Consider the following 144,179-nt stretch of genomic DNA (forward strand, 5'->3'; position numbering starts at 1 on the left):
TATAGAGACTGCACTGCGTCTCTGGATACAAATCTCTACAGGGAATCCAACAATGCTGCTCGAGTTCTGGGAAGTAAGGTGGGGGGGGCTCCCCCTGCCATTTGAAAGTATGATCGTTTACCTGCACAGCAGTTGGGGACCATCTGACAATTCCTATCAACAGCAGTAAAAGAAGGGGGAATTGCACTGCATACAGTCAGGTTTATGATAAAAACTGTAGACATCTTTTAATTAAAGTATATTGGAGATAGATTTCTTTTTCATTAAAGAAAGTAAAAATGGGATTTTATATTTTTGCCTTTACATGCCCTTTAAAGTCAGCTGTTAGAATTGATACAATAGTTGCTAATATTACACAGATGATGCAGATAAATGTATCTACTACTCAAAATGTATCAATGTAGCAAATTACAACTGCAGAATCTGTACCTGGATCACTGAGCTGCTAGACTGACAAACCAGAGACAGAAGCATTGCATTAAAAACTTTCATTTAAAAATAGAAATATTTATCTCTGGTGAACAATATGAAAATAACTGAAAAAAGTGTTTGTACAGTGAACAACCCATTAAAAAAAAAAAACCTCTACACGAATGCGGTTCTTATCATTTCTGATTCTATTTCATGGTGTTCAGCCAAACATCCAGTGAACGCAAAGCAACATCAGAGAATTAAAGATCAAGGGGTGGTTCGCCTTTACGTTTTCTTGTATGTCCTGTTCCTAGCAACATTGCAATTTATTCTTCATAGTTTTTGAGTTATCTGCCTTCCTTTTCTACTTCTCTCCAGATCTCAAAACTGACCCCAGCAGCAAGAAAACTATTGTTCTCTGAGGCTACATTTTTATTGTTATTGTTAATTTTCTATTACTTGTCTTTTCATTCAGCTCATTCCTAGACTTGTTGTATTTTTATCGACTGGGATTTAAGAGTTTTCATTGCTTTATTATGTATTCTCTTGTCAACATTTTGTATGCTGCTGTTCATTAGTTAGTATGAGCTTTGCTAACCGAGTAATATTTATTCTGCTTATCTATCCCATAAGAAATACTGTAATTATTTGATGGTTTTATATCACAAAATTCTGATTATCCATAAATAACCATTATAATATACCCCTATTAATAATGACCAGTAAGACATCTAACCAGTACCATACCCAACATCGTCAGCATGCCATGGCCCCTGTAGTATGGGGCATCCCTAACCCCTCCCCAATAGTTCCAACAGATTTAGAATCTGTAGGGTTCAGATTTAAGTTGAACTTTTAGGGACATTTTTCTAAACTTTGAAATCACATTTTTCCATGATTCGAGAAAACCTGAGAAAATGTTAGATTTACAAACTCAAGATGTATTACTATATAAAAAATCTTGAAAATTCAATTGAAAACAGATAAAACCCGTTGAGTTTCTATAGAGGTCAAAGAGAGGTAAATTTTCAGCATTCAAAATATTTTATTTCTCGAGATTTACATTTTTATAGACTAGCACAATGTAATTGACCTTTGAAACCACTTTTTTTGTAGTTTTTGTCCTAAGTTTTTTTGATTATAGTTTTTCCAGTATACTACAGAGCTTATCTGTTATCTGTTGTGTATCCTGTGCCTCTTTATAAAGGGCTGCTATGCAAAACCAAAAAAAAATTCTTGAGAGAAGCTAGAATTATATGGAAATTTTGACCTTATGGAAAGTTTTACCTTATGTAGTACTTAGCACTTTTAGTGCTGCAAAGAAGGCATTTAAACAGCTCTACAGTCTGCATGACGTGTTGAAAGTTGTAGTTTAGGATCAGCAAAGGAACAGTCACTTCAATGAAAATGTCCCTATTTCTCTGTTTCAATATTTTTATTGACAGAAGTAAAAAAGAAAATTGTGTAACAGACAGATCAAAAGGATTGACATCACCACTGTGTATGTATAATCAGATATCGGAAGTATATTACAGTGAGAAGATGATACAAATAAAGAAAGAAAAAGATTTGTATAGATCAAACGTCTGTCTATCATTGTGTGTTGAAACAGAGCAAAACCACATTGCATATATCATTTATGTCCCTATTTCTCTGAGAAATTACAACCCCCAATCATTGAAAAACCATGCTGTCCCAGTACCACATTACTAATACAGGCTAAACTGATTAAAGATTTCAGTTGGCTTATTCTTTATATGCAATAGCAATTAAAAACTGAATTTGCCTGGCTGTTTATATTCGTTGCACTTTTCATCCAGACTCCTGAACAATGTAGCAGAAGCCAGCTGATTAACATACTCAAATGAGAAATTAGGTATGCTATAGTCAGAAAGAAAGAAATGGATAAACAAATACTGCTGTCAACTGCAAATTACATTTACAAATAATTTTACAACCAGTGAAAAGTTTTTGTAAGGAAAACCGTAAGTCCTTCCCAAGATGGCGTCCAAGATGGCGTCCAAGATGGCAGCCCCCTGGATTCTGCTGGTCGCAGCACGATGACGTCAGCGTCTTTACGTCCCCGGATTGGTCGCCGGCGTCGGAACGGACGCCGGCGTCAGAACGTGCGTCAACGTCAGGACGCTGGCGTCAGTGCGTCAGCGTCATGACGTCATCGCGTCCAAAATTGGCGCCGAAACCTGGCCTATTTAAAGCAACTCCGGGATTCCCTCAATGCCCGATTATAGGTTTAGTTTACTACTCCTGGGTGTGATTCATTGCGAACTTCTTGATATTTGTGTACCGACCTTTGCCTGAAAACTTCGACCTTGAACCTCTTCTGCCTGGACTGATCTTGTTGCCTGTTTGACCATTCTTCTGTTTCATCCTTATCTGTACTGCGAACTTGGACATTGTTATTTCCTCCCTTGGTCCTCACTACTCCTGAGGCCTTTGGCCTTACATTATAATCGGGCCATGGACCCTTCGGAGGAGAATCCAGCGCCGCCTGATGTCGGTGGGGCGCTTCGTGGTCTGGCTTCCCGGATGCAGTCCTATGAGGTACAGCAGTCTCACTTTGGCCAGGCTCTGGAGACCATTCTTGCTAAACTGTCGGCTTTAACACCCGCCGATCCTATTCCTGCACCTGTACCTGCGGCCCCGCTTCACGTCTCCGAGCCCCGCATTCCGGCCCCTCCACTCTACAGTGGTGATCCTGCAGCCTGCCGTGGGTTTATCAACCAGTGCGAGGTCCACTTTGCACTCGCACCCAGCCAGTTCGTGTCTGAATGTGCCAAGGTGGGCTTCATATTCTCCCGTCTGCAAGGGAAGGCACTGGAATGGGCTTCACCTCTATGGGAGAAGGAGGATCCCATTATCGATGATGCTAGAGCCTTCGTTCGAGAACTTCGAGTGGTCTTTGATGCTCCGGGTCGTGCCACTGCTTCCTCCGCACGCCTGTTCCATCTTCAACAGGGAACTCGCTCAGTCTCGGAGTACGCCATTGAATTCCGCACCCTGGTTGCAGAGACTTCGTGGAACAATGACGGGTATCACGCTGTTTTTTACAACGGCCTGGCGATACGTATAAAGACTGATCTGGTGTCCAGGGAAATTCCATCCCGTTGGGAAGATCTAGTCGCCCTGGCCATAAAGGTAGATACTCGGCAGAGGGAGTTTCAAGCTGAACTCAACAGAGAGCGCTCCCCAACCAAAAGATTCCATAGGTTCCAACCTACTCTGGCTCCTCGTTTTCAAAGACCCTTTCTTCTCAACCCGGCTTCCACCTTGTCTTCTCCAAATCCTGCTTCCCTTCTTCCCTGCCTTCGGAAGAACCAATGCAGATCGGACGGGCTCGTCTGACCGAACAGGAAAAGCTTCGGAGAAGGGCTGCTGGACTTTGCCTCTATTGTGGTGGAAAATCCCACTTCGCCTATGAGTGCCCAGTGAAGCCGGGAAACGCCAACACCTAGGTAAGACTGGGGAGACTTACCTGGGTGGAATTGGTCCCTCTCCCCATTCTTCTGCTCAACGCTTCCTCCTTCCTGTGCAGATTCGTTTTGGAACCCGGACGATTTCTTCTGAAGCTTTCCTTGACTCCGGCGCAGCTGGGAATTTCATGGATAAAGTCTTCGCTGAAAGCCACTCTATTCCCCTGCGACCTCTGGCTGTTCCACTTCGTGCATTGGCAATTGACGATCGTCCACTTTCCTCTGCTACAATTTCCCACTCCACCGATGAACTTTCCGTTATTGTGGGATCCATGCACCTTGAAAGATTGTCCTTCCTTCTAATTGATTGTCCTTCTACCCCCATTGTACTTGGTTTGCCCTGGTTGAATATTCATAACCCAGTAATCGATTGGGCTTCGTCGCAGATCTCCCGATGGAGTTCCTTCTGCCAACAAAATTGTTTACCCACCAAATCCATCATTAAAGCTTCATCTGTGTCTTCCAACTCTTCTTTGCCCTTCGTTTATCAAGCCTTCTCTGATGTTTTCAATAAAAAGTCTGCCGAAGTCCTGCCTCCCCATCGTCCCTATGATTGCCCCATCGAACTTCTTCCTGGAACCATGCCTCCCAGGGGTCGCACCTATCCGCTTTCTCCTTCTGAAACCTGTGCCATGAAGGAGTACATTCAAGAGAACCTGCAAAGAGGTTTTATTCGTCCTTCCTCTTCCCCAGCTGGAGCCGGCTTCTTCTTTGTTGAGAAGAAAGATGGAGGTTTGCGGCCCTGCATTGATTATAGAGGTTTAAATAAAATCACAATTAAAAACCGTTATCCCCTTCCTCTCATCTCCGAACTGTTCGACCAACTCAAAGGGGCTTGTCTTTTCACCAAGTTGGATCTTCGTGGGGCTTATAATTTAATCCGGGTCAGAGAGGGAGATGAATGGAAGACCGCTTTCAACACACGGGACGGGCATTATGAATACCTTGTCATGCCTTTCGGTCTCTGTAACGCCCCCGCGGTCTTCCAAGAATTTGTGAATGACATTTTCAGGGATTTACTGGGCCAGTATGTGGTGGTGTACTTGGACAATATCCTTATTTTTTCCAAAAATCTTGCTGAGCATCGTCTTCTAGTTCAAGAAGTACTTTCTCGTCTTCGAAAGAACAACCTGTTTGCCAAGTTGGAGAAATGTTCCTTTGAAGTATCATCCATCTCCTTCCTAGGATACATCATTTCCCAACAAGGCTTCAAGATGGACCCAGCCAAGGTTTCGGCAATTCAAGATTGGCCTCTCCCCACCAGTGTCAAGGCTGTTCAAAGATTCATCGGCTTTGCTAACTATTATAGACAGTTTATTAAAGGTTTTTCGTAAAAAATTGCTCCAATTCTTGCTCTTATACAAAAAGGGGGTAAACCACAGCATTGGCCTCCTCTAGCCTTGGAAGCCTTCAAGACTCTTAAAGAATCCTTTTCATCTGCCCCAATCCTCAGGCACCCTGAACCTCTCCAACCTTTCTTCATCGAAGTAGATGCCTTGGACATCGGAGCAGGAGCAATATTATCCCAAAGATCCTCTTCTGATGGTAAACTGCATCCGTGTGCCTTCTTTTCCAAAAAGTTTTCCTCCTCCGAAAGGAATTATGACGTTGGGAACCGTGAGTTACTGGCCATCAAGCTTGCTCTAGACGAGTGGAGACACTTTCTTGAAGGGTCATTGGTCCCTGTGACCATCTTCACCGACCACAAAAACCTAGAATATATCCAGACCCTTAAGCGCCTCAATCCCCGACAAGCCAGATGGGCATTGTTCTTCTCACGTTTTAACTTCATCTTAACTTTTCGTCCTGGTTCAAGAAACAAGAAAGCGGATGCTCTTTCCAGAAGTTTTATCCCTGAAGATCCCATCTCCGAATACCCAGAATCCATTTTGCCTTCTACAAAGATCATTGCTGCCCTGTTCCCTTCCCTTGCTTCGCATCTCTTGTCCATTCAATCTTCTGCTCCTGTGGAAACTCCTGTGGGAGTAGCCTTTGTTCCTCCTGAGCTTCGTCAGTCCATTTTGATCCAGTCTCACAGTTCTAAGCAGGCCGGTCATCCGGGAATTAAAAAGACGACTGAACTTTTATCTCGTCTCGTCTGGTGGCCTTCCTTAAGAAAGGATGTTAAAGATTTTGTTTCTTCCTGCTCCACTTGTGCTGTATCCAAATCAGGACATTCTCCTCCTAAAGGCCTACTTTTACCTTTGCCTGTTCCATCCCGCCCTTGGACCCATTTGGCAATGGATTTCATCGTGGATCTTCCTGCTTCCTCTGGCTACACCGTTATCTGGGTGGTGATTGACAGGTTTAGTAAGATGGCACACTTTATCCCTCTCTGGAAACTCCCTTCAGCTCCAGAACTTTCTTCGTTATTTATTAAACACATTTTCCGTCTCCATGGTTTTCCTGCTGAGATTGTCTCTGACCGGGGGTCCCAATTTGTTTCAAAGTTTTGGAGGTCCCTTTGTAAAGCCCTGGACATTTCTCTCCAATTTTCTTCTTCTTATCATCCCCAGTCTAATGGAGCGGCAGAAAGAGTTAACCAGGCTCTTGAACAGTTCCTTCGGTGTCATGTGTCCCTGTGTCAGGATGATTGGGCTGACCTCCTCCCTTGGGCCGAATTTGCACATAATAATGCCATACACTCTTACTCTGAAAAGTCTCCTTTTTTTTGTGTTTATGGTCTTAACCCCCTGGCCTTTCCTCAAGATCTACTGCTCACAAATGTCCCTGCCGCCAACGATCAGGCTGCCCACATGCTGGCCATCTGGCAGGCTACTACTGTCAACCTGGAGAAGAGCTCGCTTGCACAGAAGAAGTTCGCTGACAAGAGAAGGGTTTCTTCCCCTCTGTATGTTCCTGGTGACAAGGTCTGGCTGTCTACCCGCAATATCCGCCTCAAAGTTCCCTCACCTAAACTTGGTCCCAAGTTTATTGGTCCCTTCCCTATCACCGAGATCATCAACCCTGTGGCTGTGCGCCTGCAACTTCCTCCTGAGATGCGGATCCCCAATGCCTTCCATGTTTCTTTACTTAAACCTGCAGTTTCGTCTTCTTCTTCTGCTTCTTCCCCAGCTCCTGTCGTTGTGGATGGGCATCAAGAGTTCGAGGTAAAAAAGATTTTGGATTCTCGAATTTCTAGAGGCACCCTGCAGTATCTTATTGAATGGAAAGGATTCGGTCCTGAGGAGTGCTCCTGGGTAAAAAGCTCCGATGTCCATGCTCCTCTCTTGGTCCAAAAATTTCATCGGAGATTCCCGTCCAGCCCAGGTGGTCCTGAGGCCCCCCCTGAGGAGGGGGGTACTGTAAGGAAAACCGTAAGTCCTTCCCAAGATGGCGTCCAAGATGGCAGCCCCCTGGATCCTGCTGGTCGCAGCACGATGACGTCAGCGTCTTTCCGTCCCCGGATTGGTCGCCGGCGTCGGAACGGACGCCGGCGTCAGAACGTGTGTCAACGTCAGGACGCTGGCGTCAGTGCGTCAGCGTCATGACGTCAGCGCATCCAAAATTGGCGCCGAAACCTGGCCTATTTAAAGCAACTCCGGGATTCCCTCAATGCCCGATTATAGGTTTAGTTTACTACTCCTGGGTGTGATTCATTGCGAACTTCTTGATATTTGTGTACCGACCTTTGCCTGAAAACTTCGACCTTGAACCTCTTCTGCCTGGACTGATCTTGTTGCCTGTTTGACCATTCTTCTGTTTCATCCTTATCTGTACTGCGAACTTGGACATTGTTATTTCCTCCCTTGGTCCTCACTACTCCTGAGGCCTTTGGCCTTACAGTTTTATAGTATATTGGAAAGTTTAGAATGGCATTATCTTCTATTGTGGAAACATTTGTTTTTGGGTTGAGGCCCCCTTCAGTTACAGATCCAAATGACTAGCAATACTAAACAGTTCCATTTCAGTGTGGGGACTACCAATAAATTCACTAACCTCTGAAAATTTGCCAGTGACCGCTTCGCTCACATCGCAAAACTTCTCCAGGCGTAGATTCACCAGGACAATGCTAATTCAATAAAATCTGAAGTTGTGTCCACGGTGCCGAACGCTGGCGAAGTTGCTCTAGCGTTACTGCGGCAAGCAAAGCGAAGTTGCGCTAGTGTAGGCTAAGCTGCATACGGCAGAAAGTTAAAGTTGAATGGACGTATATGTTGCAGCAAATACATTACACTACACAAGCCCAGGGAACCTTAATAAAAGAAAATAAAGTTGTTAGAATGCCCTACACATGAGCCCAGTGTATAGTTTATGTGCCATATGTTAGGAAATTTGGGGGGGAAGCCAGTTACACCAGAAAAAAATTAGGATCTTTTGCAGCCTATCACCCTGAAAAATCGCCAGGATATTTTGGGACTTCGAATAATTTTCAACTATTTTTTGAGGAAGTCCTATCTACTCTATTGCACTTCACCTGGTCTGAGGTGGCGCAGGCAAGTCTGGTGCAAAAGGTAACGTTCAGTAAAATCCGCATCTTAGTGAATTTGCGAAGTAACGATCTTCCACCAGAGCGAAACTTTGCCTGGCGTAAGAGTGCGAAGAGCGCTAGAGTCTATCTCCTTCGTTAGCGAAGTTACGCCAGCACCCGTTAGTAAATCGGCGAAGCACCGAAATGACGTTGCACTGGCGAATTTTCCCCAGCGTTAGTCACTTCGCCCTTTCATATATTTGCCCCACAGCATCTCCTACCTGTAAGAGCTAATGCTGCTGCCAGGAATACTTTTTCACATTTAAGCCCCACACATATGCAAAATTTTGGACACCGTATATCATGTTCCGATGTTAATCCCATACTTTATCATCAAGACAGAGGCAGGGCATAGGGGTAGACATAGGAGGAACATAGGATTTAAAATGAAAGTGGATAGAACCCCAAGCCTCCTTCCCAAGCAGATGCTAGAAATTTAGGAATAGGCACTGCAAAAAAATGATATCCTGTGATCAAATGTCTCTGTCTTGTGGTATTTTAGTACAGCAGAAGTCACTTTAAAGGAACAGTTCAGTGTAAAAATAAAACTGGGTAAATAGATGGTATGTGCAAAATAAAATGTTTCTAACACAGTTTTGCACAGCCTATTTATACAGCTTTAATCTTTATACTGAACAATTCCTTTAAGAGTTCTTTGACCTAATATCACATAATCCTCATATGCCTACCAGCTTCAAGATGGTAAGAACGTTCCTTGGTAATAAATCATTATCTTTTACCTTATTTTGTTTATTTATGCAAGATTTCTTCAGTACAAACCTAACATACATTTTATGGACAGAAACTCTGAGTGGGTATAGGCTACATGTAGATACACAGTATAGCATTTTATCTTTATTGCAAGGTCACAGTTACCACGTTTTACACATGGAGTTTGTATTTCACCAGCCTGGCAACACTGAATTAGTGTTCATTAAGGGTTCATACATTAATGCATAGTTTTTTGGTCATATGAAAGCTCGGCCCCTTATTAGTACTTCATCACAGTAGTGGGTATGTTATGGGTGTACAGTGACCAAAATCCAGCTAATGCCCTTAAAATTTCACAAAATATGTACTTCTTTACTGCCTGAAACATTCTGAGATCAAGGGCACAATGAAGTGTCATTTACAATGATAATTTTGAAGCCTATACACAAGAAGCTAAAATCAGATTTTGACCACTGCTTATTCTTAGAACTGCTCAAAATGTTCACAGGGCAAATGCATGCAAGCAAAGTGTAGCATCTTATTGCCACTGGACAATTGTCAACAAAAGAACAATTATGCTTTATAATAATGAGTCAGACAAAACAATAAATAGAACTGAAAGGTAGAAGTAATCTACTACTATTCAAGTTGATCTACTAATAGGGAATGCTGGAATATGAGCTGTACTCATGCCAGTTCATACATTATGCAACCATGTATCACTTGGGTCTCTCAGAGTAAATTAATTTTGAAATATAAATGTAAAAACCACATGCCTGTCTTGCTGCTAGGATACAATGCAGCTCACAAAGAGTTTCATTACCCTGCACTCAGAAAAAGACACCACTTACAGCCTTGAGCATTCAAAGGGATGGTTCACCTTTACATTAAATTTTAGTATGCTATAGAATGGCCAATTCTAAGCATCTTTTCTTCATTATTTTTTATAGTTGGAATTGAAGTATTTGCCTTCTTCTTCTTCTGACTCTTTCCAGCTTTCCGTCTAAAAACAAATGCTCTATAAGGTTTCAAATGTTTTTTTATTACTACTTTTAATTACTTCTCTTTCTATTCAGGCCTCTTCTATTCATATTCCAGTATTTTATATGAATCAATGCATGGTTGCTAGCGTAATTTGGACCCTAGAAATCAGTTTACTGAAACTGCAGATATGCAGAGGTGCTGAATAAAAAGTGAAAAAAACTTAAAAACACAATAGCAGATTGTCTCAGAATATCCCTCTCTACATAATACTTAAAGGGATACTGTCATGGGAAAAAATTATTTTTTCAAAATGAATCAGTTAATAGAGCTACTCCAGCAGAATTCTGCACTGAAATACATTTCTCAAAAGAGCAAACAGATTTTTTTACATTCAATTTTGAAATCTGACATGGGGCTAGACATTTTGTCAATTTCCCAGCTGCCCCAAGTCATGTGACTTGTGCTCTGATAAACTTCAATTACTCTTTACTGCTGTACTGCAAGTTGGAGTGATATCACCCCCTCCCTTCCCCCCCCAGCAGCCAAACAAAAGAACAATGGGAAGGTAACCAGATAGCAGCTCCCTTACACAAGATAACAGCTGCCTGGTAGATCTAAGAACAACACTCAATAGTAAAAACCCATGTCTCACTGAGACACATTCAGTTACATTGAGAAGGAAAAACAGCTGCCTGCCAGAAAGCATTTCTCTCCTAAAGTGTAGGCACAAGTCACATGACCAGGGGCAGCTGGGAAATTGACAAAATGTCTAGGCCAGTGATCCCCAACCAGTAGCTCGCGAGCAACATGTTGCTCCCCAACCCCTTGAATGTTGCTCTCGGTGTCCTCAAAGCAGGTGCATATTTTTGAATTCCTGGCTTGGAAACAAGTTTTATTTGCATAAAAACTAAGTATAGTGCCAAGTAGGCTGCCAGTCCACATAGGGGTTACCAAGTAACCAATTACAATTCGCACCCAAGGGACTTTTTCATGCTTGTGTTGCTCCCCAACTCTTTCTACATTTGAATGTGGCTCACGGGTAAAAAAGGTTGGGGACCCCTGGTCTAGGCCCATGTCAGATTTCAAAATTGAATATAAAAAAAACAGTTTGCTCGTTTGAGAAATGGATTTCAGTGCAGAATTCTACTGGAGTAGCTCTATTAACTGATGTGTTTTAGAAAAAACATGTTTTTCCATGACAGTATCCCTTTAAAGTTAACTCAAAGGCGAACAACCCCTTTAAAGGAGCATACAACTGGACTACTTTGCTAAACTGTTATATTAATTGGTAGGCCCGGACTGGCAATCTGTGGGTTCTGGCAAATGCCAGAGGGACTACTGTAAGATGCCATAGAAAGTCTCTATTTAGTGGGCTGGTGGGGGGCTGATCAGGCCTCTCTGTATTTGAATGCCAGGGCCTATTGTGTCTCACAGTCTAGACCTGCTTGGGAGACTATTTATAAAAAGTGCTAAACTACTTTATTCAGACTTTTATAGAAGCTAGACTTCAGTCATCTTTGTAGTTGCTTTGTTCACATTTTAAGGCTGTTGACTTAGAACACCTATGGAAAATGCATTGTGCATGTGTTAAAATGCTGCACACATGGAACAGATGAGCAATGCTAAACCCTTTATAACACTTTCCTGATAAGTATCTGGACAATAGGACAAATACATTTTCTGTCCTGAATCAATACAGGCTGTGGATTATTGATGTTACCAACCACAGACTCATTTCCTATGCTTGGACTCACTTCCTACTTCCACATATAGGTTCTCATCTGTACTAGAAATCAGGGGCTTCCAGAAAGGTAAATTACCATTAAGGGCTCTTACTGACGAGCGGTTGAAGCTGCGCTCCCCTGTTTTCCGTTTTTCTGCGTTCAGCCGCAAGGGAGCGCAGGAATAGACGCATTTAGCTTTTTTCAATGGGGCTGTACTCACACAGGCGCATGTAGGCGCCAAACGCAGGTTGAGACGCAACATGCTGCATTTTTCCTGTGTTCGGCGGCTACACGCGCCTGTGTGAGTACAGCCCCATTGAAAAAAGTTAAATGCGCAGCTTCAGCTGCTTGTCAGTAAGAGCCCTTAGAGAGCAGGAAGGAGTAAAAATATAAACCATGAAATATAGCGCTTTTAAACCTGTGAAGGGCAATAATATTTTCTCTAATAATTTGAATCTTTGGATTTTGTTTTGTTGGACTATTGAAGGCGATCCAAAAACTGCTTTTTGCACAGTAAAATAATTTTAGATTGTAAACTCGTGAGCAGTGACTTCTGATGCCAAAAAATTAGACAACCCAAGTGGTTGCAATCAATTACCCGATATCCTGGTACCCTGGGCTGGCGCTCGTTAGCAGAAAACTGGCCAGCCCACTTCCTTCAAAATATGGGGGGCTGACTTATGCACCATAAAGTGAAAAAGCCAGCTTTTGTTAAAGGAACAGTAACACCAATAAATTAAAAAAAATTGTGTTTGAGGGACTCCACAGGCGATTTCCGAACGATCCGACGCCCTGCACAAAAACGCAGGCATCATGTGGGATGTGTCAGAAAAAAGGTAAGTAATAGCATTGTTGGATGGTGTCACAGCATTGATCCGACGCGACACAACTGTCGGATGCAGATGCAGTGTGCGAATTCCATGTGAATTTCGGCGCCGGTGAAAAAATTCACGAAATTGCTGCAAAAATGCAAGTAAATGGTCGCCCATTGACTTAAATGCACGTCAAATGTCGTAATTCGTTAATTTTGTGGCAAAGCGAAACGGGACAAATTCGCCCATCACTACAGATAGGCTCTGTAGTATACAATAGGATTCTTCAGAATGTATCTGTTATCTGCTGTGTATCCTGTACTTGAATGGCTGCACAACTAATTGTTTATATAAACTATATATAAAATATAGTAGAGATTCTGAAGCAAACACACCAGTTTTAGCAGTGCAGCACAACAGTACATTGCATTGTCATTCCTTAAAAACACTAATTTCTTGGTGTTAATGTTCCTTTAAATAAGAAGCAGGAAGAGGATAGAACCATGGTGCTCACTTCCAGGGCATTTCAGGTAAATGCAGACAATCACTAGGGGGGTGCCTACATTTTTGCACACCCAGCGACTGTTGTCCTTATTTCTCCTTTAAACATTTTAATTAAAGTACTGTTTGCATTCTCATCACTCCTGAAACAATGTGGCAGCTATTAAAAGACCTAGAGCTGAACTGACTCAGACCCAGAGAACATAAAGGGATAAACAAACACTGCTGTTTTGGGCAGGGCCCTCTTTTGACTCTTGTATCAGTTATAGGTTGTTTTTGCATGCATCTCTGTATATTCACTGTATATATCCATTTATAAAGCCCTGCAGAAAATATGTTGGCTGCTTATAAATAAAAGTAATAATAATAATTGCAGTTACTCAAAGAGAAGTTTGTGTAATACCCCTGATCGGTCCAATTGGAATTATATCCCTTTGATTATAATTGGGGTCCGAACCACGTCTAGAAAAAAAGAATCCCACTTATATCAAGTTATAACTTAACACCAGTAACTTACTCAACAACTATCCCTCTATTCTTCTCAATGAATTCAGTACTAGGCACTAGTAGTGAATTAATTGATAATACGCATATTCAGGGTACAATCAATGAATCACCTTTGCACAGTTAATTGAGAAGAATAGAGGGATAGTTGTTGAATAAGTAACTGGTGTTAAGTTAAAACTTGATATAAATGGGATTCTTTTTTCCTTAATTTGTTTAAATAATTGCAGTTACATTTACAAATAATTTTAAAACATTTGAAAATCTTTAATAAATGTATACAGGTATGGAACCTGTTATCCAGAATATTCAGGATTCTAGATAAGGGATCTTTCTACTAGAAAATCAAGTAAATATTAAATACATCCAATAGGCTGCTTTTGCTTCCAACAAGGATTAATTATATCTTAGTGTGGATCAAGTTCAAGGTACTATTTTATTATTACAGAGAAAAAGTAAATAATTTTTTAAAAATGTGGATTATTTGGATAAAATGGAGCCTATGGGAGGCGGCCATAGCGTACTTCGGAGCTTTCTGGAGAACAGGTTTCCGGATAATGGATCCCATACCTTGCTGGAAGAACCCCATTAAATGTTTCAGGGTCCCTAAGGGCAGGGGCACACAGGCAGATTCGGGGATTTAGTTACCTGGCGACTAATGGCCTCTTCTTGTCGGGGGCGACAATCTTCCCAAACTGCCTTCCGCCTGCTATAATGAGAATACACCAGCGCAATGGCACTTGTGGTGCTTTGATTTCCGAAGTCGCCTCACGAGGAAACTTCCAGTGACTTCAGAAATGGAATCGCCGCGAGTGCATTGCCGCAGGCGATTTTTTATTTTAGCAGGCGGAAGGCAGTTCGGGGAGATTGTTGCCCCGAAGAAGAGGCCATTAGTCGCCAGGCGACTAAATCGACCTGAATCCGTCAGATATGAATGAATTGATTGTGAGAATATATAAAGAAGCAGAAAAAGCTTTTGCTTCTCAGTGCCTGTGGCCATCCGCATGAGAGGAAATCAGCAAGGTTTCAGTTTACATAATGGTGAGTGACTAAACAAGAGGGAACACAGGCATGTGGGAGGAGTAAGGAAACAAAGAAACAGGAAAAGCAGCTGTGAGATTCAACAGTAAAAGAGCTTCCTAGAAGTTTGTACAAAGTAGCCGCGGAGCCATGGCAAAAAAACTAAATACATGCAAAGTGGAATTTCTATGTGTTTTAATGTGCTAATTAGACCAACTAACAGAGCACATTGACAGTGAGATGAGCTTCCATGTACATGTGCTTATAGAAACAAAACTTATCATCCACAACATAAAAGCCCTATTATCAAGATTAAGGAGGATAAAATGACTGGCAAACTATCAGATGTCCTAACTTGAAAATATAAATGATTTCTTCTGCTGAATGTTAGTTTTCTCAGGCTGCTATAGACACGGCTCGCTGCCCTCCATTGCTGTGCACTGGAGTGAATGTGTCGCTCAGGCTACAATCATTTCCTAAAGTGTTGGATGCTGTTGTCTTGCAAAGATTTGAATTGCAATACTTTTCTAGATGTACAGCTATTTAGAGCATCTGCAGGCAATGAAGTCTAGGCAAGCAGACCTTATTTTGCCTGGTAGTAATTGTAATCAGCATTAAGTCATTCATTCAACAGGAAAAGAGGGGATGAATGCTGTCTCTCTGCCCCATAGGGGATATGGTGTCATTAATCTTGCCTATGATGTAGCGAGTGATATTCTGAGACGATTTGCAATTGGTTTTCATTTTTTATTATGTCAGGTTTTTGAGTTACTGTATTTAGCAACTCTTCAATTTGCATTTTAAGCAAATGGGTTGCTAGGGTGCAAATTCCCCTAGCAACCATGCATTGATTTGAACAAGAGACTGGAATATGAATAGGAGAGGGGCTAAATAGAAAGATGAGGAATATCAAATAGCAATAACAATACATGTGTAGCCTTACAGAGCATTTGTTTTTTAGAAGGGATCAATGACGCCCATTTGAAAGCTGCAAAGAGTCAGAAGAAAAAGGCAAATAACTATAAAACAATAAAAATAATGAAAGTCAATTGAAAAGTTGCTTAGTATTAGCCATTCTATAACATACTAAAAGTTACCTTAAAGGTGAACCACCCCTTTAGATATGCTAGAAAGACGACGCTCCCTGTGATAGCTCTGAATAAGGGCAGCAATTTTATCTAAAACTTGCATTAAGTGCTTGCAGTGATCATCACATCAAACCGCTGTACAGTGCTGCAGAATATGTTGGCGCTTTATAAACACACATTTATAATGAGTCTTTCAGAATAGGACATTTAAAAAGACTACTGTCTATTGTGATATATTGTCTCACATGAGCACAGCTTTTCAACAGACACAAATATTTATGCTCTAGCAATGATATACCTGCTAATTCAGTACTCTAAGGGGCAGATTTATCAAGGGTCAAATTTCAAATTTGAAAAACCTCGAAATTCGAATTCAAAAAGACGAACCGAAATTAAATCAAAGGTTTTTTTTGGCTGAATAGGTTCGTTTTTCGATTGAAATCGAATCATACGAATCAAAGTAATAGCGCATTCTAATCGTACGGTTCAAAGTTTTCCCCCCAAAAAAACCTTTGATTTTTCAAAGTCCGCCACTTGACTCCAAATGGGTTCTAGGAGGTCCCCCCATAGGCTAAAACAGCAATTCAACAGGTTTTAGATGGCAAATGGTCAAAGTCGGTTTTTTAAAGAGACAGTACATGATACATTTCGAAATTCAAATTTTTTTATGAATTCGAATAGATTTTGGACAATTCCCTACTCGAAGTATGCAAAAATTAGCTTGAATTCGAATTTCCACTTCGACCTTTGATAAATCTGCCCCTAAGGTTCTGGCTCAAGGTGCAATACATAAATGATTACTTCCCATTGTAACCAACAAGAAGCATAAGTCACTCTGCATGGGTGATCACAGAAACTGCAGTGGCAACTTGCATCCAGTTCATGTCAATATGAGGACAAAGTCAATTTGCAGAAGGCCACAGCCTTTTTATCGCAGCTCCAAGTATCATGGGCAATAGCCACACAGTAAATTGAACCAGGTGTTTATGTAAAAAAAAAATGGGGCAAATGTACATTTAATTCAGTGGGATTAAAAAAATAGCCATTTACACGATTAACACTTAGTTTTGGCCTTAGCCCAGGTTGTGAGAAGTTATGATCACTAAGGAGTGTAAAGGGATTCTTTCTTGATTTTTATAGTTTTTATTTGTAAATTACACTGTTTACACTGCAAATAAATCACTCTACAATATAAAATGTAATTCCTGAACCAGCAAGTGTTTTTTAGTTGTAATGTTGGTGTGTAGGCGCCATCTCAGGTCATTTTACCTGGTCATGTGATTTCATAAAGAGCCAGCACTTTAGGATGGAACTGCTTTCTGGCAGGCTGTTGTTTCTCCTACTCAATGGAATTAAAGATTTTACTATTGAGTGCTGTTCTTGTACCTACCAGGGAGCTGTTACCTTGTGTTAAGGTCCCCATAGACACAATCACACCAACTTTCAGTACAGCAGTAAAGAGTGACTGAAGTTTATTAGAGTACAAGTCACATGTCTAGGGGGCAGCTGGGAAATTGACAATATGTCTAGCCCCATGTAAGATTTCAAAATTAAATAAAAAAAAAATCTGCTCTATTGCAAAACAGATTTCAGTGCAGAATTCTGCTGGAGCAGCACTATTAACTGTTTTTAAGCATTTAAAAAAAAAACTGTTTTCCCTTAACAGTATCCTTTTAACAAATGAATACCGCCTGATGATTAATCACTCCTTGTCTATTAATGCATGTGGCTCCAAACTGCAGAATGATCCCCTATCTGGAAAACCCCTGTAATGTTCCCTTTTTAATCACGTGACCGCACACACTAATTTAGAGGCCAGTACACAAATCTTGAGTGAAAACAGACAATTTAGTATTTATTCCTAACCACTCACCTCACTGCACACACAGATTTCTAAAACAGAGCAAAGAGGGTTTCAAAACCATGCCCACAGACGAAAAAAAAATAAATTAGCGCAAACATTGAACCCAGGCAATTAGAATTCCAGATAAGAGATTTTATATGCATACAGAATACAGAAGTAATAATCCCACAAAATCTTTTGCTCAAACCATGTATAAGAAATATAGAATGTTGCTTTGTGCATACAGCACTTGCACATTTACAGGAAAGGCAGGTGTTTCCCTTTGGTGCATCAAGAACTTGCAGCCGTTAGCCTATTTGTCTTTACTCTCTAGCTCCAGCCATAAAAAGCCAGAATATGATGATCTCTGCGTGGTTTACTGCCTCTAGCCATAAATTAAAGATATTATACCGTAAGCTTTCCAGGCAACTGCAATGATCACAATCCGTTCATGTTGTAAGTACAGACAGTAGAATTATAATGCAGTCCTATTTAAGAACATAATTAACTGCCATTATAGAAGGTGTGTGGTACTTAATTGCTTGAAGAAGTGGCTTAGCTTTTCAAAAAGTGGCTGGTAGCTATGAAACTTGTCAAGCGTGTGGTATGGGGATATGGCTGTAAAAGCTCTTTGTTTTAAATGGCTTAAATAAAAGACTGGTTTTAATAGATACAAGCTTTGCTGGTGCTCCATTTAAAGGAGTTTGTTTGGATACAGTTTGCTCTTTGGGAACTAGGCGGTACGTTGCAGCGTGGTGAGAGACGAGATCCGGTGGTGCTCCTGGTATGCTGTTTTTTGTGCTACGCTTCTGTATTGCTGCACACCTATCACATATTTCACCCAAATTCCTGTGATTTAGATTTTTCTGAAATACAACTTTTTAAGAGAACCAAACCCTATTAAAATCCCCTACCCTACATAGACCACCCCTCCAGGTCTGGTTTGGGACTCAAAATCTGCCCTGGTATTTCAAGTACACAAGTGCCCAAGCCAGTCTCCCACGCATCTTACAGCAGCCCTTCATGCATTTGCCAGAACTCACAGATTGCCAGTCTGGGCCTACCCTAGATAAATGCCCCTAACTCTTTACTTACTCCTCTTTGCAGAGTCAGGGCATCAGAGTTCATGGGACGCCATCTTCTTCTCTTTAGTAATCTTCGGGTCTTCTTCCGGCAATTTACGTGGCTTTCGGCGAATGCGCAGTTGTCCAGGACTGTCAGATTGCACCAACTGCACATGCGCAGACACGCCACTCTCTTCCCGAAGATTACAGAAGACAAGATGACATTAATCTGCAACGAGGGGTAAGTAAAGCGTTAGGGGCATTTACCCAGGGTAACACCTAGGGTGGGGGAGGGGGGTCTATGTAGGGTAGGGGGGTAGAGGATTTTAATAAAAAGGGTTGGTTCTCCTTTAAGGTAGAAGGAAAGCTACTGAACCATTTTATTGCCAATAGATTAGCCACAATAGTGCAAGCTATTACACTATATTTATTCTGCAGAATGCTTTACGATACCTGAGTAAACAGCTCTAGAAGCTCTCTCTGTTTGTTTAGGATAGCAGCTGCCATATTAGCTTGGGTGACATCACTTTCTGCCTGAGTCCCTCCCTGCTCACACATAGCTCTGGGCTCAGATACAGCAGGGAGGGGGAGAGGAACAAACTGAGAATGCTCAAACCCTAGAGGTTTAAGCTGAAAGCAGGAAGTCTGATACAGAAGTCCATGAGTACACAATAGAAGGAAAGAAATGCTGTGTTTCTTTTGACAGAGGACTCAGAGAAACAATACTGTGAGGGTTTACCAGTATATTTATATAGACATTTCTTACATTAGTATCTCCATTGTCCGACAACAGGATTTGCTAGGCATGCTCTCCAAGCTTTACTAATGTCTGTGACAAAGCAATAAATACAGTAAAACCTAGATTTTAAAGGGATACTGTCATAGAAAAACGTGTTTTTTCCAAAACACATCAGTGTGTGGAGTGGTGCTCCAGCAGAATTCTGCACTGAAATCCATTTCTCAAAAGAGCAAACAGATTTTTTTATATTCAATTTTGAAATCTGACATGGGGCTAGACATTTTGTCAGTTTCCCAGCTGCCCCAGTCATGTGACTTGGGCCTGCACTTTAGGATGGAATTACTTTCTGGCAGGCTGTTATTTCTGCCACTTAATGTAACTGAATCAGTCTCAGTGGGACTTGGCTTTACTATTGAGTGTTGTTCTTAGATCTACCAGGGAGCTGTTATCTTGTATTAGGGAGCTGCTATCTTGTTACCTTCCCATTGTTCTGTTGTTAGGATGCTGGGGGGGAGGGAGGGGGTGATATCACTCCAACTTGCAGTACAGCAGTAAGCACAAGTCACATGACTGGAGGCAGTTGGGAAATTGACAATATGTCTAGCCCCATGTCAGATTTCAAAATTGAATATAACAAAATCAGTTTGCTGTTTTGAAAAAATGGATTTCAGTGCAGAATTCTGCTGGAGCAGCACTATTAACTGATGTGTTTTGAAAAAAACTTGTTTTCCCATGACAGTATCCATTTAAGCATTTTTCGGTGACTACTCAATTTCAGGTAATTTTGGAGCAAAAATCTGCTGACCACCAAAATGCCTAGAGGTTGACCTGTTTTACCAATATTTACTGAAATTGTATATGAATTAGGGTATTTTGGGGCCCCCCTGTGTAGTTTAGTCCCTGGGGATGAGTGAATCTTTGCTTCATGGAAAAATATGCAAAACAGTGAAAAATTATGAAAGGCATTTTCACATATATTTATTTATTTTTAGACTTTTTTTACTGCACATATTGGGCTACTTTTAAAGTGCCTCTTGGCTAGTTTTGGGCTGGTTTTGTAGCTGACTTTGGCTGGTTTTGAAAATTAGACCTGGCAACCCTGAAGTGTGCGCCAAAAGCTTGTTCAGAAAAACAGCGCCCGAGAAACGACTCTAAAAACACAGCATGTGACTTGGACTCATTCAAGTGAACACTACCCACAGCGCAATCTGAAAGGGGAAAAGTCGGTCACTGTTCAACTACAGCCCTAGAAGCACCAGAGATATCAAGGCATGTGTCTCCCCCCTCGTCTTACTCTTAATAAAATGGCCCCGGCAAGCAGAGAAAATACAGCGCGTCTTTTTTTGTGCCCGGGGAGGGAGGGAGCTCATTTCCTGCTGCGGCAAATAGGCGGGAAGTTTAGCGAGCAGAGAAACTGATCTTTTGTACCTCAGCTAAATATAATAAGAGCTTTCCCGAACAAACAACTTATCCCTCGCCTTCTCGTCCCGTGTACTACGGCGAGAGATATAAACGGTATTAACGAGGCGAATACGCGCGTCTGCGACAATATATATTCTCTGGGACTGTACTATTTCATTAATAGAGGGGTATCTGGATTCCCCGACTCCACGCAGTTATGATTAATAGCGTCATTAATAAATCGCTCCTCAAAACTACAGTCACATTTCTGCGCCATAGTCAAAGTTTTCTCCCCGTCATGTTTGTGTTAACCCGTAATATTCCCCATCCCGCGCCTAAACGCGAGGTTTTATTAGCTTCATCCAAAACCTATATCAATATCGTGAGCTGCAATTTCGGCCCCCAATACAACTAACTATTATTACTCTCCCGCTTTTGTTTTCTTTGTAGTTTTTCAAAACGCGCGGTTTATTTAGTTCCCATCCAATCAGCAATAACCCTTTTCGCAGCGGCCCAATCATCACACCCCCCGCGAATTTTTAAATCGCCGAACTCAGCCAATTGTGACCAAGTACCCGCCCCTGCTCCCTTTAACCGGTTCGAACTAGAGGAGTCAGTGACCGTTTTCACTCCTGCCTCGTTTTCCCTGTGTGAGGAGGGCGGGGGAAGCTTACTAACTTGCTAGCTGTTTGGTTTCCGCCCACTTGCTGGCGTAAATTTGGTCACAGTAACCAATAAAAGATAAGGGGCGTGGCGCTTGTTTCCGAAGTGCTTAGTCGGGCCAATAAGGGTGGAGGGGAGTGCTACATGCTACTTAGTATCAAGCTACTGTGAGCGGCTCAGTTGTGGAAAACAAGAGGCTGTATTGCGTTCGCAATAAACCATTTCGCTGCGGGTGCACATACGGAGCGGACAGTAGTCAGCGTTGAGTTGTGTTCTTTCAATCAGGTGAGTTACCACGCTTTTATTTATCTACCTTTTTCCCTCTTCCGGCGCTTCGTATTAAGCTTCATTGTCACGCGTTTTTGGTTTTATTTTCACGTCGTCCAAATGTACTTCATATTGCCGCTAACTATCCGGCGCTTTTTTTTTGCTTTTGTGCCTTTCTGGGCCAGTACGTCAGCTTTTTTGGGCTCCCAGAGGTTGTATCTCGGCCTCATTGGTTAAACGCCGTAGTTGGGCCCAGGTAGTTTGGCGGGAAGGCCAGAAGTACGGTCTCAGGGAGGGAATATTCTAGGAATCTAAGGGAATTGCTATAATTGTTATGTAGTTCTATGCGGAGGTGTTTAAGGTTCTTGAACTATTTAGGGATCACGTGGTGCGAGAACGGCTGATAGGGAGGCGCTTGTGCCGCTCGTAACTCTACCAGCGCCTGACTCATCCGCGCCTGTCTCCAGAGAGAAGACACTGGTATCGCTTTATATTGGGCGGGAAGCCAGGCGGAGTGGGCGGGGCCCTGTGGAAGACTGGTGAGGGGGGTAGGGATGACTCGGCTGTTCACTTCCGCCTCGGCCCCGCCTCTACGACTAAAACATCTGCGAGCGGTGTAACCGATTCTCTGCGTGTTTGGTTTTCGCAGACAGAATGGGCAAGGGAGATCCTAACAAGCCTCGGGGGAAGATGTCCTCCTATGCCTACTTTGTGCAGACGTGCAGGGAAGAGCACAAGAAGAAACACCCCGACTCATCCGTCAACTTCGCTGAGTTCTCCAAGAAATGCTCCGAGAGGTGGAAGGTGAGTCTCATTAATGCCGTAAAGCAGTGCTGTGACTAGATATCACTGGACACACCGCAAATAACATCCCCAGGCCTCCAAAATGTCTTCAGGTTTGACTTGTTTGACCAATATTTCTTCAAATGTCCCACTGTAACCTGCAGATTATCTTGTCCACTGTTGTTTGCATTTATCTGCTACAGCTACCTGTCTGACTAGCCCACCCTGCAGCAAACTCTCATGCTCCAGCTACAATTAAAGGGCTTGTTCACCTTTGAGCTAACTTGTATGATGTAGAGCGTGATCATTTGAGACATTTTGCAATTGCTTTTTTTTAGCTTTGTAGCTTTTTATTCAGCAGCTCTTCAATTTTGCATTTTAAGAAATTGGGTAACCAGGATTCAAATTCCCCTAGCAACCATGCATTGATTGGAACACGAGGCTGGAATAGGAGGGGGGTCTGAATAGTAAGATGCGTAATAAAACATTAGCAATAACAATAAATGTGTAGTCCTACACAGAGCATTTGTTTTTTAAAAGGGGGTCGGCGACACCCATTTAAAAGCTACAAAGAATCAGAAGAAAAAGGCTAATTCTAAAACTATAAAAAATAAACTATGAATACCGATTGGACAGTTGCTTAGAATTGGCCATTCTAGAACATACTAAAAGTTACCTTACATGTGAACCACCCCTTTAAGTCGTCTAATAAAAAGCTACAATTGTGCTTTTAACCTAAGAATGTGAATCCCTGTCCATATATTTTCTTTTTTTAAAGGCACCTGTTGGCTAAAAATGTTATATTTTCGGTTGCGGGTAACTAAAAAATAAACACTGCCAGCGATAGGTTACCCATACCGCGAGGGAGCTCCTAGTGCGAGCAGCCATGTTGATACTCGCATGCGAATAACATGCATGTCACGTAACGCACATGCTCAGTTCAGGCAGCTTTTCATTATGCGCATGCGAGTGACCAGATGTGGCTACGAGTGATCTATTGGGTTTACACCGTGTAATGCCTTTTATATCTTCTCTTCCCTTACAAGACCATGTCTGCAAAAGAAAAGGGAAAGTTTGAGGACATGGCTAAAGGTGATAAAGTCCGGTATGAACGCGAGATGAAAACCTACATACCACCAAAAGGAGAGACAAAGGGAAAGAAAAAGAAGGATCCAAATGCACCAAAAAGGCCGCCGTGAGTAGTTCAAAAATATAGTTAAACCCATTTACATTTGTTGCATTGCAAAATATCAAACTAGTGTGGCGTGTAACTTTTTTTTATTGGATTTTAAGATTAAGGCCAGTTTAGAATTGCTCATACCTGGGTTGTTTGGTGAAGAGACTTCTGTATTTCAGTAAGTTTTCATATTAACCATATTCCTTTCTGTCTGCAGATCTGCCTTTTTCCTCTTTTGTTCTGAGCAACGTCCCCAGATAAAGAGCGAGACTCCTGGTCTTTCCATTGGTGACACGGCTAAGAAACTAGGAGAGCGGTGGTCAGAACAGACTTCTAAGGACAAGTTACCATTTGAGCAAAAGGCAGCCAAACTAAAGGAAAAATATGAGAAGGTAGGTACTGGCAACATTTGGAAGGGTGAAGACGAAACTGGCATATGCAAGCTTTGCACTTTTGTAGCAACGTTGTGTGGATTTTGGTGGTTAATGGTTTTGTTTAACAGGATGTTGCCGCATACCGGGCTAAGGGCAAAAGTGATGTCGGCAAGAAAGTTCCAGGAAGGCCGACGGGTTCTAAAAAGAAGGCAGAACCAGAAGATGATGATGATGAAGACGAGGACGACGAAGATGAGGAGGATGAAGATGATGAGGATGATGATGAATAAATGATTTGTTTGCTGTATAAATTGTGCTGAAGCCCCTTTTTTTGAATTTTTTTTTTGCTAAGAATGTGAACTCAAGTGCAGCTCATTTTGTTAGCTTGGTTATAAAAAAAAAACTGTACAGAACTGTGTATAGGTCATGTGATTTGTTAGGGAAAAAAACCTATTTTTAATATAAGTAGTGGACGGGCTGTTAAGAGCTGATATGGGATTATTCTGCATATTTAATGAATTCAAAAGGTAGCCTAGTGTGTTAGTAACAAGACCCATTTATTCTTTAGAACCTATAGATCTGGTGCATTGTACTTTTCTAACTTTTTTAGATGTTTTTTTTTTGTAATAAAATTTATATATATCACGCCCCTGTTTTTACTAAAGATGGCTGTTTTGCAGAAAGGTTGGTGGTTGTATGAGAAGATTTTACTCCTACAGTTATTGATCAGTGTCCCAAACTTCAGATTAGGTCTGTTTTGTAGCTAATGTTAAACTTTTGTCAGGCAGAATGATTAAGGCTTATAACTTGCATAATACAGGGGCTTGAATAGTTTGCTGTAGTCAAGGGAATAAACTAGGTTTCAGTCCTTTTTTTACAAAGCTATCTAGTGTGGGGAGTTGGCAGAGCATTGATAAACCATTTCTAAACAGCCACTCGAATATATTCCCAACAAACCATTATTTGATGGGGATAATGTTATGGTGCCTGCACTAAATGCCTGCGTGGTGGCAATGTACAATTACACAGGTGCATCTAGAAAGAGAAAGCAGTGCTAACAACTTTCTAATATCCATTAAAATGACATTGCTTTCAACAGCAATAAATGAAAGTACTGTTAACAAAACTGCCAGTTTGTACAGGTATAGGATCCATTGTCTGGAAACTGGTTATCCACAAGGCTTTAACTTATGGGAAGACTATCTTTCATAGACTCAAATGTTATCCAAATAATCAACTTTTGATTTTCTTTATTTAAAAAATGCTTCAGTCTGCTTGACTATAGGAATGGAAAGACTTCACTTCCCATAATACCTTATATATTTGTTGTGCTATTTAAGAGGTGCCACAGCAAAGACTTTCCCTCACTGCTGCCTTATTAGGGCTATGGACACAGGCTCTGGCTGTCAGTTGCTAAGAAAAGCACAACTGCTCCATTGATTTGAATATAAGGTTCACACACATGCTGATCAGATTCAGATCAATGGAGCCGTGACACTGAGCAGATCTGCTTCCTCATCCTGCCAAGTCTGTGCCCATAGTCTAAATAAATGACCGGCTTTTTGTAGTTGGCACAAATGTAATCTATACAGGCGGAAGATCACCTTTCTTTTGCAGCTCTAACCTGGGAGTTGACACGTAGCTGGTCAGTTTGCTTTTCATTCTGGCTTGAGTGAACTAAATGAAGTTATATCTGAGGCCCCCTCAATTCAGCTCTCTGACTGACAGATGTAAAGTTTAGTTAGACCTGTTCTTTCCAGCCTTTATAGACATTTTAGGCCAACTACATATTGGAAACATTCTTCTTGGTTTATTCACCCAGTTTTAGATTGACATTGTACTGTTACTTTACAAACTGATTCATTTTGCAAACTTAAAGGTGCACTAGGCAAATCTAAAATGTCCTTTCCCAAATGAGTTTTCCATAACTTTACAATATGCAGCACAGTGGGGTTTTCAGATAATCATGTCCACCAACTCAGAGAAGCAATTGCAAACCTGGATTCAGCTGCAGACTCAATGTAAGCTATTGCTTTAGACTAGAGAAAAGATAAAAGCAACACAATCTGGTGTCACCACTCCCACTTCAGTAATTTTAGCAACAGGTACCACAAATAGAGCTGTATTGAAGTCACATTTGCTTGGGAGTGGGTTCTCTCCAGGCCTTCTACATTGTATATTTGACTTTTGGTGTAAAAAATACAATCAAATATAAGCAATGGAAATAGGTTACTATTTGTGATTTACAATTGTGTTCAGAATAAAAGCAGTCTGGCATCAATTACCTGATCCATCTTTGTTTTTGGTAGAAATTATATTTCTACTTGGCAAATAATTTACAATTAGAAGAAGCCAAACTATCCGCAAGAAGCCCCAGTAAAGTCCCATTGATGAAAAAAAGACGTGCTAAAGAGGCTACAGTTTACCAAAAAATACAGAGACTGGCCGAGAGAGAGATGGCACAATGTTTTGTGGACTGATGAAAGCAAGAATGTTCTTTTTGGGTCTAGGGGCCATAGACAGATTTTTAGATGACCCCCAAACACTGAATTGAAGTCACAGTCCAATGTGAAGACAGTGAAACATGGTGGCACAAGCATCATGATATGGAGATATGGTTCTCATCCTATGGAGTTGGGCCTATTATTCACATACCAGGGATCATGTATCAGTTTCAATACATCAAAATACTTGAAGAGGTCTTATGCCGAAGAGGAAATGCCATTGAAATGGGAATTTCAACAACACGACGACCTCAAACACACCAGTAAATGAGCAACATCTTGGTTTCAGACCAACAAGATTGACATTATGGAGTGACCAGCCCAATCCCCAGACCTTAATCCAATAGAAAACTTGTGGAGTGACATAAAAATGCTGTTTCTGAAGCAAAACCAAGAAATGCAGAAGAATTGTGGAAAGTAACTGTTGCCAGAAGTTGGTGGACTCAGTGCAAGAAGTTGTGCAGCAGATCTCAGAAACACATTATATAACGAAATATTAGTTCAGCCATTCAAATGAAAGCAAGTTTGTAAAGAAGAATGCAGACACTGCTATTATTTTGGAACAGCCAAACACATTTCTTCACTTTCTTGAAAGGAGTACCAAATTTGATACATTTTGCTTCATGTTTTTGAATAGAATTGGAATAGAATGTGCAGTCTTCCCAATGCATTTGCGTGTATGGAAATAAAAGCTAATATAAGGATTTTGAGCTTTATTCACTTTTTTAAACACACGGCTGTTATTCTGAACACAACTGTAATGTCTAAAAGTGTTCTAGTTTGTGAAGGTGAATTGTTCCTCTTTAAAACAACTAGGACACTTTAATTACATGCACAGGGCAGTGCAGTGTCAAGACCCTTTTTTAGTAATCACAAGGTTTGTGGGTAAAATTTGCTTTCTTGCGGTGTTTAAGATTTCAAACCCTAAATTTCAGCAGTGCCAGGAATCCGAGCTGCTCACCCATAAAGCCTGGGTATAGAGCTGGTGCAAATGTAAGGCATGCAGAGGGCCCATTAGGTTGATACGGCGACAGTGATCACATGGCTGATGACCAACAGGACCTGATATTTTTAAGACGTACACTGATTTATTCAGACAGTTTCTTTCTTTTTACCAATACTTGTGTATGTATGTATGTTTGTATGTATAATATCCATCAGAACAGAGATGAAACAATTAGGGGCTGATTTATCAAAGGTTGATTGATAAGTCTTTGACCTCGAAATTCGAATAGTATTATTTAAAGTGGACCTGTCACCCAGACACAAAAAGCTGTATAATAAAAGTCCTTTTCAAATTAAACATGAAATCCAATTTCTATTTTTTATTAAAGCATTCATAGCTGTTTTAAGCTCATTTTAACATCTCAGCTGTCAATCAAATATTGTCTGCCCCTCTATGCCCTGGGGCAGACAATTACTTTCACTTTCCATTCAGCACTTCCTAGATGTCACTGCTCTCCCCTATTCTCTTAACCATTTAATTGTGTATCCAGGGCATGGGGATGGACACCCCATTCTGGTGCACAAACAAGATTCTGAGATGATACAAGGCTGGTCTTAATAACAGTGTCCACAATATGGCTCCTGCCTGCTTGTTATAATTATGAATTCCCAGACTGAAGAAAACAAGATTCAAATAATTTATATAGTGCAATTAAAGTTCATGTTGCTTGACTGATGTGATAAAATAGGATTATGAATAATTTTTGTTGGGTGACGCGTCCCCTTTAAGAAAAAACTCAAACATCTAAAACTTGATTATTACCAGCCCGAAAACTTGAATCAAGTTTTTTCTCCTAAATCGAGATTTTTTTTCTCCTAAACAAACTTGAATCGAGTTGTTTTTTTCTCCTAAAAAAACCTCGAATGTCAAGAAGGCTATTCACATCTTCAAATGGGTCACTGGACTTCTCCCATTAACTTCTACATGAACTCGGCAGGTTATAGGTGAAGAATAGTCAAATTTGAGTTGTTCCCAGGGATAATTCCCAACTCGACTTTGTGAGTTTTGACCAAAAATACAACTTGAAAATTTGAATTTACAATTCGAACCTTAATAAATCTGCCCCTTAATCAGTCCATTGTGGTGCTCTCATCATCACTCGTCTGTTACCAGAAACACGCGGATACAAATAAATGTGTGCAAGAAGAGAGAATTTAAATATTTATTACCGCGTCTAGAAAACCAAGCAACCCCCAAATTAGCATTGAAATTCCCAAATATATCCCTAATAAAATTTTCAGTATTTGTACAATTTCTACATAAACATACAGTGTATCAAAATCTGCATCAGTCAAACATAAAAAAAAAAACATGAGTAGAAATGCATAGTGATGGTCCGGATTTCCAAAGCAAAAAGGATGAGATTTGTTCCAGAGAAGAGTAAGAAAAACCTTTACATACAGTACCCACTCACAATATATGATTTATATTTATACACAATGGACTTCACAGGTCACTTTCATTGCACAAATATACCATCTTAGCACACATCAACTGCACGTGGAGTTCCATCTTCCTTACATGAACACACCGTGCATGATACAATAGAATAATGAGGTTTCCTTACACAGCTCACCTACCGCATGTTTATTATAGAATCTATAATTAATATTTTATCTACATACAGTAAAGACAAAATGGAATAACGGTTTCCTATGTGCTAGAGCAGTGATCCCCAACCAGTAGCTTGTGAGCAACATGTTCCTCACCAACCCCTTGGATGTTGCTCCCAGTGGGCTCAGAGCAGGTGCTTATTTTTGAATTCCAGGCTTGGAAGCAAGTTTTAATTGCATAAAGACGTATGGTGCCAATCAGAGCCTTCTGTAGGCTGCCAGTCCACATAGGGGCTACCAAATAGCCAATCACAGCCCTTTTTTGGCACCCCGAGGGACTTTTTCATGCTTGTGTTGAATGTGGCTCACGGGTAAAAAAAGGTTGGGGACCCCTGTGCTAGACAGGGTCCATCTAGATAGGTTTGTCCTTAAAGGACCAGAAAATATCTGGTATACAAGGAAAAACAAAGACACAAACTTTGAAATCGCTAAGTCTTTATTGAAAAATAGCTACCGAAACTTGCTTGCACTCCTCTTCAGAAAAGGTGACAGGGCGACGATCCATCGTGCGGCGCTCAATTTCTCCTCCCTAGCTATCTCCTATAAGGAAGGCAGGGAGGAGAAATCGAGCACCTCACTATGGATCACCTTTTCTTAATAGGAGTGCAAGCAGCATTTCGGTAAGTTATTTCTTAATAAAGATTTCAAAATTTAATTTATCTTTATGGGTTTTTTTCGTTGTATACTAACATTTTTTTTAAAAAAAATTGGTGTTACTGGTCCCATTGCTGTTACATCTCCTAAAACTCTATACATAAAATCGTCTTTGGTTTTGTCCATGTTATTTATGGTACGGTTAAAAGTATTGCTTTCAGGTCAGTGCACCTCCCACCGAGATGCTTTGTGGTTTCTCCTAGCAGCTATGGAGTTACGGTTGCGGTCCTGTGTAATTAGTCTTTAAATTAAGATTTCAAAATAAGTTAATCATAAAACAAAAATAAATCCTTATTGGCATTCAACACATAGATAAATCAATCCCTATGTAGGAAATTTTAAAAGAAAAGGATAAATGGATGGTAGCAAAAAGAGCGAGGGAACACGCGTGGCAATAGTGCGTGTGGAGGAAACGGCTTCTCTCCCACATGGTGGGCATCCATTGGCCTGGTGTCCCGTGCCTGCTTTGCCTCGCTTCCAGCAAAAGAACATACAAAAAAGCACAGGGCATGGGATTTACCACTGCTTCCCCCTACTGCAGAAGTATATATATATATATATATATATATATATATATATATATATAATCAGTGTTCCATCCATCTACAAGATTTGTTTTAGGGTTAGTTCACACGAGGAGATTCGGGAAGATTTTGTCACCTGGCTAAAGCACACGCGGCGCTGCGTTTTCCGAAGTTGCCTCACGAGGAAACGTCGCGCGACTTCGGAAAATGGATCGCCGCGTGTGCTTTAGTGCAGGCGACTTTTCATTATAGCGAATGGAAAGACGCGCAAAGGCAGTTCCGGGAGATTGTCGCCCAGAAGAAGAGGCGATTAGTTGCCAGGCGACAAAATCTCCTTGTGTGAACTAACCATTAAGAGGAGTCTTATAATCAGGGGCGATCCTGGCCCCTCCGCTGCCTGAAGCAGCAGCAGTTGCTGCTGCCCCCCCTCCCCTGGAAATTCGCTCTTAAAGTACCAGGAGCAGCATTTTTGCTGCCCCTGTTACCTAGTGGGGCGCTGCCGCCTGAGGCGACAGCCTCAACTCGCCTCATTGGCGAAGCACCCCTGCTTATAATTAAGACTCAGAGCATCAACTGGAGTGAAAAAAAAAACAGATTTGGCAACAAAGAGGGTTATCTAATAAAATGCACTGTTTGTCCAGGAGCTGCAATCCATAGCAACCAATCAGCAGATAGCATTTACTTGTCACCTGTTTAAAAGCAAACATTTTATTGGTTGCTATGGGTTACTGCTCCTGGGCAAATTTAGTGCCTTTAATTAGATATGGGTGTTCGTTCCCATTGAACATTTCCCTTTAAGGAACAGCTCAGTGTGAAAATAAAAGCTGGGTAAATAGGTTGTGCAAAATAAAACATGTTTCTAATATAGTTAGTTATCCAAAAATGTAATGTATAAAGGCTGGAGTGACTGGATGTGTAACATAATAGCCAGAACATTACTTCCTGCCTTTCAGCTCTATAACTCTGAGTTAGTCAGTGACTTGAAGGGGGGCCACATGGTACATAACTGTTCAGTGAGTTCGCAATTGATCCTCAGCATTCAGCTCAGATTCAAAAGCAACAGATATGACCCATGTGGCCCCCCCTCCTGTCTCTGTCAGTGGAGACAAATCAGTGGAAACCAAGAGAGCTGAAAAGCAGGAAGTAGTGTTCTGGCTATTATGTTAGACATCCAGTCACTCCAGTCTTTACACATTACATTTTTGACTAACTAACTATATTAGAAACATTTTTTATTTTGCACAGCCTGTCTATTTACCCAGTTTTTATTTATTTTTACACTGAACAATTCCTTTAAGCAAACACGGTTACTTATAATATAAACCAATAGGAAGCAAGCTGTTCTTTGCATCATAATAGTAGGCGTGGTCTAGGAGTAATATACATCTAAAAACAATTATTACCAGACATGGGGACATTGAAGTGGCGGTTCTCCTTCAAGTTAACATCTAGGGGATTATTTATTTAAGCACATTTTTTTCTGTTATCCACTATATAACCTGTGCCTGATAACCCTGTTTCACTGCCACTCACTGATGAACATCTTTGCCCTCTGTGTTGAGGTGACACATGCCTATTTCCTAGCTATGATTAAAGTGCCTATAAATGTAACAGGACACCATCAACAAGCTAGAAGGTTGCTCTTCTAACACAAAATAAGCAGCACGAAAATTTAGAAGCAAATTTGTCAAGGGTCGAATTTTGAATTCATATGAGGCTTTTTTAAATTCCCATTAATTCGAAATTTGACTAGTCGAAATTTATTCATGAAATCAAATTATTTAAACTTGGACTAACAAACCATCGAATTCGATTCCTCCAAACTTGATTCGAGTTTTTTCTCAGAAAAAAAAATCAATGTCAGGAAGGCTGCAAACATCTCCAAATTGATCCCTGGACCCCTCCCAATGACTTAAGCGGTAATTCGGCAGGTTTAAGGTGGCCAGAGGACAGAGTATGATGAATCTTGAAAATCCAATGCAAAACTCGAATCGAGTTTAGATAACGCCCTAGTCTAATTTGACAGGTTTGACCATTAAAAAAAATTGAAAACCTGAATTTGAATTTTCAATTCGACCCTTAAAGGATCAGTAACATCAATTTTTTTTATTAAAAAATTCGTTGGTGTAGAACGAAAAAAACCCACAAAGACATATTAAACTTTTAAATCGCCATGTCTTTATTAGGAAATAACTTACCGAAACTCTGCTTGCGTTCCTCTACAGAAAACGCAATAGGTCGATGATCCATCATGCAGTGCTCGATTTCTCTTCCCTGGCTATCTCCTATAAGGAAGGCAGGGAGGAGAAATCGAGTGCCGCACGATGGATTGCCTTTTCTGAAGAGGAGCACAAGCGGAGTTTCGGTAAGTTATTTCTTAATAAAAAGACTTAGCGATTTAAAGTGGACCTGTCACCCAGACATAAAAATCTGTATAATAAAAGTCCTTTGCAAATTAAGCATGAAATTTAATTTCTAATTTTTATTAAAGCATTTATAGCTGTTTTTAAGCTCATTTAAAAATCTCAGCTGTCAAATATTGTCTGCCCCTCCTCTATCCCTTAGGCATAGAGGCAGGGCAGACAATTACTTTCACTTTCCATTCAGCACTTCCTAGATGTCGCTGCTCTCCCCGTATTCCCCTGTCCTCTTAACCATTTAATTGTGTATCCAGGGCATGGGAATGGACATCAGGTCCCCCATTCTGGTGCACAAACAAGATTCTGAGATGATACAAGACTTGCCTTAATAACAGTGTCCACAAAATGGCTCCTGCCTGCATGTTATAATTATGAATTCCCAGACTGAAGGAAACATGATTCAACTATTTTATATTGTGTAATTAAAGTTAATTTTACTTGACTAATGAGATGACATAGGAGTTTTAATATTTTTTTTGTGGCGACGGGTCCGTTTTAAAAGTTTAATATGTCTTTGTTTTTTTTTCGTTCTACACTAACACATTTTTTAATAAAAAAAATTGATGTTACTGGTCCTTTAATGAAAACAAAACCATTAGATAAAAAATAATTTGCCTTTAAAAACTAGGATTTGCAAAGAGCAGTGAATGAGGGGAGATAGTGTTCCTCAAAGAATAGAACAAAAAAAAAATACAAGTTTGTCGTTAATGTTTAAGAATGAACACAATCGCACTGTGAGGCATAATTATTGTATGGCCCGCCATTGCTCAGTGGTCTACATTTAGCACATAAAACAGTGATTGTTCTCTTGCACAATGCATCTCAAAGAACAGATTATGGAGTCAAACCATAACTGGGTGATACATGCACCTTTAAAGCTTATAATGAATTGTAGTATAACCTACAACACATCAGGAGATATTGTACTGAATGGTCAAAACTTTGAGCAATGTACCAAAAGGAAAATACATTTGAGTGATATTTTTTTATCTCTTTGAAACGGCTTTAACAGTGTAGGACACATTTCTATAAATGGGTTTGGTTAAAGGTTGGCAACAGGGTTATCAAAATCCAAGATGAAAGCAATGTACGGGCATGATGCCCTTAAGCTAAAGCTTTCCTTTCCAATTTTTTGTTACACAGCTCTGTGCCGATAAATGCCGTACAATCAGAAGGAGGAATGCAGGTCTGATTCAGACATATAGATAGCTACTATTAGAATGGAGCAAAATGCCCAGTGTTGGACTGGGATATCCGGGGCCCACCAGAAAACCTTAGACTGTGGGCCCACTTATTATTATATCTCGTCTCCTAACTCAAACTCTTTATTCTCCTAGTCTTTTATTATATATTTACTATACTCTATTCTTCCTTAATTAAGAGTCTTTTTTTCCCATAAAGAAATAGGGAATGACCATAAAATCAGCCAAATGGTTAGAAGCAAGAGGCCCACTGGCACCTGGGACCACCGGGACTTTTCCTGGTATCCCGGTGGTATCCCGGTGGGCCAGTCCAGCACTGAAAATGCCCAGTTATTTACCACTCGTGTTGCACCTGCCCATTCATTGTTCCCAAAGCATCAACAATTTGGATACTTTTCACATATAGGTGATAAGTAGGGTTGCCACCTTTTGTGGAGAAAAAAATACCGGCCTTCATATATATTTATCTTTTTTCCCAATTAATAACATTGGGATCAACCATTATTTTTACCGGCCAGGCTGGTAAAATACTGGCAAGGTGGCAACCCTAGTGATAAGCTACAACAGAATAATGGAGTTCCTTTCAGGCTTCACTCTTTTACACATTGTTACCATAGATATTTACGGAAATGGAAGAGGCACCGAGATAGTTTCCAATTTGCCCATTCAAAAAACAGCAGTACAGACAAGGCCACCATAGCTAAAAGAAACTGTGGCAGTGCTTTGAAAAAAAGAAAAAAAAACAGGAGAAACAAAAATCGAGACCAACACAATCACCAAAAATAACGAATGTCCAGCTAACCGAATCATTTTCAAGTGTGAGATAAAATCTACCTTTCAGCCCCTGAGAAGAATCCCAAAAATAATTGTCTTTAACTCTGTTCTTATAAACAAAGCTAAAAGCACTTTGACTATCATTATCTTGAAACAAGATGATGTAAACATCTAAGGTTTAAGGTAAAAGCAGTCTTGTAAACATTAACTGCACGGGGACACTATCAGCATCTTCAAAAGTGTCCCAAGTTCCTTCATTGAAGTGAGAAGACTGCAGGCTGTACATAGTTCTTCATTGCAGCAGCTTTCAGGCTTGTCCTCAGATACGGTTTATATGATTCTGCTTCACAGTAGCTAGACTTAAACACCAAGGATGTTATTCATTTCCCATCTCTGAGTCGTTTTGTTGGACTCACAGTCTGAGAGGAACACTTGGTGGAGAACCTCTGAACGGTCTAAGCATTTTCCTGTAGGAATGTGGAGTAATCGGTGCATGTTCTAGGGACAAATTCATATTGATATGTTAGTGTTTATATGGTAACAACATTTCAGAAACCCTCAAACTCAAGATAGCATTCTGCTGCTGGTGCGATTTGTATCTTGTGGGCAGAAAAACGCAGCGTAATAACCATATTAGTCTATGGAAGAATATTCCTGTACGGCACTGTGTGCCATTACCCTAAGGCAGTGGTTTCCAGACTGAGGGGCTGAACCCCATGAGGCAAATTCACTAAAGGACGAATTTTCGCCAACAACCGCTCCGCCACATTAAGCCCCACTTCTCCAGGCGCAAATTCGTTACCACTACGCAAATTCACTAAAACGCGAAGTTGTGTCTCAGCAGCCAAACGCTGGCGAATATCCGCTATCAATAGTTCAGCTGGGCGAGCATTTCATAGCGAATTTTTGCTAGCGTTCATTTCTGCGAAACTTCACTACTACTCTTGAGCTTAGGTTAATTTGAATAAGGCAGGTACATTAAAGTCGTATGGACGTTTTTATTAGTAATGTTGGTGCAAATGTTTGAAGTGGCAACTTTTTCAAACACATGTCCAACGAGCCACAATAAAGACAGAAGAGATCCTCTTATGCCCTAGACCAGGGGTCCCCAACCTTTTTTACTCGTGAGCCACATTTAAATGTAAAAAAGAGTTGGAAAGCAACACAAGCATGGAAAAGTCCATGGGGATGTCAAATAAGGGCTGTTATTGGCTGTTTAGTAGCCCCTATGTGGACTGGTAGCCTACAGGAGGCTCTGCTTGGCAGTAAATCTGGTTTTTATACAACCAAAACTTGCTTTGCCTAGTCTGGAATTCAAAAATAAGCACCTACTTCGATGCCACTGGGAGCAACATGTTGCTCGCGAGCTACTGGTTTAGGGACCACTGCCCTAGACACAAGGCCACCCCTAAACAAATTTGGCATGCCGCTCAAATTCGTTTTAAAAAATTCCTTACACAAAAATCTTTAATAGTTTGGACTTTTGATGGCAATTCCGCTTTAAAAAAAGGAAAGTCGCCAGCGTTTTTTCTTTACAAATTTAATGCATTTCCGGCATACAAGATATGATGTCATTGAGACAAGACTCAGGAGGATGGAGCTTTGTTTTTTTCAGTTCACCTGGTCTAAGGTGGCGAAGTAAACTCTGGTAACATTCAGTAAAATTTGCATCTAAAAGTCGCCTGGCGATAGGGTGCGAGCGAACGCTAGTGACGGTCTCATTCACCAGTGAATTGTCCTCTACGCCTGTTAGTGAATTGGCTATGTCCCTGCGGATGAGATTTCTGGCGGATTGTTGCTAGTGACGGCCATGTCACTCTTTAGAGAATGTGACCCAATGAGGGAGCTTGCAATAGTGGCATCGGGTAATAAGCCTAAATGCCGGTTTGGGTAAAGATTTGCTCTCATAAATACACCAGAATGCCCAGTTTTAAAGGAGAAGGAAAGCTACGGAGGCATTTTATTGCCAATAGATTAGCTGCAATAGTGCAAGCTAGAATGCTATATTTATTCTGTAGAATGTTTTACCATACCTGAGTAAACAGCTTTAGAAACTCTTTGTTTGCCTGAGTCTCTCCCTGCTCTGGGCTCAGATTACAGTAGAGATGGGGGGGGGGAGAGGAGCAAACTGAGCATGCTCACGCCCAGGGCAATGAGGTTTAAGCTGAAAACAGGAAGTCTGATAAAGAAGCCCATGTGTACACAATAGAAGGAAAGAAATGCTGTGTTTCTTTTGACAGGGCACTCAGAGCAGCATTACTTTGGGGGTTTACTGGTATATTTAGATGGACCTTTCTGATAAGGCTTATTTAATTTTAGCCTTTCCTTCTCCTTTAAGTTCAGTAAGGATGAGATTTGGGGTAAATATGCGTTAGTTGCCATAGATATTGAAGGGATGATACACAGATATTTTCCTATACAGGTCCTATACAGGTATGGGACCTGTTATCCAGAATGCTCGGGACCTGAGGATTTCCGGATAAAGGATCTTTCTGTAATTTGGATCTTCATACCTTAAATCTACTAGAAAAACATGTAAACATTAAATAAACCCAATAGGCTGGGTTTGCTTCTAATAAGGGTTAATTCTAACTTAGTTTGGATCAAGTACAAGGTACTGTTTTATTATTACTGAGAAAAAGAAAATAATTTTTAAAAATTTGGATTATTTGGATAAAATGGAGTCTATGGGAGACGGCCTTTCTGTAATTCTGAGCTTTCTGGATAACGTGTTTCCGGATAATGGGTGCCATACCTGTCTCTGTACACATTTCATGAGTTACAGGTGAGGTTAAAGCTTGAGGGGTGCCTTACCCAAAAGTTGGACCTTTAACTGGGACTTGTAATGAAAATGTTTGTCAAACACTGCCCCAAAGCTGTAAATTCATTCAAATATCAGCTTTAGCTCTCCAGAATTCACTGCTCAATGTTTTGAATGAAATAATGAAATTCTCTTCTAAGGAGCACTCCGTTTTAATGCAAGGGCAAGACAGCTTTTATACAGACATTAGTAATAGATATTCGGTAAAGACACAGAACTTACCTTAAAGTACTGCCATTCCTTATATTCATTTAAATTACAGTGTGTAAGCATAACATTTGAGTCATCCGTCCCCTTAGTGAGACACTGATCGTACTGCATCAACTGATTTGCTTCATTTATTCGGAAAAGCTAAAATAAAAACCAATTAAAGAAATGAAACCTCCATGTTCAATACAAATGTTAAAAAAAAACCTTTTAGGGCAGAGACACAAGCTCAGATTCGGGGCGATTAGTCGCCTGGCGACAAATCTCCTCTTCTTCGGGGTGACTAATCTCCCCGAACTGCCTTCCCGCCGGCTAGAATGTAAATCGCCGGCGGGATGGCACCCGGAGCGATTCATTTTACAAAGTCCCCCGAAGTTTCCTCGTGAGGCGACTTTGGAAACCAAAGCGCTCAGAGTGCTATCCTGCCGGTGATTTTCATTCTAGCCGGCGGGAAGGCAGTTCGGGGAGATTAGTCGCCCTGAAGAAGAGGAGATTTTTCGCCAGGCGACTAATCGCCCCGAATCTGAGGGTGTGTCTCTGCCCTTAATGTGAATGGTTAATGTATTTTTTGTTCCTCGAACAAACTTTTTTGTTCCTGCTGCAAACAACTCACTCATGCTGTGAGCCACAGAATGTATCGGCTGTTCCAGCATATTTGGCATGTACAATTACACACCAATGGTTTCGCCTTGAAAAAAATAGTTAGTATGAGGGAGATTACTGATAAACCATTAAGATCTCTGAAAGGTAAAGCTGGTACTCAGGTCTGGCTTTGTTAACTTAAAGGGGAACTATTGCGAAAATGAAAATTAAATATATGCTTCATGATACTGAAATTAGAAACAATAATAATAAATACAATCAATTAAATATTCTGCATCATTTCTAAAATAATCAAGTTTATCTTCACTTTCTGTCTCTCAGCATTTTTTTCTCTTTATTCTGTCTTCTTGAAGGAGTTGGGTGTCAGATATTCACTGACAGTTAGATCCAATATATCTTATAGGGGGGCTCCTTTCCTAGCAGATGTATCAGAGCTCACTCAAATAACCGATTCCAGTACAAACAAAATAACTGCCTTTTGCATAAATTCTGCATGTAGAGAGACAGGATTTCTGATAATTTTATTAGAGTGAGTCCCCCTATGAGATATATTAGATCTAACTGCCAATGAATATCTGACACCAAACTGCTGCATAAAGACAGAATGAAGAGAAACCGATGCTGAGAGAGGGATAGTGAAGATAAACTTGATTATTTCAGAAACAGTACAACATTTTTTATTGATTATATTTAGAAAACTTCTTATTTCAGTATGATGAAGCTTATATTAAATTTTTAGTTCCGCTTTAAGTCCCTGGTGGTGATGATCAGAAACTACTTGAAGTCAGGACCAGACTACATTACAGTGCCCATACTCCAGTCCAGCACTCAGTAATTTTTAGTAATGGCAATTGTGCTAACAAGGGTCGTGTCAGTAAAGATGTAAGTCTAAATGGATCTTACTTGATTTCCTCCCATTCTGTGGCATCCCCCTAGTTCTGCAAGGCCTCCATTTGTATGGCCCATACTATCAATACAGTAGTCAGTCTCAAAGCCTCTTATCTGAAAAATAAGATCATTATTAAACACAGCAAACAGGCAATCAAATACTATTTTCCATATAAGGGTGATATCACATTCCATAACATGTAATTGTTCCAAAAGCATTGGGTTTATTACTGTCTAGTTGGGGTAAAAAAGTGATTTTACAGGAAAGCAAGCTGATTTTAGGGAAGGCTTCACTTTCTTGCAATATTACCAAAAACACTCTAGGGTTTATTCACAAGGTGACCAAGTGATACAGAGCTAACCCGGACTTTACACCAATAAACCAGAGTAAGGTATTCGACTTAGGCAGAACTCACCTCTCCCCATTCAACATTTCTAGGTGGAAGGGGATAGTATTCTGGGATATCATATGCGATTTCCTCCATAAACCATTTGAAGCTTTTGCAGTTGTAATCCTCGCGGAACTTCTTCAGTGCACTAATGTCCCCGTAGGCAAGAGCTTTGGTCTCTGGACGACTGGCATAGAAATAATCTTTGTAATCATCCCACCAGACCTCCACCACTCTGACATAGTTCTGTAAAATAAACAGATTTCTGTTTAGACAAATCAGTATTTTCATCTTTTAGATATTTTGAAGGTAAACCGGTTTATGGAACATCTCCATGAGATGAATTTCCAGCAGGAACAGGAAACCTTCAGCGCTAAATTGGGCTGTCCTTGGGGTAAGTGGCATCTTGGGCAACAAAACCAAGCCAAAGCTAGCTGCAATCTTCTACTGTTCTGTACACACTGGGTGGTTGATAGTAGAAATGATGTATTTTAATATAATTAGAGTGTCTCTATAAAAGGATGATGACCAGTCTGGTAGCAATACAGTACACAAAGGCTGGATACATTGCTAAAAAATGACATATCAGCTGCTCTGCTGGGAAATGCCACAAGTTGCCGAAAAATAACTCGAGCACAAATGCACAGCACCAGGTTATACACTGGATCTCAGAAATTTTTATGCACAGACAGGGAATGAGTATGCAGTATTAATAGAAGGAAAAATATTAAAAAAAAAAACAGCAGGCACTATGCAATCAGTGAATGTCCTTTAGCTTTTACGACTTATAGGTTTTAGAAATGGTTCTATAAAAGACGCTACCAAATCTGCAGGAAGAAGGTTCCATGTATTTTTGCTTGTTCTGCAAAGAATGGTTCCTATTTCCTTCCCACCAGGCTTCATGCTATGCCCTCTGCTTCTTACCACTGAACACATGCAGACAGGGCTGCCATCAGGAGGTCACAGGGGGGGGACAGTTGTCCCGGGCCCGCATGGTTTTGTGTCTAAGGGGGGGCCCGGCCATGCTTCACTTACTTGATTAGCCGGGCCCCCCTGCTTTCAGCGTGCTGCCAGCTTCACAAAAAAGGACACAGCAGCTCCGTGCATGGAAGCTTTTCTCCTATTAAGATTTCCTGTACCCTCATTGATCCTTTAAGACTAAGTCCCGTAAATCTGCATTGGGATTGGATCCCCTTATCCAATCCCTGTACAGCTTTACCGGGACTTATTCTTAAAGGACCACGAGGGTTGAATTGCTACATATGCCATTGTCCTTTGTTATGCAGCTTCACAAATCCTAATTTAAATCCTAAATGGCAAAGTTTAATAAACAAAATCTTCCTAAGGTTACACCAAACCACGGAACTTCTGTGTCCTATTGTTAGATTAGCTAAAGAAGCTTGGACCTGTGAAAACAAAGCATCACAAAAACTAAACAGGGGTTGTATATGTTTTGTGCCAGTGTTATAGGCTGAATGCCAGCTTTCCCTCTGTCAGCAGCCAGGGTGGAGGCAGTGTTGGCTTATGGCTGCTAATCTAGAACTAGTAGGTTATGTCTTTATTGGCTAACTTATTACAATACAAACTGCATGATTTCAGAATAGCTTATAGCTATTCAGGAATAGTATTGTACAATGCAGAAGAACAGACCTAAGCAGTCCTGATAGTAATTATTTGCAATATAACTAGTGTTTAGCTCTTTCTGTTCTCTGCCCTAATGGATCTGAATTTGAATTAATGTAAAAATCATGCAAGGCTAGATTCCGCTACATTGTTTCAAGAGTCAGAACCAGCAGTGTAGCATGGGACAAACAAATACTGCATTCCATAGAAACCTACTTTAGTATAATAGAGAGTTGCTAAGAATTAAAAAAAAGTGTTCTGTCCATTAGGCCTCTTTAAGGCAATTAAAAACATTTAAAAAAAAACCCAGTAGGATTATTTACCCATAAACAAGGATGTATGCTAACTTAGTTACCATCAGGTACAAGGCACTTTTATAATTACAGAGAAAAAGAACATTAATCAAAAATAAATTGTTTCTTTAAATGGGCCTCTATGGGACATGGTAGGATAACAGGTTTCCAGATAAAGGGCCGATAAAAGCTGCTTATTGGCCCGTGTATGGGGCTCACTGACGGGCTTCACCGATCGAGATCTGGCCGAAAGTCGGCCAGATCTCGATCGGATGGGACAGAAAATCCCGTCGGATCGCGGCCGCATCTATTCGTTGATGTGGTCCCGCGATCCGACCGCCCGTTAAGGCCTCGTTAGGATCCGATCGTTGGGCCATAGGGCCCACGATCGGATCAGCCCGATATTGCCCACCTCAAGGTGGGCATATCGGAGGGAGATCCGCTCGTTTGGCGACATTGCCAAACGAACGGATCTCTCAGTGTCGGGGCACCTTAATACATCCTATACCATTTTATTTAAAGGGGAAGGGAACGATCACGAAAATGAAAATGTAATATAAGCTTCAGCATACTGAAAGAAGATGTTTTCTAAATATGATCAATTAAAAATTCTGTAGAGCTTCTGAAATAATCAAGTTTATCTTCACTACCTATCTTTATGCAGCAGTTGGGTGTCAGATAGTCATTGACAGTTAGATCCATTATATCATTTAGGGGGGCTTCTTTTGCCTAGAAGATGTATTAAAGCTCACTTTATTAAAATCATCATGTCTCTCTACATGCAGGATTTGAGCAAATGGCAGTTATTTTGTTAGATATTTGAGTTATTTGAGTAATACATCTTCTAGGCAAAAGGAGCCCCCCCCTATAAGATACATTGGATCCAACAGTCAATGAATATCTGACACCCAACTGCTGCAAGAAGACGGAATGAAGAGAACCAGATGCTGAGAGTGGAATAGTAAAGATAAACTTGATTATTTCAGAAACAATGCAGAATATTTAATTGATTGTATTTACAAAGTTTCTTATTTCAATATGATGAAGCTTAAATTAAATGTTCATTTTCGCGATAGTTCCCCTTTAATAAAAAAGGAACGTTTGTTCTTCACTGGGGAAGGTGATCAACAAATGGGAAAGAAGAAAAACATTACAGCTCCAACGTTACCATTTATTTTAACTACGGACAAGAAAATGTATCTATGCGCCTGATAACTGAGGTACCCAGAAGGTAGATCATGATCTATCAGAAGATCTGTAGACCAGTAGATCACAACAACCTGACATTGTCCACAAACTTGCTATTTAATATCTGTTCTGAATACTTTTCATTATTTAGATTTGAAATAAAATGGTGACACCAAGCACTTTAGTTTGCCAACTGAGAAGCAGCAATCAAAACACACTTTGTGCCATAACCATTAGCAGAGGTATCCAAACTGCAATGTCCAAAGTAGTGGCTGAAGGCCCAGTCTGAAGGACAGCGATTTAGGAAAAATTATTTCTTCTCTTTCGATATTCTGGGAATACATGTGTGAGACTTGGGACAGAGACTTACTTGTGCCCCTGCAATCCTTGCAACAGCAGTATGATGATTTGTATGATAATAATTTCATATATTTCTATCCTTCTTAACAGCTAAGGAGGTTCTGAACATGTGTTAAACCACAAAAATGGAACCAAAATCTGAAAGCCTTTGGGACCTGATAGATCATTAGTATTTCACTATAACTTACCTTCAGTGTTGGAGAAGATCCAACATGTGCAGGTGTAGGGTTTCCTTGCCAACCATGTAGACGGTAAATGTGTCCTACACGAGAACAAGGGGTAAACAACAATTTTCCTCCACACTGCCATATCTGAAATAGCAACAGTAGGACTTGGTCATTTACTTAAAAAACAAACATATATTTGTCAAAACAAATGAATAATTAGAAAACAATACAAAGAAAGTAAAAAAAACAGTTAATCCTTGTAATAGAAGCTTTTTTAGAGTGGGCAATACACCCCCTTGATCAACATGAGTTGGATGAATAGGGCTTGGGTTGAAAATACTTTTTATTTCTTGAGTTAAACAGGGAGATTGAAGCTACATCATTTCAAGGTATGTAAATAGATTCCCAGTGCACAGATAACCCCCCAGTGTAATGAACTTCTCAGTCAGTCAGCCAAATAGAACAAAAAATGGAGTGAAGTTGAGGGAGTATCTCTACTTAAACTTTGCTAAGTAATGGTAATATAGTGAGTAATAATGTAATAATGCTTTATAATAATATAACTTTATAATATGCTTTATAATACAATAACTGGGAAATATGCATTTTTAAGTTCATTTTTGCTGGAGTTTTTGTATAATGCATGGTTTCCCTACCAGATTTCAAAAGAGTCAGGTAGATAAACGTACAAAGCTCCATGATCAGACCTCACAATGCTCTCAAATGAAATACAGAGTGCACTTATTCTTATATGTAATGATTCATTGCTAGAGATTGATTATACATTAGACTGATTAAATCAGAAGCTAAATAGCTGGTCCAACATAAAATAAAATACACGATTTTATGTTCTACTTGCCTTGTAGGAAATTTCGAAATTTTCACCACCCCAGATCTGCAAACCTGGATCATAAAGACCTAGTTCGAAAAAATAATCTCGCTCAATGGCAAACAGGCCTCCAGCCATTGCAGGGGACCTAAGACGAACCAATGTGATAATATCTTGGATTAAACACAGCAATTCAAACACTAATCTTAACCAATATGAAAACAACCAACAAAGCCCAGTATCTCCCCATGATCATTCATATGTTGTTGCCATCCATGCTGTGATTATATATTGTGCATTATGACATGGTTAGCAATGATTTGGAAGTATGCTACACAAGGTCTATTGTAAAATACTTGCAAATAACATCTACACTATATAGCCTTAAGTGTGTGGGCACCTTCCTGTCCAACATCTCATTCCAACACCAATGTTATTAACATAAATTCCAACCCCTTTTTTGCAGCTAAAACTGCATTTACCCTTTATGTTTCTGGGAAGGCTTTCCAACATTGTTGGTGGGATCTGGTTGAGGTTGGGCACCGATGTTGAGCAATCAGACCTGGCTTATATGGGAGATTCAATCTGCCCCTCCAGTTTGGTTGAGGTTGGGCTCTGTGCTGGCCAGTCAAATTCTCTGCAACCCAAATCAGTATGGTCCTTACTTTGACCATGAAGGCATTATCCTTCCACCAGTAGGAAACACAGAGTTGGGAAGTGTCACTCTATGATGTAATAGCACCTGGGTTGGCAATGATAGGTGTGGATTAAATAGCCAGTTCCAATAATTATATGGGGTGTCCACATACATTTGGCCATATAGTGTACACTATGTCCTAAGTGGGGAGCAGGGAATTCATGCATTAGTTGTGAAAATCACATGAAAAAATAACTGAAGGCATCTGTTTGATTTAATCAGGGTTATAAATAACTAGGTGTGCACACTTAGCTGGAATAATACATGCCAATGTACCGTTAAATTAGCATGTATCATTAAAGGGGTAGTTCACTGTACAGTTGAAAATTAGATATAAAAAGTATTTTTAGAAAATCTGCAATTGGTCTACATTTTTTTCTACTTTTTTTAGTTTTGGCTGCTTGGGCTTACCTTCCCTAGCAACCAGGTAGAGGTTTGGAAGTCAGAATATAAGATGGCTAAGAGAGAGCCTGAATATAAAGAGAAGAAATATTATATAGAATAACTGTATAAAGGCAGCTTGAGATAAGAATATTTGGTTGCCGAGGTCACTGATTTGCATTTTATACAGCAAGCTGGAGAAAAGTAGAAGAGAAAGGGAAATAATATAAAAAAAACAACATAAAAAGTAAAAAAAATGAAGACCAGCTGAAAATACATTATCAATAGGTCAATCAATACATAGAAAAAGTTAATGTATATGTGAATTCCCCTTTAATATAGTTGATTAACACGAAAAGGCAACTAAAAACATTAAAATTGTAATAAAAAGACAGAAGAGCGTTCAGTAAAATAAAGCTGATGGTAACAACAAGCAGAACCACAGCTGTTCTGTTGATATAATGAAGCTAGTTAGCTAGACTCAAATGGTTTGGGAGGTAGTCCTGCACAGATTGTACCTTTATATACAGCATTTTGGCAGAATAGAGGGAGTTAGCCCTTTACTATACACCCTGCCCGTGCTGTTACATTCTCTTGTATTTGGATAGTTAGAATTATACATTAATCTGCATTTGCTTTATCACACACAACTTGAAAATACTGCTTACGAATATAGTAGACTGATATACTATAGCATATAAAGACATTTGCAGGTAGCGGTGTAGAGAAAAGTCACACTTAGCTAACATTATGGAGTTTTGAAAATAAAGTTGAATGCATAAATACTTGATATTTTTTACAGATATATTTAAGTTTGTAATACTAGAAAAAAAGTAATATTAAATATGTAAGTTTATCATAGTATGGGCCATTTACAAATCTAGCCCTATGGGAGAGTGGCAGTCTATAGGCCTAGTATCTGCTTACAATGGAGCAATGCACCACACTGCTGATATAAAACTGGGAACTAATTAATGATCTCTAGCCAAGTGGACTGAACAGAAAGCATAAGGCTAATGTCACACATACCACTTCCCCATGTTACCCATCGGAGCCAACTGGAAACGTGCCGTGGGCAGGTGGAGACTCCACTACGTGTGGCAGTAGCCAAAGAGAGGCGGAAGGATGTATGCAAGTTTAGTTCATCATTAGGCAAATGGTAAAGAACCTGTAAATGGTTTAATGATTACCGATAAGGCTCAGTTTTTGTTTTTCTCTGCTCCTTCTCTTTGCTGGTGAGTGGCACCCGCTTCCAAAGCATACTCCAATCCCATGCTCCTCTAGCAAACCCATCGTCATCACCTCCCGCTTGTGGTATTAACTCATAAGTGTTACCATCTATGACATCTACCAGGGGCACAGTGCATGTGGTTCTGCGAAGTTGTGGTAATACAGGATGAAGTGAACGACATGGAGGGCAAACACATGACAGGGGAAAAATAGGAAAAAGAAAAAGGGCGGGGAAAGAAATATATTTAGACAAACGTGAAAATGAACGTGAACTTCATCCTTTACCAATACGGCTCAGTTTTATGCTTTCTTTTGATCTTTTCCCTCTCCGATAATGGAATACGCTTCCACAACATGCTCCAGTCCCAGGCCCCACGAGCAAAACCATCTTCATCCCCACCTTGCTGCGGCTCAATGGTATAAAGATTGCCATCAATGTAATCTATTAGAGGAACAGTGCAAGCAGTTCTGCCATGGACCAGGACAGAAAGAGCAGAAAACATCAACAAAAATAAACAAAAAAGAAAGAAAATGGATATTAAAAAGTGTAAATATTTCCCCAGAACCACAAGAAAAGAAAAAGTCACAGACGGTTTCTTATTTCTTTTTAATGGTTAAGATTCAGTTTGGTTAAAGGGGACTGGCCACCCTAAGAAATAATTCCAAATCATATATTATCATGTTAGTCAAGCAAGATAAAATTTATTTGCACTACATAAATTATTTCAGTCTTGTTCCCTTTAATCTGGAATTGAACAATCACAGCAAGCAGGCAGGTGCCATTTTGTAAACTCTGTTATTAAGGAAAGCTTTGCGTTATCCCAAAATCTTGTTTATGTGCTAGAATAGGGAACCTGATGCATATGCCCATGTATTGGTTACAGAATTAGATGGTAAGGAAGGAGTGTGGGGAATGTGAGGAGAGCAGTGACATCTAAGAAATGCAGAATGGAAAGTGAAAGCAATTGCCTGTCCCGCCTCTATGCCTAAGGCATAGAGGCGGGGCAGGCAAAACATGATTGACAGCTGAGATATTTAAATGCATTTATAACAGGTATGGATGTTTTAATAAAAAAAAATATTTGGGTTTTAAGTTTAGTTTGAAAAGGACTTTTGTTATACAGCTTTTTATGTCTGGGTGACGGGCCTGCTTTAACACGGGTATAGCCACACTGTTACACCCAACCCCGTTTACTTCAATTGCATCATGATGGTTTTTTTTGGTGGCAGCTTTTTTAATTGATAGTTCCATGACTCAAGGCAAAGAAAAAATCTTGAATTTTCATATATTAGCCTCTTAAAATTTGGCCACCTGTGAACCTCGCAAAAAGTGCTAGGATTCGGCTCAAGCACTATCCAAATCTTGGATTCAGTGCATTCCTAATTTATATAGAGCTTCTTTATACCCAGCACTGTACATTTCTACAGTAAAGCAGTTGTACTATTGTACTAACCAGGGGACAAATAATCACTTGAAACTGTTGCGTGCACTTTCACAAACCAGAGACCAGCGGTGAATTAAAAAGCAACTTTATTTCCCCAACATTTCTTTATTGGGGAAATAAAGTTGCTTTTGAATTCACTGCTGGTCTCTGGTTTGTGAAAGTTCTCAAAACAGTTTCAAGTGATTGTCGGCCAAGCCTCCCTAAAAGGTTCGGGGCGTCGCACCCGAGCCAGAGTCGTGGAGCGGCGAGTAACCTGATTTGAATGCCTATGAGAGTAACAATTTAAGTGACTGGTCCGGGGCATATGCACCTGGACCCACCCAGTTATAGGGTGAGCGATCATAAGAAGGATTTTTCGCGTGTTACCTCGTATTAAAATTATTGGCCGAGGAGTTAGAGCACATCCAAAAAAGTCTGTTTACAAATATATAGGGGACAAATAATGCAATACAAAGAAATATGAACAGTAACAAAGCACATGTTAATCCTCTGGGGTAATGGCACAAGGGGTGTTTAGTCACAAGCTTCAACAGACTGATCATAGGTGGCATTGTGGGTCAGGTGATTACTGGTAGAAAAACACAGCACTGATCATTTTAGAACCATGATCTTCTGATGCTGCCAGCAGGATCAGGTTAATTACCAGCATAGCCTATGGAAGAGTATTTGCAGATATGTTGCACAATCATCCAGACTGTGCCAGGGAAGCTACAGTAAGGTAACATGGACTGTAACTGGGATTGTTTTTAGGCAAACTTTAGGTATAAACTGTGTTTATAACTCCAAAAGTGGACAGCTGCTAGATATTCTACATATTTATTTTTGCCAGTCAGTTTATTATAACAAGAGAGAGAGAGAGGTTGCTTGTAGGGTAAAAGTAGAAATGGGATTGCTTTTGCACATGGTCATGGCCTGCTGACAAGCACAAAAGGGACAACCTCACTAATTATCTGTTCCCTTCCTTCACCCTTTTCTTGAGGGGGTTACATGAAAAACAATAGAAAGGTGAAGGAATACATACAGAAAAGAGGATTAGTAATTAAGCAAAAGGAAAGCAACAACAGGTGTCATTTCATTAATGCAATTGCAGGCTCGTCCGCATAAAGGTCAGTGCTCATACATTTAGTTCATTCATGAAGGAGTTAAATTATATAAAATCCTTTATCCCTTTTTTATGGGATGTACTCACAAACATTCTATATCATATAGTTAAAAAAACCATAAGGCAGAAACACTTTTTTATGCTGTACAGAGGTGTATATAGTAAAACACCAGCCAAGGCTGGGGCCGGAATTACAAATGTATTTATTTTTATTATGAAGTTGACGGTAATTTGTAATACCCTTTAAAAAAGCCCTTAACCCGACCCCAATTCGCTCAGAACTTTTTTTTCCGTCTTCTGGCCATCTCGCAATGTTGCTCCGCCCCCTTTCACATCACAGACCACCCCCTTTTACATCACAGACCGCCCCCTTTTGTGCCCCCCCCCCCACCGACCGGTACAGTTTTTCAGAAAAGGTGGCAACCCTAGGTGTATACTGTCATTTAAAGGGAAAGAATACTGCTGAACACTGCAGGTCTCTATATGAATAGATTGAATCTAAGACCCAAAAGTAACACACTATCATATAAATAAAGTTTTTTATGAAAGAATATTTTTCCCTATTAATAACATTGGGATAAACCATCATTTTTATCAGCCAGGTGGCAACCCTACCTGCAATACAACACCATGGCAATTTACAAGGGTAGCACAAATGCAAATACAGTAGACTGAATGTTAATAGAGCCATATTCAGATGGAGAGAGCAGTTCTACTACCACAAGGGTTAATAGGACAGATTTCTAGTTGGCACAGGAAGGATTAATAAGAGGATCAGAAAGGTATATGACCTTTCACATGCTGCTCATGTCCTTTTTGAGGCTCAAGGGGGTCTTTTGTGCATGAATAACAAAACAGCCATTATGTACAGTGAATGGAGTGGAGGGGGGAATTAAAAAAACAAACAAACCCTTAAAGGGGTTGTTCACCTTTGAGATAACTTTTAGTATGACATAGAGCAGTGATCCCCAACCAGTAGCTCGTGAGCAACATGTTGCTCTCCAACCCCCTGGATGTTGCTCCCAGTGGCCTCAAAGCAGATTATTATTTTTGAATTCCAGGCTTGGAGGCAAGTTTTAGTTGTATAAAAACCAGGTGTACTGCCAAACAGAGTCTCAATGTAGGCTGACAATCCACATAGGGGCTACAAAATAGCCAATCACAACACTTATTTGGCTCCCCAAGAACATTTTTCATGCTAGCGTTGCTCCCCAACTCCTTTTACTTCTGAATGTTGCTCACGGGATCAAAAGGTTGGGGATCCCTGACATAGAGAGTGAGATTGGTTTTCAATTTTATTATTATTTAAGGTTTTTAAGTTATTTAGCCTTTTATTCCACAACTCCTCAATTTGCATTTTAAGCAATCTGGTAGCTAAGGTCCAAATTACCCTAGCAACCATACACTGATTTGAATATAAGACTGGAATATGAACAGGAGTGGGCCTGAATAAAAAGAGGAGTAATAAAAATTAGCAATAACCATACATTTATAGCCTTACAGAGCATTAGCTATTTAGAAGGGGTCAGCGATGCCCATTTGAAAGTTGGAAAGAGTCCGAAGAAAAAGGCAAATGACTATAAAAATAAACAATGAAAGCCAATTGGAAATTTGCTTAGAATTGGCCATTCTATAACATACTAAAAGTTACCACTCCTTTAATAACGGCAAGGGAATTGGGGATGCCTTTCTCTTTGGATTCTGACCTTCTACAACAATTTGATTGTAATAATATTGCAGGTAAAGTACATAGTGAGTGTTTGGCAAATGTTATGGGTAGATAACACCCTTAACCCACGCAGTGTGTCCCATAAGCAACTGTGACAAAAAAGTGCCAATCTAACATCCTACAGCACCCCCTCTGGCATTTGCCAAAATATCTTGTTCAGGTCTATATTTAATGGTTAGCAATTAAAATTTGCTACATTTTAATTTGCCATTTATGTACATGATCTTTTTCTTTATATTTTGAAGTATGGGTATGAGATCCAGAAATCCATTATCCAGAAAGCTCTTAAATGTGGAAAGGCCATTTTCCATAGAACTCATATTAAGAAAACAATTATTTTTCTTGTGCTTGACGGAAACTAATCTGCATTATTGGTGGCAAACGATTCCTATTGTGTTTGGTATGCTCAAGGTTTGGTGGTTTCAAAAATCAGAAGAATCCTTATCTTTAAAATCCCAGGTGCCAAGCATCATAGTTGGAACCAGGGAGTCCATGGGCCTCCAGAATCTTTATTCCTGGTTCCAATCCCTAAGAGATGACTATACGGTAATGGAGAGATTTGCTAAAGCTTTCACTAGCAGTATACACCATACATCTGATAAAGCATATTTAAACATAACAACGACAACATTGTTTTACTTTACCTGTCTTTGGCTATGGGTGCTATTAATGGTGCATACCAGTTAATTCCCACCTCACAATGCGCATCTAAATAAATTAAAACCTAAAAGAAAAGAGTGAAATATAATTAAAGGTAGTTTAGGAGCAGCAGAAGCATGGCATATATGTTGGAAGAGAGAATGGAAGACATAGACCAAAGCAGGACTAGCTGCTAGTGGGTTTTATTTTATTGGCAATAAAGCTCACTTGCAGCTAGTCCTGCTTTGGTCTATGTCTTTCATTCTCTCTTCCTGAATTTGCGCACCTGGAGTGGGGTGCTTAAGAGAAGACGGGGTTGTTGAACTTTAAACAACTAGTTGTTTTCAGGTAGAACGACTTTTTCCAATTACTTTCTATTTTCTATGTGTCACAGTTTTTCTAATATTAAAGTGTAAAGTGTAATTTTTCACCTTCTAAAGCAACTTTGGGAGGGGAGGGTCTCTGACCCTGTCAACTATTCTAAACTGATACATTTAGTTGATACATTTCTCATCTTTGTCCCTGCTGAGCAGAATCTCTGGGTTTCATTATAGGCAGCTGTTAGAATTGATACAATAGTTGCTAATACTTCAGAGATGCTGCTGAGAAATGTATCAACTCAATGTTACAAAACTGTAGAACAGTTTAGAGTCTGCGCCTGAATTACTGAGCTGCCAGACTCAAACACCTGAGACAGGAACATTAAACTTTTAACTTAGATTTTGGAAAACCCGTAAAAAATAAATAATGGAAAGTAATTTAAAAAAAGTCTTAATTTCTGGGGAAGAATCTGAAAACAACTGAACTGAAAAAATGTTTGGAAGGTGAACAACCCCTTTAAGATTTTCTTCTCATCTGTTGGGCTCTTACATGTTTGATGGCATATATGTTATTACTGCATGCGGTAATATGTGTATGAACTACTGAGTGACCAGTAACTGCTGTACAATTAGATGCATTACTATGCAAACTGCTCATGGGGAATATTAAAATGAAGAAAGACATGTTCAAAATTTGTGATAAATATTTTAAAATGTCAAACAGAAAAAGAATAATTAATGTAATCATTTAACATCTTTAAAGCAAGAGGGTACTATTGTAATTGTACAAAAGAATGCTCATATACTGCTATATACAGTATATATATATATATATATATATATATATATATATATATATATATATATATATATATATATATATATATATATATATATATTCTAATAGGGAATCACTGCTTCAATAATAGAATAAGAATAAGGTTCAGGTAGGACCCATTTTACTTCAGTCACATAATAATAAAGTGATGTTCCGGCTTCTTTTGACCTTATATAACTGTAATGAAAACACTTCAATAAATTGTCTGTAGCACTTGGCAATACAGCTGCTGAGACCAGCAAGAGTCTCTCTGAGGATACATTACATGCCATGAGAGCAAATATGCGCATTTTCTTCTATTGCCATTTTTTATACCATAATTATAGTTTAATTGCCTGTGAGTACTGGTTAAAAAAAAAAAAAAAAAGCTGTCATTAAAGGGGTGGTTCACCTTTAAAGTAACTTTCATTATGTTATTGAACGGCCATTTCTAAACAACTTTTCAATTGGCTTTCATTATTCATTTTTTTTATAGTTTTAGTTATTTGTCCTTTTCTTCTAACTCTTTGCAGCTTTCTATTTCCTATTCATATTCCAGTCTCTTATTCAAATCAATGCATGGTTGCTAGGATAATTTGGACCCTAGTTACCAGATTGCTTAAGAGGCAAATTGAAGAGCTGCTGAATAAAAAGCAAAATAACTCAAAAACCTTCAATAATAAAAAATGAAAACCAATTGCAAATTGTCTCAGTATATCATTCTCTACATCATACTAAAAGTTATCGCAAAGGTGAACAACCCCTTTAAGTACCTCAATAATATCAAAGGCAAATAATTTTGCCACCTGCATGACCTTCTGCTTGGCGAACTCAACCAGAACTCAAACAATTGCCCCACTGATAAAGATAATAAGGATACGAGGCAACTAATATGGAACTGGTGGACAAACACAGGTTTACTGCTGAAAGTGCATATTTCCTGCAATCCATACAATATGTTTCAGGCATCAGAAGCCCCTTTTCAAGTGTCACACAAAAAAGGTGATGCCTGAAGTGTGATTTGCAATACAATGTAACTTTCAGCAGTAAACCTTAGTGTGCCCTCCAATTCCTTATTATCTGCCCCTCCTTTGACTCAAGGTTTAGACTTGGTCAGGTCAAGTGACTATTCTTTAGATTTACTTTAGGAAGCATTTCAGAATGATAATCACCTGACCAGTGACTGCACTAGCAGGGTAAGTGGATGGGCAATTTATTGTGCATTAAACAGGTAGTTGTGTGTATGGCAAAACCTTTGAAATCACCCTGTGGCCGCAATCCACCTCATGTTCACAATGAAACTGCAGTCATTCCTGTTGAACAGGAGAGGGGTAGGTACTGTATGTGGGACACATTATTTTCTCCTTACCTGTCCAAGTTTTGATTTCTGGGCTCCGATACTTCTAGCCTGGATTAATCCTTCTCTCCGCTCATTTCTGAAAACCTTCACAAGGCCATTCCACTGCTTAACGTATTCATCTAACCTCCCCTTTAGATGTTCTGCAAACAGATAAAATCACATGCCATTATAGCAAAATGTCTATGTTACACGTGGATAAGGAGCAAGCTGGCTGCAAAAACAGACGCTTCCAGAGGCATTTGTAAATGTAGTGAGCACTCAATTCTGCTTCATGAAAGATCACAGTAGGGTCATTTGCACTAGAAGAGGACAAGAAAAAAAATACATCTGAAGGCCTATTCATAGTTGCTTTGCGGATTACCATAATCCTGGCATGCTTAATAGCAAGAGACAACCTCTATTGATGGTGTAAGTGATATGCAAAGTGAAGTCCGACTGAGAATTTAAAAACAAGGCATCCAGTGGCTCAGTTTCCAGTAAAGAAATGCTAGGGTCGGGGGGTTGATTAGAATATGATCAAGCAAGTTAATTGAATCAACTTCAGACTACTTAAAACACACTAAGCAATTCAGGGCGTTTTATCTCCCAGTTAATTATCAACTCAGAGGGCATTAAAATACTCATAATCAATCCTCCCGACCCACTCAATTGTAACGATAATTTCCTGGACCCAGGGGTGCAACTGTAGCTTAAAAATACAGTAGTCAGCGTTTTTAGTTTGACAAATTCATTCTGGGTCCAGGCTATTGCCATTGAAATGAATGAAGGGAGAATCGAAGCAATTACAAATTGCTTGGCAGGCTCCCCAAACAAGAGTTTACTCCCCTCCCCTGCATATTACCAGAAAAGTCAAGACTCTAAAGACAAGCCTCAGTGCAGTAGTCAGATGTACTACAGTGTTGTAGACCAAAAGAGACACTATAGCATGGCAGATGCAGAGAGGGGGAAATGAGGATAGTAAGAAGAATGGGTGAAAAGTTAAAGTGGGAATAATGAGGAATAGGGAGCCCCAAGGAGAAAGGGAAAAGGGCAGAGTGGAGAGTAGGGGAAAGAGAAGAAGAGGAATGGATAATACAGAGCGGTGGAATATGTTGGCACTTTATAAATTATTATAAATACATGTAAATAATAATTGTGGCAGGTGAAAAAAGGCTGATGGTGAGGATCACTAGTGAGTTGGCAGCAAATCTGTTACAGTTCAAGAAAAGTTAGAGTCACTGGGGGTTGCTAATGTGGTAGGCACCCCTTAGTGTCTTTAATCACTTACCTAATACCTTGAGCCAACACACTTCTTTGTGTCCTCAAGTTCCCTAAAGCTGGCCATAGACGCAAAGATCTGATTGTACGAATTGAGGATTCGTACGATTTTCGGACCGTGTGTGGAGAGTCCCGACATTTTTCGTCCGGCGGAGATCGGTCGTTTGGTCGATCGGAAAGGTTAGAAAATTTCTGTCGGCTGCCGATAATATCTCTGTGTGTATTGCCGATCGTACGATTTTAAGTGGGAGACTGTCACTAGCTTTGTTTGGACATAACTTTCGTACGATTGCTGTCAGGGGCAGAACATCAGCTGTTCTGTTCTTTTCTACTTTATTTGATCTGAATGGTTAATGGCAGGTCGGGAGATGGGGAAGTCCGATCGTTCGAGGATTGGAACGATCGGATCTTTGCATCTATGGCCAGTTTAAGATGGAGGCTTTTATAATAAAATGACATGTTTCACAATGACAATAGAGTTTATTTCCCTTCTCATGGTTATGCTTTATACTCGATTTATATCTAAAAAGCATGTTCATTCCTTTAGTTTCCAATCAGACATTTTTTATGTATTTATACATCACTGTCATACATGGCAGAACTGCTAATTCACGAGTTAAAGGAAGAAGTGGCTACATTCTGCAAAATATAACTAGATTCTCTCCCAGAGCTACCTTACCAAATATAACTCGTTTTTATTATCCTTCTGCCCACTGCCCACCATTTCTTTTTAATATTAAATGTTACATCCCCCATAGCATAGTTGGAGATAGAAAAGACCCTTAACTGAGTGGATGCTATACCAAAATAGAGGATACTTATTCAGTGTCGGACTGGCCCATCAGGATACCAGGAAAACTCCCGGTGGGCCAGGTGTCTGTGTGCATGTTGCTTCTAACCATTTGGCCTATTTCATTATCCACTATTTCTTTATAGGAACAAAGAGGTATATTAATGGAAGAGAAGAGTATAGTATGTAGTGAAAAAAAGACTAGGAGAATAAAGATATTTATTGAGGATATACTTGTTTGGAATGGAGTGGGCCCTCAGCCTCAGATTTTCTGGTGGGCGCCTGGCATCCCAGTCTGACACTGAACCTATCCAAATTAACTAACCTTCAAATGTTAGTGATTTGTACTTTATACAGAAAGTGATGCAGGGGTGTCAAGCCTGAGTTCTTTCAGCTAATTAATATAAAGGAACCATCTTCTTTGTGCGGGGTCATTAGTAATTAAACAGCATTATGCAAAAAAATAGGCAAAGCTTGTGCAAACCCTGTAACAGATAATTTGAGGTGTGCAACTTTGCCTGTTTGTGTATAGCAATGTAAGTGCCTTGTCAATGAGTTGTCTTTGTGGGCAAAACACCTGAGAAATGGCTTGTGCTTGTGACTTCACCTTGTGAACAGAACCTGTTTTTCTACCTACTCGCTGTTCAGGCTTGTCCATGCAAATATAAGCCACTGAAACAATAAGCAGTTAACAGAATAATAAAACAGCTACACCTACGGGATCTTCTCATTAGCTAGAAGTTTAGAGCCGTCGTGGCTGAAGAAGGATTATAAACCTTTAACCTTTTTCTAACCAATTGGTGACAAACCGACAATAATATAGTTAGTAGCTTGTGTTTAAAGGAGAATTAAAGCTTGACTAATGAAGTGGGGCAGAAATGTTGTACATTATGTTTTGGGCTTCTGTACCAGTCCAAGACAACCACAGCCTTTTAGCAGAAAAGATCTGCGTCTCCAAAGATGCCCATATTCTTTTCTGCACATGCTCTGTGCTTCTGTCAGTTACTGAGCTTAGGGTCTGACACACAATATAGGACAACCCCTAAGCTTAGCTTCTCAACAGCTGTTCAAAAGCACAATGAGCCTGTGAGTGTCGTAGAGACTCCTAACCAAATCAGAGATGGGAAACTCCTGTGACAAATTTGAAGGCCTGGATCATTAATACTATATATATGCTGAACTTTTAGGCTGGTTCAGTATATAAAATATGGCATTTCTATTGTTTTTTCTATTTTTTTTAGTTTTCCTTTAAGGGAAAACACATTTTCTAGCGTTAGCACAACTGACCCAGCCACAACGCCCCCAGCAAAAGGATGGCTAATTACTAATATCTGCCAGGTTAAAAGAGAAAGATTGTAATTGTTTAGTGAGAACCTGGGGCAGTTTGCTGAAAACTGCACCCGCCTGGGGTACTACTGTAGGAGCACCATGTCTCAATCTTCTCCCTGTTCTTGGATCCTCTTTGTGACTCCAGACCTGATGCACAAGCACAGTAGAAAAACCAGCTTTTTGTTTAGACGTTTTTACTCCACTGTTCACGTGCACTCGAACCAGGCTATAGAATCCAGATTCCAGGGTTGGTGCAGCTTTCAGTGAACAGGATCACTGGTCCAGGGTCACATAAAAAGATGTAATATTACTCGGGGGGGGGGGGGGGTGAATGAAATTTTGGCACATTTTTTTTCTGTTTTAAAGACCCGTCTTTCAGGCACACGGAGTTAAAGGGGACCTGTCACCTAGACATAAAAGCTGTATAACAAGTCATTTTCAAACTATAAATGAAACCTAAATTATTACAAACTTCCATATCTGTTATAAACTTGTTTAAAAGTCTCAGCTGCCAATCATATATTGCCTGCCCCACCTCTATGCCTTAGGCATAGGGGCGGGACAGGTAATTACTTAGATGTGGCTGCAGTCCTTACATTTCCCCTCCCTCCTCACCATCTAATTGTGTAGCCAGTTCATGGGCATGTACATCAGGTGTCCCTAATCTGGTGCATAAACAAGATTTTGGCATGATGCAAAGCTTACCTTAATAGCATTGTCTGCAAAATGGCACCTGTCTGCTTGCCATGATTGTGAATTCCAAAACTTAAATAAACAGGATTGAAATAATTTTTTTATAGTGTAAGTGATGTTTATTTTGCTTGAATAACATCATGAAATAGGATTTGGAATTATTTCTCGGGGTGACAGGTCCCCTTTAAGAATACACCCAGTGTAAATTGTACAATGTTAATTGTGCAGTGTACAACTCTGCTTGTTTAAAGGGTTAATTTAACTTTTAAGTTTAAATTTATTATGTTATAGAATGTCCTATTTTTACCAATTTTTCATTTGGTCTTCATTTTTTAAATAGTTGCTTAATTATTTGCCTTCTTCCCCTTTCCAGGTTTCAAATGGTGGTGGTGGTGTCATTGTCCTGGGCAGTCAAAAAACTATTGCTCTGCTACAGTACTAGTTATTGTTATTTTTATTACTGTTTATTCAGGTCCTCTTCGATTCATTTTCTACACTCTAATTCAGACCACTGCCTGGCTGATAGTGTAAACTGGACAATTTAATAAAATTCCAACCTGGGAAGCTTCTGAACAAAAATGTAAATAATTAAAAAAATAAATTATCATACTAAAACGGTAAGCTACCCCCTTAAGTGAAAATACGCCAACCCCCCTTGTATTCAGTTGTGTTATAGCTGCAAAGGGTATAAAATAGTATCAATAATAAATATAGAGGTACTTACCTTTGTTACTGAAATCATCAATCATCACAATCTCGGCCAGGTATTTTCTGGGTGTTCGTTTAATGACACTGTGAATAGTTCTCATTAGCGTAGACCAACCCTCATTGTGGAAGACAATTACTACACTGGAGGTGAGCAGGTTCTCATCATAATGCCAGAACTTGCATCTATAAATTACAACATATATATGGATTAAATCTGCTGTGTGGGTTGATATATTAAAGGAGACATATTAAAAGAGACATATGCTATAAAAAAAAAGGGGGTGAGGGGTGGGCGTGTCCTAACGCTTCAGAAGTTGCATGGGGTTAGTAAATCACAGCCCTGCAGTCAGGCAAAATTAATAAGCTTAAAACACTACTTTTTAAAGCATTTTCATTCTATATTTAAAGGAGAACTAAAGCTTAACTAAAGAAGTAGCTAGAAATGTTGTACATTATATTTTGGGATTCTGTACCTGCCCAAGGCAACCACAGTCCTTAAGCAGTAAAGATCTGTGTCTCCAAAGATGCCCCAGTAGCTCCCCATCTTCTTTGCTGCTGATTCACTGCACATGCTCTGTGCTGCTGTCACTTTCTGAGCTGAGGGACCCACTCACAATATACAGTACATATAGAATATAAATGTCACGATATAAGTCTGATTAGTAATTAATACAGATAATTACTACATGGCAGCACAGAAACCAGTGGCGTAACTACCGGGGGAGCAACTGGGCCAGGGCCCGCACCCCCGCAGGGTCCCCCCGGCAGATCGCGCACACTGCAGCCGGCTGCAGGCGCAAAGAAAATGCGCACGGACAAGGGTGGGGTCCTGGCTGCACGGCCCGCCCCCACCTAGTTCCGTTACTGACAGAAACCAGTGCAATTAGCCATAAAGCATCAGTTGATTTTACAAGCCAACCTCATTTCCTGCTTGATAATTTGTGACGACCCCTAAGCTTAGCTTCTCAACAGCTGCTCAGAGCCCACTGAGCATGTTAGTGTCACAGACAATTTCCAAGATGATGACCCCCTGTGACAAGTTTGAAGTCCTGGATCATTGCTGCTACTGAGAAGCTAAAACTTTAGGCTAGTGCAATAAGATCATTATACAAAACATGGCATTTTTAGCCATATTAATTTTTAGGGTTTAGTTCTCCTTTAAAAGAGTATGATGCCCTAGCACAGAGTTGCTTTTCATACAATATGTTACCTTTACATAAAATCCTTTACAAATATTATATAAAAGGGCACTCCCCTCTTCTATTCGTATTCCAGTCTCTTATTCAAATCAATACATGGTTGCTAGGGTAATATAGACCCTAGCCACCAAACTGCTGACATTGCAAACTAGAGAGCTGCCAAATACAAAACTAAATAAGTAAAAAAAAAAAAAAAATGAAAAACTGCAAATTGTCTCAGAATTCCATCATACTAAAAGTTAACTTTAAAGGTTATATAAAAGGGCAATCCCCTCTTCTATTCGTATTCCAGTCTCTTATTCAAATCAATACATGGTTGCTAGGGTAATATAGACCCTAGCAACCAAACTGCTGACATTGCAAACTAGAGAGCTGCCAAACACAAAACTAAATAAGTAAAAAAAATAAAAAAAATGAAAAACTGCAAATTGTCTCAGAATTCCATCATACTAAAAGTTAACTTTAAAGGTTATGAACCCCTTTAAATGTAAGGAATCTCTTTTCATATGCAAAAACTGTATGGTTATAAGGATGCCTTCAATAGATCAAAGTCCTGTGAATATATATATTTGTTTAATTCCTGTAAAATATGGATCATTTTCTGTTTTTATTATTACAGCTGGTATTGTAGATCCTGACGGGCCAATAAACTACCAAAGCAGTGGAATGTTAGCTCCTAAGTCAAATCGATTGGCCAACATATGCATGGTCTTCTTTGTTCCAAGACCACAAAGTGCTGCAGTTCAACAGCCATGGTTGATGAATCATTGACGCAATGTTTCCCACACAAAAGAGTAAGTGTTAGCCGTGCCAGCACGCAATATTGTAGTGAGCAGGGGCAGTTTGAGGCGACAGTATAAAAGACAGAATAGGGGAGTGAATATAGACAGGCACAAATGTGTGATTCTTACAGCAACCATAAAAGCCTGCTCTTGAGAATCAGTCTAGCAGAAAAGCCTGGCATTTGGAAGCATCCGCAAGCAATTTATTAGGCACTTTTCCCCCACAATGACTGTTGAGCCGGCCATCACTTGCTATATAATCTTAATGGGAGCTGTAAGTCAATCATACAATAAACCAGAAATACGTGTTACCATAAATTAGGTGCTTTACAGTCTCTTTGGCCAGTTAGAGGAACATAAACTTTATTTGGCATTTAAAAGCTATATTTTTTTTTATCGACACATCTAACCTATTAAAAGGGAACATTTTACTAAAATGAAAAAGGGGGGTAAACATCGTAAACGCAACGGCTTCATTTGATTATTTAACAAGGTATAGGATCCGTTATTCAGAAACCCGTTATCTAGAAAGCTCCAAATTAGGGAAAGTCTGCCTCCCATAGACTCCATTTTATCCAAATAATCCAAATTTTTACAGATTTCCCTTTTCTCTGTTATAATAAAATAGTACCTTGTACTTTATCCAAATTAAGATAATTAATGCGGATGCACCGAATCCAGGATTCGGGCTTTTCCAGCAGGATTCAGATTCGGCCGAATCCTTGTGCCTGGCCGAACCGAATTCGAATCCTAATCCTAATTTGCATGTACGGGAAGGGAAATCAAGTAACATTTTGTCATAAAACAAGGAAGTAAAAAGTTTTTTTCCCACATTTTACCTTTCTGTCACTAATTTGAATATGCAAATTAGGATTCGGTTCGTCCAAATCCCAAATAGTGGATTCAGTGCATCCCTAATAATGAATCCTTATTGGAAGCAAAACCAGCCTATTGGGGTTATTTAATGTTTATTTGATTTTCTAGTAAACTTAGGGCATGAAGATTCAACTTACGGAAAGATCAGTTATCCGGAAAATCCCAGGTCCCAAGCATTCTGGATAACAGGTCCCATACCTGTATTTCCATACTTTGAATGCATGACTTCTTGGCCCCCACGTTCTATATCTCTCAGAATTGGCATAATTAACCCAACAAATTGTAGAGAAATATGTACAGGTATGGGATCCGATATCCGGAAAGCTCAGAATTACGGGAGGGCTATCTCCCATAGACTCTGTTTTATAGTATAATTACATTTTTTAAGAAATTATTTCCTTTTTCTCTGTAATAATAAAACAGTACTTTGTACTTGAGCCAAACTAAGATCAATCCTGTTTGGTTTATTTAATGTTTACATGATTTATGCGGCATGGGTTAGAGTAAGCTATCCAGTAATGAATGTAGATGGATGTGATGGAATTCTAAGAGAGATCTGCTGCCACCTCCTGGCAGTAACTGAGGAATGAAAAGAGGCTGCAAATTCAGAGTGCAACATTGATCATGGGCCAAGAATCAATGGGGGAAAAATACAGTGTGGGAAGGGTCAACCATCAGGCCCCAACTAGGCTTTACCACAAGAGCAAGAGTCCCATTTAAACGTGCCAAGCAAAGTCTCACTTATCTAGGGATATAGCATCTCTCCTTAAGGGTCAGATTTATCAAGGGTCGAAAAGTAAACTTGAATTCCAATTCAAAATTCACACATTCAAATTTGAATCCCCCTATTCGATTGTAAATTCTATTGGGAGATTTATCACACCTGAATAATCGCCACCTAAAACCTGCAGAGATGTTAATAGCCTTCTGGACAATCAAATTTTTTTTTTTGGAGAAAAACTTGATTCGTACAAATAGAATTTGATTCGAATATGATTCGAATTTTCAGGTCGGAACCGTTCGATCGAATATTAGCTAAATGTTTTCTTCAATAACCTCCCAGTCGAATTGTGAGTATATTCTGATTAAAAAAAAAAATTACAAATTTGAAATTCGACCTTTGATAAATGGGCCTCTAGGTGTAACGCACAGTGTATGTCAGGCACCAGCAATTTAGTCCCCATTGTTCCATATATAACAGAGGCACCGTCGGCTACAAACTCAGCTTTTCATAAGTATAATACCAATTCTGTTAAAACTGAAGGAATCTACATCTTGAATGGTAAGTTACACAGAAATGCACACAATTACAAAAATAACACCGACAAACAAAAAAAATGTAAAACAAAATCGAGAAAGAAGACCAATTGCTATAATATGACTGCCTGAGAGAGATAACCAGGCCAAAGGGGTTGTTTACCTTTAAGTTAACTTTTTTACATTATATAGAGAGAGGTAGTCTAAGCAGTGGCATAACTAGAGTTCAATGACAAGGAAGAAAGACAGTCCTTTAGGTTTAAATGTTACCTTGTGGAGGAAAGGAGGCGTGAATTACTGTTGCCAATTATTCAAAGGAAAAGAAAAAGATAGTAAGAGCCCCCTTACTCTCAAATTAATTAACTAACTTATTTAAAATTATATAGTGAACCAATGAGTTAATAATTATAAAGTGCTTACAAAGTGCTTGTGCTAATAAACAAGATTTGCTTAGTTTAATTAAAGCTTAAAATAGATAACACAACAACAAGTTCAGAGAAGCATAATGTTGCTTTTTCTGTGTATTAAAAAGTGGCCAGTGCCAACTTGTTAATTGATGTACTTAATATATAAGCAATAGATTCAGAATTCCAATAAATTAGAAAGTGCTAGTGCTTAACCGCTACTCACTTGCCGACTGAGTGTGGTTCAAAATAATTAATTTATGCAAGTGCCAGTGCATTATGAAATCACAAGGTAATTAGTTAAAATTTTCGTTTTACAAAAAAAGGAACCAGGACCAACATTCAAGGAAATTTGAGTAGGAAAAGGAAAATTCTAAGCCCTGGGACCCCACACGGGGAGAAAGTAGTACACTGGGGACTGTGGTCTCGTATATTACATGCCCTATCTCTCAAAGAGCTAAAATCTAAAAAACCACAAATCCACCAGTGCCATATGAACAACAGAGAATGAAGAAATTGAATGCAGTTCCCTGGACCAGACTATGAGTACCCAAAATTCAGTTAAAAAATTTTTTTGATCGAAATAGTAGTTAGAATCTAAGCAACCATAAAATAAAAATAAAATATTATAGTGAAGAGAGGCTCTGCCAACGGGTTTCGCTAAAAAGCTTTGTCAAGGCAAATGTTGTTCACTCCTGCTTGCACGTTTTTTAAGGACTTCCGTGTTTAGAGATCTCGCGCAGCGTTATGACGTCTGTGCGTGTTTTTGCCTGCGTTAAGAAACCTCGCGTGAATACACACAGCGTGTTCACGCCTGCGTGTTTACGCCTGTGCAGCGTTATGACGTCTATGCGTGTTTACGTCTGCGTCAAAACAAAGATTTAGAGGCGTGTCTCAGTCAACGCCCACACTAGATTGACATGTTAGGACACCCTATGTCTTCCACATTAACCCCATATGTTAGACTTCACCCAATTCAAGGTGAACATGTCTAAATGGGGAAACGTGTTACGCACATGTGAAAAGGGGGAGATTACACCCAAGGGAATATGAATTTATAAAAAAGCATGGAAAAGTATATTTTCATTAATTCCTATTGGGGAGACGGTGTTTAATTTAAAGATCCAATGACTTTCACGTTTCAACATTTCCTGCTCCAGATTGCCCCCTCTAATGCCCAAGTTGATTTTCTCAATAGCCCAAAATTTTAAATTGGTTGGATTCGTGTTATGAAAATGTTTAAAATGACATGCTACGGTTGACAATGATTTTTCTGTTTTGTTTGCTTTGTCAGCATTCCTAATTGAGCTACAATGCTGCTGTATTCGACATTTTAACATCAGAGTCGTCATTCCCACGTATCTTTTGTTACAGGGGCATTCCAAACAGTAAATAACCCCTGTGGTTTTGCAATTAATATAGTTGTTAATGTGATGAACTTGGTCAAATCGATCGGTAAAGGTGGTGTTTTTAAGCATTTTGTCACACATATTGCAATTTCCACAGGGGAAACATCCCTTTACATTGATAGGTTTACGTGGGTTTTGGTAATGACTTTTAGAAAGCACGTCTTTTAGATTGGGGCTACGCCTGTAACATACTGAAACTTTATTCTGTAAAACAGAGTTGAGGGTTTCATCTTCTAGGAGAATGGTCCAATGTTTATTAATGATATTGTTAATCAAATTGCTATTGGTATTATATGTGGTAATGAATCTGACTACCTCATTGGTTTGAGATTTGGTCTTGGTATTTAATAATTGTGCTCTATTTGTATAGAGTGCTCTATGGTAGGCTTTCTTGATAAGTTTTCCTGAATAGCTAGAACTAGAGTTCGCCGGCAGAGGAGCCCAGCTCACTCCATACCCACTTCCAGTCCCGCCTCTGCCCCGCCCACATCCTGCCTCCACCCCAACCACTCCCCACCCTGACTCCACCAAGGACCACCCAACTTGCATTCCTCTTCCTCGCCACAGGTAAAGAGAGGCTGGGGAGGAGGGTTTTTTATATGGTATAGAACAGGGGTCCCCAACCTTTTTTATCAGTGAGCAACATTCAGATTTTAAAAGGAATTGGGGAGCAACGCAAGCATGAAAAATGTTCCTGGTTGTGCTGAATAAGGACTGTGATTGGCCATTTGGTAGCCCTATGTGGACTGACAGCCTACAGGAGGCTCATTTTGCTACTACACCTGTATTTTATGCAACCAAAACTTGCCTACAAGCCAGGAATTAAAAAATAAGCACCTGCTTTTAGGCCATGGGGAGCAACATTCAAGGGGTCTGGGAGCAACATGTTGCTCACGAGCCACTGGTTGGGGACCAATGGTATAGAAGGAGCAGATCCCACAGTTCAGGCCCCCTGTTCCCCTGCGACAGCAGGGTCTGCTTCCTCTATAGTTACACCACTGATTCAGAGACAATTTGCAATTGGGTTTTTTTTATGGTTTTAGAGTTATTTAGTTTTTTTAGTCAGCAGCTATGCAGTTTGCAGTTTCAGCAATCTGGTTACTAGGGTCAAATTTACCCGAGCAACCATGCACTGATTTGAATAAGAGACTGGAACATGAGACTGGAACATGAATAAGAGAGGGCCTAAACAGAAAGAGGAGTACTAAAAAGCAGAATTACAATAAATTTGTAAACTTAGCATTTGTTTGTAGATGGGGTCAGTGACCCCTCATTTGAAAGCTGTAAACAGTCAGAATAAAAGGGCAAATCATCCAAAAACTATTAAAAAAAATAAATAATGAAGACTAGTTGAAAATTTGCAGATAATTGTCCATTCTATAACACACCTGTACTAAAATTAACTTCTAGGTGAAGCACCCCTTTAAACAAGCTTAGTGATCCTGTGACAAGCTGCCACCTGTAATAAAAGTCTCATTATAGATTTGCCTTAGGCAAACAGATTTCTGGGGAAGTAATTAAGTTATACGTTACTCCCTGGATCAGAAACCAGAAATACACACAATAAATTCTTTTTGTTGGGTCTCATCTGTCAGATCCTTCTGGAAACAAAGAGGTTAAAAATCTCCTTTCCACATGAAGTGAAATCCCTGGTTCCAGCAGTAAGCGGATCTCATAAATCCGCACACCATGAATATTAAGAGTCATGTTATTTTTTGTGTAATGAAAGTGGATAAAGCAGTAAACTTGCAATATTCTTACCACATTTCAAATTAATGTCTGCAATCTTTCCTGCAGCCAGAGTGTGGATACCAACAGCAGCTACAACATATATCTTTATGTATTAAAGGTATGGCACCCGTTATCCAGAAAGCCCTGAATTACGGAAAGGTCATCTCCTATAGATTCCATTTTACCCAAATTATGCAAATTTTAAAAAAAACTATTTCCTTTTTCTCTTTTATAATAAAACAATACATTGTACTTGATCCAAACTAAGATATAATTAATTCTTATTGGAAGCAAAACCAGCCTATTGGGTTTATTTAATGTTTACATGATTTTCTAGTAGTAGTTAAGGAATGAAGATCCCTTATTCGGAAAACCCCAGGTCCCAAGCATTCTGGATAAAAGGTCCCATACCTGTACTATATGTGAGATAGTGAGGGTCAGTTTCTGCTGCCCCATTCCAATCATTCTGCTTTGTGGCTGCCAGGGTCACTCACCCTAGCAACCAGAGACAAAATTAAAGGTGACCTATCACTAGCTATTAAATACAGGTGCAAATGTTATACATTTATTAAAATTCATAAAACCACATTTATAGACAGCCAAACAGGATTTCTGTGTTGAAAGATATAATTAAAACATACAAAATAAAGAACAAAGAGCGTCAAGCCTGCTTTGACAGTTTTACAGGTATGGGATCCGTTATCTGGAAACTCAGAGAGTTCCGAATTACAGAAATGCCATCTCCCATAGACTCCATTATAATCAAATAATCCAAATTTGTAAGAATGATTTCCTTTTTCTCTGTAATAATAAAACAATACCTTGTACTTGATCCCAACTAAGATATAATTAATCCTTATTGGAAGCAAGACCAGCCTATTGTGTTTATTTAATGTTTAATTGATTTGTAGACTTAAGGGGGCAAATTCACATTCGTAGTTTCGCCAGGCCCAACTTCGCCGCACTTCGCCAGGCGTAGTTTCGCCAGCGCTCCGCAAATTCACTAAAATCAGAAGTTGCGCTCAGGGGTAGCGTAAGGTTGCGAAGTTGCGCTAGCGTTGATTCGCTATGTAAAGCGAAGTTACGCTAGCGAAGGCTAATTTGCATACGGCGCCAAATTCAAATTTCAATGGAGGAACACGTATCTGCACTACAAATGCCTAGAAAACCTTCAAATCAGCAAATAAAAATTTTATTTTGCCCTACATATGTGCCCACTGTCTAGGTAAGTTGCCATGAGTCAGGAAATGTAGGGGGAAGGAGGGGAGACCCAAAAAATTTTTCGATCTTTTTCAGCCTATCACCCATAATGTAGAAAACACGCCAGCGTTTTTTGGGACTTAGAAAAAATTTTGACTTTTTTTTTAAACAATCCCTATCTACTCTATTGCGCTTCGCCAGGTCTGAGGTGGCGAAGGAAGTCTAGCGTAAAAGGTAGCGTTCAGTACACTGCGCACGTTAGTGAATTTGCGTAGTTACGTCGCTATCGAAAATTCGCCAGGCGTAAGGGTGCGAAGTAACACTAGCGAAACTACGCCAGCGTTCGTTAGGGAATTTGCGCAGTAACGAAAATGCCAAACGCTAGCGAATTAACGCTAGTGTTCGGCGCTTCGGCGCTTAGTGAATTTGCCCCAAGGTATGAAGATCCGAATTACGGAAAGATCAGTTATCCGAAAAACCCCAGGTCCTGAGCATTCTGGATAACAGGTCTCCTGCCTGTAATCTGCAATACACTGAAAGGTGAGCTTGACTAATGCAGTTCTGTGTCTGTAAGTGGTAATATAGAGACACAATAAATGTGACAGTAATGAACCCACCACAGGAAAATGTCACTATTTGGGTGCTTTAATATGGAGATCAATTTGTTACTGGGGAAACAGTCGTTAGTGACAGTATGGAAGCTGCAAGTAGTTTCTGTACGTGGGCGTTTGCGATACTTTCATAATATTTCCCTCCTAATTACATTATTCCATCCCCTGCTGTCATATAACTGTTCATTTCATTGGTTGTTGTATTCTGCAAGTAACACAGTAATGTTCCTCATCCACAGGTTTCATGCTTCACTATCAGGAGCGTTATAGGATAGCTGTGTTTGGTTTATTGCATTTAAAGCAACAATAAGCAGATATTACATGTTCTCTGCAGACAAAAAACTAAATTTGCCAGTTAGCCCAAAACACAGAGAGAACAGCAGCAGTAAGGCATTGTTACATGGGCAGACTTCCCAGAATAAATGGCACATAATGACAAGTCAGGACAAAATTTCAGCAAAGGAAACAGAACATTTGTCCAAGAAGCTAGCCAGAACCTGGTTGGTTTAGGAGATGTAGACACAGGGAAAATATAAAAATCCATAAAAGATGGTGTCCTGGCTGGAATCAAACCAAGGGCCCCAGCAATGCAAGCAGTGGTGTAACTAGAGTACAGAGGGCCCAACGTACTCTGATTCCCATCCTCCTGCCCAATTCCCGTCCCACCTCACTTCCCATCCCGCCTCCGCCCATGTCCCACCCATACTCCGCCCACTCCTACCCGACTTGCTTCCCCCTTCTTCGCCGGTAAGAGAAGGTGGCTGGGGAGGAGGATTTTTTTTTTTTTGCTATGGAGGAAGCTGACCCCACAGTCCTGCCCCCCCTGCGACTATGGGGTCTGCTTCCTCTATAGTTACACCACTGAATGCAAGGCTACTGCCTTTACTGTAATAAGCAGAGGGCAGAATTTCCCACTTGACCATCTGACCAGTAGATTTCACTATTGTACAGGTATGGGATCTGTTATCCAGAAACTCGTTATCCAAAAAGTTCTGAATTAGGTAAGGGCTGTTTCCCATAGACTCCATTATAATCAAATAATCAAAATTTTTAAAAATGATTTCCTTTTTCTCTGTTACATTAAAACAGTACCTTGTACTTGATCCCAACTAAGATATAAATTGGCAACAGAACCAGCCTATTGGGTGTATTTAATGTTTACATGATTTTCTAGCAAACTTAAGGTATAAATTACAGAAAAATCCATTATCCAGAAAGCCCTAGGTCCCAAGCATTCTGGATAACAGGTCCCATACCTGTACTATTCGAATTGCCCACTTCGGCTCCCACTGGCTGCAATGGGAACTGACCGGCCAAGCTGGTGCTGCCGTTTCAAGTGCCAGTCAACGTATTATATTTTGCCACTATACAATAATGAGAGAGGTTTCGTTTAGTTATCACATAATTGGAAAATGAATAATGTATAAAAGTATAATGTGGATGTGCCCCATTTGTACCCTTGTGCAAAGTTGTGTTTTTCCCAGTGTCTGATAATATTGTACTAATAAAGCTTTCCCAGTAATGGCAGTGGAAGTTTTAAGACACAAAGATTTAGCTATATTCTACCATCTAGTGGTCATATCTATAATAACAGCTACTATGGTGAAGCTTCATATCCCAAAATTTGCATGGATACCATAGGCTCATCAATACCCAACTGCACTGCAGATTCTAGAGAGGACATATTGAGATAGACTTTGAGAACCTGCCCTATAAGTCCATATCTTTACCAGCATCTCACTGATGAAAACCAAATATAACCTACCAGTTTAGGGAAAGTTCTCTGCAAGTATAGACCAAAGAACATGGGGGCATTATGCATATGGAAACAGTGTACACACTGTATATCTATTTTGGATTTGCCCGAATACTTAACCGAATCTGAATCCGAATTTGCATATGCATATTAGAGGCGGGAAAGGAAAACTTTAAAAAATTGGTTTGCTTCCTTGTTTGGTCACGTGAAAACCTGCTCTTCCCACAATTTGCATATGCAAATTAGGATTCAGATTAGTCTGGCCAGGCACATGGATTCAGCTGAATCCTGCCAAAAAAGGCTGAATCCCTAACCGAATCTTGGATTCGGTGCATCCCTATATATGCACTCATGAAAAATTAAATCACAAACGCCTGGGTGCAATCCTCAAAAAACAAGTAGACGAAATCCATAGAAGTAGCACTCACAGGTCTTACAAAATGTAAAATTTATAATGAAAAAATAACCCCCTCTCGTAAAATATAAGTATATTATAAGTTACCGAGGAGTTTCGTGACCATATAAAAACACGAGGCTGAAGGACGAGTGTTTTTATTCAGGTCATGGAACTCCGAGGTACACTGTTTCCAGTGTCAGTATCACTAGATCTTAATTATTGAAATATTCTTTATATGGAAAGCCCTGGGTCCCGAGCATTCTGGATAATCAATCCCATACCTGTATATATTAAATAAAGCACCTCCTATTGTAAAGAATAGGTATATTGTCATGATCATATAAAAGCACATGGAACTCTGAGGTTACTCTTATATTTTACAATAGCCACAGAAAACTGCCAGCAATTGTCCCCTGCCAGAGAATAATAAGCAGTCAATTTCTCATCAGACACATCCTTCCCAATGCAGCAAGTCCTATCAAAGGATACCTACAGTTATATAGTTATTGGTTCATCAGGAGCCTGTGTGTATTTGGAGCGTCGGAGGAAACTGGAATACCCAGAGGAAACCCACAAAGACACATGGAGAACATAGAAAACCTTTGCATTGTGGAATAACTTTCTTATTGTAATAATTTAGTTGGTTTTGGAAAGTCAACTGTGTGCCATTGCAAACATGATTCTTTGTCTAGATAACACTTTTACGGTTTGCATTGGGGCAGCACAGAGAGAATATTCCACCAGGGTGGGCAGGTAGGATAAATGGACATCAGAAAGATAAATGGGGAAAATATTGAATTGCTGAGGGATTCTTTTTCAGTTCAATAATTGATATTATCAGGCCCATGTGTGTGTATCAAGTCAAACCCAGAACTAATGAACACATACAGATATATATTTATTTAAGAATTTGCATCCTGCTAGACATGTAGCAATGCAGTCAATGCCGTGCAATTACAATAAGTGATCTTAATTTACTTAAAAGGTTCATTAGCTGAAGTCAAATATAGGGAAGGAGTGAGTGTTCTGCAACACAGTTGAACTAGATTTGGCCACCAAAGAAATGGATATATGCGGAAAAACTTGTTGACAAACCCTTCAGTGACATTATTAATGTTTCTAATTTATATAAGTACAGGGAGAGGAAGCCAAAATATTTTACTTTGACCTATAATACTTTTGCCTTCCTTGCTGGAAAGTCTTCTTTATTACATTATAGCTTTATGCTTTATGAAATAAAAGACTATTATGAAATGATCTGGGGCAAGGAAGATTATTCAGCACAGACCTTTAGAATCATTACAGTAATATTCTGGCCTGCAGAAAAACCCAGAGTGTGTTATTATGGTTTGTGTATGCTCCTATCTGCAGAACCAGTACTCATTTCTCAGAGCTCCCTACTGTTTATTCTTATCTATTCTAGTCACTTAGTACCCACAATCCCTTCTCCCTCAGCGCGTTTTTCCTTGTTTGGATTTTACGGTTATGATTTCTGACACTTTTCTACTTGTCATATAAAAAAAATTGTCTTGGCATTGCCGTGACAGCCGTACCTGCAGATCTGATAGATCCCTCTCCCCTAACTGCCAGAAAACTCACATACTGAAGTGCTCAGATGTCTTACGGCAGCGAGATATTGACAACTGACAGAAATAAAAATAAAGCACGTAAGCATCCCATTTCACTGAACTCAGATTACTATGCAGAGAATGCTATATCCAAAAGATGTTTGCACCAATTGTATATATACAGCAAGTTGCCTGCGACTGCGAGCCCTTGCAACTGCAGGGAATTGATGAAGGGAAAGCACAGAGAAGCACCATGCATGATTATAAATCCTCAGAGATTGCATGTCTTTTGTTTAAACTGCAGTACACTGTACAGCTATATGAGATGATGCCCCAGGAGAAAAGACAAAGAATGTGAATACATATATGTGGCTGTGCAGTGCTCCCACAACCATTCTGTATTTCTGTAGGAAGGCAGGGAATCGATGCCCAAACCAGAGCAAGAAGATCAAGCTTCACTGATCGTGTAAAATAGCAGAGCTAGGCAGGCCTGGATTTGTGGTAAGGCCACCAAGGCATGGGCCTAGGGCGGCAGGATTTTAGGGGGCGGCATGCTGCCCAACCCCACCCACTTTGGTTCAGAAACACTGGGGATGCGCAGGAGATACGATAGTTTTTTAAACTTCCCATGCGCCAAGCCTCATTTCTCTGAAAATTTGCGAAAATAAAGGGGAGGGTACAGGGGTGACAATTGACAGCAGGCCTAGGAGCGCCCGCTATATAAATCCGCCCCTGGAGCTAGGTGGGGCACTTCCAGCTGGAAGGGCTTTATTTATTGCTTCCCATGTAAATTAAATCAGTTTGCAATCGGAGCAGCCGAGCAATCTATAAGTGCCCTTGCAGGACCGGACTGGCAATCTGTGGGTTCTGGCAAATGCCAGAGGGGCTGCTGTAAGGTCCCATAGACCTGGTGGGAGGCTCTTGGGGCCTCTTTATACTTGGAATGCCAGGGCCTATTTTGACTCCCAGTCCAGGCCCGTGCCCTTGATATTGCAAATAATCTTTTCACTGCACCCAACAACATGGATTAGCTTTCTTCAAGGGTGGGCACATTCATTTTACGATATAAAAGCCCATGTGTGACACTATTGCAAGAAAAAGAAATGTTACTTGGGCAACATATTCAGGATCATTGACCAGAAGAAGTGCAAAAACACTAAGGGGTGCGAGAGCACACCCCATAGATAGAACTCATTCAGGCAGCACTTCTTCCCCCAGTCTGCACCTTGTGCCGATAGAAAGATATGAGGTGCAGAGTACAGCATCAGGGGGGGCGCAGGCCAATCCTATCGTTACAAGTAAAGAGCCCACTCTCTCACTTGCTCTTCTGAATGATGTGCATGTTAAGGTGGTCATACACGGGCCGATAAAAGCTGCCGACAGACCGCTTGGCAGCTGATTGGCCTGTGTATGGGGCCCCCCGACGGGTTTCACCGATCGAGATCTGGCCGAAAGTCGGCCAGATCTCAATTGGATGGGACGAAAAATCCCGTCGGATCGCGGCCGCATCTATTCGTTGATGCGGTCCTACGATCCGACCATCAATATTCGTTAGGATCCGATCGTTGGGCCCTAGGGCCCGCAATCGGATCAGCCCGATATTGCCCACCTCAAGGTGGGCATATCGGGGAGAGATCCGCTCGTTTGGCGACATCGCCAAACGAGCGGATCTCTCCGTGTATGGCCACCTTTAGGGGACAGTAGTGTCTCCGTTACTCATGAATACACTGCTTTCAAATGCAAATCTCTGTATTCATAGATCTCTGCTCTCAGAAACAGAGAGCAAAGACTTGTGCCAATTCTTTAATCAAGGCAGCATGCAAGGTGCAAAAAAAGCATACATTGTGTACATTGCACACTGCCTTCTAAGGATTGTAAGGATCATGTAAATCATAGCTGGGCATCACACAGAAACCATATAGTTTGTAGTGAATATTATAACTCATCCCATAGGTCAATATTTGTTAGGATGATTTATCTTTTTTTATTTATTTACACAGCACAGAGATTGTTCATTGATGATCTCTGTTCCCAGTGGAGCCGACAATCTAAAGTCCCTATCATGTTCACACAACACACTAGGGTCAGTTATAGGCAAGCAATTAAGCTGCCGGTACTAAGCTCATCGTAGACTTGCATAGACTACAACACAGCTCAGCAGAAACAGGAAAAAAAAAAAAAAAGCCATAACAGCACAGCATAAAAGACAAATTGCAAGGGTTACATAAATGATGGTGCAATGAGTTCACAAGTATAAGTTAATTTCAGGAAATAAAATATTCTTACATATAGAATTAGCGGTTAGACTGTAATACAACTGGCAGCACAGAGAACAGCAAACACCAGACAATGATCTTTTTGTAAAGATCTAAATTTAAGGTTTCAGACCAGATCTATCCGGTGGTAAGCAGATACAAGTCAGCCCCTGCTCTGGGCTCTGTAGCTAACCTGACTGCACAGGGAATACACAGAGAAAGCTAGATAATTCAAAGGATGATCAAACAAGTTTTTTTTAACTTGCTGTAGCTGTGTAAGCATTAAACTAGGCATACATGTGCTGACAATGGCCCGCAACACACTCCAGAGACAGTTAACATCTCACTGGCATGAGTATGAGGCAAGAATGATGGATTGGAATAAATATATGGTCAGGATCAGGCAGGTTTGAGGAGGTTTTCTACTAAGATATATGGATAGGACCCACAGAGCCCTCAGGCATTGGCTGTGAGGTCAAATTGTCTAAATCTGCCCAGTTTGGTTCCTCACCTGGGTGGTGAAATCAGCCAAAGATCTGGCAGCCTGATAAAAGATTTGAAGTATGGCCTGCATATGTTTATTATCATCATGTTCAGTCATGTATCTCAGTCCTCGCATGTAGCCATGGCCTAACATGTACCTATCTATGGTCACATATACAGAAGTATAGCCTGTGTCCTATAGCTGTTCTAATTTGCAACTTCTGCTTGCTCAGCTGGTTTGTGGAAGCAGGTCTGGACTGGAACTCATGTTCAAATCCAGCTCAAAGTTTCTCCAGGAACCCCTGCACCGATAATTCTCAGGTAGAGAGAGTGACTTGTCTACTACTAGTGAACGTGTATTGGTTTGGCACAGTATGAAATGATTCAAGAATGCTGGGTGCTCACTGCAAGAGGGCTATCTAGAAGTTCCTATAGTATTTTGGAAAAAAAATGTAAAGAAAGCAGGGCGAACCAAAATGAAATGAAAAATTTACTTTACTTTATAATAAATAAATGAATAAAGAAACCCAACGCGTTTCAAACCCATACATACAATAATATAATAGTAATGCATACAAAGCAAATGGAAAGTAGTAATTTGAATTTATGTACACAATCCCAGATCCCACTTGAAGCTCTGCCATTTTTCCACTCTGATTTTGGATTGCCGCCTAAACTCTGGTTCTAAAGCACAAATGAATCAATGGGGCCCACTCGGTTCGATTTACTGAGCATGTTTATTGTTCCTGTTTGCTCTAGTTACTCTCTGACTTAGCCCTCAGGATACACCATAAACATACTTCAGTAAATACCCGAGTGTACTGCGGACACGTCACCAGAGTGAGTTGTACAAGTGGGAGCCACACAGCAATGCCTGTCTTTTAGCTTTTTTATCTCCCTGAACAAAGTGCTTGCGTCGGGGTGTGGGAGCAGCAATACAAGAGCCTGCTGAGGCTGTGGTGGGGGGGGGAAGGCTGTTGGCGACACAAGGAAGCTATAAATATGGGAGACAGCACACTAGATTAGGTGCACGGCTGCCTTACATCAGCAACAAGGAATTAAAGAACACGGTGACAGAATGGAGGCTTGAAGGGCAGAAGATTCACGTAATGATGAACACTGTATACACAGCATTAAAGGAGAAGGAAAGGTAAATATATGAATACACCAGTAAACCCTCAATGCTGCTGTGAGTCCTCTGAAACACCACATTTCTTTCCTTCTATTGAGTACACATGGACTTCTGTATCAGACTTCCTGCTTTCAGCTTCAACCTACAGGGCTTGAGCATGCTCAGTTTGCTCCTCTGTCCCTCCTTCCTCCGCTCCCTGCTGTAATCTGAGCTCAGAGCGAGCAGAGAGAGACGCAGGCAGGAAGCGATGTCACAGCAAGCTAATATGGCAGCTGCTATACTAAACAAACAGAGACAGTGTCTACAGCTGTTTACTTAGGTATGGAAAAGCATTCTAAAGAATAAAAATGGTGTTCTAGCTTGCACTGTGGTAGCTAATCTTTTGGTAATAAACTGCCTTGATAGCTTTCCTCATCCTTTAAATAGAAAGGCAACTTAAGCTCTACTAAAAACAGAACTAAAGTGAACACTAATATTTCAGAACTGCATTCCCCACACTGTCCAATGTATAGCCTTGCAAGCTTATTGTGTACAGTGTCCTTTACCAACCCAGAAGGATGCTGTGTGTTGGCCATTTGCTGTTTAAACACACACATGTGGTATGTTCTCTTTAAAACATACTTTTCTGTAGCTCAGTTTGTTCGGGCAGACAGCTGTGGAATGATCGGATCAGCAGAAAGTGAAGCTCCTCTTCCCTTCGTCATAGGTTAGCAATTAGCACCATAGACTAGCAGAGATTTAGTGATGTGCGGGTCGAGAATTTCTCGACCCGCACCCGAACCTAACCCGGCCACTCCCTACACGCACTCGACACGGGCCTCTCCTTTATTTATAGACCCACGCCCGCCCCGACGTCACAAAAGGGGCAGGGCAGGGCAGGCGGAAGTGTATAAATTCCGGTGCCAGAAGTACTAAGTCGCAGGGGGGAGAGCAGGAGAAGAGCTCGACCCGCACCCTCCCGCGCATTTCGTCCAGGGGTCGGCCCGAACCCGTCTGACCCGCGGGCCTCGTGTCGGCCCGCACATCACTACAGAGATTGCAATCCAATGGACAAACCCACCAATATCCATAGTACACAGATATTGGATAGGCTCATTGGGCCACCATACAAATACTGGACAGACAACTTTTGTTTCTAATTTTGGTTCTGTACATTACCACAATGAATTTTAAATGAAACAACTCAGATGCAGTTGAACGGCAGACTTTTAGCTTTAATTCAGTGGGTTGCTGTTTGTTTGTGGGGCTTTTTGTCTGAAGTTTAGTCTTCAACAAGTGAAATGCATGTTCAATTGGGTTCAGATAAGGTGACCGACTTGGCCATTCAAGAATATTCCACTTCTTTGCTTTAATAAATTCCTGGGTTGCTTTGGCTGTATGTTTTGGGTCATTATGAAAAGCCTCCCAATCAATTTAACTGCATTTAGCTGGATTTGAGCAGACAGTGTCTCTGAACACCTCAGAATTAATTCTGCTGCTTCTGTCCTGTGTGCAGATCCTAAATTCTAAAAGCTGTATATGTATAATGGGCATACTGCCCTGGATGCATGGATGTCATCCCCGATTGGGGCAGGTTTTCATGGACATCAACTTTTTTTTAAATAGAACAAAAAGGCTCTGGAAAGGCCAAACCAACTCTACTAGGCAAGGAATGGGTTTCTGACATGTATTCCAAATGGGATTTATTCTATCTTGCATTGAAACAGCCCATCTGTGCACTGTATAATTATAACTCAAAAGCATATGGGACGGTAATAATAAACATAATGTGATGACTTTATTGTCAAGTTCCAAATAGAATGGATCTCGGGCAGCATTTAAGTTTATCATCTTTCCCTGCACATTAAAAATGAAACTCCCATTAGTTTGCAAGTCTATGAAAGTAAGGAAGACCCAAATGCTTAGTTGCCAAGAACTCTAATATCAAGAGTAATTACTGGCAGCTTATTTCATTAAGCGTTATCAGACTTGCAATTATTGTAGTGATATAATTAAACAACTCATCATATTCCTGCTCAAAGCACAAACTCTACGGCCGAGCTGTTCCAGGCAATCTTCTAAGCCAAAACATGATTGACTAGAATATTAAATATCTATGTAGAAGATAATCAATTCAATTCATGTGGTTTGTGAAACAAGTACCTGGTTCCACTTCAATGGTTAAAGACAAACTCAAATAATATAACCCATTGAAATTGTTCTTCCACTTACCCAACTCCCCAGCCTATCCAATTAGACTACTGCTCCCACCTGCCCTCTCCTGCTATATTACTTTCACCCATTATTCTGAGCTATACCATTCACCATTCAAGCAGCCGGATGTAACAAACTCAATTATTACTAACAAAGTGCACACACAGGCATGTATTATTGACAATTTTGGTGAATAAAATATTTTCTCCACATTGTCGGACACATTAATTAATATATTGCTCAGAAATCCCAGCCACAAATGTATCAATTGTCACTTTGGCTATAAGAGAGCAAAGTAAAGTTCAGGAGAGACTGACAAAAGTATCAGACAGTAACAGTTTTAAAAAGTCAGCAATTTAGCGAACTCTCACTGGGATGCTTAAAGAAAAACAGTTAAACCATCAAATAAGTAAGCACAAGGTAGATTTTCGGGTCTTTACATGCCATGTACTTCGATAAACCTACTGTATGTACATTGGGCATCAAACTGTTCAGAGGACCCCAGGCTTTCATTTTTAGGGTGATTTATCTTGATACTCAATAGTATGTGGGAGATAAGATGCTGCAGGGTGGAAGTTTTGAGGTGCTTTTTGGAAATGTCACCAAAATCGCCAAATTTAGGAAAGGTTTGCGGCTTGGTGCTTTGGAGTAGAAAGACATGCATACCCAATTTGGATTCAGAGGAATGTGTACTCTCCGAAAATATATGGTTTTCTGGGGTGAACGTACTTTTTTCTACCAATTTTCTACCAAAATTTATGTGTGATTTTGCAGTATCTGGAATTACAGAATGGATAGCTCGAATGGGGTGCCTATATTTTGGGGCCCCTATATGCCACATACTTAGGTAAACCTATACATATTTGGCATCAAACTGTTCAGTGGACTCCAGGCAATCATATTAAGGGTGTTTTACTGTGTTTTTATTGGTACCTAATGATGTGTAGGAGATATGATGCTGTACATTGGAAGCTTCAATGGCATTTTTCAAAAAATTCACCAATTTCTATGAAAAATTATAACTTTAGGAAATAATTGTCACTTGGTAGTTTGGAGTACATAGATATATATATATATATATATATATATATATATATATACCCATTTTTGATTTGCCAGATTCTGCTCTTTCTAATAATGCGTAGTTTTCTAGGGTAAACCTACTGTTAGTGGAGTGTTTGGCCTTGAAATCAGAAGTATGTCATTTTGTGGAGCGGTGCTTTGGAAATTTGGAAATTTGGTAATGTACTGTTTAGAGATTTTGATCTCCATAAAAAAATTTACATTTGGTATTGGCACATTCAGGAGACATAGAACTTTTAAAATCTGCTGTGTTCTCATACATGAAATTAATTATATTTCTATATATGTGATTGTGCTATGTGAAACATGATTTTTTTCATTTTATAAGACACTTGGCAGCCTGCATTTTTTTTTTTACAGAAGTGGAATTACACCAAAACTCTAGCATATTTTGAAAGTTCAGGTTGTCCTGAAAAAAAAAAAGGAATATATTGTTTTCCTGGGTAAATTAAAAGACCCCCCCCCCCCAGGAAAGGCCCTTAAAGTGAAAGAGTACAAAATGTTTAAAAATGTTCTGGCAATAAAAGTACCAAATCGGCCAAATTGTCTGGCAGCTAAAGGGTTAAAGACTTTAGCTAAAACAAAATCTTTTTTCTATGACTGTCATAAGAGTGATCTTAACCACAGGACACCAGCACTGCACTATTATTATTAATGAATATTCAGTTCAGGTGAGCCACAGTTTGAAGCCGATTGCCATAATCCAGCACTGAGGAAAAGCAGAGTTCACTCAAACTGAGAATTAGCAATAATTCAAGTCTCCAGTAACATTTAGAGAAACAAGGAGAAGCCTTTGCTTTGGAGGAAAGCAGTCCGATTGCATTCCTAAGCTTTCCCTTAGGAGCCGGATGAGAAAAGTAAAAAGGAGTCGCTGTCTCAGACTACACGAAAGAGGAAATTCTGTCCTTGCATTCTCTGGACTTGCCAAACTCACAATAGAAATACACAAAACATGAATTTGGTGCAGAAATTGAAGACTTTCAAAAGCGGTTAATCTTCTCAGCAGGATTTGCTGGCATAGCGTCAATTAGCTGGGGCCAGAACTTGAAAAACATGAGAATAGCCACTTATCTGGGTAAAACACGTGCTTCAAGTCACATTAATGTTATTCTGGGGATTTTTCCACAAGCATTTAACATCTGAAGAACATCAGCAACATGCATCAACCTTAATAAACACGTGAAAGGGCAATATATCCCAACTGTTGTAGTTGATACAGATAAAGTATTGATATGAAATGTCAGTAAAGTGTAAGGCTGTGACATTTATTTGGTCATACAGACAGATCAGAAGATACCCTATGAATTAAAGGCCTTTTAGTGCCTGCTGTGCTAACTAGGAGCTTAGATGTATAAGAGCGCAAGCTGCCTACATTCCTTATGTAAAGCATCAGGGGGTTAAGTAAGCACAGACTGTTGCAGTTCTCCAATGTAACTTACTATACTGTACCCATATACATACAAGTGGCCAGTTTGTAGTCTATTAAAATGATACAATGCTTCTTAAATAGTCATGAGATTATAAGATATTGGGTGCATAGGATGATCTCACCGTGTTTGCATTTGTACTATAAGATAGATACGGTTTTGTTCACAATAATAGCAGTGAGTTTAAAAAATTGAAAAGCTCAAAATCATTAGAATTGCTTCTATTTCCATAAACGCAAATGTTTTCGGAACACTGCACATTAGTTTCCAAATCAAAACTTTGAATCAAAGAACTAATATTTAGTTGTATAACCAGTGTTTCTGAGAAATGCTGCACATCTGTGTTGCATGGAGTTGACCAACTTCTGGCAACGGTTTATTCTACAATTCTGCATTTCTTGGTTTTGCCTCAGAAACAGCATTTTTGTGTCACCCCACAAGTTCTCTATTGGATTAAGGTCCGGGATTGTGCTGGCCACTCCTTAACGTTAATCTTGTTGGTCTGGACGTGTACTTGTGTGTTTGGGATCGTCTTGTTGAAACACTTATTTCAAGGGCATGTCCTCTTGGCATAAGGCAACATGACCTCTTCAAGTATTTTGATGCATTGAAACTGATCCATGATCCCTGGTATGTGATAAATATGCCCAACACCATAGTATGAGAAACATCCCCATATCATGATGCATGTGCCACCATGTTTCACGGTCTTCACACTGTACTGTGGTTTGAATTCAGAAGGTCGTCTGACAAACTGTCTGTGGCCCCTAGACCCAAACAGAACAACCTTGCTTTCCTCAGTGCACAAAATATTGCACCTTTTTTCATTAGGCCAGTCATCATGTTCGTGTTTGGCAAACTGTAACCTCTTCAGCACGTCTTTTTTTCAACAATGTGGTTTTGCAGGGCTTCTTGCCGATAGTTTGGCTTCACATAAGTGTCTTCTAATTGTAACAGTACTCTCAGGTAACTTAAGACCTTCTTTGATTTTCCTGGAGCTGATCATTGACGGAATCTTGGCCGAGTCATTTTGGCTAATCTTCTATACATTTGAATGGTCGTTTTCCATGTCTTTCAGGTTTTGGTTGCCATTTTAAAACATTTGATATCATTTTAGCTGAGCAGCCTATTATTTTCTGCACTTCTCTATAAGTTTTCAGCGCTGCGCAATATGTTGGTGCTCTAAAAATACATGTTAATAATAATAAAATAATGTTTTCCCCTCTCCAATCAACTGTTTAATCAAAATACTCTGTTCTTCTGAACAATGTCTGGAATTACCCATTTTCAGAGAGAAATGCACTATAACCAGCATGCACAACATTTGCTGCATTCCTTCCTTAAATAAGGCCGTTATTGGCACGTGCTTTTTTCGCAGAATGAATGACCTCATTAATTGATTGCCACACTGCTATTATTTGAAACAAGCTATTATTTTGAATAAGCCTCAATTATTGATCAATTACACAGAATATAATTTCTACCAAAAACAGTGATTGATCAGGTTAGTGACGTGAGACTGCTATTATTCTGAACACAACTGTAGATAGGCATACAGCGTGCTTTAGCTTTGCATTCTCTCTATTGCGTGCAGGCAAAATAAGAACACTTTAATGGCATTATAATAGTTGCAGAGCAGCAAGCAATGCTGTAGCTCTAACTTCGATATATATAGGCAAGTTTGCAAAACCACACTTCTTCATACAGTACAATACAAAACCACAATAATAGACTAAACATGTGAAAGGGAGATTGATCACATGCTAATATGATTCATGGGACCTGCACACAGCTTGATGATGTTCTACAACAGTAGCATTTAACCCAGCCCAAGGCAGCCCTAGTGCCATTAGCCTGTATAACCTCCAAAAGCACTAGTGGGAGATGGTCTCCTCGAGTGGCAAATAATACATGAACACATAACACATAAATGCATGTGAGATGCATTTTTAAAATGGGCAGTGATTGTCTCATCACTAATCCAATGATGACACATGACAGGTATAATTTAAGAGAATGCATTGTTAGAAAAGTATAAATGATAGTGTTCTCAATTTGGGGTATGTAAAATTGCTGATATAGTTAGCTAGCATTTTAGTTGCTGAGAAAATGCTGATTGAATAGAAAAAGAAGGATGGAAAATATTGTATTTAACACTTCCACAATAATTAGCATCTTTAGTTATCATACATGAGTATACAATATTCACAGAGACAGCACCCCACCCAAATACCAGTACTGATTCTGGGTAAGGAAAGTAATTAAAGGAGAACACATTTCCCTCTGACAATGCTCCTGAGCATGCTAAAAGTTAAATACATCAATAATAATATATATAAATAACTCTGGCTATTTTAAAATAACGAATACGAAAATACCTCAAAATTATAAATATGCAATAACAGTAAATGATACCTTGGGCCCTTCTACTGTTTTCTAAGGAAGAAGGATACTACATATCATATATGATATTATTAAGGTGTTTTGCAACTCTTCGTATACAAAAACAACAGTAGCATACAAAACTATAAAAACAAAAACGGTTTCTTACTCTTCATGACGCAGGTCGTTTATTGTCCGATCCAACGAGATCATATCACTCGCCACCATGTTAAATCCAAACTCTTTAATGGTGGCTTTGATCGCGTCCTTGTAATCTGGTCCCAACATAATTTCTTTTCCTCCCTCTCCTGGGCCATCCACAACGCCTTGAGGTTCTGGTTCTTTAAGTTCCATGTTTCCCAGGACTCCAGGACGAAGCACCGGATCAGAATAAACATGTTTCTGAGGTTTGAATGTAAGATACTGTTTCTCCATGACATGCTCTTGGTTATTAGCCTTTGCCTCCACATGTTCTTGATCCAACTTCTCCTGGTTTTTCTTACGGATAGAATCAAGGTTCACCTCTATTCCCTCCACACGAGGCCATGGCACCGCTGGGTGGAAATCATCTTTTGGTGCATCTATGTCTGGCATAGCAGGCTGAGGAGGGTTGGGGTTATCTTCCTGTGGGAAAATATATCTTAAGTAAAGCTATAATACAATTCACATCTCATCGCTTATGGTATCTAAGCCTTTAGAAATTAAGGGGAAACTTAGCTTTATATGATAACAACTTAAAAAACTATATTAGAAATCGATGGGTAGAGGAGAGAGAAGCAGATATTGGAAAGTCCAACTTGCAGGTTGTAAAGAAGTGGGGCCTGTGCATAATAGGGCATGGTATTTAGATTTTTTTAAATTAAGGTAGTAATGACAGATGTAGCGGAGAAAGGCATTTCCCCCCAATTAAGCTGGATCACCACAGGAAAAATAACAAAATAAAACCCATAGCCTCACAATAAGTGCTGCATTTCTAGCATAGCAGATTGATAGTTCATTGCCATTGAACAGCATAACACAAACAAGCAGGGCTCAATATTAGGAATGATGTGCTTTGCTAAATCATTTCCTTTGGAAACCCAAGTCTGCTAAGATATATTCCAGAAAAGGCAGTTTTGTTTAGGTCAAGACTTGTAGTTATGAATGCTGCATGGTTCTCATTCCCCCTGGCAAATAAAGCACATTCACAGAATGATGTTGACTTCTCTATGCCAGGGGAATGTGCCTAACATTAGTGCCCTTGCTATCAATTCAAGTGAGTCTATTGCTTTCTGCACTGGGCTCCTCTGACATCCACTTCAGAAGAGGAAAAACACCAACAAACTTTGCTTTGGGATAGATAGGGATTCCCTAGCTGCTGTCTGATGGCTTTTTGAGGCGTTTATTAGGTAGGTGATTTTGCCGATTTCAAATGAAGTTGTTGGGACACAAAGCTACGAAGGGACTGTCTGCATAACACAACATATGGTCACTAAGTATGATTATAATTATTAACATATTATGCAGTGCTGAACAATAAATAGACATATCGATTTACATACAAAACAACCAATACCCAATATAAATGCTCAAGAGAGGGCCCTGCATAAAGCTTACAATTTATAAGATTACTGCTGTTCTGTTTAGAAAAAAGAAATTATAACCCTGTCTTGAGCTCAATGAATAGGCTTTGTGCTATCAATACTTTTTGTCTGTTGCTGTAATCACGAAAAGTCAGTTTTTGTTATTTTGTCTTGAGCTTAAAAGTATGGTAAACTGGGAAATGGAAGCTACCCTATTGTTTGGTCCTATGGGGTAAAGAATTAGATCCACCAGCATAATTAATTAATCCGAAAGCATGATGGGCTTCTAAAAGAAACAGTCACAGTAATAGATGAAGGAAGGGAGGTTGCATACCAGTACAGTAATCTAATTAATTTATCTCTCAACATGGAGTAGCCTCAATTTCCCTGTTTGCCCTATTTTGTGATCAAAACAATAGGATAAAAGTGTGTTCAGTACAAGCCCTATTCAATAAATTCATGCTGAACAAAAAGAGCATACTGCCCCTTTAAGCCTATTAAATAACTGTATTATACACTGTGGTATCAGAAACTGAAAAATGCCTTTACATTTTAATTTGAAAGCAATAGTATAAATGTCAAAGCACCTCAAATGGTCAAACACAACAAACACCATCTGGATTGATTCAGCTCAAGGTTGGGTCAAAAATATGGCTGGTTAAAGGAGAAGGAAAGGTTAAACTAATTAAGCTTTGTTAGAAAAGTCTATATAAATACATCAGTACACCCTTAAAGTAGTGCTGCTCGGAGTCCTCTGTCAAAAGAAACACCACATTTCTTTCCTTCTATTGTGTACACATGGGCTTCTGTATCAGACTTCCTGTTTTCATCTTAAACCTACAGGGCTTGGGCATGCTCAGTTTGTTCCTCTCCCCATGCTGTAATCCGAGCCCAGAGCTACGAGGGAGCAAGGAGAGACTCGGGCAGGAAGTGATATCACGCCGAGCTAATATGGCAGCTGCTATCCAAAACAGAGAGAGTTTCTAGAGCTGTTTACTCAGGTATGGTAAAGCATTCTACAGAATAAATATAGCATTCCAGCTTACACTATTGTGGTTAATCTATTGGCAATAAACTGCCTCAGTAGCGTTCCTTCTTCTTTAAGGACATACTTACAATTTACTTTTTTTCTAACTTATCAAGTGTTGCATTTAATAAAAAGGTGAAAATCTAATTTACAAACTAGGTGATAGTGAGAAGCTTACCCACTGCATAATGTGCACATTCCAAACAAATGTAAGTTTCCAAAGAAACCGATATATAAATCTCTTTTTAAGACAGTCTTTTCATATGTGGAAATGGATTTGCAAATATTCTGCAGAAAACCAAATACAGGTCCATGAAAGATACTCAGCAAGTTATGTTCCATAGTGAGCTGCTCAGAGCTAAGAACATTTCAATGCTATTCATGAGTGAGTAACAAATGGGAAATTTACTGCTGCTGAATGCTTAGCTTGCCTTAAACCTCAATGCGGGGAGCATCTTATAGCACAAATTTACCTTTGTTTATACCACTGGCAGAAGAATATTTAAGAAATCCTGTTTTTTTTATTATCATATGTCCATCAAAAAAGCAGAGTATGTGAAGGGTCCTGCAGTTACACCAGACCTGAAATCTCATGCATAATGATTACATTGAAAGCAGGATCTTCCATTTTTTTCTCCTCTGCACTGCTGGTAATGACTCTTGAAGCAAAAACACCTGCTGATAACCAGACTTGGAAGAGAACTAATATATGTTTGAAGTGTCATAAACAGAAAGGAAGAACACACTTTGGCACGATAATGCGTTTTTCATTCAAGTCAATGAAGGTGGTTGCAATTAGCCTTAATTATACAAGCGAATAATCCTGTGAATTTGTCTTTTGGTATATTTGTGATAAACTGTTTTGTCTGTCCCCTTAGCTAAAGCAAATAAAGATAGGACACTAATATAATAGAAGGCAATCGTTTAAAACCAGGACGCATGCATATCAACTAATTTGATATTTAAATTTCAACAACAGACCAATTAATGCTGACTTTTGTTGGTTGCTATGGGATACCAGACATGGGTCACCATATGCATCACAGTAGTACATCCTTATTATTTAAAGGAAAACTATACCCCCCTACAAAATAGGTCTCTATAAAAATATATTGCATGAAACAGCCCATATGTAAAACCTTGCTTCATGTAAATAAACCATTTTCATAACATAGTAACATAGTAAGTAAGGTTGAAAAAAGACACATGTCCATCGAGTTCAACTTTTTTTTTTTTTTCTTTATTAACTACCTATCTGCCAGTTGATCCAGAGGAAGGCAAAAAACCCATCTGAAGCCTCTCCAATTTGCCTTAGAGGGGGAAAAATTCCTTCCTGACTCCAAAATGGCAATCGGACTAGTCCCTGGATCAACTTGGACTATGAGCTATTTCCCATAACCCTGTATTCCCTTACTTGCTAAAAAGCTATCCAACCCCTTCTTAAAGCTATCTAATGTATCAGCCTGTACAACTGATTCAGGGAGAGAATTCCACATCTTCACAGCTCTCACTGTAAAAAAAACCCTTCCGAATATTTAGGCGGAAACCTCTTTTCTTGTAATCGGAATGGGTGACCTCGTGTCAGCTGGAAAGACCTACTGGTAAATAAAGCATTAGAGAGATTATTATATGATCCCCTTATATATTTATACATAGTTATCATATCACCCCTTAAGTGCCTCTTCTCCAGCATGAACATCCCCAATTTGGCCAGTCTTTCCTCATAGCTAAGATTTTCAATACCTTTTACCAGCTTAGTTGCCCTTCTCTGTACCCTCTCTAATACAATAGTGTCCTGTTTGAGTGATGGAGACCAAAACTGTACGGCATATTCTAGATGGGGCCTTACAAGTGCTCTATACAGTGGAAGAATGACCCCCCCCCTCCAGTGACTCTATGCCCCTTTTAATACAGCTCAAGACCTTATTTGCCCTTGATGCTGCCGACTGGCATTGCTTGCTACAGCCAAGTTTATCATCTACAAGGACTCCAAGGTCCTTTTCCATAATGGATTTGCCTAGTGCAGTCCCATTAAGGGTATAAGTGGCTTGGATATTTTTACATCCAAGGTGCATGACTTTACATTTATCAACATTGAATCTCATTTGCCACTTAGCTGCCAAGATTGCCAGTTTGTCAAGATCATGTTGCAAGGATGGACTGGATAATTTTGTGTCATCTGCAAACACTGATACATTACTTACAACACCCTCCCCTAAGTCATTAATGAACAAGTTAAATAAAAGTGGCCCAATACTGAGCCCTGGGGTACCCCACTAAGAACCTTACTCAAAGTAGAGAATGTCCCATTTACAACCACCAACCATAATGTACTTTTTTAGTCGTACATGTCATTGTGTAATTCTAAATAGAAAACTGCAATTTTAAAAAATAAGGGCCGTCCCCTGGGATCGTAGGATTCATGGTGCACACAAACAAACCATACTTGTTAGGTCACATGAGCCAATGAACAGACCTAGTTCTGTCTTTTGCTTCCACACTCCTTCCTGTTACAGTTAGAGTTGTATTATTTCTGGTCACGTGATCTCTGAGGCAGCACAAAGAGCATCATAAATGGTGGTTCAAGGCAAGAGATGTAAAAGGGCAAGATTTACATAAAGGGATACTGTTATGGGAAAAAAACATTTTTAATAGTGCTGCTCCAGCAGAATTCTGCACTGAAATCCATTTCTCAAAAGAGCAAACAGATTTTTTTTATATTCAATTTTGAAAGCTGACATGGGGTTAGACATATTGTCAATTTCCCAGCTGCCCCAAGTCATGTGACTTCTGCTCTGATAAACTTCAATCACTCTTTAGGGCTGGGGACACACTGGGCGATTTGGGGAGATTTAGTCGCCTGGCGACTAATCGCCGCGACTTTCCACGACCAATCTTCCCCGAATGCTTCCCCTCTCTCTGCGCCTGGCTAAAATGAAAAATCGTCTGCGCTAATCACACGCGGCGATTCGTTTTCCGAAGTCGCCCGAAGTTTCCTCGTGAGGCAACTTCGGGCGACTTCGGAAAACGAATCGCTGCGTGTGATTAGCGCAGGCGATTTTTCATTTTAGCCAGGCGCAGAGAGAGGGGAAGCATTCGGGGAGAAAAGTCGCTGCGATTAGTCGCCAGGCGACTAAATCTCCCCAAATCGCCCAGTGTGTCCCTACCCTTTACTGCAAGTTGGAGTGATATCACCCCCCTCTCTTTTTCCCACCAGCAGCCAAACAAAAGAACAATGGGAAGGTAACCAGATAGCAGCTCCCTAACACAAGATAACAGCTGCCTGGTAGATCTAAGAACAACACTCAATAGTAAAAACCCATGTCTCACTGAGACACATTTAGTTACATTGAAAAGGAAAAACAGCAGCCTGACCAGGGCTGGATTTACATATTGGGCACCCCTAGGCCTGATGCCATTCGTCGCCCCTGTCCCCTCTTTTTTATTTGCTCAAATTTTCATCAGTGGGACTGGAGCAATGGGGATTGATGCACAGGAAATTAAAAAAAATATTGTATCTCCTGCGCATCCCCAGTGTTTCTGAACCAATGTGGGTGTGGTTGGGCAGCTTGCCGCCCCCTAAAATCCTGCCGCCCTAGGCCCGGGCCTAGGTGGCCTCTCCACAAATCCGGGCCTGAGCCTGCCAGAAAGCATTTCTCTCCTAAAGTGCAGGCACAAGTCACATGAACTGGGGCAGCTGGGAAATTGACAAAATGTCAGATTTCAAAATTGAATATAAAAAAATCTGTTTGCTCTTTTGAGAAATGGATTTCAGTGCAGAATTCTGCTGGAGTAGCACTATTAACTGATGCGTTCTGAGAAAAACATGTTTTCCGATGATAGGATCACTTTAAATATATATACCAGTTTGGTAAGATTCTTTAATATACCACTTCATTTGATATAAACGATCTGTTGCTTAAGAATTCATTTTGGGGGTATAGTTTTCCTTTAACAGCAAATTGGGTATTATCCTCGAATCTCCTTACAGTGGCAGACACACGCCACATAAGTTATGACCCCAAAAACGTATTCTAGCCTGTTTTCAGGAGATGTTCATGGGTTGGGGTCTATTTGTGGTACGTGAACTGTGACTAGAAGAGAATTTTATTGCACACAACATCCCCAGTCCCTTTGAGGATCTACGTGGAGCGCAGAGGTTTTTGGATAGGTCATTAAGTAAGTATGCCGACACACCCTGCTCAGCAATCATACAGCAATGTTTGAACAGCTTGAGTCGAGTTAAGCAGCAAGCAATTGAACAGAGTACCTTGTGAGAAAAGGAGAACAAAGTGCAAATATCCCCAGATGGTAGCAGCTCTCTGAAGTATACTCATCATTTTGATACCCTATTAAAAAACAGGACAGCCAGCCTTGTTAATGCCATGTACCAGTTGCTTGGCACTTCTGAGATTCACCTACTCACACTGTATTGCAATAGATAATGACAGCAGCACACAGCTTATGATGACTCACAATCTAAATGTCAAAGTAGAATAAAGTCTGAGCTTTTGTCTTTAGCACGTCACTGAAATTTTAATTGTGTCATGTTAGAACAGGATTCCATATAAGAAGTTACTCCCTAAACTTGTTCCTTTCTTTTCAAATTATCTTAATTGAATTTCGAATTAATCCAGCAAGAAGAATTTTAAACAATAAATTGAAATGACACAATTCAGTATAAATAATTTAACAGAATCAATTACCTTTACATGGCAATGTCTGCCATTTGACCAGAATCCTACTTCATCTTTATGCTCGACAAAATCTCTAAGAACTCTTCAGCCCACTTTCATCGATATTAATAACATTTAAATGGTATAATTTCAGTGCAGATGATTAGCAGTAAAATTATCCAGCCATCAAAACTTTTCCCCTAAAAATGTATAGAGTTGCCTTTTTGTTACTTCTAAAGTTGCTAAACAAATAGATCACTTTGGTTTAAATGGTTTCCTTAAAGGAAAACTATACCCCCCAAACAATGTAGGTTTCTATAAAAAGATATTGCATAAAACAGCTCATATGTAAAATCCTGCTTCATGTAAATAAACCATTTTCATAATAATATACTTTTCTAGTAGTATGTGCCATTGGGTAATCATAAATAGAAAATTGCCATTTTAAAAAATAAGGGCCGCCCCCTGGGATCGTAGGATTCACTGTACTCACAAACATACCAACAAACCATACATGTTAGGTCACATGAGCCAATTAACAGACAGAGTTGTGTCTTTTGCTTCCACACTTCTTCCTGTTACAGTTAGAGTTGTAGTATTTCTGGTCAGGTGATCTCTGAGACAGCACACAGACCATCACGAAATGGTGGCTCAAGGCAAGAGATGTAAAAGGGCAAAATTTACTTAAATATATATTCCAGTTTGGTAAGATTCTTTAATATGCCACTTAATATGATATGAACTATCTGTTGCTTAAGTGTTCATTTTGGGGGTATAGTTTTCCTTTAAAGTAGAATTCAACCATTAACTAAAAAAACCCCTACCTCTCTACCCTACGTAGAACCCCCCCCCGGGAAATGCCCTTACATTTTTACTTACCCCTCGGAGCAGATTCAGGAACCTTAATTCACGGCAGCCATCTGCAGGACTGTCCTGTCTTAATAGGGATCATTCTGAAGTATGTAGTCAAAGTTCATAATTGTGTGATAGCACACGTGATAGCACATTAAAGGAGAAGGAAATTCCCTGGGCGCAAAAACCCTCCCCCCCTCCCCTGTGTTGCCCCCCCCTCCTCCCCCCTGGCCTACCTGTCCCCCTGGGCAAATGCCCCTAACTTGTTACTCACCCCTCTGCGCAGGTCCTGTCCACGGAGTTCACAGGCGCCATCTTCTCCCAAGCGGTCTTCTTCCTGGATTAATCGGCATCTTCTGGCGCATGCGCAGTAGGAGCATTTACAGGTACGGATCTACGGCGCATGCGCTGAATGTCACAAACTTTTCCGATTTCACTTCGTGACATTCTGCGCATACGCAGTAGATCCGTACCTATAAATGCTCCTACTGCGCATGCGCCAGAAGATGCCGATTAATCCAGGAAGAAGACCGATTGGGAGAAGATGGCGCCTGTGAACTCCGTGGACAGGACCTGCGCAGAGAGGTGAGTAACAAGTTAGGGGCATTTGCCCGGGGAGACAGGTAGGCCAGGGTGGAGGAGGGAGGGATTTTTGTGCCCAGGGGGTTTCCTTCTCCTGTAAGGCATACCCCATATGGCACTCCAACTAACCTCTGGTCATATTTATTCTAGGCACAAGTAATGTATTATTCCCCCCCACCACATTGCTAGTTTGTACTCGAAAAGCCTATTCTACATAATGACTGAACTAGGGGGTTCTATTTTATAGAAATGAGGGTCGCATAAAAGAAAATGTATACTGGGGGGCAAATAACCCAAAATATTACAAATTGTATTGTTTTCTTTCCATGTACTGTTCTTAACAACACTGTAAAATATAGGAGAAGGAAACTATAAAACTAAAAAGTACACTACATGATGCTTGACAGCTACAAAATAGCTGGTCAAAAAATGTTTAACTGTGAAGCAATTTGCAGTTTAAGCTGTAAGAGAGCTGCCCAGAACAATTTTATGAGCACCGGTGTGCACAAAAGGCCTCCATATATTTCCCACCTGCACTGTTCCATTTATAGATTGAACAGAAAGCATTTCATTGCACACAATAATCAAGAGCACTGAGCAGGAGGTCACTATTATTCAGAGCACGGTACATGTTGGGAAACTCCTCCAAGGAATCTTGCAAAGGAAAAATTAGAGCTTGCTTATGAAAATGAAAAAATGGATTATATTCCCAAATAGCCTCAGATATTCGGAAAAACGTCACTAACATTTTACAGCAGATGGTTTATTATTTAAGCAACTGTGTCCACAAAAGGGATGTTACAGATTTACAGAATCATTTACCCTAATTACCCTTATATGTCGTCCTTTCACATAAACAGCATGGCAGCTGTGCCAGGATACCAAAAGAGCAGACCTCCATGTATACTAAACATCTCTGCATATTCTATGGGTTACAGAAATTATATACAACAGCTAGAGCTGAGCTTGTTGGACTGAATAGGATCAGGTTAACCCTATATTCCACTTTATTTGACCTTCATGCTAAAGGCAGAGGCACATGCTGCTATTTCGGGAGATTAGTCGCCCAGCGACAAACCGCTTCTTCTTTTGATTATTCTCCCCAAAAAGCTATACCTTACAATCTTTCAACCTTCCACTAACCATTCACATTAAAGTAGTAAAAGATGATGTTCTGGCCATCTCAGCAATTGTAAGAAAGTTATGTCTGACAAATAGTAGTGACAGTCATAATATCTTCAGAAAGACAATACATGTAGAGATATTATAGTTAGCGGACAGAAATCTTCTAACCTGTCCGATTGGCTTAACAACCGATCTCCATGGTACGAAAAATGTCGGGACGATCCACACACGGTCAGAAAATCATTCCAACCTTTGATTCGTACAACTTTATCTTTGCATCTATGGCCAGCTTAAGTGCTCTAGAGTTTTTAGAAAAGTAAACAAGACATTTTCCATACAACTCAACCAAAGTGGCCTTCAGAATGAGTCCTCTTTAATCAATCATTGTTCTTGGGGGGGGGGGGCGGCAATTTTCCATAGTTTGTGGCCGAGCTACAGTTTTCAAACCAGTGGCCAAAAGTAAAAAAAAAATCTTTGGTATCCTTACTGTAAGAAACAGATAAAGTCCAAGTATATTTATGGTTGTTTTAATAAAAAGGACTAGACCTCACTTATTAACCTAAGGGGTTTTGTCTCGCAACACACTTCCTTAAAAATTCTTAGTTTAACCTGTTAACTGGGGTGGACTTGTCGAAGCCTCCAACTCCTGAGAAAAGAACAGTTCAGCTATACCCACTCGGGGCAGGTAGGCGAAACTATGGGGCAAATTTACTAAAGGGCGAAGTGACTAACGCAGCGTGATGTCATTTCGGAACTTCGATGATTTACTAACAGTCGCCAGCATAATTTCACTAGCAAAGGAGATAGACTATAGCGGTACTTCGCTCCCTAACGCCAGGTGAATTTGCGCTGACGTCTTCCTTTTTTCAGGGTTATAGGCTCCAAAAGAGCATAAATTTTTTTTGGGGTAACCGGCTTCCCCCCCCCTATATTTCCTAACATATGGCACATAAACTATACACTGGGCTCATGTGTAGGGCGATCTAACAACTCTATTTTCTTTTATTAAGGTTTCCCGGGCTTGTGTAGTGTAATGTATTTGCTGCAACATATACGTCCATTCAACTTTTACTTCCCACCGTATGCAAATTAGGCAACGCTAGCGCAACTTCGCCAGCATTCAGCACGGATTTTAGTGAATTAGTGTTGTCCTGTTGAATCTACGCCTGCCGAAGTGTTTCGATGTGAGCGAAGCCAGCGTTGGCGAATTTTCGGAGGTTAGTGAATTTGCCCCTATGACCGTATAGTCAATGTTAGTTAATGCAGCCTTCATGAGACTGTCCTATTATCCTTTACCAGTCACTTGCTGCAGTGGTGCAGATAGAAGCACTCTGCACTACCATAATTCCTGCACCCAAAGGGCATTAAATACTTATTAAAAGGCCTAGTATTTACAATCAAAAGAAATACAGTTATAAAATAGGTCACTGAACTTTCACAGCTCCTGCAAAACACATAAATCCACTGCTAGATTTCAATGCTATAGATTAAACAAGGTTCCACTCACTCATCCAAAATTCAATAAGTGCTGCTTAGAAATGCAAACAAAAGGCTGGAAACACCAACACACAGTATGACATTTCGATTCAAGCCAGGCCACGGCTTGAGCAGAAGCCAGCTTATTCTTGCTAGTATTATGGCTTTTGATAAGATTAAACAGCACAGACAAATAAAAGGAGATGTGGGAGGACTCTACCAACTTTCATTTGCAATAAACTTGATCTTTGACTACATGCCAATTAGATTTTTATATTAAATAAATGTTGGAAGCACATTTAATGGTAAGTGTTACAATTAAATACATAAAAATATATTAATAAAATTTTTAAAGGTCACCAGATTAGGAAGCCTATCTGGAATTAACACACTTCACTTTATAGAATTAGCACCAAAGAGAGCAAAACACAACATTTCTTTGTTAATGGCCCCTGCTGGTTTCTTGTAGGTGAAAAATAAATGAATGGAATAAAGAGGGCAATGACCAGAAGCATTCAACTGAGGCTTGCAGGACGATGAAGTCAGGAATACCTTTCCACAATCTAGGGAAAGAATATTTGACTAATAATAATACATTCAGTTCCTAAAATGATTCCAGCATTTGAATTGTACAACAAAAGTAAAAGTATTATGAACATGTAGAGTTAAGTTGTTTTTCTCTTTATCTATAAAAATACTGTAGGGCTTATTCACAACCACTAAACACAGTTTTGATCACGCAAAGTTTATCAGAGTCTTTGCCTGAATATATTCTAATAATAATAATAATATTTTAATAAATTAAAGGTACTTGCGTTGAGAGGAAAACCCATTATCCAGAAAGCTCAGAATTACAGAAAGGACGTCTCCCATAGACTGCATTATAATCAAATTATCTAAATTTTTTAAAACTATTTCCTTTTTCTCTGTAATAATACAACAGTCCATTGTACTTGATCTCGGCTAAGATATAATTAATCCTTTTTGGAAGGAAAACCAGACTATTGGGTTTATTTAATGTTTACATGATTTTAGACTTAAGGTGGCCATAGACGTAACAATTACGATCTTTCTTGGAAAAGATCTTTCCAAGAAAGATAGTTTGTTTCAATACACACGTGTAGAGCTGAATCGTCAGATATACAGGTAGAAACAAAAGAATTCTACCTGTATCTGACGATTCAGCACTAACAATGGCCAATGCTTGGGTGCCTTCAAAAGCACCCGATTAGGGATGGGCAAATTTTTTCGCCTTGTTTCACCGAAAAAATGACGCCCATAGACTGGTATGTCGTTGTGCGTCAAAATAAAAGACACGCGTCAAAAAAATTTCGTCGCGTGTCAATTTTTTTGATGCCCATAGACTTTAATGGGCGTCGGCGACATTTCGCCAGCGGCAAATTTTTGGTGAAACTGGTCAAATTCGCCCATCTCTACACCCGATAAAAAAAATTCTGTCCAGCCCGATCGACAAGTCAACTGATATGCAAGTCTTCTGCCGATATCGGTCGGCTCTTTACCGTACACGCACCGAATATCGTATGAAAATTAGTTTGTACAATTTTATCTGTGCATCTATGGCCACATTTAAGGTATGAAGATCCAAGTTACGGAAAGATCCCTTATCCGGAAAACCCCAGGTCTAGCGCATTATGGATAACAGGTCCTATACCTGTACCAAATATTTAAGCACAACAGGGTTTAATTATGCAATTATACAATTTAATGCATAACTCGTAGGTCATCCTCACCTTGTGAAATAAAGGTGGAGAAAAAAAAATGGAAAAGAAGTACTGCAAAGTGGAAGGGGGATCATGAGACGATAGAATAAAAGAGAATAGGGATAAACTAAGAAAGATAAAAGAAATAAAGAAAAGAGGGATGCATGGGACTGGAGAAAAAAAGGAAAGGTGGTTATAAAGAGAGTAAAGGGGTTGATGAGTAAAAAGGAAGTACAGAAGGACCAGATAGAAAAAAGGGGTGACTGATAAGGGTAGGGCATTGGGAAGGAGGATAGGGAACAAGGAAAGAAAAAGCATAGTGATGGATGGAAGAGAGAGGAAGATAAGAAAATTGTCAGAGAGTAAAAGAGTAGAAACAAAGTAATGAAACAGTAATGACGAAGGCCAATGGCATGTGGCATGTGAGAGCACATATAGAGAAGATTTTGGCTCATACTAAAATCTGCTTTTTTCATGTGCCCCATTGTCGGTCAGTGCACACAGACAGGGGACAGAGTCTACGGATCGGCTTTTCCCACTGGCATATCAATGCTGAGAAAATTCAAAGAAAAAGTCTGGTTTCCTAGAGTACCTGCCCATCTGAAAGACTGCTAAGAACACACTGGCATGAAAGTCTGTGGAAAAGAAATTAACAGAAGTTACTTGTGGACAGAAAAACTAACAGCCACAATAACCATGCATTGACTCAGGGGTCCCGAATTTGGTTCCAACCTTGGAACTGTGTAAAAACTTTGTATCTTCTAGTTTCTTCTGCAGAGATATACTTCAGGTACTAACAGGTCTATAGTACAATAGGGTATTGCCATCCAGGACAAGTGGTGGCCTGCTAATAGCTAAGCAGTGAAACTGTCAGAATGTGGCTCTTTTATAGTGTTAGGGTTAATCTTTATGGTAATCTCACCCAATTACATGGAGGAACATAATGGACAAACACAAACTCTATGTTTTGTATTTTAGTGGCATTTACATTTAAAATTATACTAAACTGATATGGCACCAACAGAGAAACTGCTGAACATGAACCATTATCATGTAGTGGCAACACTTTTGGCTGATGCTATGGGATAGAGTCCTGCGCAGAACAAATTTGTTAAACCCAAACTCGACCCGCACCTGGACCTGCAACCCACATACTTACCTGCTTGGACCTGTTAACCAGCCAGACCCGCAAGTTCTTATCCGCAACCCGATTCACGACCCACTGACCATCAAGAAACAGGAAGTGCTATCAATGTAAACTGGAAGTGACATCATCAGAAGTAGGCATGATCAGGAAGAAAGGAGTAAAACTCGCTATTGAGAAGACCGGCGCCCAGACCCACAAACCCGAAGAACCACCGACCAGCGTCTATACCCGATCCCAAAACTTCTATCTGCAACCCACAGGGTACCGCAGGTTTTTGCGGGTACCCCGCGGTACCCGACCCCCTGCAGAACTCTACTATTGGACTCATTCAGCTATTACTCGTGTCTGGGGCATATTTGTTTTACGAGGTGCATTTTGGGAAAAAGGATCTGCACCGACAGGCACTGAGCGCCTGTCTGTCTGTAAAGATTCACAGGATTATGTAACATGAAGCAATTAATTAGTTTTTCCAGTAAGGCTGTATCTGCAAGGAAAGCTAAAAATGCCTTTACTGGAACAGGGGAAAGCCCTGCAGTGCGAATATCACTTTACATTCCTCTCTTACTATTATAACAAACAGATAAATATGAAAGGAATGTGATATAATGTGCCCACATATTAAATGGATAACTTTTATGCAGGATTTACATTTATACTTTATTATTCTGTAACATAACTTGGTCTTCTATGTCTAATTGTAACACTCTTTATCTGACATTTTGGTTATTCAAAATAATAAAGAAAGCCTGGCAGCATTCAAATTCTCGTGCAGCATAGCACCATGCAAAGCCTTTATTGCTTTGTACAACCATATTTGGTTAGTGTGATACATTGCCATTTCAAAATGCATCCGTTAATAGTACTGCAGCAGAATTCTGCACTGAAATCTGTTTTTCAAAAGAGAAAAGTTTTTTCTACGTTTAATTTTTGAAATCGGACATGGGACTAGACATGTCAGTTTCCCAGGTGCCCTGAGCCATGTGACTTGAGCTCTGATAAACTTCAGTCACATTTACTGCTGTACTGCAAGTTGGAGTGATGTCACCCCTCCCTCCCCCCTAGCAGCCTATCAAAAGAATAATGAGAAGGTAACTAAATAACAGCTACCTGACGCAAAATAACATCAGAATAGCACTCAATAGTAAAAATCCAAGTCCCACTGTGACTCATTCAGTGACATTGAGTAGGAGAAAGAACAGCTTAACTGAACGCAGTTCCATCTTGAAGTGCTGGCTCTTTCTGAAAGCACATGAGTCGAAGATGGCTGCCTACACACCAATATTACAACTAAAAATTATATATACTTGTTGGTTCAGGAATAATATTTTATATGGTAGAGTGAATTATTTGCAGTGTCAACAATGTAATTTAGAAATAAAAACTACAGCATAAAATCATGAGAGAATTTCTTTAAAACACTGTTTCAAATAGGAACAACAAGGTTATGGGGACCAGAAACTGCACTGCCTTACAATCTTAAGCACTGAAGCAGATAGAGAAACTGTAATAAAATTTACTGCCCGCTGAGTATATGGAGAAATTGTCATCAGCAATAAGTTGCAAATTGCTTTTTGTCAATGTTGCTATAAAAATATAAAAACTGAAGTGTAATTGCACTTCCCTAACTCAAACACTTTTGGTTTCCAGCCTGCCAGCTCAGATAATGGAAATCCTGGAAAATGTGATTAATAGATAGTAAGCATAGAGTCCACTCTGGACATGTGATCAGCTTGTAATAGCAGGAGTCCCATCATAAATCTAATTCAAACTTTCCACCGTAGGAGAAGATGAAGGGCAAATGAGGTTAAGAGCCTGATTTTCAATCTTCACGAGGTTCCATTATCACAGTTTCTGTGCTCAGACTTTCACAAGATGAGAGACGGAATAGATAGAAACATTTAAAAAGAAAAAAAAACAGCAAATCCTGTTGTGCAAGGCACATTTTTTATTTCCAAAAGAGATGAGGCTTGCACAGTCCTGAGTTAAGATGCTTGTAAAGATAAGAGGATTAATATGACATTCATGAGGATTTCCTTGATTAACCTACATGGCACAAATGATACGAGTGGCATCTACCAAATTCAGTTCTACAGCATGAGAATTCTAAAGAGCAACTTTAGTAAATATGTAGTACATTTATTGGCTATTTTGATTTCTTGCTTGCCAAATAAATAAGGACAGTATCTCCGTATGACATTATTAGCATGTACGGATGTCATATAGCAGTGGAACACTTGTCTTTTCTCGTATAGGGGAAAAAAATACCATTTCTACCTTAAATTCCATGGGAGGAATAAAACTCTTCCCTTGATACAAATGACCTTTGAAAACATTAGGCTTTTAGATGCTCCCTGTGAGAGACAAAATGATTCTTGAAGTAGACGTGTCATCCTTAGTGACAGCTCTTTTAGGCACTCACTAAAGAAAAATGTTAATCACACATAGAAATAAAAGCAGCTACGGGTTGCCCTTATAACAGGCAAATGAATACCATGACATTTGCTTAAGCTGGCTCCTAATCAAGTTGCATTCAGCACGCACTATCATGTGAAAAGCTGTAACTGTGCTGCATGGCATGCACAATAATCAAAACATAAAAAATGGCAGTAAGTAAAAGTAAAATAAAGTCCAAGGGCAGATGTGTACATTATACATCCATATGTCATTCCTAATAGCTTGTCATAAACCATAAGCCCTTGTTTAAATTTACACATCTGAATCAGACTGCCCAAGGTACATCATCCCCAAGCATTCCGTCTGCCATTCCATCTATTACTCTGCATATTTGCATATTATTTGTGATTTTTGAGTTATTTTGTTATTTTAGCATCTCTCCAGTTTGCAGTTTCAGAAATTCCAAATTCCCCTAGCAAGCATGCATTGATTTGAATAAGAGCCTGGAATATGAATAGGAGAGGGACTGAACAGAAAAACGAATAACAAAAAGTATTAATAACAATAAATATGTAGCCTTACAGAGCATTTGTTTTTTTAGATGGGGTCAGTAACCCCCATTTGAAGCAACAAAGTCAGACAGCGCACACCCAATTTAACAAAAGTGTGGTGCAGTACTTATGGGACTCCCCAATAGAGTGACCAAGGGTAAGGAACGTTCCAAAGGTGAAGACTGCACACTCAGAAATTGAAAAAATATAAATTGAACAAATAAATATTACAAAACACAAAGGCCCCATAAGTGTAGGCCCTATGCATTTTGACCGTTAACGTCTTCATCAGGGGCAAAATAATACAAAAAAGCAAAAAAAGGCAGGTTTTGTTTTTTTGTATTGTTATGCCCCTGATGAAGACCATCACGGTTGAAACGCGTAGGGCCTACACTTATGGGACCTTTATGTTTTGTAATATTTATTTGATGGAATAAATCATTTTTTTTCAATTTCTGAGGGTGCAGTCTTTACCTTTGGAACACCCCCATTTGAAAGCTGAAAAGAGTCAGAAGAGAAAGGCAAATGATCCAAAAACTATAGAAAATAAATAATGGGAAAGTTGCTTAGAATTGGCCATTCTAGAACATACTAAAAGGTAACTTGAAAGTGAACCACCCCTTTAATATTCACACAGCATAATACCATAATAACTAGGGATGCACCGAATACAGGATTCGGTTAGCCTTTTTTAGCAGGATTCAGATTCGGCCGAATCCTTCTGCCCGGCCGAACCTAATCCGAATTTGCATATGCAAATAAGGGGTGGGGAGGGAAATCACATGACTTTTTGTCACAAAACAAGGAAGTAAAAAATGTTTTCCCCTTCCCACCCCTAATTTGCATATGCAAATTAGGATTCTGATTTGGTTTGGTATTCGGCTGAATCTTTCGCAAAGGATTCGGAGTTTTGAATAGTGGATTCGGTGCATCCCTAATAATAACTGCCTACATCCCAAAGGCAATGGATTTACTTATATCAGTATCCAACAAATGTATCCTCATAGTTGCCCAAGACGACTGGTTGGGACACGGCCACCTGTTTATGCCTCTGAAGCCTTTTTTTCTAACTTTTTCCACTTTCTTTATGTAACATCAAACACACATACTTTCCTCCACCCTGGAATGGTGCAATATTGCTTTAAAGTAGGGGACCCTGACCTTTTTAACCCGTTAGCCACATTTAGATAGTTTGGAGGGCAAAGCAAGCATGAAAATTGTTCCTGGGGGGCACAAAATAAGTGCTGTGATTGTCCATTTAGTAGCCCCTGTGTGGACAGGCAGCTTACTGGAGGCTCTGTATGGAATTACACCTGTTTTTATGCAACCAAAGATTGCCTCCAAATCAGGAATTCAAAAATGAGCACCTGCTTTGAAGCTACTGATAGCAACATCCAAGGGCTTGGTGAGCAACATGTTGCTTATGAGCCAGTGGCTGGGGAATCACTGCTTTAAAGTAAACCTAGGCAAACAGCATTGTTCCCTAGAGTGTTGCCCTAGGACTTTTTTTCTTTGTATTTAATTTGTATACAGTGAAGAAAGACCTGTGCCTTTCAACATACCCATGCTAAAGTAAGAGGTTAAAAACGAAGGAGAATAGGGTCGATATGAATACAGATTTGTATTCATTCACCTTTATATACTTAAACTACTCCATTGTTACTTTGGTAGTGTTTAGGATGGTGGAATTTTTCAAGGAAAAAGGGTTTTGTTAAAGAAACAGTTTTTCAACTATGTAAAGTTTTTACAACACAGAGATCAAAAATGTATTCAAACAGCACATTTCAGTTTTATTTTTGAAATATAGAACAATGGCACATGAAAACAAAAATAGTTCTGAAATTTGGTACTTATTGCCTCACACAACAAAATTCATAGTAGGCTTCGGTAATTAGTAGAATTTTTCAAGCTTTAATATCAAATTCAATGGAAAGATGTTCGACTACTTAATTTAAACGGGTCATTTATGCCCATATTCAACACATATTAGGTTTTAAAAATAAATGTTTAATGTTCTTGTTTCTGAGGTTTCAATCTGGCAGCTCAGTAATCCGGGTGCAGATTGTGAATAGTGATGGTCGAATCTGACATGTTTCGCTTTGCCAAAAATTTGTGAAACTGTGAACAATTAAGTCTATGGGAATCTGTTTTTGTAGCGCAACCATTTTTTCACCCATTGAAGTCTATGGGGCAAATTTACTTACCTTAGAAGTTGCGCCAGCATTGGCTTCGCCGCACTTTGCCAGGCGTAGATTCGCCAGGGCTGCACAAATTCACGAAGAACCGAAGTTGTGCACAAGTTGCCGATCGATTGCGAAGTTGCGCTAGCGATGGCAAATTTGCATACGGCGCCAAGTTAAAGTACAATGGACATATATGTAGCAGCAAATACATTACACTACACAAGGCTGGGAAAGCTTCATTAAATAAAATAGAGTTGTTATTTTGCCCTATACATGTGCCCACTGTATAGTTTAGGTGCCATATGTAAGGAAATGTAGGGGGGAAGGAGGTTACCCCCAAACAAATTTACAATCTTTTTCACCCTATCACCCATCAAAAAGTAAAAGACGCCAGCGTTTTTTGGGACTTAGAAAAAATTTAAACTTTTTTGAAGCAAGTCCTATTTACTCTATTGCACTTCGCCTGGTCTGAGGTGTCGAAGTAAAGTCTGGCTCAATAGGTTCGCGAAAATGCGCAAGATTTATGCCAGCACTTGTTAGTAAATCGGCAAAGTGGCAAAATGACGTCATGTTGGCAAATTTTTGCTAGCGTTAGCCACTTCGCCCTTTAGTAAATTTGCCCCTATGGGCGTCATTTTTGTTGCCTGGCGACTAATCGCCTCGTCTTTTGAGCGACTATCTCCCCGAACTGCCCCAGCGTTTTTCCCCATAGGCTCCAATGAAAAGTCACCTGTGCTACTGCACACGCGGTGATGCGTTTTCAATAGTCACCCAAAGTTCCTCCCGAATCTCCTGGTGTGGCCTTACCCTAAAGGCATATTGTAACAGCACAATTACTCACTGATTTTTTCTTGTTGCATTATCACCTTAATGCAAAAGCAGCATTATTCAACATTATATTCCGTGACACTGACATTATCTGAAGCCTAGTGTAACTAGATCAGATATAAGCAAGAAGCAAATCAAAACACACAAGTCATCTATGTAATACTTGCAGGGTGCAGTCCTGATAACACACAAAAAAAATGATCAATGACAGAAGTAGGTAAGGTTGTATCTCTGTCCCTCAGAGAACTTCACTGCAAACTAGGAATGTAACTCAAGAATGTAATATAAACAGTAAACACCAACTTGGAATGAGAACTTCCAGCAAAATCAACTAGCTGCTTCCAGCCCCCACAGTCAGCCATCTGCGAGTGGCACAGTATTTTTAGCATATTATTATTAACATGTATTTATATAGCGCCAACATATTGCGTAGCACTGTAAAGTAAGTGTGATTATACAACTACATCACATGAATTACATATATAGAATATATGGAGTAACAAACATCACAATCAATACAGGTACAAAGAGGTGAGGAAGGCCCTATGCATAGGCATACAGTCTAAGGGAAGGGAGTAATACACAAGGTGTGGGAGTGGGCAAGATCGAAGTAAGTGGGTGAGAAATGTGGTGTTGTATGTGGTGTTGCGTTTGGTAGTTAAGCAGAGTGAGGGTAGGCTTCTCGAAAGAAGTGCGTTTTCAGAGATTTTTTGAAAGCAGAAAGGTTGGGAGAAAGTCGGACAGACCGTGGGAGAGAGTTCCAGAGGAGGGGTGCAGCCCTTCCAAAGTCTTGAATGCGAGCATGTGAGGAGGTAATGAGAGAAGAGTTGAGTAGCAGGTCAGTAGAGGAGCGTAGTAAGCGAGTGGGTGAGTATATAGAGATGAGTTCAGAGATGTAGGGTGGAGCAGAGTTGTGAAGTGCTTTGAAAGTCAGTGTCATTAATTTGAATTTGATTCTGAAAGGTAACGGAAGCCAGTGCAGGGATTGACAGAATGGCGAGGCAGAGGAGGAGCGGTTGCTGAGGTGTATGAGCCTCGCCAGCATAGTACGTTTTTGTGGGTAACCCATCATCCCGGTTTCACACATAGCCAGCAATACAATTTGCACAGTGTATTGTTTAATAAAACTATTCTTATTTCTTGTCTGCTGCTCGTCTGATATGAGGAAGTCATTTTAAATGAATTAACCCAAAATAAATCCAAGTTGATCACAAAAATATTTTTTATATATGTTTTATAAAAGCTTAGCCATCTAAATTCTTATAAACTGTACCGCACATGGAAGACCCAAGGGTCTGGATATTAGACTGTATACCTGTTGAATACACAAATAATAGTGTTGAAGCTGTAGTTATGAAGCTATCACTGAATAACAATTCCCTACACTGCCAGCCAGCAGCTCACAGACAGGAGTGAGAAATGAAAATGTAATGAGAGAAACATCATGAACTGAACGGCTGCAGTTAGGACACTGCATTTTTATGAATGAAAGCAGACAGAGGTTAAAGGGGATCAGTTGTGAATATCAAAATGTAACATAAGCTTCACCTCACTGAAATAAGACACTTTATATATAAAAATTAAAAATGCTGTACTATTTATGAAATCAAGTACTCTTCAGTATCTCACTGTCAGCAATCTGTCTCTCTTCATGCAGAGGTCTGGGTCAGATTTTGATTGCCAGTTAGGTCGAATATGTCTGATTTTCCTTTCCTAGTAGATGTTTTAAATTAAATAACCAACTCCAGCACAAACAAAAACTGACTCTGGTAAACACCCTGTATGCACAGAAACAGGATTTCCGGAGTTGGTTATTTTAAAAGAGCAAGGATTAATTATATCTTGGATGGGATCATGTACAAAAAAGTTGGATTAGTTGATTATAATGGAGTTTATGGGAGACAGCCTTTCCATAATTCAGAGCTTTCTGGATAATGGATCCCATACCTGTATTTAGAAAATGTCTTATTTTAGTGAGAAGAGACTTAAATCAAATCTTTATTTTCATGATAGATCCCCTGTAACTGGTTGCTGATAAAACAGTAACATCAGACCCTATAACATTGATAAATACAATAAACTAAACTTTCAGGAACAGTGGAATACGTTGGCTCTATACAAATAAATATAGCGCTATTTATTGCATTTTTCACTCAGATGGTAAGCTCTACAAGGCAGGGACCTCCATTCTCTTGTCTTTTTGACATTAATATCTTTATTTTTTTTGTAACTGTAATTTGTATTTATTGTTGTACAGGTATAGGATCCCTTATCCGGAAACCCGATATCCAGAAAGCTCCGAATTACGAAATAGACTCCATTTTATCCAAATAATCCAAATTTTTAAAAATGATTTCCTTTTTCTTTGTAATAATAACAGTAGCTCGTACTTGATCCCAACTAAGATATAATTAATCCTTAATGGAAGCAAAACCAGCCTGTTGGGTTTATTTAATGTTTAAATGAATTTCTAGAAGACTTAAGGCATGCAGACCCAAATTAAGGAAAGATCCGTTATCCAGAAAACCCCAGGTCCCGAGCATTCTGGATAACAGGTCCCATACCTGTCTTTATATTTACTATTGTAATGACACCCTGTTTGTTCTATTAATTTATTGTATTGCTGTACTGTGTTACATACATAAATAGTGTTATATCAATAAACATACATGTGCACGTTTTTTCTGGAAAAACACAGGCAGAGAAAATGCCTAGTGTGCCACTAAATTGTGCGTATGACACAAGAACACAAACAACAAATTGTGGCGCACACAAAAAATAAAATAATCAGTTCACACAGTTGTGGGCAATTAATTGCACATAACCTATACCAAAACATAATACGGGTATAGGATCCCTTATCCAGAAACTCGATATCCAGAAAGCTCCGAATTACGGAATGGCTCCCATAGACTCCATTTTATCCAAATAATCCAATTTTTTAAAAATGATTTCCTTTTTCTCTGTAATAATAAAACAGTAGCTTGTACTTGATCCAAACTAAGATATAATTAATCCTTATTGGAAGCAAAACCAGCCTATTGGGTTTATTTAATGTTTAATTGAATTTCTAGTAGACTTAAGGCATGAAGACCCAAATTATCGGTTATCCGGAAAACCCCAGGTCCTGAGCATTCTGGATATTGAAAAAGCGGGGGGAAAAATTAGAAAACGAGTGTTGGCTAGAGACAGTGCTTCTGACTTGTAAGATGCAGATAAATACATAATGTAAATAATCTGCATGATGCCATTCAGCATTGTGGCCAAGAAATGATGTGGCTGTAAACAAACTCTGTTTGTGTTACACGTGTACAGCATTGACACTGCAGCAGACAGGTTCTGCATCCATGAACAAAACAACCACATCACACAATGCCAACCCCAAAATTTTTTTTTGCCAAAACAAAATTCTAAATAACTTTGTAATATACAGGTATGGGATCCGTTATCCGGAAACCCGTTGTCAAGAAAGTTTCGAATTATGGGGTGGCTGTCTCCCACAGATTATAATCAAATAATTCAAAATTTTTAGATGGCTAATTTTAAAAGGGATTCCCATTTTCTCTGTAATAATAAAACAGAACCTTGTACTGTACTTGATCCAAAATAAGATATAATTAATATTTACTAAGACAAAACAAGCCTATTGGGTTCATATGATTTTATATGATTTTTTTTAGTAGATTTAAGGTACAAATTGCGAAAATCCCTTACCTGGAAAACCTCAGGTCACATGCACTCTGGATAATAGATCCCATTCCTGTACATTCATTACAAAATTTCTATGGTTTAGGAGTTATTTGTATATTATTGCTATTGAAAGCAGTTTGTCTGTCCCTTTCTAGTCTCTGCCCTGATGTTTCAGACTGCTAATACAGTGTAAGACAAGGCAACTTATTAACAGACCTGTCTTTGATGTCAAACTCAGACATTGTTTAAAAAGTAACAAACCAAAACTTAGCAAAAGGCTGCTTTTAATAGCAATTGATTTTCAAACAACTTTAATGGGGTTATTTACTAAACTCCGAATGCAAAAATCACGAAAAAGTTGTGTTTTTTTTTTTTTTTTTTTATAAAATCTGACTTTTAAAAAATCACAAATTTTTTGAAATTTATTAAACCCCGAGGATGTAAAAGACTGAATCTGAAAATCCGGCATCTCAGACCTGTCGAGGTTGCATATAAGTTAATGGGAGAAGTTCCAATGATTTTTTGATGTGCGCTGGGTTTCATGAAATACTCCGAAGTTTTTAGTTGGAAATTCGGAAAAAATCGTGAAAATCAGACGGAAAAATCTGAAAAAAATCGTGAAAATTTGATTTTTTTTACCCGCAAAGCTAATTTTTGGGGAAATTTTATAATAAATAAGCCTAAAAAAAAAAAAGAAGAGTTTGAATGGAGTTTGTAGCAGAAAATATTGAGATAAATTCTGACTTTGATAAATAACCCCCGTAAAGTACTAACATTTCTCATAAATATATTTTGGAAAGTTGTTTAGAATTAGGTTTTATTTTATCAGGTCATTTTTTTTTTATTTTGGGGTTGACGTGCCCATTAAACACTGTAAGCAGTCAAAAACGCTTCTGATTTTCTAACAAACCACAGAAATCAAAGAAATATTGAATACATAAATCAAAAGGAAAGAGCATCAGTGATATACAGGTATGGTTTCCATAATCTGGTATGCTCAGGAGGGTTTTCAGGATAAGTGATCTTTTAGTAATGTGGAGCAATATACCTTAAGGATATTAAAAAAATTCACAATAGGATTGTTTTGCAATCAGTATGGATTGATGATAGGTTAGATAAGGTACTTTTTTATTATTACAGAGAAAGATGAAGAATTGTTTGCTTATAAAGAACACTATGGGGATGGCACTCTTTTCTAAGAGCTGATTTGGTTCAGAAGTTAGAACGTCGTTTATATAAATTGCTTGCTGTGATGTAGGGTTGTTGTGGTCAAACTGCACAGCATCTAACGGCTGAGCTATTAGGTTACAATACAAACAGACGTCAGTCATGGCTCTTTACAGAACTATTATAAAAAAGTAAGCCTGTTGTTGCACAAGTTATACAACGTATCATGTATTAACCCTTTATGTGCCATTCATTCGGGAATTAACTTCAAGATGGGAACTTTGGATTTGGATGATTATAACGTATCCCTGTTGCCACAGTCGTACCATACACATACAATTAGGCAATACATTCATCAAGTGAACAACTGAAAGGCACCAGAAAGATTTCTACTGCACAGTAACCTAGCGATATATATTCAGTCACAGCCAGTTGAGAACCATCTTTGCAAACAAAATATAGAAATACAGGATTTCAACCTACAGCCAACAATTGCAGGGAAGATGCATTCACATTGGGGCGTGAAAAGAAATACGAGCAATAACTACTAAACTTTTAATGTTTGTCAGTCCTTTTTAGTATAAAATACAAAACATGGGGTCTGTAGTGAAAGGCTACATGGTCTGCATGAACGCATAAGGGTCAATACTTCCCACCTTTTTTCTTTGGGCCAAATCAGGACATTTAGGGAATTTATGTTTAGAATGGCCATAGACTAAGGGATGAGCCCGAAATGCCCACCAAAGGAAGGAGATATTGGTCTAATACAAAACAAGTGTTTGACTGTATCTAACAAATAGTAGCCTGATACACTATATACGAAAATATGTAAGCTCATGTGCCACACCAAGGCCCCCCATTGTACGCGAGTCCTACACTCTGTGAGCACAAGTTTGTAGTGCATTTAAAGTCCCCCAGCAGCCAATGTGACTGAGTAGTAAGACTATTGTGCACTTACCCTTAGCTCAGGAGCTCTAGTGAGAAAGCATGGAGCTTTTAGGCTGGAAGTACACGGTGCAGGTCCTTCCAATCCAACACGATGAGAGGAAGCGCAGGCATCACATTGGATGCACCAAATCTAATGTTAGTAATACAAATGTTGCATCTACAAACGTATATTGCATGTTGTATGCAAGCAGTTTGTAGATGCGACATTTGTATTACTTACATAAGATTCAGAGCTTCCTCTCATCATGTCGGATCGGAAGGACGCGTAACGTCTAGTTCCAGCCTTAAGCCCCAGCCAACTAACATACACCTGTGAATAATTCCCTTACTCCATTATCAATAAGCATTCTAAGTTTGCAGTGCATTTGAAATCAAGTTTCCCCGCAGACAATGTGAGTAGTAAGACCATGGTGCACTTCCCCTTAAATCAGGAGCTACAGTGAAGAAGCAAGGAGCTTTTAAGCCCCAGACAATTAATATATTTTAAAAGCACCACAAACTTAGAATGCTCACACACAGTGTAGGACTCACGTACAATGAGGGAGCAAAAGAGAGAGAGAGAGAGAGGTCTGTATCTTGGTTAAAACTGTGGAAGAGTTTCGACACCGTTTTATTTTTGCCTAAGCAGAATCCTTGTCTTACACTATTAAATGAGAAAATCCCAAGAATTTAATGACATGTACAAAGCATAGAAAAATTTTGGTTAATATCCAACTTCTCTATTGTTCAAATGAAAGCCAGAAAGCATAACAATGATTAACAAAACGAGAATTAAACAGTCAACTATGCAATAAACATACATACTAAATGTTTTAAACGTACAGTAAATTCTTTTATATACAGTAAATATCCCCCACTTTACCCCTCCCCAACCAAATCATTTATACCCCACAAGGGGCTACTTAAAGGCCCAATGAAGGGATTAACAGCAGGGGGATGGCTGTCAAGTTTGGAAACATCAAAGCCTGTCAGAGTTTCTGATCTCTGATCAGGAACACAACAACTGAAATCCAGGACCAATGTGACAACTTAAGCTCTGTGATTGCAGCTGTGGAGGCTCCAGTTGGATGTGATGTGTCCAAACATGGCAGCCACCAACCTTGCGGTGAAGTTCTACTTTCAGTGTAACTAATAAGAACTCAATAACACCTATGTTTACTATGTTCTATTGACTTATCCATTGGGTTACGGTTTAATACCCTAAAATGTGTTCCTTACATCAACATGATCATCATTTATGTATATAACATCAACAGGTTACACAGCACTATACAATACTATATGTCATGTGTCTTATGGTCTTGGTGGGTTTCCTTTTTTGTGTTTACAACAAAATCACTAAGCGTAACCATCTTAAAAGGGGTTGTTCGCCTTCCAAACACTTTTTTCAGTTCAGTTTACAGATTGTTCACCATAACCAAAGCCTTTTTTCAATTGCTTTATACCCTGACATGTTACAATTTGCTACATTTAGTTGATACATTTCTGTGGTATCTGTGGAATATTAGCAACTATTGTATCAATTCTAACAGCTGCCTTTAATGAGACTCAGGGATTCTGCTCAGCAGGGACAAAGATAACACATGTATCAACTAAATGTGTCAGTTTAAAGAGTCTGCGACCCCCCTCACAGAGTTGCTTTAGAAGGTACTTCAATATTAGAAAAACAAAATACAAATTGGAAAGTAACTTGAAAAAGTCTTTATTTTTGCTGAATTCAACTGAAGTGGAAAAAAGTTTTAAAGGTGAACAACCCCTATAAGTGTATAGAATATTGCATAAAAGCCACATTTGAGTAGGCAATAAAGTCATAAGAGTAAATAAAATTACTATTACAAATGCTTACCACACAGAACTTAAGCTTCGGTCACCGTTTTGGCAAAGCTATATATTTAACCAAACTCTGGTTAATATTTGAATTTATATTTTATTTGTATACATTTTTTAAAGGGGTGGTTCACCTTTAAGTTAACTTTTAGTATGTTATCCAATGGCCAAATGTTAGCAACTTTTCAATTGGTTTTCATTATTTATTTTGTATAGTTTTTTTTAATTATTTGCCTTCTTCTTCTGATACTTACCAGCTTTCAAATGCGGTCAATGACCCTATCTAAAAAAAAAACAAATGCCCTGTAAGGCTACATTATTGTTATTGCTAATTTTTACTAGTCATCTTTCTGTTCAGGCCTCCCAAGTCTTTTATTCAAATCAATATATGGTCGCTAGGGTAATTTGGTCCCTAGCAACTAGATGGCTGAAATTGCAAACTGGAGAGCTTCTGAATAAAAGGCTGAATAACTCAGAAACCACAAGTAAAAAAAAATGAAAACCAATTGCAAATTGTCTCAGGATATGGCTCTCTACATCATACTCAAAGTTAATGCAAAGGTGAACAACTCCTTTTATAAGTTAATAGCCTACCTATTTTTGTTAGACAAATAGTTGACGTATACAGTGAGCATTCCTATTAGGTACAAATAGAACAAATTTTGTATGCCAGCAGTTTCTAGTGAAGCTGGATCAGAAACGGTCAAACAACACATCACTAGTATGGCATACATTGGATAGTAAAAGCTCTGCAAAGGCAAACAGAAAAAAATTAGACATGTGCAGCCTTAGCTGGTGACCAGCAGATGCACTTGCCGTTTGCAACAACCACCCAACAATGGCTTAAGAAAGAAGAGTTGTTTACTTAAATACACAATTATCTGTTTTCTCTCAATGTAATGCAATGAATTTACATTTCTCACGACAGTGCCCCCCACTTGCCTTGAGATGATAGACCTTCATATGATCATTAGATTGGACATAAATCTGGTTCTCACCTGGATTAAAATATTACCAGGGAATGCTGTGATGTAATATCATACCATGCCCTTTAGATGAATATGATTATTCCCTGGCTAAGAAATTCATCCAAGCATCTGCACTGATTTATGAATGTGCTGCAAGAGGTGATCACTGCAGGCAGCTATATTGACTTTGGCACTCGCGTATAAGCCGAGTTTTTCAGCACCCAAAATGTGCTGAAAAACTCAAACTCGGCTTATACGCGGGTCATACCTCCTTCCGCGGCCCCAGCAGGACTGTCCTGTGCCGGCAGGGAAGGACGCGCCGCCCGGAGCTCCTGGACCTGCTCCGGGCGGCGACACAGTCAGTCACAGACATTCCTGCTGGGGCCGCGGAAGGAGGTATGACCCGCGTATAAGTTTGGTAAAAGCTGTAGATGTACAAATATCTCTGCCTTCGTGTCTATTCGTGCTGTATCAGAGTTTAGTGGCACACCTAAATTCAATCCTCCTTGGCTGCTGTAAATATTAATCTTCAGGAGCCTTTGCTTCAGTCCTGAGTACTATGCCATAGTGTTTCTAAATGCATTAAGAAGAACCAGCCTGAACTAGTGTACTTAAGTCTCTTCCTATTCTTTTATATGTAAGGGTGGCTTAGATTATCATCTTATGACTTGTTGCGGAAGCCCAGCTTATGCAGCTCCTGAACTGATCCAGGGTAAAGCCTATATTGGCTCTGAGGTAAGAAATCTGTAATTAATAATCAAGAGTATCTAGAAGTGGTAGATTGTGAAACATTGCCTATTTGCAATGTCATCATTTTTATACTTTAATTTCAGAGGCACATTTGTTCTTTATTCCGCCAACCCTGTCTAGTCATCAATCAGTGCAATAACCATTTCAGTAAAACAAGCTTTATAAGCATGTCCTGTGATAGAAAAGGGGGAATTGTGGTGCATATGGCACAATTTTGATTTTATGTGCCGAGTCTGAAATGCAATCTAAGAAAACTCCAGGTGTGTGTTCATTCCCCTCTTGTTCAAGAAAAGTGCCAATGCCTCTTCTCCGTGGATGTATATGATGTTGGGAGATAAGCAAAAGGAGCCACAACTTCTCTCATATCTTCTTCTTTGCACTGTCTTTGTGGATGCACAAATTCTGCATTATCCATCCACCTGCCACGTTTTACTGTGACAGAGGGAAGAGCAGCAGACGTGAGGGCCGGGGTGGGGAGAGCGACAGATGGGGAGGGCAGGGGGGGGAAGTGGCAGAGGGAAGCAAACATGAAATAGGGGTAGACAGAGGACCCTTTAACAGGTACCTGCCCAGTGTCCCCCAATTGTTGCGGCCGGGTCACATTCACATTTTGAAATCTGACATGGGGCCCCTAGGCTTATACACGAGTCAATACATTTTTCCAGTTTTCTTAGGTAAATTAGGTACCTCGGCTTATACACGGGTCGGCTTATACACGAGTATATTTAATTTTAAAACAATTTAAACCAGGGATACCCTTTTTAGACAGATGACACACATGGGGCTCATTTATATTACTGGTCTGTACCCGATGACAACCAATCCATTTTTACTGCTCACTGTTGTACCCGCAGCTGGCTGAAAAGAATCAAACACCATTTAGTTGCTATAAGTTTCTGATAAGGTGCAGAATTGCCTAGTGCTTAAAGGGGAACTATCGCAAAAATTAAAATTTTATATAAGCTTCATCATACTGAAATAAGAAACTTTCTAAATACAATCAATTAAAAATTCTGCACCGTTTCTGACATAATCACGTTTATCTTCACTATCCCTCTCTCAGCATCTGTTTCTCTTCATTCTCTCTACAAGCACTAGTTGGGTGTCATTGACAGTTAGATCCAATAAATCTTATGGGGGGGGGGCTCCTTTTGCCTAGAAGATGTATTAGAGCTGACTCTAAATCACCAGAAATCCTGTCTCTCTACATGCAGAATTTGTGCAGAAGGCAGTTATTTTGTTAGATTTGTTTGCACTGGAATCAGTTATTTGAATGAGCTCTAATTCATCTGCTAGGAAAGGAAGCCACCCTATAAGATATATTGGATCATTTATCTTACACCTAACTGCTGCATGAAGATGAATTGAAGATAAAGTATTATGAATTTAATGTACAGTGATGTGTACAGCCTAACCCTATATAAAAACATACATACATACATACATACATACATACATACATACATACATACATACATACATACATACATACATACAGTGGTGCTAGAAGGTCTGTGAAGGCTATAGAATTTTCAATTTTTGTGCATGAATATAACTTCACACAAGCTGTAAAAACTTTTAACAACAAAGGTTTTTCGAAATGTGTCATGGCACGAACAAAGGAGATTTGGTGACGCCAACCAGCAGGCCCAGATTGATAATCTGTGGGTTCTGGCAAATGCCAGATGGGTGCTGAAAGTCACTATTTAATGGGCAGGTGGGGCTATGTGGGCCTCTGTGTACCTAAAATGCTAGGGCCTATTTGAATGCTCTACCCAGACTAGCTCAACAGACTGATAAAGTTTATAAAACTACTTCTAAAGAGTTTAGACACAACTAGTCGACTGACTGCAGATCATATTCACCACGGTTACCCACCCCTGGAATGGCTGACCAACAAAGATTAGAAACACAGTTGTGACAGGTCTCAAAAGAACCAAAGGTAAAGTTTTGAATTGGCCAATGCCAATGTTCATGAGTCCACCATCAGGAAAGCACTGAACAACAATGGGATGCAGAACAAAACTGGGTAGTGTAAGCCACTAGTACCCAAAAGGAACATCCTTGCACACGTACATTATATTTATATAGAAATAGTAATAAATAATAATACTATAATAACTCATGGGGTCCCTAACTTTCAAGCACCATTATACATATCTATATCTATCTCTATATATATCTCTATATATATATATATATATATATATATATCTCTATATATCTCTATATATATATATATATATATATCTCTATATATCTCTATATATATATATATATATATCTCTATATATCTCTATATATATATATATATTTCTCTATATATCTATATATATATATTATCTCTATATATCTCTATATATATATTATTATCTCTATATATCTCTATATATATATATATATATCTCTATATATCTCTATATATATATTATATATATCTTATCTTATATATATATATATCTATATATATATATATATATATCTCTATATATATATATATATATATATATATATATCTCTATATATATATCTCTCTCTCTCTCTCTCTCTCTCTCTCTCTCTCTCTCTCTCTCTCTCTCTCTCTCTCTCTCTCTCTCTCTCTCTCTCTCTCTCTCTCTCTCTCTCTCTCTCTCTTCTCTCTCTCTCTCTCTCTCTCTCTCTCTCTCTCTCTCTCTCTCTCTCTCTCTCTCTCTCTCTGGGATGCACCGAATCCACTATTTTGGATTCAGCCGAATCCATAATCCATCTTGGAAGATTCGGCCGAATACCAAACCGAACCCTACTTTGCATATGCAAATTAGGGGCTGGAAAGGAAAAAGTGGAAAAAAATTGGTTTGCTTTCTTGTTTTGTAACACAAAGTCGCATGAAATCCCGCCCACCCCACAATTTGCATATGCAAATTAGGATTCGGATTCGGTTCGGCCAGGCACAAGGATTCCGCCGAATCCGAATCCTGCTGAAAAAGGCCGAATCTTGGCCGAATCCCGAACCGATCCTGGATTCGGTGCAACCCTAATATATATATACACATACATGTTTGTATACTCTTGAGAAAGATCCCTGTGAGGGATCGAAACGTTGAGTTAAATAAAAAGTTTTTCTTTATTTCGCCTGAAAATCCTGCGAGTGCCGCCATTCTTCATCTCTACATTTACCCTGCTGGCTCGGGCACCTAGGTACTCTATCCTGTAAATGGTGTGCATATATATATATATATATATATATATATATATATATATATATATATATATATATGAAACCTTATTGGTGGACAAAGGGATGTGATCAAATGCTGGACAGCTAGGCAGTCTAATCTCACTGTCTTTCAATTCAATGCAGCACAGCACTGTACAGGATGCATATGTCAAAAACTTAATTTCCCAAAAACAGAGGAACCAAAAGAATGGCAAAAAAAAAATCCTTTGCACCCTTGCAGTTAAAGTTATGGTTATGTAGAATGGAAATAAAATTGGCTGCATATTATATTATATTACCTTGGAAACCTTTACATTTTTGATGAGGTGCACTTGGTTTTAGTACCACATATTGCACTGAAGAGGTGATTTATAATGAAGGCACTTTAATTAGCACAAGTACTCTCTTATGCTTATCATAACTGGAGGGGCTACTGACATGCTTTAGGCCCCACAGCAAAAGACTAATGGGTGGTTATTTATTTTTAAATTACATAATATCAGGCATAAGAATGAATAATAGAAAAAAAAACATCAAAGGTTACCCCAGGCGAGCCAATCCAATGTGCAGCTTTTCAGCCACAGGTCCCGTGACATTCCACTACAGTAGCCGCACAGCTAAAACACTGCAGGTTTGGCATCTCACATAAAGACAAGCTATTGTGAAAGGGGTACTCACCCGCTCTATCCGTGACTCTATGCTCCCAGAGCTCATAAAAGAGGTCCAGATGATGAGAAACATGAAAAAAGTGGCCAGCACCAGCAGGCTGCGCAGGAGAAAGCCAGGCTTCAGCCTCATAATGCTGTGAAGGAGAGAGGAAGAGGAGGGAGAGAAGCTGAGCAGAATAGTCCAGAGTCTTCTTTTTAAAACAGACCTGAATGCAGCACAGTGTAACTGCCATATAGCACACACACAGTACAAACACACCAGCAGTTCTGCACTGCTCAGTACAGGTATGGGATCAGTTATCAGGAAATCTAAAATCCAGAAAGCTCCAAATTATGGGAAGGTCATCTCCTATTAATTAAATCATTCAATTAATAAAAAAATACTTTTTTAATGTAATAAGAAAACAGTACATTGTAAGTGATCCCAACTAGTATATAATTAATCTTAATTTGACAAAACAATCCTATTGAGTTTAATCAACGTTTAAACAATTTTTTTAGCAGACTTAAGGTTTGACGGACCCAAATTACATCTTACGCGGAAAAAACCCCCCCAAAAAACAGGTCCCGAGCATACTCGATAACATGTCTCATACCTGTATAACCAATGCAAAGAACAGGCAAGAGCAGCACGTAAGCACTGCAGGGCACACAGACTATATGTATACAATACAATAAAAACCCACACTAGCCTCATTGTGCTGCACACGCTGTCACTCACCCACAACCACGTATTTAACCAGCAATACACACACCTTCAGTCACCTCCACATCTGCAGCAATAACGTTCAGCTCACGTACTCCCATGCCCTGCTGTCTAACACCTGCAAAGCCCTGTACCACACACCTTCTATGTATATACCACAGGCACAGGTGTAAGCTGCCTCTACTCACAAGTCTCAGTTCCTTTTTTCCCCTCCCTTGTGCTGTAGCTGCCCCCTGCTCTCTCTATTACGTGCAAAACTTTTTTTTCTTGTTGTCGTTATAAGGTGTGACTGGCTGCACTCATTTCTGGTACCTGTGTCACCGTCCCCACAACGTAACAACAAACAGTGACAGCAAGCCTGTTAGCCATCACCCAGTCTGTGCAGCTCAATATGGAGACCAGGCTCTAGATCTGTGGCCCCAGTAGGGGTATTTGCCTAGCAGACCCCAAATATGACACATCCATTAAGTTACAGTCACTATGTAAATGTGCATATGATTTACACAAGATTTGTGCCAAATCTTGACACAGTCAGTATTATAATAGAAAGCAGGACAAATCCAATGCAGTAGCTATGACTGCAAAGTGCTTTTATTGGGGAAAAATGCTCCCCCGATAAAAGCACTTTGCAGTCATAGCTACTGCCTTGGATTTGTCCTGCTTTCTATTATAATACTGACTGTATCAATTTGGGTGTGGACACAGAACACCTTGGCAGGAGAATCCACCTACATATACTAAAGGTGAGCTACAGCCTATTTATAATTGATTTGTGCCAAATCTGAATCTGCTGCTTTGATCATATATGTCTGACTATATGGATGGCTACAGGGGGGTGGATTTGGTTAGCAGACCCCTAAAAAGGCAGCCATCTGCATCAGACCACTGGAGCCACATGCACAATGTGATTGGGCTACTGGTCTTCAGATGATTGGCCCCACCATAAGTAAAGTGATATCAGAGCACAGATATGTATTAGCTACAGCTGGATATGCTAAAGACCCAGCACTGTGTGTAAATTACTAACAGAGCTCAGATCAATGTCCCCTATCCAACCAACACACACACACACTACTGCCAATTGAATACAACGATCAGATCCCAGATCAGTGACAGCAGCTATGTGCAACTGACTCCCCCCACCACTGACCCCCTCTATCTGTAAATCCCAATGTTTCCGAGCTCAGATCGGCGACCCCGTCCCATCCATACAGAGAAATTGTCACAACACCCCCATATGCCAGGCACCCCAAATATCAGACCTCGGCTAGACGTGGGAACACGAGGTGAAAGTGATGAGATCAGAGCCAGACGAGAAGGAGGAATAGCTGCAGCCACAAAACAAAAGTGCCGCACGCAGACGAGCATAGACGCTGCTTCTGTGAAAGCTGCCAGCTAACTGAGAAAGGGTAGCAGCCAGTTCCTATCCTCTGGTAGGACCGTGATGACATCACGACCATGTGATCATGATGTCTATACCAGGTGACCGTCTGTTCCAGGAGCTGCAGTCAGTAAGCGGGAGGTTCAAACGGGGGTGGGTGAAAGTGAGGGTGTCTGGTCCAGAGGGAACACGGAGAGCTAATACTTGTAGGAGGATGTAGCTTGACTGTTAGTGACTACGGAAACAAATTTAGGACATCTTCAGCCACAGGGTGTCTGTGCTATGCGATCTCCTTACAAAACGGAATGTGACTCAGCCTTCACGTCTCACAATTCCTACTTGATCTTCCCTCAGATTCGACTGCTCGTTCGTCAGCCTTATCGAAGCCTCATTCCGAGTGCTTAGAGATCGCATCGCTGACACTGACTTTGGCTGAGAATGTCCTAAAATGGTTTCCGTACCGTAAACTGGGGTGTAAATTCTGCCAATTGCTGCTGGAGCTTGTTTCTGACAACCACTTGACTGCACTGAGGGTTAGTTACATTGTGCCACTAGATGTGGGGTGAGATGATACACTGTGCTGCTTGATGATGGGGATGATCCATTGTGCCGCTGGATGTGGGGGGGGCTAATCCACTGTGCTACTGGATGATGGGGGATGATCCAGTATGCCACTGGATGTGGTGGGGAGGGACGGATCCATTGTGCTGCTGGATATGGGGGGACTAATCCACTGTGCTACTGGATGATGGGGGTGATCCATTATGCCGCTGGATGTGGGGGGGAGGGATGGATCCATTGTGCTGATGGATATGGGGGGACTAATCCACTGTTCTGATGGATGATGGGGGATGATCCATTATGCCACTGGATGTGGGGGGAAGGGACAGATCCATAGTGCCGCTGGATGTGGGTAGGGTTGCCACCTTTTCTGGAAAAAAATACTGCCCTTCATATATTTTTATGTTTTTTCCCTATAAATAACATTGGCATCAAGCAACATTTTAACCTGCCAGGCCGGCCAGCTGGCAAACCTAGATGTGGGGGGGGGATACATTGTGCTGCTGGATGTGGGTGGAGTAATACACTGTGCTGCTTGATGATGGGGGATGATCCATTATGCCACTGGATGGGGGGGGGGAGGGACAGATCCATTGTGCCGCTGGATGTGGGGGGACTAATCAGTTAAAGGGGTGGTTCACCTTTAAAGTAACTTTAAGTATGTTATAGAACAACCATTTCTATGCAACTTTTCAATTGGTTTTCATTGTTTATTTTTTATATTTATTTTTTTCTGATTCTTTGCAGCTTTCAAACGGGCGTCGCTGTCCCCTTCTAAAAAACAAATGCTCTGTAAAGCTACAAATATATTGTTATTGCTAATTTTTATTACTGATCCTTCTATTTATCTATTTAGGCCTCTCCTATTCATATTCCAGTCTCTCATTCAAATCAATGAATGGTTGCTAGGGGTAATTGGACCCTAGTTACCAGATTGCTTAAAATGCAAACTGAAGAGCTGCTGAATAAAAAGCAAAATAACCAAAAACCTTCAATAATAGAAAATTAAAACAAATTGAAAATTATCTCAGTATATCACTCTCTACATCATACTAAAAGTTATCTCAAAGGTGAACAACCCCTTTAAGAGTAATTGCACTGCTGTAAAGTTCAATACTTGACAAAGCTCAGTTCTTAAAATGTTCAATTTGTTTTTTCAAATTCTTTTGATTTCATGGAATTGGGGGCTATATTGGGTTTCAAAGAAGATTGGTCCATCAGTTGTATCATTTTGTATGGTTTTATGTACCACTGAGTCTGCTCTGTTTGCTCTTATTTTTTTAATATTCACGCAGCATAATACCATAATAACTGACCTACATAACTTAACGTGATACTGACACTATAAAATTACTTTTTAAAATATGAATATACATTAAAAGCTACCTATAGGTCCTACCTATAGGTCATGCTGATGCTGTTTTTTGCTGAGGTTTGTTTTTGTAAATCACTGCTAGTGGAAGTTCCTAAACCTGACTGTTTTTTCCAACCTGACTGTCCCATCTCAGCCTGTCAGTTTCTAATGACTGTGGCAGACAGGCATGTAGGCTGTTAAATTCCACTAACCCATAGGGGCACATTTACCTAGGGTCGAATATCGAGGGTTAATTAACCCTCGATATTAGACCATCAAAGTTAAATCCTTTGAATATCGAAGTCAAAGGATTTAGCGATATTCCTACGATCGAACGATTAAATCCTTTGAATCGAAAGATTTGAAGGATTTTAATCCATCGATTGAAGGATCAGGAAATTGTTAGTAAGCCTATGGGGACCTTCCTCATAGGCTAACATTGGCCTCGGTAGGTTTTAGGTGGCGAACTAGGGGGTCGAAGAACTTCGACTATCGAAAGGTCGAATAGTCGAACAATTTTTATTCTGAATCGTTCAATTCAAGGTCGAAGTAGCCCATTCGATGTTCGAAGTAGCCATATTCGACCATTCGAAATTCGAACTATTTTTCCTCTATTCCTTCACTCGAGCTAAGTAAATGGGCCCCCAAATATATTAAAATACTTATAGGATAAGTCAACCCCAAAAATATTTTTTTTGTCTGACTGTTGATACAATACATATACACATAACTTAAAAACCATAGAAATGTGTAATGAATGTACATGGGAAAGTTGTGTTTTCTTTTATTAGGAAAAAAAAATATTTTTGAGATTGACTTATTCTTTAAGGTAGATTTTACTGACCCAATGAACTGACTGACTTATTAGCACATTAACTAGACTATTTACATGAATTACTTATACAGTATCATGAGCTGTTGTCATTAATATACACAAAAGTGCAGTATATTCAAGCTGCCCAACTATTTTGACTTTGATATTGTTAGCGTTTTATTTTCTTATTGTACAGGATATTGTAAAAGATTTATTAATGTTATTGATATTGATACCTGCAGGCAGGGGCCGTTAGAAATCACGGGGCCCCATACAACAAAATTTGCCCCACCCTAGATCCCGCCCACTCCACATCACAGTTAAAAGACCACACAGACATCAGCGTTAAAAAAGTTAACCCCCCCACACACACAAGTTATAAAAAGCTATTGGCTCCAGGGCCCCCATAATTTTTTTTTAAAAAAAAGCATTGGGCCAGGGGCCTATAGAATATTAAAATAATACATTGGTGGCCAGGGGATTAAAAAAAACAAAAAAAAACACACATTGGTGTTCAGAGGAATTGAACTCAGGACTTCAACTTCGCATCCTTTCGTGACTTTGGGTCTTTTCGCTGCTTCAGGACTTCAACTTCGGCTGTTTTTGTGACTTCAGGTTTTTTGCCACTTCAGGACTTCAGTTTCGGCTGTTTTCATGACTTCGGGTCTTGTCGCCGCTTCAGAACTTTCGACACTTCCACACTTCGGCTGTTGAGGACTTAGGAAGCAGGTGGCGCGGCTTCGGCGCTGTCAAGGGGTCGCCTGGCTGTTTAGAAAAGTTCAGTACTGCCGGGCCCGGTACACTTGTACCTCCTGTGCCCCCCCTGATGGCGGCCCTGCCTGCAGGGCTCAGAAAGTGAGAACCTATTGTTCATAATGAATGCCCATTAGCAGATGCACCTTTAAAAGATATGTACAGCTGAATGTATGTAGGTGTGTACAGCAGTATAAATAAACATGTTTGTAAGAAATAAAAAAACTGTGAAGCTGAAGTCTGATTTTCATTTCTTTGGAGACTTCCTATTTTTCTTGGCATAGTCTAAATTCTCTGCCGCACCCTAGAACTGAGTTGTAGCATAATCAGGATGTAAACCAGGAAACAGCTACGTACACGTGGCTACTACAAATCATTCACAATTTTCCACCTGTTTTTGCTCCACCCATTGAGTTAGAAGGACAAATACATAGTCTCTTTATAAAGCATTCCTGTGGCCAAACCCGGTTTACTCTTACACATATAAGATCAGCATATAAATTTTGCAATGATTAAGCATTCACTTTCATGTTCATAATGACTTCCTAGAAACCTTGTGTTTATTTTGAAAGCTTCAAGCATGTTGTTTCATTGTGTAATGTTATGTTGTGAGTATGACCTGTAACCTTTTCCAAAATAAAATAAAACAATATAAACAAAACTTGGGTAGGTGATAACTGGCATCAAATAAAACATTATTTCTGGCTGAAAGGAATTTTATGTCTACCAAAGCTGCACTTTTGTGCATGGAACAGGTATAGGATCCGTTATCAGCAAACCCGTTATCCAGAAAGCTCCGAATTATGGAAAGGCCGTCTCTCATAGACTCCATTTTATCCAAATAATCCACATTTTCAAACATTTTCCTTTTTCTCTGTAATAATATAACAATACTTTGTACTTGATCCAAACTAAGATATAATTAATCCTTATTAAAAGCAGAACCAGCCTGTTTGGTTTTTTTAGCGTTTAGATGATTACGGAAAGTTATTGAGCGATGGCTAAAACATCTTTTGCAAAATCACACGTATACACTGTAGCCAACAATGGATAGCTGCAACAGCATCGGGTTAATTTCAGGGAGCGTACATAATCCATAGCTCCTAAATATGAAAGTATAATAGTCCTCTTCAGTGACCTCATTCACTGCAATTTAAAAGACTTCTTTAATAAACAGTTTTCAGCCACTCACCCTAGGGCTCGGCTTACTGGAAAGATCCTGTCACCTCAATATCTTGTTTTTTAGGAATTGGGCACACTGGGGCAAATTTACTAACTTCCGAAAATTCACCAGCGACTGCTTCGCTGACATCGCAACACTTCGGCAGGCATAGATTTGCCAGGACAATGCTAATTCACAAAAATCCAAAGTTGCGTCCTGGGCGGCGAACGCTAGCAAAGTTGCGCTAGGGTTACTGCACCAAGCGAAGCGAAGTTGCTCTAGCGTTGCCTAATTTGAATACAGCAGGAATTTAAAGTTGAATGGACGTATGTGTTGCAGCCAATACTTACACTACACGAGCCTGGGAAACCTTAATAAAGGTTAGTTACGTCCATTCGCCAGAGCGCAAATTCGCTGGGCGTTAGGGAGCGAAGTACCACTAGAGTCTATCTCCTTCGCTAGCGAAGTTACACCGTTAGTAAGTACCGAAATGATGTCATGCTGACGAATTTTCGGCAGCGTTAGTCACTTAGTAAATTTGCCCCACTGTATTCAGATAGCTGGAGCAATCATATCTGAATCACGTAAGGCAGTATGGTTCACACATAGCTCTCTGTACTTGATAATGAGTTCAGTTAGATCGGATTGATTTGTTATGGAGTGTTTTAAATGGATTTCATTCAGATCGATCTTGTAAGGGTCAGGCCACACTGGGCGTTTTGGGGAGATTTGGTCGCCTGGCAACTAATCACCTGGTTTTTGCGGCGACCAATCTCCCCAAACGCCTTCCCTCACTCTGCGCCAGCTAAAATGAAAAAATATTAGCGCTAATCACATGCGGCGATTCTTTTTCCGAAGTTTCCTTTCAGGCAATTTCAGGAAAACGAATTGCCACGTGTGATTAGTGCCAGCGTTTTTTTCATTTTAGATCTCTTATAACCCACTTGATGAGCGAAACAAAATCACTGTGCATCTAATGCCATGGCCTTGTATGGAGTCAGTTATTTGTGTATGCCCCTTTTTTATTGTTGGCAATAATAGAAAGAAAAACCTGCTGTTAACGGAATTAATTAACCTTGCAACAACCGAGTCATTTGCATAAAAATACATGCAGTTTAGTAGAACACCTGCCAATGTAAATTTCCATGACGTTCATTACAAGAAATCTGTATGAACTGAAATAAAAACATTGCTTGACTGATGCACCCATTCTTTAGACACACCAACTATAATAAAGCCAGCCTAAGGAAATGTCTCAGGAACATATTTCATATTACTCTAGTCCACTAGTCAAATCCAGACCAGACATTCATCACTGTTTGTAGACAGGTGAGTGTTAAGGAGCATTAAGAAATGAGCTGTCAAATAATTTTGCTGATCTCGAAGGCTGAGAATTATTAAGGTGGAAACGGGTTAACTATTTCTTTGCAGGTTACTTTTGCCTGTAAAACACTGAAACAAGTGATTGTCTGTTGATTTCCATTTAAGTCTGTTTAACTGCATTCATGGACTCCAAAAAAAAAAAATTACACTGAATACAGTGTCCATATTATTCATGTGTGCCATTTCCTAACAAATGAGAAAAATAAGTGCTGCCGAACAATAGCGATATAATAGTACCACAATTCCTCTAAATGTATAAACTTTCAAATTCACGTTTATAGCTAGAAGTTATCAGTTCTCTTGTACATCATTTTAAATGCAAATGTAATCAATTTTCATTCTAATATATTGTATATACTGTAGTCCAGGCAGGATTCTGGGCTGTTCAGAATAGGTAACACCAGTGATCCCAACCAGTGGCTTGTGAGCAACATATTGCTCAACAACCTCTTGGCTATTGCTCTCAGTTGCCTCAATGCATGTGTTTATTTTTTAATTCCTGGCTTGGAGGCAAGTTTTAGTTTCATAAAAAACAGCTGTAATGCCAGAGTCTCCTGTAGTCTCCCAGTACACATAAGGGCTATGAAATAGCCAATCACAGCCCTTATTTGGCACCCCAGGAAATTTTTTCAAGCATGCGTTGCTCTCCAACTTATTTTACATTTGCGTGTGGCTCACAAGTAGAAAAGATTGGGGACCCTTGGGTTATACTATCGGCAGTATAAGCAGGGAAGAATCCCAGGCACAATGACAAGTTGATGTAATAAATGTAATTGTCTTAGGCTAAGGGCACACAAGGCACAGCCTCGGCTTCTCTTCATGTGTTTTTTCACTGTGTAGTTTCACATTTCTCTGGCGATATCTGCTTTGTGTCTGCATGCAAGCCAACACCGTACCTGTCAGTGCAGGCACAATGAAGTGGATGGGAGCGCAGAGAAACTGCAGTGCCCTTAAATTTGTTAAAGTGATGTAGCAGGTCATACTCTACGGGGGTTATTTTTATTTACTAAACTCCGAATGCAAAAATCACAAAAAAATTGTGATTTTTTTAGATAAAATCAGACTTTTAAAAAATCACGAATTTTTCGCAATTTATTAAACCCAGAGGATGGAAAAATCAGAATCTAAAAATCCGGCATCTCAGACCTGTCGAGGTTGTATATAAGTCAATGAGAGAAGTACCAATGATTTTTTGATGTGCGATGGGTTTCGTGCAATACCACAACGTTTCCCGGTGAAAACTCCAAAAATCGGATGAAAAAAACGTGAAAATCAGATTTTTTTACCACAAATCAAATTTTCTGGAAAATGGAATAATAAATAAGCGTAAAAAACCCAAGCGGATTTTATCGGAGTTTGTACCAGAAAATAGTGAGATAAATTCGGACTTTGATAAATAACCCCCTAAGTATAACTCCGCTAAAACAGCCTCAAATATCAAGGGAGTCCCCATGTGGTGAAAAGACCTTTCTGCAAGGATAACTGATATGATAGATTTTGTGTGAGAGTGAATAAATGGAGAGAGTTCATGCAGTAATTAACAGGCATTTCTGACTTAGTTTTGATGATTTCTCATAAGCTTTTCTTTTCAATATGAATGCATCAGACAGACACAGTGCTACGAGCACATCAAAGATGGAGCAATAAGATCATAACATATGGAGATACTGTAGACAACTTCGTTGGCATGGATAAATACTGTCACAGAGCTGCTGAACCCCTGGCTGGTATTGTAAATGCAGAATTTCTAGACACTTTGTCCTAGATATTCTTTAGACTTTACTTGTTCTTTAAATCAATAACAAATGTTCAGTATACAGTGGCTTTCACAGTGGGTAGGTGCATAATTATTTTTAGACGTTGCTTGCCCTTTAAATCCACAACAAATGTTCAATATACTGTGAACAGTATATTGACAGTGGGTGGATGCATAATCATAATGTCTTTGCATCTGTGCATACTAACAAGACAATCCTCTGTTCTAGAAAATGCTGTAGTGTAATGTTACCCTGCACTGGTTAAAGTGTCTATTTGCTTTAAAAGCATTACTACAGTTTATACAGGTATGGGATCCCTTATCCAGAAAGCTCCAAATTTGTGGAATGCAATCTCCCATAAATTCTATTTTAATCATAAAATTAAAAAAATTAAAAAATGAATTGCTTTTTTTCTGTAATAATAAAAAAGAACCTTACTGATCCCAGCTAAGAATGAATCCTTATTAAAGGCAAACATTTATTTAGGGGCCCATTCACCAAGCTCGAGTGAAGGATTCGAAGTAAAAAAAACTTCGAATTTCGAAGTGTTTTTTTTGGCTACTTCGACCATCGAATGGGCTACTTCGACCTTCGACTTCGAATCGAAGGATTCGAACTAAAAATCGTTTGACTATTCGACCATTCGATAGTCGAAGTACTGTCTCTTTAAGAAAAAACTTTGACCCCCTAGTTCGCCACCTAAAAGCTACCGAACCCAATGTTAGCCTATGGGGAAGGTCCACCTTAGGCTTGGCTAAATTTTTTTGGTCGAAGGATAATCCTTCGATCGTTGGATTAAAATCGTTCGATTCAAAGGATTTAATCAACTCAACATCAACTTCCATCCAACTTTTTGCGCAAAATCCTTCGACTTCGATATTCGAAGTCGAAGGATTTTCATTCCCAGTCGAATATCGAGGGTTAATTAACCCTCGATATTCGACCCTTGATGAATTTGCCCCTTAATGTTTAAATTACTTTTTAGTAGACTTAAGGCATGGAATAATGTAAACACTCCAATGCCTCAAGCATTCTGGATAATAGGTCTCATACTCATTAATTATGCTTAAGCTGCTGTGTAGCCATGAGAGATCCCATTCGATAAGAAGCTGAACTAAAGGGCACATGTTTGCAGACCATTTAAGATATGTAAGTTCAATGATTTTGACTATGGTATGTGTGAGAATTTGATAGGGACAATAGAATGTAAGCTTCTGTGGTGCATGGACTGATGTAAATGGTTTATAATCTCTACAAAGTGCTGCACCATGTGCATGAATGAGCAGAAGAAAAGATGGGGAACTACTGGTATGGGATTCCGAGACACCGATCTGCACCACAAGGGCTAGTGTTGGCTTTAGTTGGTATAGAGTTCAACACTCAGCAAGTCTAGACTTTTGTTTTCTATGTTGAGCTTTAGTTCTATTTTAAGGTAATGAGTTGTCATTACAGATTACTTGAACATGGCTTTAACTGCAAATGCAATGAAAATGACCTCTTTTTTTCTTTGCCTCTAATGTGAAATGCTTAATCAGCAAAGGCTTCCAACAGGGTAACATTAATCAGCAATGCTACATTATTAGTTCCTATAAAAGGATTACTAGACTTAATTCTCACCCAGTCAAGCTGTTTACTGATAATCCAGCCCTGCCCATGCTATTAGCAATAAAAGACTCTGTGGCTCCTCTCAAGAACTAGGAAAGTATTTATGTGACCACCATTAATGCTTTAATATAGACGTAACTCTATGTATAAATGGAATAGCATTCACATTACTAAATCTTGACGAATTATACTTAATGATGTCCATTTAAATATAACCTAATAACATATTTCCTTAGAGCATTGCGGTTTTGTAAGGAATTTCAAACTGTTTATACATAGGGATTGTCTTTCAGCAGATGTGCACAGAACTATAATCATGTATTACACTAACACAACTGTATGGTTCTGCATATTCTAAAAAGAATCACTGGTTATTTGTAATTCAAGTTAACTGTTTATTTTAAAACCGTTTTATATTAGGGGTTCCCTGATTTTAGTTTAAGCTGCACTCTGCACTTTAAGCAAAATTGTTTAACCTGGCACACGATGCAAAATGCAGCCTGTACCAACAAAGGGCATGGGGATAATTTTGCACCTCTAGTTCTCTAGCTCCTGATAGTGTTGCCACCAGGCCGCTATTTTACCGGCCTGACCGGTAAAAATTATGGTTTATCCCAATGTGTGGTTTTTTTCCAGAAAAGGTGGCAACCCTAGCGCTTGATAATGGTAAATTATTTCTAGGATCTTGCTTAAAGGGCACCTGCTGCCAAAATATATTATCTCTGACCAAAGGTGCGGGCTATTTTTTAATTGGCCCCGCCAGCCCAACAGGAGCGATATTGGGTCACATGCATGCACTTAATAAACAAATGCCGCAACTGGCTCAATATGCACATGACGTCAGACCAGGACCGCCATCAAAAATCGCAGGGCTCCATACGACAAAATTTCCTGGGCCCCCTGGGCTGCGCCCACCGCAGCCCCACCTACAGGCCCGCCCTCCCCACCCCACAGGTCCTCCCTCCCCACCCCACAGGTCCGCCTCCCACCACACAGTAAAAAAACAAAAAAATATTGGTGTCTAGGGTTCCCACATGTTAATAAAAAATAAAAATATATTGGTGCTCAGGGCCCCCCATAAGAAAAACATTTGGTGGCCTAAATTGGTGGCCAGGGCCCCTTAAACGTCCATGCCTTCCCAAAGTCAGCAGCTCTCAGAAAGATGGGGGGCCCGGCTAATCAAGTAAGTGTGGCGTGGCCGGGCCCCCCTTACCCTCGGGCCCCCTACAACTCTCCCCCCTGTCCCCTGCCTGATGGCGGCCCTGCGTCAGACGCATGCTTGCACAGGGAAGGCGCTTCTGGTGCGAGTGTCCTAATGCTGGTGTGGGGGGGAAGTTTTTTTAAAAAGAAAACACTACTGTTATCCTCAGCTGGAATGCAGGCTCTATTAGCCTGCACCTTTGGTTAGGGATAATATATTTCGGCAACAGGTATCCTTTAAAGTGGTAGCAGTGTAGGTTGTTACTCTACCTGTTGCACCACAATTATGGTATGCTGCAACTCTGATATTAAATGGTGCTACCAGAGACTCTCCCAATCACACTACTCAGATTCAAAGCTCGACCTCAAATATATAAATGGATGTAAATTCTGAGTGCCCCTGCAAGATTTTTAATCTTATTTTATATGCAAGCATTTGCTCTGACCACTCACATATAAAACAGAAATGAGCTTGGGGCTAATAAAGTAGGTTTGCTAAGACTAAGGGAATGCCAAAAAAAAAACCAAAATTTGTCTTTTTTTAACTATATAATCCAAATTTTTAGTGCAAAGAAAAAAAAACTCAATTTTTTTGGGATTTATTATCCCCCGAGAATGGAAAAGTCTGAATCCGAAAATTTGGCATCTCAGAACTGCAGAGGTTGCATATAAGTCAATGGGAGAAGTAACAAAAAATATCTTGATCTGCTCTGGGTTTCGTGCAATAATCCGAAGATTTCATGTTTTTTTGGCAAAAATCTTAAAAAGTCGGAGTTTTTGTGCGGATTTGGTCGGAGTAGTTTTCATCAAATAATTAAATAAATTCAGACTGTGATAAATGGGCCTCCCAATGTAGACAACTAGCATATGAGCAGCTGGCACAGAGTGATGCCAAATTCACAGTGACCTGGCTCATAAAAATACGGTAAGTGTTTTCCTTAAAACTGGCTGTTAGCTGTCAAAAAAATATGACTGACTATATTTACTCCTAAACAGGAAAATCACATTCAGTAACGCAGCTGTGACACCCTCAGATCAGGCAAGACTAAATGAATCTAACAATAAGTTGTGTGTAGGAGATTGGGAACACCTGCATTGAATACCACATTACCACAGTTATTTTTAACTTGTGTAGGAATCAGTATTAAAATCAGATACAAGGAAATTGGTGCAGAGACAAGGTTGTAATGGTGCACATGAATCTAAATGGACTATTGATTAATGCGGCTTAATCTCCTAAATACACATGCTTGCCGTGACTCACAGAATCACTTCAGTGTGTGCTAATAATATGGGGTTACTGTGCTTATACCGTTGAAACATAGTTAGCACATCAGCTAGAAAGAGACTGGGGCAGATTTTCTAAAGGGCGAAGTGGCCGTCACTAGCGAAAATTCACAAGACATCCAATCCACAGCCAATTTACTAACAGGTGTATTTTCACTCAGGCGAACGCTCGTTACTCCACAAATTTTCCATTACATTACCCCTTTCGTCAGAGTTTTCTTTGCCAGCTTAGACCTGGCAAACTGATAAGATGAAGCCTTTGCAGGTGAAAATTTGCCCATTAGTGAATTTGCCCCACTGTTTTTTGACTCGTCAGTCCATGCTAACATAGTTAATAATCTCAACAGAGCACATGAAAATATTTTGTGGCTATATTCCTTGCTACAGACTTGTTTTAAATCAGATTTAGAATTCGCTAATGCATTTTGGTTACACTTGTTCCACCAATAATTAGTTTCTTCTATTTGTAAACTTCTATTCATGAAGTTACCTGCACGGTTTTGTTTTGCATTGCACAGGGGGAAAATATAGGGAAACTGTTTCTTTGTTAAGGCATTCAGACTGCTAAAACCTGGCTAACTTTTTTTCCTTGCAAATAGCAGGTAACGCCACCTCCTGTTTGTATACTGTATACGTGTCCCATCAATTTCTTCTACATTAAATAAAAGAATATTGTATATCCGTATGCCTTATTTTCTCATCCAGCAGAGTGGTTAGGTAAACAAAGCATGGGGCAAAACAGCAAATTTGCACAAACACCACATATTCCCTCTATAGTAGGAAAGCATTTGGTCAAATGTAATAAACAACAACAATGCATCTTAAAGTAATAATGTACATTATTCACATCACATAGTCCTGGGTCCATGCAGGTAGTTTTCTGATTCTCTCAGTATGCCTTATAGGTTCACTTTCTTCAAGCCTATTTTAGTTGGCATCAGGAGTAGGAAAATGTCCTTCATCAAATGGAGCTTCTCCAAAGTCATATCTCACAGGAGCAAGACGACTTGCGTCCATCAGACAATTCATATGTGTATGGTCCTCGCTGGCGTCTCACTTCAAGTGGTGTAGTAAATTTAGATTGTCCTTGTTTCAGTATTCCTGGTTTATTAATTCTGACTAAAGATCCAGGCTGAAAGTGTACTTCTCTGGCATCACATTTTCTGTCAGTAAAAGCCTTGCATTCGGTTTGTTGATGTTTCAAAATGTCAGCAGTAGATGATTTTGTAAGCACAATATTTTGTGGAAGTTTGATGGCTGCAACATGTAACTTAGTGTGCATCTGTCTGCCATGTAACAATTCAGCTGGAGAATATTGGGTTGCTGCAGGGCGCGTTGCTCTGTAGTTATGTAGGAACTCTGTTGTAAATACTTTCCAAGATTTCCCAGTAAGGTTTGCTGTCTGTAGTGCTTCTTTCAGACTTCTGTTGATTCGCTCGATTTCTCCATTTGCTTGTGGGTAATACACTGAAGATTTCCAATGCGCAATATTCCTCTCTCTCAGAAAGAATTCAAACTCAGATGAGACAAACTGTGGTCCGTTGTCTGATATTAACTTCTTTGGATTACCTGCTCTGCTGAAGACTGTAGACAGAAATGTTATTACTGTAGCTGATGTTATATGAGAAACAAATGCAATTTCTGTCCATTTACTGTAATAGTCTCTCAAGGTTATAGCAAATCTGCAGTCTATAGAAGCATCTGTAATGACAGACAATATCAATAGCAAGTTTTTCCCATGCTGACTCAGGGAATGGTACTGGTTTTTTGCAGAACCCAGTGAAGTGTTTTAGACACTGGCTGTGTGGCAGACACTGGTGCTGTAGTAATGAGACCATCAACTAATTGTAGGTTTAATGCAGCAAAGAGACCCCTCCAAGTATAGCAGTACCTTTATTCACAATGTAAAAGTCACATTTTGCAGTATTTGATTCAAATTGTACAGTCACTGGCCAGCAACCAAGCACAGGGATTGGACCAGTTTCAGGGCAGGAGCAACAAGCGGATCTTTTGCAAAGTATTTCAAGAAAATATCCTTTGGTAGTATAGAAACAGCTGAACCTGTATCAAGCATCAGGTTAATGGAGTGTCCCTTGTCAGCAGAAGCAGTACTGACACTGACAGTGCATATAAACTTATCTGGAATAAATGTATCAGCTTTATCTACACTTTATACTGTGACATTTGTAGTAGTGAATTCATGAACATCTTTAGAAGTATATACACGCATCCAGCTTAAGTCAGGGATTCCTATTCTCAAACTCGAGTCCGTAGTAGCCTGTTCCAATACTTTTTTAATTAATATACAATTTTATGCTTGCGCTCACCGTTCTAACTTTGTGACCCGGGTGCATCAAGCCCCGGACCTATCGCTAGTACACTGGAGCGGTTCAAACTACCAAAACACACAGGATATAAATGTATCTCGTGGGCTTACCCGGACTTCGCTGTGACCCAGGTGCTGCCGCGTTTCGTGTCACTGCATTTCCTCAGAGACCTCTGAGAAAGTGCAGTGACACGAAACGCGTCAGACCTCATGGCGCTGGGTTTGCAGTGTATCAAGATGTTTGAATAAAGTGTTTTACTTACAATCTGAGAAACAAGCGATTCCTTTGAAGTGGACTCCAAGAGTGCGCTGTCTAAACCATTGGTGATCTTTAGCAGAACTACGGCAGATCTTAGCAAAACGTCCTACCTTTGTACATCTGCGGCACTGTATAGCCTTTGCAGGACATGTAACATGATTTGCAGTGTGTTGTGTTGAACCACAGCAAAAGCAGTATTTTCTATTTGTATTTGCTATATGGTTTTGCAATGTAGGTGAATCCCTTTCCTTAGCACTGTATTTCGCCTGTGACTGTGCATTATTAGTCCATAGTGTTGAATTCACAATCTTTACCAGTGGCGTAACTACCGGGGGAGCAGGGGGTGCGATTGGGCCAGGGCCCGCACCCCCTCAGGGCCCCCCGGCAGCTCACGTGCCACTGACTCTGGTGGTTACGGAGGGGGGGGCGGCGGGCCCGGCTGCATGCCCTGCGCCAGGGCCCGCCGATACGTTACTGATCTGAACCTTCCCGGCAGTTCCCTGACTGAGAGTTTTAGCCTCTGCTACTGCTGTTTCAATTTGGCTAGCAACTGTAATAGCCTTTGCAAGGGTTAAATCCTGCTCTAGGAGCAGTCTCTCTCTAATGCAAGACACTGTTATTAAGGCAAGCCTTGCATCATCTCAGAATCTTGTTTGTGCAGAATGGGGGACCTGATGTCCATCCCCATGCCCTGGCTACACAATTTAATGGTAGAGAGTACAAAGAGAGGGGGAATGTGGGGAGAGCAGTGACATCTAGTAATGACATCTAGTAAGTGCAGAATGGAAAGTGAAAGTAGTTGCCTGCCCTGCCTCTAGGCCTAAGGCATAGAGGAGGGGTAGGCATTATTTTATTGACAGCAGAGATTTTTAAATGAGTTTACAACAGCTATGAATGTTTTAATAAAAATTATTATTATTATACTTTTTATGTCTGGGTGACGGGTCCACTTTAAGGGGTAAATTCACTAACATCCGAAAGTTTGCCAGTGACGGCTTAGATCACAGCGCAACACATGGCCAGGCGTAGATTGGCCAGGCGTAGATTTGCCAGGACAACGCTAATTCATTAAAATTGGAAGTTGCGTTCAGGGCGCCGAAAGCTGGCGTTGCCTAATTTGCATATGGCGGGAAGTTAATGTTCAATGGACATATATATTGCAGCAAATACATTACACTACACAAGCCTGACAAACCTTAATAAAATAAAATAGATTTGTTATATTGCCCTACACATGAGCCCAGTGTATAGTTTACGTGGCATATGTTAGGAAATGTAAGGGGGAAGCCGGTTACCCCAAAAATAATTTACGCTCTTTTTCAGCCTATCACCCTGAAAAAGGAATTTTCAATTATTTTTTTTAGGAAATCCTCTCTACTCTATTGCACTTCGCCTGGTCTGAGGTGGTGAACGTTCAGTAAAATCCGCATCTTAGTGAATTTGCGTAGTTACATCCATTCGCCAGAGCGCAAATTCGCCAGGCGTTAGTGTGTCTCCTTCGCTAGCGAAGTTACGCCAGCGACCGTTAGTCCCCAACTGACGTCACACTGGCGAAATTTCGCCCTCGTTAGTCACCTAGCCCTTTAGTAAATTTCTCCCCAAATGTTTTTATATCATACAAGTATTTGGATAATAATGCTTTGGCAATAATGGCAAATACATTTATACACATTATGACAGCATGCAGTAAACACAAAAAGAGACCGAATGAAACAGTTTCATAAAGCCTATGGCAAGTGCTTTAAAGTGATGCAGTGATCTAGTCAATTTGATGTGGGAGTTAGTGCAAGTTTTCCACTAGCCACTAACACTGATAGAGTACAACATTAACTTTACTTTTGTTCACATGAAATGGCTTGTTGCTTAGAAACTACATTCAGTTTGAAAGGGACGCTGAATCGATGTCTACTTTTTTTAGGCTGCAAATCCTCTGCAATTTTTTATTAAAGTTAGAAACACTTTATGCCATAATATTGAGATATTTGTTTACAGCATGTTGCTGGAAGAAGCCTGTTGATAGGGTGAAATATGTTTGTTCAGTAGGTTTAGGCTGTAAAATGCCAGAGCACTGCAGGTCTTCCATTATTTCTTTCTTTTATACACCTCATAGCAATGTACCTCAGTTTTGTTTTTGTTTTCTCCGCTTCATTTGTCTTGTTACTAGTGATGAGTGAATATTTTCTCCGTGTATAGTTTCGCTCTGATTTGCAAATGACCAAAAATGTTGCACGCGCATCAAAATTGCCGTGCGGTAGGCAAAAAGTTACCCATAGACTCTAATATATTTTGCCACAAAAAAAGTCTGCACAAAAGTTTGCACATTTTTTACCGTTTCGCAAAGTTTTATGTAGTTTTGTGAATTTTTCTTCAAAGCAAAATGGAACAGATTCGCTCATCACTACTTACTGTTCTGTTTTTGTTACTGTTCTTATATAACATTCAAATTATTAAAATGTTTTTTTACTTACCCTTAACTGAAATACTCAACAATATTTTGTTTTGTATGTTGTTGTATAGTGAAAAATGGGCAATTGCTGCTGGTCTTTGAAGATTCTAGGTCACCTTTAAACAATGTTCTGGTTGGTGGTTGGCCGATCCTACCACAACTGCACTAAAACCAAAAGTTCTAAAAGTAAACTGCTTCACCTGAAACACTTGTTGAAGCACCAAGGTGTTCTAATAATTAAGACATATTGCTATATAGATTTTATATGCACTCCTTACAGATTTTTTTTTTTTTGTAACATATTGAAAAAATGCGTTAGTGGTGGACAGCAGTCTAATCTTTACATTTAGGTAACCCTATAATAAGATACAGTATATAACCTAATTTATCCTTTTATGAAAAATCTAAAATACAATAGAAGATACCTAACAGCTGCTTGATTCCTAGTGATGATCTAAAATCTGTCTAGCGAAAAATACTGCAAGAAAATGTAACGCTGGGATTTTTTTGCGGCAATTGTCTTTTGTGCATAATAAATTATCAATGGGCGGTTTCTTTTTTTGTTAATAACCTGTAAAAAAACATGTTGCATAATGATGCCATCAGTTATAATCAGTGCTTAGTGATGTCACTTGCATTACATGACTAGGGTTGCCACCTTGTCTGGAAAAAAATACCGTCCTTCCTATATATTTATCTTTTTGCCTTTATTAATAACATTGAGATCAACCATCTTTTTTACCGGCCAGGTGGCAACCCTATACATGACTCGCTGAAAGAAATGATGTAAACTTCCGCCCCCAGTTGGAATATATAAAAAATATTAGAGGTCAACGTGGAGTCTTAAACCCCTTCTACTTTTAAATTATTGTGGAACTCCTCATAGACAGGGCTGCATCATTTACAGTATGTGGATATTAATCCTTATATAATACAGGGGGCCAGGAAATGTGCATCGAACATATTCATATGTGTTTGTATATTAGAGATGCACTGAATCCACTATTCTGGATTTGGCCGAACCCCCGAATCCTTTCTGAAAGATTCGGGCGACTAACCAAACCAATTCCGAATTTGCATATGCAAATTAGGGGTGGGGAGGGGAAAACATTTTTTACTTCCTAGTTTCGTGACAAAAAGTCATGCGATTTCCTTCCCCGTCTCTAAATGTAAATCTGGGTTCGGTTCGGCCAGGCAGAAGGATTCAGCCGAATCCTGCTGAAAAAGGCTGAATCCTGCTCTAGTACCGAACCGAATTCGGATTCGGTGCATCCCTATTATATATAAAGTATAGTCTTAATGCATAATGTTTTGGCTGAACATTCTAGTTATGTTACAAAAATATTGTGTGAAATAGGCTCTCAGCTCACTTGTTCTTATTTTACTCCTTGTTTATTAATACTGGAGATAAATATGTCTGGTGATGTTGCCCATATCAGATCTTTGCTTTTGTTTTCTAACTTGTAGGTGAATGTTTATATCTAACTGCTGATTGGTTGCTATGAGAAACATCACTGGAGATATTTATCTCTAAACACACCCATTCAACAGCAGATTTTGAATTTTGCAAAATACAGAAAAGGCATTCATTCATGCATTCAGATCATAATAGGACTATAATCAGCTCTGATTTATTCCGCCAATTTCATAGCAAGGTAATTTGAACCATTCTATACTAACTAAGGTGCTCATTTTTGCCTCATAATGGGGAAAACAGTTTGTTCTTAGGCCTTTACACGCTGTCCTCAGAAAACCCTTACTTTTTCAGAAATATTTAATCTGTTTCTGACCATTTTTTCTTTGCCTATGAAACAATTGTCATGCCCTAGTACTTATCTTCCCCTCTATAAATATTGTAAAAATTATTTTCTACACAAGAAAGTCTTTCTGTTGATATAAAATAGCTTGAAGCACAGTTACTAGGTCATGCTAAATGAGCTATGTACAATAATATCAGACAGAACAGAACTTAGCAAAACCATGTTTGCTTTGCTTCTACAGAAAAAAAATCTCGTGGCACATGGAATGTGAGATATCCTTTGAAATAAACAATTGCCTGACCTTATGGTTACCGCATTTTAATATTAGCATTATTTTGTATTATTAATTTTTCCTATACCAGTGATATTAATATTAAACCCTTCTAAAACTCTTCATTGTCTTTTATGAGGGTATTGTATTTTTGGTTATATCATAACGGATATAATGGAGTTTTCTCTAGTAAGATCTGTAATATTTTTTAAAATCATTTTTAATGGCACTTTTAAACTGCAGTTTTTATTTTGTTCGCTGCTGGAAGTTTAATTTGCCAACCAGTTTAAACAGTTGAAACCCGACCAGAACCACAGCCGACTGCAGTAGCTTTACCCCCCGTCCTTAATTTCTTTCTTCCTATCCCTTCCTACTTCTCCCTTTACCTATCTGAGTTCCTAATTAGGATTAGGGTAATTAGGGTTAGGGATCTGAAGGCGTCTAATAGTTTACTCAGTGCGGAGGAACATGTTAAAATTGCGGATTTTGGCATGGTCACAGTAGATATGCTTGGAGATAAAATGAAATATGAGGAAACTACTACTTCATGGCTCCAGAGGTTCCAGTTTTTTTCATTTTACTATTTTTTAAGAGGAATTGAGATGTGACTCTACGTATGGTCCAATCTCTGAAAGCCAGTGATAATGTGTCAAAGCCACAGGAAGTATATATGTTGTTTTTATTACAGGAGCTGAAGTGTCTAAACCAGCGATGTCCAAAAAGTAGATGGGGATCTACCAGTAGACCTTTAGCTGGTGATCAGTAAATCTCAAAACACTGCCAACAAACAGCTTGTCTAAATCACCTTCCTGTTTTATTATTTTCATGCAGATATTTATGTTGTGTTGCATAAGAAATAGTTGTTTGTCAAGTATAGCAATTAACATTTCCACAAAAAATTATATAATAATTAAGTCATATTTTCCATGGAACAGAATGCTAACAATGCTTTTATTGATGTAGATCATAATAGGACAACATCACTAAAAGTAGACCCTGCATTAGTAAAGTGCAGGGTCTACTGGTCTAAACAGATTATAAGTAATTAACCTGAATCTGTACATTTTTTTTTCTTAAGGTTTCTTTTAATTACAACTACATCCATAGTTAGATGTGTTTTGTTTTCCTACAGTTGTTATAGGGCATAGGAGTCTTGTCCAGCATCTCAAGCCATTTATGCCAGTTTAGAGCTGCCTGTCCTTCACTTACCTTACATAATGGCCTGGAATTCTCCCATCAAGTCTTCCAAGCCACCTAATATGTAACTATGCCATGCTAGGTATGTTGTACTGGCAAAGTTGCATATGAAGTGAAACAGAGCTCTATAACCTAAAATTATAATTATTTAATATTTATCCAATTATAATTATGTAATATTTATCCAATATTTATCCCACATATTTTATTCTGTTGTGAAATAACTTTCTCAATGCCGCATAATACAGTAGCTTAACAGTAGTTTACATTGGGTACATGGGCACAGGTAGAGGTTTGGTATTTTCGCATACTAAAGGTGGCCATACACAGAGAGATCCGCTCGTTTGGCGATGTCGCCAAACGAGCGAATCTCTCCCCGCTATGGGGGTAGTATCGGGCTGATCCAATCGTGGGCCACAGGGCCCAACGATCGGATCCTAACGAATGGTAACTGGCAGTCGGATCGCGGGACCACATCAACGAACAGATGCGGCCGCGATCCGACGGGATTTTTAGTCCCATCTGATCGAGACGGCCAGATCTCGATCAGGGAAGCCCGTCGGGGGTCCCCATACACAGTCCAATAAGCTGCCGATTCGGTCTGTCGGCAGCTTTTATCGGCCCGTGTATGGCCACCTTAAGACATGTTTAGTTATCTATACTAAGATTGGGGATCCCCATTATTTCAGGACAAATGCTTTGTCAATTGGTCTTTTTCTTCCAGTTGATTTAAAGGGTGGGCTAACTTAACGCTCTACCATTCTGTTTTTTTACTTCTCCTTTGTACAGTATACATTAGTAGTAAGAATGATGTATGGCCCCAAATAAACATACCTTGCAATTACAAATGTGTTAATTGGATGGCATAAAGTGCAACATATGCCTGCTGTAGATTAGACAGTTGATTAATATGGTAGAACGTGCATTATTATGTCTCATTCAATGCTGTATGCCCGCATAAAAGGTTGTATTTGTGTATAATTCGGAAAAATTTAGACTAGTCATAAAAGCAGTTTCAATCTCAGCAAAAACGTTGAATGCTGAAGGAAAGAAAAAAACCCTCTGCAAAGTAGACACATTGTACTCTGTTTTCTTCCATGGGGATTTGCAATGATTCACATAGTCATTCGTATTAGACAGAGATTTCCAAAGTTTAGCAGTCTGCAGGCAAACATCACATCGTTACTCACTAGAGAGCTGCTGCCAATGACCTGCCTTGCAAAAAGCTAATGGTTGTGTATAGTATTATAACAATAAGCTAAGAAAGGGGGAGTTATTTACACCTCTGAAAAGCATCAAATAGCTCAATATGGGAATATTTCAGCTATGATACACATAATATGCAAAATATCACAATAAACACAGGCAGACTGTGCATTTTTATTCTTAGAATTGTATATTAAAGGCTACAGTTCTGTATTTTATGAATAATTTCTTAACACACTGCTTGTAGCACAAAAAAAGTATTAAAAGATGTTTAAAATATATGGAGAATTTATCGAGGTGCGTATGGCATCCAAATGCCAGATTTGAGACCATTATTATTTGCCACTTCAGACCTGGCATGATCCAAGTCAATGGAGAAAATTTAAGTGGCAAGCAAGTTCTGGCAGAAGTTGCATTAAATACCTGCACTATATTTTCCATAGCATTTTCAAGCAGCGTCTTACAGGCACACCAGATTTGTTCTCTGAGGAACAAGCTCACCAAAAATCAGTACAAAGATTAAGCATGCTGGTTTTATACGTGGCGATTTCTGGCGATATGTGGTGAATTGGAATTCCATTTTTTACACAGCAATATACTGTAAATAGCTCCAAGGGCTCATTTATGAGAGCAGACACAATGTAAAAAGTGCAACTTTCAGATGCAATCCCCATGTTCCCCATCCCACCCCATGTTCCCCACATTGCAGAGTTTTTTTCTTTTAATTCTAGTGTAACTGTGGTCATGGGGGGTGATGCACTAACTCTATTATTATTGTATTCCTTGTGTCTACAGTGTCTGTTTTTCTTGGTCTGTTAATTTAAAAAAGATCCAGGGACCATGACCAGGGATTCTGCTGCCTAAGTTATATAGACTTTAGAATTTGGTTGGTATTCTGTATACTCTTATAACTTCTACAAACCCCCTTAAACAAACTGAAAAATCAAGATGTACCAAAATGTGTCTACACATTTGACTCAGGTGGGTTTCTATCCTTTGTTCACTGCTGTGTTTTAGAGTTCATGGGCAGTACCATGTAATAAAGAAAGATGTGCCATTGTATCCTATAATTTTGTATGTGCTGTTGCGTCATGCTGTTTACTGGGGGTCAGTATACCCAGGGAAGAGATTTGTTTATGGCTTGGTTTTGCCAAATATCTAACAGCACATTATGATTTGGAGCTACAGCAACACAGCACTGTAGTACCTGGCTACTACTTTTTTCGAATTATATATTTATATGGATTTACACCTCCGGTGTTGGAACTTGGTTTTTAAAGGTTTTTTTTTGTACCTTTGTTTAAGATTTTCAATAATGTTGCATATATTTGACTCTGTGTGTGGGTATTTCTTTACTGAATTAATACCCTTGTCCCACCAACAGTACTGTTGTTAGTATTTGTTGTTGTATACGCACTGGTTTTTAGATGTTATCTCACATTCAACTTTTATTGTATTTCATATGGCAATTACCATGTAAGTCTCAGTAAGTATTTGTTAGCTACTGATAAAGCAGAGGTAGGTGCGCTTTTTGCTGGAGTAACTGGTATTGCCTAAAAGAGAGAAGAGGGGGACCCGATAGTGTTTTATCCTTTTATTAGCAAGTGTGGTGTATGCTGTGGAACTACTCACGGGGAGATGCGGGTTTGTTTCACAAAAGAGACTCCTAGTGACTTCGATCTGGCTTGTGGTTCCTAGTGATCTGTCTGGAGAGAAATTTTCATAGCGCAGAAAAGTCGATGTGCGGGTGCGGGAAATAGGTTTAAATACTCTTACCGGACTTCACAGCATTCTGGAATTATACTGATGGGTATCGGTTGGTGCCTTCCTCCTGGGTCTGATCGATCCGTCGATCCGTCGACCCAGGAGGAAGGCACCAACCGATACCCATCAGTATAATTCCAGAATGCTGTGAAGTCCGGTAAGAGTATTTAAACCTATTTCCCGCACCCGCACATCGACTTTTCTGCGCTATGAAAATTTCTCTCCAGACAGATCACTAGGAACCACAAGCCAGATCGAAGTCACTAGGAGTCTCTTTTGTGAAACAAACCCGCATCTCCCCGTGAGTAGTTCCACAGCATACACCACACTTGCTAATAAAAGGATAAAACACTATCGGGTCCCCCTCTTCTCTCTTTTAGGCAATACCAGTTACTCCAGCAAAAAGCGCACCTACCTCTGCTTTATCAATTTACTCATCTGTGGATACGTGGATCCACTTTTTCCTGGTGCAGCTCAAACCCCCCCCCCCTGACACCCAGCAAGCGCGGACCTCCAGCCCCCCTATTGCATTTGTTAGCTACTGGTCGCATGCATCCTTTTGCTAGGGATGTATATCAGCATCAAAAAGTATTAAGTATAAACACATAGGGAGGTTATTTATCAAAGTCTGAATTTATCTCAATATTTTGTGCTACAAACTCCGATCAAATCCGCTCTGTTTTTTTGCACTTATTTATTATTAGATTTTCCCGAAAATTAGCTTTGCGTGTTTTTTCATCCAGTTTTCAAATTTTTTTTTTGGATTTTTCACCTGGAAACTCAGATTTTTGCCCAAAACTCTGAAAACTTTGGGATATTGCACAAAACCCAGCGCACATCAAAAAATCATTGGAACTTCTCCCATTCATCATCATTTATTTCATCATCATTTATTTATATAGCGCTGTCAAGATACGCAGTGTTTTACCCATTGACTTATATGCAACCTCGACAGGTCTGAGATGCTGGATTTTCAGATTCAGACTTTTCCATCCTCGGGGGTTTAATAAATTCTTAAAGATTCATGATGTTTTAAAAGTCAGATTATATAAAAAAAAAATTCACAAATTTTTCTTGATTTTGCATTTGGAGTTTAGGTCTGAATGCTAAAAACTCGAAAAAATTTAGTTTTTTTACTATTAAAATATGAATTTTTAGTGGAAAAAAACCTCAAATTTTTCGAGATTTATTATACCCCTAGGATGCAAAAAAGTCAGAAACCGAAAATACTCCATCTTCAACCTGTCGCAGTCCTGTAGAAGTCAATGGCAGAGGTCCTATCAGAAAATTGAAGATCTGAAAAAATTGCGGTTGTTCGTGCAACAAATCCGAAAAAGTTTCGGTTTTTTTCCCAATCTGATTTTTTCGTCATTTTTAAATGATAAATAAGGGTAAATGGTGGATTCTAGTTTGGTCGCACTTTTTTCATTTAAAACATCAGAAAAATTGGGATTTTGATAAATAACCCCTAAAAATGGGCAAATATATTATTTTGTTGATTTTCTTATTTTTATCTATTTATACAGTAAAACAACTGTGCCTGGTGTTACTCGACCTTAATCATGAGAACTTTGCCAGCCACAAAAGAGTGCTGGAATAACATGGCCAGCTCAGACCTGATAAAATTTCCTGTGAGTGGAGGAGAAACTTCTCAAAGTGAAAGAAGATGTCAGTTATGTTCTACTGCACAATGATATCACTGTTTCCATTACTTCATTTACCTTTGATATTGTTGGAAACTCTGAAGCTTTATAAACCATCATACAAGGAAGTACCAATTATCTGTTGATTCATAAAGACGCTCCTAATTTCATTAATAACATATAACCTATATTGTCCTTTTACATCTCTTAATGTAAGCCACCATTTTCTGGTCTGTGTGTTCCTTCAGAGTTCACCTAACCAAAAATACTGAAGCTCTAACTGTAACAGGAAGAAATGTGGGAGTAAAAGACATAACTTTGCCCATTAATTAGCTGAAGTGAATCGTAGCATCCCGGGGTACGGCCCATAGTACTTAAAATGGCAATTTTCTATTTAGGATCACCCTAATATTTTTTATCAAAATGGTTTATTTAAATGAAACTGGGTTTTACATATGAGCTGTTTAATGTGATCCATTTTTATAGAGACCTACATTATTCAGTGGAATTGTTTTCCTCTAATAGACTACAAAGTGACCATTTGAAAAAAAGCAATATTTGGGGATATGTGTTTGTATATTGTAAAGGAATTAAAAAGTAAAAATTATAACAATGTCAACAGAAGCATGGATTATTACATTGGTATAGATTTTCTCGGGGGGGGGGGGGGGATTCCACAAAGATTTAGTCCCTTTTTATATTGGCCCAGAGACCATCTGCACAAAGTACAGCTTTTTCAGCTGTCTTATTCTGTTCCCATCATGCAGCAGAGGATGAAAGTGCTATTTAATTACCTTTCTTTGGTAATTTAATTGATATATCCTGCTGTTCTTCCCTGTGTAAAACCTGTAAGATGCAGTGCAGTCGTTTTTAGTACATCTAATAGCTTTTTGTATCTCTAAAAACATTAATCAACTTGCTTTTAATGGAAATGTGTTTTACTTCTTAAAATGCTATCCATAAGAAATGGTTAGTATTATTCTCAATGTCTTTGCTGTACAAATAATAAGTGATCCTAGGAATGGTGTGAAGCAATTTGTCATTATTTACTACTGTGCAGGTAACAAAGGTAGTTGCCTGAATGTGTAATTTATCCTAATGGTAGACATGGATAAAAACAACTAATTACATTCTCGTTTGAATTCAGAGATTAGGAGTTGTGCTGTAGACACTCATTTTTAATTGCTAGTTGCAATAAAACAGCATGGGGTTTATATAAATCATTAGGTGTTAGTGCCAGACATAATGCCAAAAGGGATTTAACAATGCAG

The 144,179-nt window shown here is 39.5% G+C and overlaps 2 protein-coding genes across 6 annotated transcripts; one reads left to right on the forward strand and one right to left on the reverse strand.

Annotated features, from left to right (window-relative positions):
- The first annotated feature begins 21,535 nt into the window (after positions 1-21,535).
- On the forward strand, positions 21,536-26,309 carry hmgb2.S (high mobility group box 2 S homeolog). Of its 2 annotated transcripts, none has more exons than XM_041572721.1 (5): positions 21,536-21,712; positions 22,348-22,498; positions 23,524-23,672; positions 23,872-24,046; positions 24,157-24,673. In XM_041572721.1, exons 2-5 carry the CDS (start codon positions 22,349-22,351, stop codon positions 24,316-24,318), a joined length of 636 nt encoding a protein of 211 aa, XP_041428655.1. In that variant the 5' UTR covers positions 21,536-21,712; position 22,348; the 3' UTR covers positions 24,319-24,673.
- An 8,219-nt stretch (positions 26,310-34,528) lies between these two features.
- Positions 34,529-118,765, reverse strand: galnt7.S (polypeptide N-acetylgalactosaminyltransferase 7 S homeolog). Of its 4 annotated transcripts, none has more exons than XM_018243206.2 (13): positions 118,042-118,765; positions 116,084-116,207; positions 82,905-83,359; positions 58,607-58,773; positions 53,823-53,953; positions 51,322-51,401; positions 46,687-46,869; positions 44,124-44,241; positions 43,286-43,408; positions 39,661-39,879; positions 39,260-39,358; positions 37,769-37,897; positions 34,529-35,223 (listed from the first exon to the last, which is right to left on the reverse strand). In XM_018243206.2, exons 2-13 carry the CDS (start codon positions 116,201-116,203, stop codon positions 35,086-35,088), a joined length of 1,962 nt encoding a protein of 653 aa, XP_018098695.1. In that variant the 5' UTR covers positions 116,204-116,207; positions 118,042-118,765; the 3' UTR covers positions 34,529-35,085. The 4 variants fall into 4 exon arrangements, with proteins under 4 accessions (XP_018098695.1, XP_018098694.1, XP_041435454.1 ...); XM_018243205.2 differs by lacking the exon at positions 46,687-46,869 and adding an exon at positions 46,362-46,544 and having other exon boundaries at positions 118,042-118,763; XM_041579520.1 differs by lacking the exons at positions 46,687-46,869; positions 118,042-118,765 and adding exons at positions 46,362-46,544; positions 116,829-116,847.
- Positions 118,766-144,179: the final 25,414 nt, after the last annotated feature.

This window comes from Xenopus laevis, chromosome 1S (genome assembly GCF_017654675.1).
Source record: "Xenopus laevis strain J_2021 chromosome 1S, Xenopus_laevis_v10.1, whole genome shotgun sequence".
Lineage (NCBI taxonomy): Eukaryota > Metazoa > Chordata > Amphibia > Anura > Pipidae > Xenopus > Xenopus laevis.

Bases quoted from the DNA above. Each gene is read 5' to 3' on its own strand.
- hmgb2.S (XM_041572721.1), top strand. From the start codon at position 22,349: ATGGGCAAGGGAGATCCTAACAAGCCTCGGGGGAAGATGTCCTCCTAT. The intron at 23,673-23,871 runs GTGAGTAGTTCA...TTCTGTCTGCAG, and splicing joins AATGCACCAAAAAGGCCGCC to ATCTGCCTTTTTCCTCTTTT. The intron at 24,047-24,156 runs GTAGGTACTGGC...TTTGTTTAACAG, and splicing joins TAAAGGAAAAATATGAGAAG to GATGTTGCCGCATACCGGGC.
- galnt7.S (XM_018243206.2), bottom strand. From the start codon at position 116,203: ATGAGGCTGAAGCCTGGCTTTCTCCTGCGCAGCCTGCTGGTGCTGGCC. The intron at 39,359-39,660 runs GTGAGTTCTGCC...CTTATTTTTCAG, and splicing joins GAAATGTTGAATGGGGAGAG to ATAAGAGGCTTTGAGACTGA. The intron at 37,898-39,259 runs GTAAGATCCATT...TTTTTATTTTAG, and splicing joins ACAGAATGGGAGGAAATCAA to CTTTTCCGAATAAATGAAGC.